At 44.2% G+C, this 143,649-nt stretch overlaps 1 protein-coding gene across 3 annotated transcripts; it reads right to left on the reverse strand.

Moving 5' to 3' along the window:
- Positions 1–1,755: 1,755 nt before the first annotated feature.
- On the reverse strand, positions 1,756–84,797 carry grnb (granulin b). 3 transcript variants are annotated; one of them, XM_084323531.1, is made up of 19 exons: positions 84,665–84,797; positions 84,218–84,309; positions 80,598–80,729; positions 65,455–65,595; positions 63,186–63,293; positions 60,585–60,723; positions 60,332–60,441; positions 59,235–59,364; positions 55,720–55,811; positions 55,443–55,572; positions 48,443–48,534; positions 45,840–45,990; positions 42,738–42,835; positions 40,010–40,249; positions 33,467–33,706; positions 26,480–26,749; positions 8,553–8,798; positions 7,132–7,389; positions 1,756–5,789 (listed from the first exon to the last, which is right to left on the reverse strand). In XM_084323531.1, exons 2-19 carry the CDS (start codon positions 84,227–84,229, stop codon positions 5,643–5,645), a joined length of 2,736 nt encoding a protein of 911 aa, XP_084179657.1. In that variant the 5' UTR covers positions 84,230–84,309; positions 84,665–84,797; the 3' UTR covers positions 1,756–5,642. The 3 variants fall into 3 exon arrangements, with proteins under 3 accessions (XP_084179657.1, XP_084179656.1, XP_084179658.1); XM_084323530.1 differs by having other exon boundaries at positions 80,598–80,738; XM_084323532.1 differs by lacking the exon at positions 26,480–26,749 and having other exon boundaries at positions 80,598–80,738.
- Between the last annotated feature and the right edge of the window lie 58,852 nt (positions 84,798–143,649).

The raw sequence follows: 143,649 nt of genomic DNA on the forward strand, positions 1-143,649 counted from the left end.
GGATAAAGGCTAAATGTCAAGGCTCGGAACTCAAAATATCAGTCATATTCCGTTGTTCTGATATGGTTTTTACTTCTACCAAGTTTTTATAACATGAAATATTTATATATATTTAAAAAGTATCTAAAACTAGTTGAATAACCTGTGTCATTCATGCTGGGCATGTGGCCCTTGGCACCAGCTCAACAACGCAGCTTCCCACTCCACCAACGCACATTTGTTGCCCCCAAATTCTGATGCTTGGAATCTGAACATTCCCGTGGGAATTAGCAACATGCCAGAGGAGGGAGTGTGTGAGGCTTGTGTGGGTGTTTGTGTGTTTTTGGGTGGGTCGGGGGAGCGGGGGGTCTCTTTCCCTGGCAACATATGAATGGGTCACTGATGAGCCAATGGAGAGGCGATGGAGAAAGTATGCTAGTGCGTCAATAGGTTGTTTGTCAGTCTGGTCCACTGTTGGTAGGTCTTATTGTCTATACATAGATCTGGAAAAGGCTCTCCAGGGTCTTCATCAACGCTCCTTAAGGTCAAATTCATTCACACCGACTTATATCACTGGCATGGACCTGACACATATGCTGAATAGTCTTCATTAGATTAAAAGAAAGTCTCACACAGCCAGATCTTTCAGCCAGTCTTCACAAAAATGAGTCCATAGCACAAGTTTATGTCAGACTGTTGTTCAATATGCTCTTCCCTTTTAGAGATATTTCATAGCCATTTTGCGCCAATTCATCACTTACATAGGCTTGCAGTGTATCTGAAAATGGACCTTAAACAATTTGTAGATCTACACTGTTGACCTTTAAATTAGCTTCATTGTTCTGTACACCATTCTCTCAAAGAGCCACTAATGAAATCCCCATTGCTATGGTTTCATAGATCGATTTCATTGAGTTGTAAAATTAACACTAGAATCCAGTGTTCTGGGATATGAGATTATGTGCATAATAAATCAGAATTGTTTGATCAAATAGGCTCTTTAATTGAATCAGCTTTGATTTTCAGTTTGTTGCCCCTTTTTACATGTTCACCTTCTGAGAACATCCGAGGTCTTAGTGGAGGTGAAAATACAAAGTAGCTGAACAGCCAATGCAACCCCCCCCCCCACCTCCAATGTACAGCCCCACCCCACCTACCTAACCTCCTCCAATGCACAGTTTCTATGTCAAATGTATATACACTCTTTTTCTGGATTTTTTTAGTATCACAAACAGTACTGTATTTGCAAATCTGGTATGTCATAAATGTATAGATGTAGCAGTACTGTCTATCTGTATGTCGTGTGTGTCATATGATGAATTGAAAATGGGGGACCCTGATGGAAACAAGACGAAAGTCTCTCAGGTCTGCATCCCCTTAACAATTGTATGTATTGAGTTGTACTGTACTGTACCCATTCTGCAATCTGTTAATAAACTTTTCAATCAATCAATCATGGCCACCAGAGGGCGTAAGGTAAGAGCTCTACAGTGGCTGTAGTGGCAGCTCTAGCAGATAGCAGCAGCTGTACAGCGAGAGGGTCATGGGGTTTCTGTTACACTTCATGCCTCTGCTTGCCTATCAACACTTATTTACTCCTGGTCGTCATAACAACTTTCAATGAAGAGGGAGGGGGGAGGGGGAGGCGGGGGTGGGGTAAAGTGATACAGGAGGAAAAAGGGCAAAGGAAGTGAGGCGTTGAATATCAAACCTATTAGATTTGAAGATGGCATCAGTGAATGAAATGACCACACATGTCAAACGACTTGTGTTTTGTACAACTTTATTTCACTCATTAGTCATCGCTCACCTCTCAGTAATGTAAAATCTTTTTAAAAGACCACTAAAATTAATGGACGAAATCTAAACACATCAATGTCCTTCATTATGACACGACAATCGTCGGAAAGTAGCAAATGACCAATCCAAACCAAACAATTGACTAAACCCATCTCGGGCTCATTCAAGTACAAATGTGAGTTTACTGTTGGAATGAATGAAAATCATCATCAAGGTGATTTGTGGATAGAAACAACGGAAGTTAAATTCTGATGACGGATTTCATTCTACAATTGGCAGTATCTACAGAACCTATAATTGCTTTAAAATCCTCCCACATCACCAGATAAAAGCAAACAAATTAAAAAGATAATACATTCCAATTACCTTAATTGGAATAAAATTCCAATTTCCCTAGAGACAGTTCATATGTGAAAATGAAAAGCTCTCCCCCGAAAGCTAGACGCCAGAGAAACAAAAGCTCTACTCTGCGAACATCAAAGACCAACACGGGAGCTGCTCCACAGAACTGGGGGATGGGGCTCGACTTTGTGGACTCATAGAATGTTTGTTTGAAAAGTTAATTAATACAATTTTGAACTTAATTTTACCATGGTCCGTTATAAGGCAGAAAATAAACTCAGATCCCCATGACATCATCATGGGATCATGGGTACAGTGATGTTCTTCAATTATGCCAACATGGTTTCCCACACGTTCAAGATTATTTGTGGTTTAGAAGGCAAGTGTGCAATGCAAGAATTGAGGATAATACTGTATGTTATATTGTATAATTGTGGGAGATTTATTTGTGGTGGGTCTGCCTGATATTGTGGTGAGACACCACAGATGGATATCTATGTAGGGAAATAGTAGGACCTATGGAGCTTCTCAGTATGTGTCTGTTGATGAGGCTCAAGGTTTCTAGCTTTGCAATGTGTTCACAAATTTGGAATGAACTCTTAAGAAATGACTGGAATAAGGGCGGCTACGTGGCGTAGTGGGCAAGGCGCTCGCCACGAAATCTGGAGACGCTGGGCTCGCCTGTTCGAGCCCAGCGCTCCACATTTGCTTTCAGTTTAGCTGGTCGTCCGTACTAATACACATTGGCCATATTAGGGGGTGGGAAACTGATGGGTGGGGATCGGGCGTTGTGGACAGCGACTCCTACAGGTCGGTTGGTGCGCCTGCGCAGTGGAATCAGGAAGTGTCGGGGGCAGCGTGAGCCTCCCACGCGTTACTCCTCACCACTGAGAGATCGAGCTGCGCAGGTGAAAAGATGCGACTGCTGTTACCTCAAGTACCGGAGGGGACTTGTGCTATGTATGACTTAGTCCACATTGCAGCCGGCTTGTGGGAGGCAAGAAACAGCGTTCGTGACAGGGGAGGGTTGAATTGGATGATACGAAATTGGGATGGGAGAAAATATAGAAAAGTGGATAAAAAGTGGATAAAAAAAAAAGAAATGACTGGAATAACATGAGTTCCATTGTTTTGGATTGGATAGGCACCAAAAACTGCACAGGGAAACGGGATGGCTGATGTCAACCAACAGACACTTCCTGTAGTAGACCGTTTCGGAGCTCACTTACTGCTCATCGTTTTTAATGCCAAGCCTGTACACACCCATGTAAATTATAGACCTATATCCCTTTCACCTTGAATCCGACAAACGACTGTGATAACAATGATAAAATAACTAATTTGGTGTAAAATAACACCAAATAAATGTACCGGTATGTGAATGACATCTTATTCATTAGGTGAAAAATAATTAATGATCGATCTTAATCCCCCCCCCCCCATGATTTCAGTGTTTCTTTTCTTATCCTTAATTCAAATTCAGCAAAGAAAAGAAAAGTCACAATTAAATAAAAAATAAAAATCAACCTTAAATCAAAAATCAGTCACACTTTCCACTGCTCCTACATCAATGATGCCTTTAACGAAAACAACTAAAACAAAAACCTACACATCACCAAAATCAGTAATGTATTCAACTTCTGTATTGGAGGAGGTAAAGTGAAGATGTAAATAAAAAAATCCATCGTTGATTCAATCCCCAAAAACACTTTTAACCAAATATAAGTGATTTAGCCTATAACAAGAGGCTCATATCACAGGAGTACATTCATTTGTCTCACTTGCATAGAGAAGCAAAACAGCACTGGGTAGCAACTAAAAATGTAATTCATAATAACTATCCCTGGTGATGGAGTGAGTTGGCTTTGAGTATCCAAATTTACCTCTCGCTCCTCAAATACATAGTAAAATATTTGTTTAGAGAAACGCAGGTGTGTAAAGATTTTCTCCACCATCATGTCGCACTGCTGCTGGGTGAACAAAACCTAGTACCTCCAAAAAGTCCTTTTTTATAGGAATTAGGAAAAACTGTGTTAACACATTCCCGGCCAACCACGTATGTATACGTGTTTGGGCGCCATGCTTAAAGGGCCAACCACATTATACAGTATATACGTGGTAAACTCGTTTTTGCTTTTATTCCATTTTAATAACCTACTCAATGTCACGGAGCAGCACTGCAGATATACCCTACTCTTGTGATTCGGAAAAGTGCATTACCGGCCAGATCCTGGTAGTGGTGCTGTCTCGAGAATGGAGTACTCCTTGTTTTCAGACCGGATGTTATTTTTTTTTCATTCAAGGCTAGTTTTTCTGTTAGCCTAAAGCTATGGCTTCATCAGATCGCATGGAATACTTTTTGCGACGCTGAATTCAGTATGCAGTAAAGGAATATAGCATCAGCCAATGGACATATCGATCTACCAGATGGCGATCAATAACTGGGAAATCCTTTTTCTTTTTCCAAAATGCTCCCATACTGTCGACTTAAGACACTTTTTTGGTGCCTATAAAGCTAGGATATCAGTTCCCTGACGTCTCCTCTCTGCTCGTTAGCAGTGGCTACTCACTCAGACTCACACACACAAAGTGACTTGCAAGATGAGTTTTCAACGAGGCAATGACTAACGCAGATATTATATCTTCTAGAATTGTTATGGTTTTTGAAACCGTGATGTTTTCTAACCGCAGTTATGGCGAAACGGGTTAATTCAGTCATCTCAAACACACTGGAAGCAGAATGGACTCTGCTGTCCACACTGGATTCGCCTGGCATCCTCTAACCCGGCGCGGAGCTCTGCTTCACCGCCATCCACAAGGGACTCATGGAGGGGTATGGATAAAATCCGCTTCAAGTCTGTTTCAGGTTTTCCTGATTTCAAAGAGAGGTGTTAAGGAGTTACTAGGCTTTAACACAACAGCAGGGTTGTTGTCATTTTATTCCATTTATCCCAAAATACCAAAAGCATTAGACCTCTGCCTTCATTGGTTTTGACCAGACTGCCTTTTACATGAGAGGAATGAGATGTTGAGGAGTGATTGATGGAGTCTGTAATGGTCGGTAAAGTAGGTAAATCCTCAGTCTCGTGCAAAACATGAAAAAAATACTCCCATTTGCATTCTTCACTTGCAGTAAATCGTTTTACTGAAGCTATGATGCTTTGGACAATAAGACTTTGTTGGGTAAATCTCAGTGACAAAAATGCTTTACGATTTATCCACCAAAGATCTTTTGACCAAAGAGTTGTAATTTCAATAATATGTTGCAATTGCAAGCAAAACGAGTGGCCTCCTTTCATGTTTTGCAACAAGCCTGAATCTTCTACACACCTGCCTAAAAAAAAAAGTAAAAAAAAAAGTAAAGAATATATACTTACGTATGCAAGAGTACACTAAAAAGAAAAACCTGAAAGACTGAACAAACCAAAAAATGAAAGGTCCTGTCCCTTGTCCATAAATGTTATGTGCTGCAGGTTGGTGTCGTAGAGTGTGGATTTTTGGAGAAGGTCATTTCGTCAGGCTTAAAGTCCGAAAGGGACAAAGTCTCTCTTTCTGTCTTTTGTGAAGAAAGTATCCCACGTTAGCGGCTGCTGGGTGCAGCCTCCAGCCGCCAGGTCACAGGAGGAGCCCGTAGCACAACAGTGCTTTGAGTCAGTGCAGCAGACAGCCTGTTGAGGAAAAGGGGTAATATTAAGCTTTAGACTCGTGTCACACAATGCCTTTTCAACTGTAACAATGGCACAGTGTGGTCTAAGAAGGGAGATCCCCACTTGAACGGCCCATCTAAGGTTTCTCCCCTCCACATTGCCTGTGGTGAGTTTTTCCTTACCTTCGCGTGGGGTATGTCTGGGAGTGTTGCATTCATTCATTTATTTATTTTAGATTTTATTTTGGATTTCATGGTGTTTTGTTTTGTTCTTGATTTATTGTGATGTTTCTTCTTGACTTGTTTAAAGAAGACGTGTCTGGCCCATGTCGGGCCTTACAAATTCATTTGATTTGATTTGATTTGGTCCCTTTGTGTTGGGGGGGCAGGCGGTGTGGGACAGTGGGGAGTGTGATGTACAGTATATGGATTTATTTATTTACCATCCCTCTTGAAACAAGCCATTCAGAATTGCAGCTTCAATCAACGTAGTTGGTAATAACTCGTGTACGTCTGTGCGTGTGAATAGATCTTGATAAAATGTTCGCTGACCTCATTATCTGCAACAGATCCACAAGAGATTCCATTTAAATTAAATCAATACAGCCACAGTATATAAATAATTATGAGGTTATGTTAACTTTGCTTAGTTCTACTTTGTGCTTCAAACCTATTCACTGTGGGCTCTTTTTACTTTTGGCTACTTGGTCTTAGAAAACTTACTGGGCACTTTTTTTGAGGTCACGATTCTATTCTTTATCCATCAAAGAGACTAATCTTTTCTGGCTATTTCACTTGATTAATGTTGGAGGAGGAGCTTTAGACTTCAAATATCAATGGCTTCATAAGAAAAGGAGATCTATACCAGAGATTATAAACATGATAATGTATTTGTATATCTTATCCCGACCCCCACCCCCCCAAAATCATCTCGCAACCCTATCGAGGGTCCTGACCCCCGAGTTGAGAACCAATGTTTTAGACGACTGGGGGCGACCAGAAGTTGAACCAAGAATCATTGCAGTTGCGGGCTTTCACCACTATCCAACTATGATTATAGTTAGAGTTATGGTTAGTTTTAACATTCACTTAAGACATAAAGTTAGGGTTAAGGTTTCGATCCCCAGTAGGGGAATTTACCTAAATTCTTTACATTTTCTATACAATACGTGAATATATTACTTATGGCTATAACATAACGTACATTATGTAAATGTTTTCCTGTGGTCGATTAGTACTTTATTTACATATTTTAAGCGAGATTGGGCTGCAGCTAAATGCTTAAAATGTAAATGTAATATACCGGTATCACTCATGTCAAGCTTCATGAGAACGGGTGAACAAGTAGTCATAATAATATGTACCTTGAGCGAGGGGCAGCAGGCCCACTCTGTGGCTGACGTCTTGCAGCATGTGTCTTGCTTGGGGCAGTGGAACTCCCCTGTGCCGTCACATGGTACATCTCCCTCTCCCTCCGTGTCCCTGTGTGTGGGCTTTACCACTCTGCTCTGGTGGAGGATGTGGACGAAGGGATCGTCCGCCTTCTTCTCGCAGGTGCCAGTCTGCATGTTGCAGCTGTAGGCCTGAGGACAGCAATGTTCATGGTCCTCACAGCAGACAGCCTGGCCAGGAAGAGAACAATGATCAGGGTCCATAATGTGCAATAAATTTCACACAAACAAGTATTTGGAACCTTCAGATGGAGAACCATACAAGTACCAAATGACGCATGTAATTGTAAAATGTTTTAAACAGTCAACACATACATTTTTTTTTTTTTTTTTATAAACTTAAATTTTTTATACACATACATTATTATAGTCAATACAATAGATACAATCTAAATTATTGGGAGTGTATGTCACTTTGAATTACATAATTTCTATTACATCATTCCATTAATCTGAAAACTCCACCTTTGTAAAGCAGGAAGCTGGAGCAGGTGCAGTAGTTTAGCACCATATATCTGGCCTTATATGTACAGAACTGGCTGTAAGCAAATTTTACTCAGGTTCCTCTAATTCTTTTTGAGGTAATTTTTTGCATCTTAGGGTTTGTTAAAATTCTCTGACCACAGTGGCAGGGACGAGCATCAAACATTACGAGCTCTACATGGGGGTGTGTTTGATCTCTTCCTGCTAGCCATCCAAACACTAAGTCACGGATGCTTTAAGACCTTGATAATGAAACACAGTGACACACCATGAACTTGCGGGAGACTACCTAATGCTTTGTTGAAGTTTTCCACTCCATCAAGACATGCCGCCACTAATATAATTAGTCTGCTTAGTAGTCGGAACAAATGACTAGCATGCAATCTCAAGGTCAATGCTGCTTCACAGTAATGAAACACGGATTAGGGATGTGCAAAACCAATTTTAAACAGCAGATACTGACTGAGGAGTATTACACATAGTTATCATTCGCGATGACGATTTCGGATTCAACCATTACTCTTGGAGAACAAAATATACATTAGGCAATTAGTTTGGGGTAACTGGACAAAAATATAGATATTTCTCTCCATTAGAAAGATCTAATATCCTTCTATGTGTGAAAATGGGGGAGAAATCACATTTCTTTGATTTCTGACATGTTAAGTGGCTAATGGCATCAGATTTAAGCACTCCCAAATCCTCCCATTTCCAAATGCCCAATTTGACCCATTATCTCGATTCAATAACAAGTGTTTGAGCATTGGTGCATCCCTGAACACAGTCTTGTGATCTCGCATCATTGTCCACTAAGCCATTAGCGTGTCTACCAGCCGGTGCGGTCGCCCCACCTTGACCAGAGGGCAGCAGCCCCACTCTTCTGTGGGCAGCTTACAGCAGGTGGTCCCCGCCGCGCAGCTGCTCTCGTCGTCGCACTTGACGTCCGCCACGCCGCCGCCGCCGGGCCGGGTGGACGAGGCGCTCTGCTTGGCGTACCAGGGGATGACGTGGTGGGGCCCCTTGGTGCAGGAGGAGCGGTGGGGGTCGCAGGTGTAGCCGCCGGGGCAGCAATGGTCTCCGTCGGTACAGCAGGTCGCCTGGTGGTGGAACAACAATAATAATTAACAACTTTATTTGTATAGCACCCTTCATAGAATAATTGCAGCCCAAAGTGTTTCACAGCAGTAAAAATAGACATACAATGAGCATAAAATAGACAGAATAAAAGCAATGCAGAGAATAAGAAAAAAGCTAAAAGCAATGCTGGTAATAATACAAATCCCAACACCTTGTGACCGATATCACTTTGTCATTTTATTTTGTTAATACATTTGTTAATGTATTGTTAATCTTGGCTTGCAGTTATCCACAATATTTTGGGCTGTGCTTGTGTCGTTATGTCTTGTGTTCAAGGTCCCAGACCTTATCTTATTACTCTTAGTGTTGTGAAGGGCCAGATTAAACCGAATATATATATTTATTTATATATATATATTTAATTGTATTTGTATATTCTCTAATATTCCCTGATATCCCTTGTATATTCCTTGTACAATATGCATTGAATATCCATTCTAGCCTACTGAACATCCCATAATAGTCTCCATTCTACTATTGGTCGAGACCTTGGTGCCAGGCTGCCATACCCCTCAGACCCAGTTCAAACGTACCGCTCGACATGTACGAACAAGTCCTAGTTCCGCGTAGTAATTTGGCTACCGCACCACTAATGGGACTATTTGTTCATAGTGCGTATATATACTGCGCTACTAAAGTAGGACTTTCTTTTCAGTCCAGTTTCTTACCCTCCAATAGAGTCACAGACGTAAAGCCTCCCCGCGACGCCACGTGTGGGAGTAAGGCCAAGTTCGCCTACCATCGGTATTGAGACATCGTGTATATTAATATTTGAATAGTCATATTTGGCACTATATCGTCGAGTTGGACGTAGTCTATTAAGCTAATAATAGTCTGTTAATATATAGTGCTTCGTGCGGTGAGAATACTACCGTAGTCAGTACCCCATCGTTTCGGGCAGAGAACTGGCTGCTTACCCAGGGTGGTTGACCCTATGTGAAGCTGCACCCGAGGAGCCCCAGAGCCGACGAGCGAGTGGACCTGTATACTGGATTATTCTACCGACGACAGCCCGCCTTCCCAGGCACGGATTATGCTTTGGATACTTTGATTATTCCATGGATAAAGACCCCCGACACTGCCGTGTGTTGGAACCCCCCCCCCTGGAGAGGACGCAAGGTGAGGAGACGCTCTGCAAGACGAGGTCTCTTCACGTCTCTCCCCCGTGGACCGGAGAGAGCCGGCCCACAAAGAGTCCACCTGCTTTCATCTGTGGTCCAAGGATCGCCGGCGCATTGAACGGCACTACAGTGGGTTCACCTGGGATACCCTTGGCCGGACGAGGCAGCTGGATTCTACCCCCCCCCCCCTCCTACTCCTGTCGGCTTACAAGCGACCGGATTAACCCCCTCTAGTGTATCCAGCCTATAATCATTAAAGTATCATTGCTGTTATTCCTTAACTATTCCAGGTCGTATATTTACCACCTGCGCCTTCAGAGATTGGACATTCTCTATTGATATACCGACGAATACTCCTTGCCATAAAAGTGCATACTATTTCAATTCATAAATGTAATTAAGTGATTAAGTGTTTATTCTACACACCATCGCTGTGTAGGAAATAAAGACCTGTTTCTAATTCGTACATTTGTGTTGGATCCGTTTCATCTACGTGAGAGTGTTCATGATAATATATTTATGCCGTGTACTGGGTGGCCGAATATTAAGTACAAAGGTAGTGGTAGTAAGTATCATATCTAGTAATACAGTCAGGGAATTGTACCCCTCAGTTACAATTGGTCCTTCGAGCCGGATGGTAATTAGTGTAATATTAATATAGTGTTATTAATATTGAAATGGCCTATGATGAACACTCCACGAAACGATCCTCCTAACCAACGCCCGCAGCGCGAACGACGGCTCCCTCAGTACTTAGAGGCTTACGCTGTCAGTCAACAACCTAGTCTTCTACTAACAGTAAACGCGGTAAAACTCCAGTAAAAGTATGTCTAACCCCAACGCCCAGACTACCCCGACCATAGAGGCCCCTACGGGCTCTAATGTAACTGACCAAGTTCACGGTGGGGACCAGTGGGAACCAGACATGACTTCACACCCCGCCAGTACTGAAGAAGTAGTCCCCGATGAGTCCCGGGAGGAATACAACGCTACCGAGAGAGAACTCGGCACGGAAGAAGACGGGGAGAGCACCGTGGAGATAGAGCTCCAAGGCTCTGCAAGGAGTACCCCGAGGGAAGGCTCCCCTATACAACCGCCTTCTCCCAGCGAGGCAGAGAGGACCCTACAGCAGGCCTTCCTCATCAGCCTGAACGCCGCTGCTGAACGCGACCGACTGCAGATCCAGCAGCGGAGCGAAGAAGAGCATATACGTCTAGAAATAAGACGCATTCAGATGGAAGAGAATGTGGCCCGAGACCGAGCAGACAGCCAGCGAGCAGCTGCTGGTGCTCTACGGGACGCAGAGCGCGACAGACAGCAAGCGCAACTAATAGAACAGCTGATCAGACGGACAACACCCTCTCCCTCCGCCAGAGGCTCCAGGAACTCGTCTAGACACACCTCCAGGGCGGCATCCCCTAGCCGAGTAAACAACCCTGAACTTGACCAACAGACGAGGTCTATACCCCCCACAGACCACCTCCCCCCACCGGTCCAAGCGAGACCTAGCAACCGGGAAGGAGCAGCATATCCTGTGGAGAGGCTAAACCAGAGACTACAAGCACTGGATGACCTAACTGAAGACGAAGAGGAAGAGGAGGAGAACCACGCCCGAAGACAGCACAGTACTCTACCGGACCAGGAGGTCCGGTACAGCCCAGGCTATACTCCCGCGGAGCTGCGCTACAGACCCCCGACTCTATACACGGGTGAGCACGACGCACGACCCGCACCGAGGAACAGCACCTGGACAAGCGGGCCATGGTACACTGCCGGTACCAGCCCATACCAAGGAGCGGGAGGAGACTCGCCTAGGAGGCCTCTCCCCCAACGCTCGCCGATGTATCCACAGTCAGCGTCATACATTGGCACGCCTATGGTACCCGACTTCACCCAAGAGAACCGGGCCCAGTATACAGAACTCTGCATGTGTCTGGAGACCATGTTGGTGGATGTATTGGATGAACGCCACAAATACGCCATCCTACTGAAGCACTTAAAGGTGCCCCGCGCACATAATATAGCGCTCGCCTACGCGACTTCCACCACCCCATACACAGCAGCGCTGGTAGCATTGGACCAGAGGTATGGGCGCATATGGGATTACGTGATCCAGGAGATCCGACACATCGACCGCTTACCCCCAGCAATAGACAATCGAGCACTGGACGACCTGTCCATCAGAGTGCAGTCCCTGGTAGGGATGTTGGGAGCGCAAAGAGAGAAGGGGAGGCATGAACTTTTTACGCCAACTCAAATGTGGAAAGGATCCTGGAGAAGCTGCCGCCCGCTCGTCAGGAGCGCTTTAGGCGGCAGAGGGACCACAGAGACCCGAATGGCCCCGAACCGAACCTCCTCGATCTAGCAGACTTCCTGGCGAGAGAAGTCAGCAGCCTACGGCTAGATACATTCGGACGGAGCACCCCTGGCTCCAGAGAAGGAACCAGACGACTAAATGATGGAAGAAGATCGGTGACTGTGATGCACCAATCGGAGTCAGTACCGAGCAGCAGGAGCCACAGTACCCCCTCCAGAACGGAGAAGTGGAAGATAGTGTGCCCCTACTGTGAGAAAGAACACTGGCTAGCGCAATGTGACTCCTTCCCCAAGCTGAACGCGGAGGAAGCAGGTCAATGGATAAAGTCCAACAAGCGCTGTTTTCGCTGTGCGCGCTCACACATGGCAGCCGAATGCCGCTTAAAGAAAAGGTGCACCAAATGCGATGGAGCCCATCTGGACATACTTCACGACAGTAACAGACGGCGCCCTTCACCTGCACCATCCAGCCGCAAAGCGAGCGTCATGTACATCGATCCCGCCAGCAGCAGTGGAGCCCGAGTACTCCTAAAAGTAGTGCGTGTGACACTAAGCTACCAGAATAAAGTCCTGGACACTTACGCCGTCCTCGATGACGGGTCAGAGAAGACCCTGCTGCTCGCCTCCGCTGCGGCCCAGCTAGGGCTGCGGGGAAGCGAAACCCAAATGACAATTCGGACAATAAGACGAGATTTGAAGACGATAAAGGGCGAGAATGTCTCATTCTCTATCGCAGCAAGCGGCCAGCCTGAGCGACGGTACCAGATTGCAGACGCTTTCACCAGCCAAGAAATAGGACTGTCGCGGTACACATACCCCGTCGCCAAGCTGATGGAGAAATATGCACATCTGCGCAAGTTACCGATCCCGCTCATAGACAATGCTATGCCGACCCTGTTGATAGGCTCCGACCATGCAGACCTCATTGTCCCGATAGACCGGGTTCATACCGGACCCCGAGGCTGTCCTGCAGCAGTCGAGACCCGTTTGGGATGGACTCTCCAAGGCCCGCTCGCCAAATCTCTCAACCGAAGTACAGCCACTAGATGTCTCCACTCCCGAGTCACAGAGGGAGAAACCGCACTCCTGCAACACGTAGAGCGGCTATGGACCCTGGAACAAATGCCCTTTAAGAACGGAAAGAAAGACATTCGCTCTAAAGATGACATTTACGCCATTCACCTCCTCGAGACAGGGACCAAGAGAGTCCCGGTCAACGGCGTGTTGAGATACGCCACGCCACTCCTGCGGCGAGAAGGAATGCCTACTTTCCACGCCAAGACAGACGCCACAGAACGGTACCTGCTGAACACGGAGCGGCGCTTAGCCAAGAACCCCGCCCAAGAGAGTGTATACCGCGCTGAGATTGAGAAGCTCATCACAGCGGGACACGTCACAAAGATGGACATTAAAGAGGCTGACCAGACCACTGAATCGTGGTACGTGCCCCACCACAAGGTCCATCACAACGGTAAAGACCGCATAGTATTTAACTGCAGCTACCAGATCGGATCCCAAAATCTGAATAAAGAGTTACTGCCCGGTCCCACACTCGGCCCCTCCCTACTCGGCGTTCTACTCCGCTTCCGCCAGGAAAAGGTGGCCATCAGCGGGGACATTAAAGGAATGTTCCTGCAGGTGAGATTAGTAGAGGCGGACAAGCCCCTGTTACGGTTCCTATGGAGAGAGAAGCCAGGAGATGAGCACCCAGCCATCTACCAATGGGAAGTCCTCCCCTTCGGAACGACGTGCAGCCCCTGCTGTGCGACATTTGCACTACAGAAACATGTAGCAGAGGACCCAGCAGCGGACGAAGAGGTCCGACACAGCGTAAAGAACAGCTTCTACGTAGACAACTGTCTACAAAGCCTTTCAACCCAGGAAGAAGCCGAGGCTCTCCTGATTAAACTCCGCGCCTCATTGATCAAAGGCGGCTTTGATCTCAGGCAGTGGGCCAGCAGCGATCCGCAAGTACTGCGCAGCCTCTCCTCCGAGGACAAGGCAGCCAGCAGCGAGACCTGGATGGCTACAATCCCGGGAGAAGCCCAGGAGATGACCCTGGGATTGGTGTGGCGATTCAAAACAGATTCGCTTCACTACAGACACAAGCCCCTGACTACGGAGCAGGGAAGGCCGGCGGCGGCGCCGACCACCAGACGGAGTGTGTACACAACACTCGCCCGACAATATGACCCGCTAGGATGTATTCTACCGTACACCACCAGGGCAAAAATGATTGTACGAGCATTGTGGGACAAGGACCAGGGCTGGGACGACCCCATTCCCGCACACCTTGAATCCACCTGGAGAGAGTGGGAGATGGAGCTCCACTCACTCCCAGGCGTTAATATGCGCCGAAGCCACTTCCCACCCACGGTGAGGCCAGAGACATGTAAAATGGACTTACACGTCTTCAGTGACGCCTCAGAGGTCGCATACGGATCAGTAGCCTACTTGCGGGCCCAAGACCAGGGGGGAGAGATCTACACAGCATTTGTCCTCGCCCGCTCGAGAATAGCCCCACGCAAGCAACAATCTATCCCACGTCTAGAGCTCTGCGCAGCCCTAGCCGGAGCGCACCTAGCCACGCTCATCCAACGTGAGCTCACCATACCGGTGTCTAGAACAATCCTGTGGTCAGATTCCACGACGGTACTCGCCTGGATCAAATCGGACTCATGCAAGTACAAAGTCTTCGTGGGAGTCAGAGTCACCGAGATTCAAGACTTAACCGAAGAGTTAACCGGAGAAACAGAGTGGCGCTACGTTGATACAAAACAGAACCCAGCTGACGTCATCACCCGGGGGATGCCCCTGGATGACCTCACCCGTCGCAATGTCTACAGTGACGGCCCCGCATTCCTAAGACTCCCGGAAGGACAGTGGCCCATGCCTATCCCGAGGGAAGCAAGTCCAGAGGAGGTGGAAATTAAGAAGTCTGTGTTCTGTGGATTGAGCACCGTAGCCTCCACCGACCCTAACATAAACGATTGCACGTCCATAGAGAGTGCACAACAAAGAACATTCCTGCGGTACCACCCGGAGTGCAAGTCCCCCGCTGATATGTCAGCAGCTAACTACGAGGAAGCAGAATTGCTTCTACTGCAGCGAGCCCAGAGAGACTCGTTCCCCGATGAATTGGCCTGTCTACAGGGAGGAAAGCCCGTCCCATCCGACAGCAGATTAATTCACCTGGCCCCCGAGAGCGACGCTCATACCCTCATCAGAGTGGGTGGTCGCCTACGCAGAGCCCCCAATCTACCGGATGACATTAAATACCCGATCGTATTGAACAGCAGACACAAGGTCACAGAGCTGATTATAAAGAAATACGATGAGGATGTACATCACGCAGGAGCAGAAAGAGTCTTCGCGGAAATCAGACGTCGTTACTGGATCCTACAAGGAAGAGAGGCGGTACGACGCTTCCAACAAACATGTCTAGACTGCCGCAAGTGGCGCGCGCAGCCCAGCATACCAAGGATGGCTGACCTTCCTCCATGTCGCCTCCGAATCGGTGACAAGCCATTCCACTCAACGGGTATGGACTGCTTTGGCCCGCTGCACATAAAGAAAGGAAGAGGAACCGAGAAGCGGTGGGGTATTGTATTCAAATGCATGACCACCAGAGCGATACACATCGAGCTTCTCCCGACCATGAGCACAGACTCATTCCTTATGGCCTTCCGTAGATTCACATCACGGAAGGGAAGACCGTCTACCCTATTGTCCGATCATGGGACAAACTTCAAAGGCGGCGAAAGAGAGCTGAGAGAGAGCTTCCAAGCTATGGGCCCAGAACTTAAGACCCACCTCGCTCCAGCACAGGTTGATTTCCAATTCAACCCCCCAAACGCACCCCACTTCGGTGGCACTTGGGAACGAGAAGTGCGCTCCATAAAGACAGCCCTGTACGCAGTACTTGGGGCCCAGACTGTGGCGGAAGAAGTCCTACTGACAGTCCTCACGGAGATTGAGGGAGTACTTAACTCGAAGCCCCTCGGATATGTCTCCAGTGATGTGGCGGATATCGACCCAGTTACCCCCAACACACTCCTGATGGGGCGGCTAGATCCTGCATTACCCCAGACAATGTACCGGCCTGAAGAAGCGAACGGCCGACGAATGTGGAGGTACAGCCAAGTATTAGCCGACAAGTTTTGGAACAGTTTCCTACTGCACTACCTACCGTCTCTACAGACCCGCCAGAAGTGGGTAAAGGAGAGAGACAATTTGACAGAAGGAACAGTCGTCATGATTATTGATCAATCACTGCCCTGCATAGCACCTGAGGAAGCGACAGCGAAACGCGTTGTGCAAACAATAAATAAGCGAGTCCTGTGGAGTGTGCGGTCCCTTCTTTCCTTTGAAGGTTTTCTCCTTTTAGTTTATATATATTTATTTATATATATATATTTAATTGTATTTGTATATTCTCTAATATTCCCTGATATCCCTTGTATATTCCTTGTACAATATGCATTGAATATCCATTCTAGCCTACTGAACATCCCATAATAGTCTCCATTCTACTATTGGTCGAGACCTTGGTGCCAGGCTGCCATACCCCTCAGACCCAGTTCAAACGTACCGCTCGACATGTACGAACAAGTCCTAGTTCCGCGTAGGAATTTGGCTACGTTCATAGTGCGTATATATACTGCGCTACTAAAGTAGGACTTTCTTTTCAGTCCAGTTTCTTACCCTCCAATAGAGTCACAGACGTAAAGCCTCCCCGCGACGCCACGTGTGGGAGTAAGGCCAAGTTCGCCTACCATCGGTATTGAGACATCGTGTATATTAATATTTGAATAGTCATATTTGGCACTATATCGTCGAGTTGGACGTAGTCTATTAAGCTAATAATAGTCTGTTAATATATAGTGCTTCGTGCGGTGAGAATACTACCGTAGTCAGTACCCCATCGTTTCGGGCAGAGAACTGGCTGCTTACCCAGGGTGGTTGACCCTATGTGAAGCTGCACCCGAGGAGCCCCAGAGCCGACGAGCGAGTGGACCTGTATACTGGATTATTCTACCGACGACAGCCCGCCTTCCCAGGCACGGATTATGCTTTGGATACTTTGATTATTCCATGGATAAAGACCCCCGACACTGCCGTGTGTTGGAACCCCCCCCCCTGGAGAGGACGCAAGGTGAGGAGACGCTCTGCAAGACAAGGTCTCTTCACGTCTCTCCCCCGTGGACCGGAGAGAGCCGGCCCACAAAGAGTCCACCTGCTTTCATCTGTGGTCCAAGGATCGCCGGCGCATTGAACGGCACTACAGTGGGTTCACCTGGGATACCCTTGGCCGGACGAGGCAGCTGGATTCTACCCCCCCCCCCCCCTCCTACTCCTGTCGGCTTACAAGCGACCGGATTAACCCCCTCTAGTGTATCCAGCCTATAATCATTAAAGTATCATTGCTGTTATTCCTTAACTATTCCAGGTCGTATATTTACCACCTGCGCCTTCAGAGATTGGACATTCTCTATTGATATACCGACGAATACTCCTTGCCATAAAAGTGCATACTATTTCAATTCATAAATGTAATTAAGTGATTAAGTGTTTATTCTACACACCATCGCTGTGTAGGAAATAAAGACCTGTTTCTAATTCGTACATTTGTGTTGGATCCGTTTCATCTACGTGAGAGTGTTCATGATAATATATTTATGCCGTGTACTGGGTGGCCGAATATTAAGTACAAAGGTAGTGGTAGTAAGTATCATATCTAGTAATACAGTCAGGGAATTGTACCCCTCAGTTACACTTAGTAATTCTATTACAACAGACTATAACTGTAATATACTCGTTAATAGGAGTCCAGGTTTCTTGACTTTCTCAAGACACCTGGGGCAGGGCTGTACGCTAAGCTTTTTCACTAGGGGCACACTTGCCCCTAAATGAGAAATTTAGGGGCAAAAAATATTTTTTAGGGGCAAATTTTTAAATAACAATTTTACCATTATTTATATCGATTGTTTTTATATAATTTTTTTTTAATAAAATATATATATTATATAATCATACTTGTAGTTGTATTATCTGCAAGACATCGCCACCACGCAACAAGTCTAAATGCTCGCTATATGCAACCAGCTCCACTGTCTGTGTGTACTGAGTAGCCTCCAGCTACGGCCAGGATTCTCCGGAGCTGCAGCTGGGCCCTATACTGTAGCCTCCAGCTACGGCCAGGATTCTCCGGCGCTGCAGCTGCTCCCTATTGACTATATTCAGCGTGCCCTCAGCTCGAATACGCATCGACTCAGTGTTATAAGACATTGATATCAGGACGGAGCTATCTGAACTATTTAGTTTAAAACCTGTTCCACCCCAGGTGAAATCTGCATAAAATGTATACCTATGGTAAATGGAATATTGCTCCACTTCTACAAGGGCTATTTGCATATTCTTGGTATCTAGGAACATCTATGGACCTCAATGAATGTATTCTCAGTGTCAGAAATATTGTGTCTATTACTAGGCTTGCTTAAATTCTGATGAAACAAAGGAAAATATGAATTATGATTTTTCTTTTCATCTTTGACAGTGAATAAAACCATGATAATAATGACCAAACTTAAAAAACTGCCACTGAGCTAATTCAGTACCCTCTTGAGATCATGTGTACAAAAGATCTAAGGAAATTAATAAAGGGAAGATGATAAAATTGAAGGTTTTGTATATACAGTACTGAATTCTCCCATCCGGACCAATGCAATTTGAAATATTATTATAGAATATAGAATATATGCTTATACATTACCTTATTATAGCCAATTCGCACATTTATATATATATACATTAGGGGTGGGACGATACATCGATCCAGATCGATACATCGATGTAATTATCAACGATCGAATCGGATCGATGCGATGTAATAAGATCGATTCATATCGATACTCTTATTTTGAAAATCCTGTGGCGAGTCTCATAACTGATTGTGTTAAATGGGCATATGATATCATCTCATATCGATCGCAGGCACCTGAATCTAATCGTATCGTATTGTATCGTGAGAGACTTTGTGATATCGGCAAATATCGTATCGTTGTCCAAAGAATCAATATCGTATCGTATCATGATGAAACTGGTGATTCCCACCCCTAATATACATATAGTATCTTTCAAATGGCCGAGTTCAATTTGGATATAGTATCACCAGGCATGTATAATAACATATACAGATATTTAATGTAATCGACTGTACTTTTTTATTTCTCCCACAGTGTAATCATTTTGTAACTAATTTCAGATCTAATTATTCCTACATGATTACAATAGTGTGGAGAAACTGACTGCGTTTCAATATTTGTCAAAAACGTTACCTTTTGTAGCTTATTATCGCGAATCATAATTATTGATATGATTCATTCAGAATGCCTAACTTTGAACGACCATAGCGGACCATGGGAAGTGTAGTTTTGAGAAATTCCGACGCTGGCAGATAGCTGGCGATGCGCTCTTCAAAATGGCCGCAAAAAAACTACAATTCCCATGGTTCAACATTTCCATTTACGCTTCAGCGTCAAAAACGCGAGTGAAAAATAAAAACTTAAAATGATATAAACTCACTTTTAACCTATTGCTAAACTATTGCCAACCTAACGTTTTACATTCTACATGTATTTGTGACATAGTAGTGATAATAATACTTGAAAACGTTTGATTTTAAAAACGTTAAATTATTGCAGCACTCATAAAAATACTAATATATGATAATAATGTCAAAAAGGGGTCGGTACCGTGGCCGTGGGGTGGAACAGGTTAATGGGACGTTTCGTTTTGAACAGTAAGCTAACGCAAGTTATACAACGGCATGCAAATTTCTCTATTCTGATTGGCTGAAACAGTCCATTTACACGTATGTATCCTTCATAATCCACGCTCCTGGTCCCAGGACCCGCCCACCACCGAATCACATCACTCCGCCGGATCACTCCGTCGGAAAAAACAAGATGGCGGACAATAATCTTTGATTGATTGATTGATTGAAAAGTTTATTAACAGATTGCAGAATGGGTACAGTACAGTACATCTCAATACATACAATTGTTAAGGGGATGCAGACCAGAGAAAGACTTTCGTCTTGTTTCCACCAGGGTCCCCCATTTTCAATTCATCATAACATATATGACATACATGACATACAGATAGACAGTACTGCTACATCTATACATTTATGACATATCAGATTTGCAAATACAGTACTGTTTGTGATACAAACGTGTCCAGAAAAGGAGTGTATATACATTTGGCGTAGAAACTGTACATTGGAGGAGGTTGGTGGGGTGGGGTTGGGTGGGTTGGGTGAGGGCTGTACATTGGAGGTGGGGGGGGGGGGGGGGGGGGGGGGGGTTGGGTAGGGTAGGGGACACACACACATTTTACACTGTACATTGGAATGTTGACAAAGCCTTACTTGGTCATTTACTGTACAACTAGGTTAGGACATTTGTAGGGGCCAGTTTCGAATTGCAGTCTCACGTAGGTGTTTTTTGAGAGTGTTTTTGAAGGTGGGTAGTGATTCACATTCCTTTACAGCTTTAGGCAGGGCGTTCCACATTGATGTGGCATAATTGCGAAACGTGTTTAGTCCCTTGTTTGAGCCGAATCTGGGTTTTACATGATTTGTGGAGCTCCCTCTGGTGTTGTGATCGTGGTATTCACTGACCTTTGGGAAGTATTTTGACATGTACATGGGTACCTTGGTCGCGTAGTGTATCTTGTAGACCAGGCCCATTGCAAGTTGCTGTACTCTGTCGTCTACTCTAAGCCATCCTAGGTTGTCAAAGTGGGCAGGGGTGAGGTGGGTTCTAGGAGTCAGGTCAAGTAGTAGTCTGACTAGCTTGTTTTGAGATGTTTGTAATTTGTTTTTTAGTGCCTTTGAGGTGCTTTGGTACCATGAGGTGCAAGCATAGTCGTAGTACCCTTGAATGAGTGCTCCTGCTAGAGTCTTCAGGGTATTCTTGTTTACCAGAGAGGAGATCCGGTACAAGAATCGCGTTCTTTGGTTGACTTTTTTTATTACATTGGATGCCATTTTGTCACAGGAAAGATTAGCCTCTAGGATGGAACCCAGGTAGGTAATTTCATCTTTCCTTGTGACAATATTGTCACCCACTGTAACCGAGAAGTCGTCAGTCTTGCTGAGTTTGTTATTTGAACCGAAGAGAATGGACTCTGTTTTGCCCATGTGTAATGATAGTTTGTTGTCGGCGAGCCATATGCAGATTTTGCCTAGTTCCGAGCTGAGGGCTTTTTCAACCTGTAACTTGTTCTTGTCAGAGACCAGCAGGGCTGAGTCGTCCGCAAACAGGAACAAGTTGCAGTCACAAGCTGACGACATGTCATTTGCATAAATTAGGAATAGTAGCGGTCCTAGTATGCTTCCTTGTGGAACACCACAGCTCACTGTGAGGGGGGGGGATAGGGTACCGTTTACTTCCACCATCTGTTCCCTCCCCTCCAGGTAGGATTGTATCCAGCTCACTGATAAACTATCAAAACCAATTGCTTTTAGCTTGTCAATCAGAATGGTGTGATTGACAGTGTCGAAGGCCTTTTGTAGGTCCAGCATGACCATGCCGCAGTATTTGCCCGCGTCCACCTCTTGTTTGATGTGGTCGTTCAAGTAGAGAAGGCATGTGTCAGTGGAGTGGGATGTTCTGAAGCCAGATTGGAATTCGTAGATTAGATTTTTTTCCGCGAGGTATTTTTCGATCTGTTCGTATACTATTTTTTCCATGACTTTCGAGATGGATGTAAGGATAGAAACAGGGCGGTAGTTACCCGGGTCTAATTTGCTGCCCTTTTTGTGCAGGGGTGTTACTCTCGCAATTTTGAAGTCCTTGGGGACGTGTCCCTGTTTTATGGAGAGGTTTATTATGTGTGTGATGACTGGGGTGATGGCTGCTGCTGAGTCTCTGAGGAATTTGGAGGGGATGTTGTCATGGCCAGTGGCCTTGTTTGGTTGGAGGGCGCTCAGTTTTTTGAGTACCTCATCTGTAGTTACTATTTCCAGTTTGAAGTCGTCTTTGTGGACGCCTAGGTTCATGTAGTATGCTACTATGTGTTCTACCCCATACTGCCCTGAGTGGGAGGGTAGTTTGTTTACCAGTGTTGTGGCTATGTTTGTGAAGAAAGTGTTTAAGTAATTGGCTACATCCAGCTTGTCTGTGATGAGCGTGTTGTCCGTCTTTATGTTTATGTTTGAGAACCTGGTTTTGAGTTTTTTACTGCAGCCTAGTTGATTGTTGAGTAATTTCCAAAGTTCACGTGGTTTATTTTTGTTTTCCTCGGTTTTGTCATTGATGAAATTTTTTTTTGCAGTTTTGATCATGGAGTTTACGTCATTTCTTAGTCTGTTTCTTTCTAGTTTGAGTTCAGTCACGTGGTCTTGGAGTTCACTGCTCGTGCTTTTGGTAAGCTTTGACTGACTTTTACGAAACTCAGAGCATTTAACAAATGGATATGTTGATAGCGTCATAACGACTAAATATAAAGCGATTCTGTCAAGGGGAACGTGTTAGTATTTTAAACAATGTTGGATGATGTAATTGATGGGTCTTGACTCAATCTAGAACAAAAGAAAAATCGCGGATTGATTGATAGATTAATTGATTGATTTAAATTTCTTCCTTCCTACTTTCCGACTGCAGCGTTCTCTCTCACACTGTCCGACGCTGGCGGATTGATTGATAGATTAATTGATTGATTTAAATTTCTTCCTTCCTACTTTCTTGCAGCGTTCTCTCTCACACTGTCCGACGCTGGCGTACCCACAAACACACACACACACATACACACACACACACACACGCACACACACACTGTGACACACTGACACACACACACACACACACGCACACACACACACACACACTCCTGTCTGCAACAGCGGGGGAGTCAGACTGAGAGAGAAGCAGCGCTGTTTTAAGTGAGCATGGTCTATTGAATTGATTGATTGATTGATTGCTAATTTTATTACTGTACCCCTGGTTTCCAACTGGTTAAGTTTAGGCTAAAAGAAATAAATAAAAAAATAGGGTGAAGAAAACGTTTTTTTCCTATAGGGCAAAGAAAACGTTTTAATAAATTTTCAATCAATCATTCCAATAATACACAGTTGGATGTGTTAGTTGGTTGGATGCACTTCAAGCTGCTTCCACATGAGGCAACTTCTCTCAATCATTCCAATAATACACAGTTGGATGTGTTAGTTTGGTTGGATGCACTTCAAGCTGCTTCCACATGGAGTTGTGGGAACTACTTTTTCTGGCGGATGGTTTTTTCAATAAATCTTCGATTAATGTGTGTTTATTGTATAGAAATAAGGTTGGATGAATCTGGCAGTTGTATAAAAGCTTTACACCACGTGCAGTCGTGATTTGTGACCAATAAACCATGCCTAGGGGGGTCTAACGACCCTCGGCTGCGCCTCGGGCCTAACAACCACCCCTAGGCATGGTTTATTGGTCACAAACCACTCCTGCGTGTGATGTAATGCTTAACTATCATGCACTACTAGACTTACTGGAGCATTTGTTGATAGCTATCAGTAGCTAGCCGGCTGGCAGGCTCACCGAGGTCCCAGTGTTTACAACAGCCACGGGTGCGAGAGGGCTGGAGGAGGAGCAGATGCCACATCTCTCTCCGTGTGTCTGAGTTCAGTTCAGTTCGGCTCACTATAGGAGGTCGAACAACGCGTCGAAAATATGAAGCAATACTAACTTTACTTTTCTTCATAGCTAAATCAGACAGTCAGCCAGTCTATCAGAGTGAGTGCTCAGTCGATTGTTCCCGCTGATCATACCTGCTGAGTGCTCACTGCTCAGCTCGCGTGAGTGACGTCATCGCGTCATCACACGCCTTGGATAATTTAGGAGTGAAATGCGAATCCAAGGCTTGAAAGCACTACTCGCAAGCCCGCCCCCAGATAATATTTACCTATCGCAACGGCCAATTAAAGGGGCAATTCGCGACGATATCATCGCAGCGTACAGCCCTGTGGGGGATGAAAAACAAGGGTAGTGCTCAACCAATCCAGTGGGTACATGTTGTCCTATCCATCCTATTAACAAATAACTGATAATGAAAGCTATTAGCAAATGTGTATATAGGACCAAGATGGCTACCAGCATGATGTTCCAACTGAGGAGACACAAGCTAGGCCGATGTGTAAATGTGCGGCATTTATATAGAGCTTTTATCCAAAGCGCTTTACAAGCTCACACATTCACACGGCGATGGCGGAGGCAACCATGCAAGCTGTCAACCTGGTCATTGGGAGCAGTTAGAGGTTAAAGTGTCTTGCTCAAGGACACTTCGACACGCTGCCAGTAGGAGCTGGAATGGAACCGGGAACCTTCTGATTTCCAGACGACCGCTCTACTGGGATGAGGGGTGTGAGTCTCCTCTGTCTACTTGATGTTCTCTAACATATTCATGACTGGAGGGTGAGTTTAGAGGTGGGTTTAGGGGTGGGTTTATGGGTGAGTTTAGGGGTGGGTTTAGGGGTGGGTGGTATGGCCTAAAATGTATATAACAGTACATTTAGAAATTTGGATAGTTCAAGTTCAAGTTTCTTTATTAGTTGTCATACAGAAGTACAGAATACTTTTATACAAAATGCTTCCTTCTGTTTCGCTCCAGAGACTGTGCTAGGCAAAGATAGATAATAAAATAAGTGTAGCAAGTATAAAATAGAAGTCAAGTACGTATACAAAATGTTCAGTATATACATATATACATGCAATGCTCTATGTAGAGTAGAAGTAACTGAGTTACCATACAATATACTATACAGAGTGCAAAGCAGAAGTGGGATGAGGTACAATTTAGGTACAATATAATTTACAGTAAGATGTAATGAGGTATGGGTTGTAGTGCAAATTCTTTACAGATAAATATAGTGTGCTTAGGTGTACTAGTGGGTGCTGCAGTGAGTTGTATGTTTAAAGTGAGTGTGTGCGTGTGGATGTGTGTGCTGTGAGTGCATTTGATGGTTGTTACATAGTGTTATTGTTCGTTGAGCATCCTGATGGCCTGGGGATAGAAGCTTCTTCTGAGTCTCTCTGTGCTTGCCATGAGACTCCGGTATCGCTTGCCTGACCGCAGCAGTTCAAAGAGGCAGTTGTTTGGGCAGTTGTTTGGGGATAGTAACTGTACATATCATGGTATATTTGTTTTTCTTTAAGAGCAGTACAAGGCTGGGCGGCTGGGTAGCGCAGTGGACTAAGCGCCTGCCTACCACCGCAGAGACTCTGGTATCAAATCCAGCTGTCAGCGGTACCTCCGGCTTGGTCAGTCGTCCATACTAACACAATTGGCAGTGTTAGCGGGTGGGAAGCCGGTGGGGTATGTATCCTCGTACGTATCCTCGTTGTAAACAGCGACTCCTACTGGTCGGTCGGGGCGCCTGTTCAGCAGGCAAAGAATCTGGGGGAGGTAGTGTGATCCTCCCACGCGTTACACTCCTCCAGTGAGAGTCCTCGCTGTCAGGTGAAAAGAAGCGGCTGGCTGACTCCACATGTATCGGAGAATGGCTTATAGCAGATTGATTTTAGAATATTTAAGCCAATGAAGTGAAATATTTATCATCATCAACTATCCAGTTCGTCTTTTTATAGAGAACCGTTTGGCTACTTAAAATCCTTGAACATACAGAGAGACAGAGGGAGAGAGAGCGAGAGAGGGTATCATTTACCAGCATAAATTCTAACTTCTTGACATGTCTTGTTAAACTAGTTTATTATCTTTTAGCGCACAGTTCTCCAACGTTAGCTTTGTGTGTTACATTGGTTAAATGTGAAAAAATTATTATTATATTCAAAGAGACTAAAAGTAGCCTTCTACAGGTACATCCGGTAGAGTCAAATCACTACCGTGGCACGGATTTCTACCGTATACCGGTTGAACCGTTAAATCGTCCACCCCTAGGTAAGTTTAGAGGTACTGTATATTTTTTTATGATATTCTCTTTCTTACACAGTACCGTATATTTGTATGTCTTGTATGTCATAAATGTCTTGATGAATTCAAAATGGAGGACCCTTATGTAAACAAGACGAAAGTATTTTTCTAGTCTTCATCCTCTTAGCAGTTGTTTGTATTGAGCTGTACTGTATTGTACCCATTCTGCAATCTGTTCATAAATGTTTCAATCAATGCTGTATTTGAGACATGCTGGTCACCTTAGGCAGAGGGCAACAGCCCCACTTGCCCGCCTTGTTCATGAAACAGCAGGTGGTGTCCTTGGGGCAGCTGGTGTGGGCGTCGCACATGTTCTCGGCCGGCTGAGGCGGTGCGCCGCCGGCAAGCGACCGGGTGGGCATCCTCTTTAAGGCAGGCCGCTTCTGGAGCCAGGGGAGGTCAAGGGCACCGGGTTTGTCACAGGTCTGCTGGGTCCCGTTACACCTGTAGCCCCCGGGACAGCAGTGCTCGTGGTCATCGCAGCACACAGCCTGGGAGGCAACCAGGAAGAATATTTATATGCAGAGGAATTGGAATCAGTATCACTGAGTGGAGAGCGTTGTGTAGGAGCCCGAGACATTGCAGTGACACAGACATCCACTCATCTCACGCAGTAGTGCAGGTTTCCCATTGATCTGAAAATCCCTTTCCTTTCATCGTGGAGTCTCCCGAGGGAGGTCAAATGTGCTGAATGTCTGAACACATGACAAGTATAAAATCTATTGACTATCCATAGTATCCAGACATCCCATAACTGATTCACTTGGTGCAAACACACATAGCCTCAAACTAAATAAGCAAAGTTGATGCATTTCTGAGCACAGCAGTATCACTAGGGTTGGGTACCGAACTCTGTATTTTTAAGGGTACCGACCGAATTACACCATCAACAAGATCAATCACGTTAGATCAATCGGTGCCACATTTCGGTACCCAAGACCCGACCATTTAGAAAATAATCAGAATTCCAATGACGCACAATTGTCATTTCATAATAGACAGACCAGCGTGGACCTTCAATTTTAGAAGCTATGACATTTAGCTCTTCAGCCCTGCATTCACAGCCTCTCGCAAGTTGCGCTGTTTCTATGTGCAGTTAAAACTCCACGAGCAACGGGTCCAAAGCATCCTACATGCTTTGCATCCTCGCCAATCCTTTATGCCAATGTTGTGGTAAAGACCTTAATAAACGTTAGTTGCTAACGCTAACTAAGCTAACCCTGGAAACAGGGGAGGAAATTAGGCCACTTTACTCGCCAATTGCGAGTATTTTTTACGTTTGGCGAGTAATTCATGAAGAGCACTCGCCAGTCTGGCGAGTACTAGTAATTACAAAACAAAACAAAAAAATCATTCTGCAATCTGCTGATTCGCTCACTGGCACAAGCCGAACTCTGACTCCCCCCTTGATTCCTCCCATTTGCGCCTCATAATAATCCGACCATAACCAATGAACATCATCGTTGTACAGATGCGCTCTAAGCTCCTCTAATGAACACTAATTTTCTAGAAGATGCCGCCCATCTAGGGGAAGTGGACAGATCACTGCGCGCGCCGCGCGGACCTAGAGACTCCTGCCACCGGCAGCCGGCTTGACAACGTAGACAAACTTAGACAAAAATACATCAGTGGATGAAAATAATTGCATGTAGAGTCGTCGCTTTCGGATATCAGTGCGGTCTGACATGGGGCGAACAACAGCACGCGACGCGTCTCCTTCGAGTCGGATGAGAATGACAAGTCAACCAGCATTAGCCGGCTAGCTACCTAGCATGTAACAAGCTACCATAACGCGCATTCAACATAGTGGACGACTATACTGAGCGGCTTTGCTTAAATGCAGCCGAGTGACATTTTATTATTACCGGGTTTCCCCCCATATCACCACTCGCCCATATGCCCTTCACAACGGTGATGTTGTCATACTTGGCATTCAGAATACACCTGCTGAACCCCTAGCGTTGTCGAATAGGTTCCAATGTATTGTCATCTTACAGCACAAGTACAGTACAACCAGAATACATTTGGCATACAACCAGAGTGCAAATGTAACAAGTAAAGTTCAAGTTGTTTTATTTAGCAATTACACTACAGTGAAATGCTTGGTTCTTTCACTGCCCAACTCAGTCCAACCTAAACCAGCCCAACCCAGTATTGATTGATTGATTGATTGATTGAAAACTTTATTAACAGATTGCAGAATGGGTACAATACAGTACAGCTCAATACACACAATTGTTAAGGGGATGCAGACCAGAGAAGGACTTTCGTCTTGTTTACATCAGGGTCCCCCATTTCAGTCCTGTTTGCTTAATGCCTTGTCCACTTCCTCCACACTCCAATATGCCCTTCAACCCTGCTCCTGTCAAACCTGCTCTTTCCATTCCCTCCATCATGTCCCCCCTTTCTGATGAATATTTCCTGCACTTAAGAGTCAGACACACATTCCTAGTAGTTGAGCTGTGATGAATGAATGAATGAAAACTTTATTTAACAGATTGCAGAATGGGTACAGTACAGTACGGCTCAATACATGCAATTGTTAAGGGGATGCAGACCAGAGAAAGACTTTCGTCTTGTTTACATCAGGGTCCCCCATTTTCAATTCATCATTCAGTATAACCTAGACCAGCCCAACCCAGCATCTTTCACTGCCCAGTTCAGCCCAACCCAGTCCAGAATAGTTCCCTCTTTCATGTTAATATGTGATTTAATGATGTAATATTTTGAAGAGTAGAGACAGTGTGATTAATTTACTATGATTGAAAATCAATTTAGACGAAGACGTACAAAGAAGTAATTATCACAATTAGCGATTTTTTTTGTCTGGTAAAAAATCTGTTTGGCTGGTAAAAAAAATCAGATACTCGCCAGTTGGCTGGTAAGCCAAAAAGTTAGTTTCCTCCCCTGCCTGGAAACGCTCACACTCCACGACACACACCCTGCACCTTAATATGCACACACACTTTTATGCAAGACACTTTCTGTAAATAATTTACCATTTTATTTGATCTTACCTAATTTTATATTTTATCTTACTACTACTACTCCTCATTGTTATTGAACACACACACGCACCTTAACATGCACACAAGACACTTGATTTTATCTTACCTTATTGTATATTTAATTTGATCTTACTACTACTACTTATTGTTACCATTCTTGTATTCATTGTCGTTTCCTAATTGTGCACAAAAATCTCATTACCTGCAATGCCCCTGTATTGTTGTGTATTTGACAAATAAAGAACTTGATCAATGCAGACCTTGTAGACTAAACAACATGTTTTATTCCACGTAATTGTGTGTGTGATTGAGTTTACACTGCCCTTCAAATGATCAAAATCTTTAAATACCCCACCAAAATGGCTTTCAGAGTAGGTTTTGCTTCCGTGGTTTGATGTCTTTCTGAATGAAACAGGGTGTTGGGGGGGGGGGGGGGGGGGCAGTACTTAACATTGAGAGGGCCTTGATATGAACCAAAGATGCCGGGAAGCGTGAATACTTTCGGCAACCCACTTGTCCTTCCGCATTGCTCTGATTGGCCGAGCGCGCGCATGCGCATGAGCCGCGACGGGCTCCTCAGCCAGGCTCCGCTTAAGGCAATTTATACAAATGGAAGTATTGATTACGCCGTAACGAATCATTAAAAAAATATGTTGGATTATGTAATTGGTTTGTCATGACAAACAAATAAAAAAACCGCATCGCCGGCTTCGCGGCTGTGCCGCGACCCTCCGTGCTCCGATCGCCAGCGGGGAGAATATGCTGCCGTGAAGCGGCATCGCTGAGCTCTGGTGTCCGCTGGACGAAGCCAGAGACGGTCTTATTATGGGGCTTATGCCGAGAAGGCGTAACACAACAGTGAACACATAGTGCAATGCATCTGTCAGTCCTACTTAACTATGTGTTCACTGTTGTGTTACGCCTTATTACATAATATATTATATTACATAATCCAACATATGTGTAAAGAAACAACATATTCCAGTTAACGGTATATTTTTTTAATGATTCGTTACGGCGTATAAATTGCGTTCGGGACCTCCATGTTTTGGGGGTATTCATCAGAAAAATCGGATCCGGGATTCGGCTCCCATCAGTCGGGCAAGAACTGCAGGTTTTCAGCCTCTCTCCTCTCTCCTGGAGCTTAAGCAGAGTTTAGTATTCCTGCCTGGCTGAGGAGCCCGTCGCGTTAGCATTAGCAGCTATCAGCGTTAAGTCTCGCCAGTTTGTAGGCCTGCTAACATTAGCAGCTATCAGCGTTAGCTGTCGACAGTTTGTAGGCCTGCTAGCATTAGCAGCTATAAGCGTAAACAGTCTCGTCAGTTTGTAGCCCTGCTAGTATTAGCAGCCATCAGTTAGCCATCTTGCTAGTTTGTAAGCTTGCTACCTTAGCAGCTATCAGCGTTAGCTGTCTTGCTAGTGTGTAGGCCTGCTAGCATTAGCAGCTCTCAACGTTAGATGTCTTGTCAGTTAGTAGGCCTGCTAGCATTAGCAGCTCTCAACATTAAGATGTCTCGTCAGTTAGTAGGCCTGCTAGCATTAGCAGCTCTCAACGTTAGATGTCTCGTCAGTTAGTAGGCCTGCTAGCATTAGCAGCTCTCAACGACGGTTCCGAGTCGCTGATATCGCGGGCGCGATAACATGGTAGATGCCGGGCAGTCAGGTCCTGTTTGGCCAGTTTTTGGCCATTTCGAAACGACCGTGTAAGTACGGTTTATACTAATTTGTTAGACTTATTATAGCATTCATTAACGTTTATGACCGTCTATAGTGTTTGTGAGATGTTTTTCCAGAGATCTGGTCATATTTTCCACTCAAAAAGCTTGTTTTCAAAAGTAGCGCTGTGTACGAATATTTTCACCCAGGCTGCGGTGCGTTAGCTGCTGAGCTAACGCGTGACTAACGTGAACACAATTGACGTATTTATTTCGCAAATGCAGTGTTTTCAAATAGCCACATTGCTGTATTTAGTGTATTCATTAGTGGGTCATATTCGTATATATAACATATTTCATTTTATCAACCTAGAATTGACGATGGGGCCTGCTGCTGGACGCTAGCTCCCATGCTAGCGTTGGCTAACAACATACTGCTGAGAGCCAGGAAGGGCCAGGGAGAGCCATGCTACTTTTCTACCCAGGAAAGATGCTTCTAGAACGTCATAGAGTATGGAGGAAGACCAGGCTCTATGAAGAGAATGGGGTACGTTTTTTTATCCACTTTTTTTCTCCCCTCCCAATTTCGTATTATCCAATTCTTCCCTCCCCTGTCTTGTACATTGCTAGACTATGCCTCCCACTGGTCGGCTGTAGTGAGGACAGAAGCCTTGCATCACGTGTCCCCTCCGGTACACGAGGAGGCAGCCTGTCGCATCTTTTCACCGCAGCAGCTCGAACTCTGTGGCGAGGAGTACCGCGTGGGAGGCTCACGCTGCCCCCGCTACTTCCTGCTTCCGCCGCACCGGCGTCACCAAACCGACCTGTAGGAGTCGCTGTCCACAACGTCCAATCCCCACCCACCCTCTAACACTTGCCAATTGTGTTAGTATGAACGACCGGCCAGCCGGTAGCAACGCCGAGAGCTGGGCTCGAACCCAGCGTCTCCTGCGTTAGTGGAGAGCGCCTTGCCCACTGCGCCAATCAGCCGCCCAGAATGGGGTAAGTTTGAAGAAAAATGTTAACACACATGAAAGTTTTATAATTACCATCACAATATGTAAAAAAATATATATATATTTTTTAATCTAATCTAGTTTCATTCATTAATTCATAACTTTTGAACAATAGATGCTATTTCTAGGAAGGTGCTTGAAAATAAATGTTTATCTTCAAAGTTTAATTTCAACAAGTTCAAGTGCAACTACATATGAACCATAATAATGATTATGATGATAATCATACACCTATTTTATATCATTGGAAAGCCCTAGTTGTTAGCTTCAAAATGGTACCAAATATGAGGTACTTTGAAATACCCATTAATAATAATCTATCACAAACCCATGCAAGTTCATGGATTTTCAATTAGTAGGCCTGCTAGCTTTAGCAGCTCTCAATGTTAGATGTCTCGTCAGTTAGTAGGCCTGCTAGCATTAGCAGCTCTCAAGCTCAACGTTAGATGTCTCGTCAGTTAGTAGGCCTGCTAGCTTTAGCAGGTCTCAACGTTAGATGTCTCGTCAGTTAGTAGGCCTGCTAGCATGAGCAGCTCTCAATGTTAGATGTCTCGTCAGTTTGTAGGCCTGCTAGCATGAGCAGCTCTCAATGTTAGATGTCTCGTCAGTTTGTAGCTCTCAACGTTAGATGTCTCGTCAGTTTGTAGATCTGCTAGCATTAGCTAGCAAGTGTAACCACATACTTTCACATCTATGCCACTGACTGGCAACTCCTACATGTAGTTGCACCATGGAACTGGACGGTACTTGTTTTTTCTGTATGCAGAATATTTCTGTATGCAGTGGTACATAGAGCTGTACAATACAGATATCCAGGAATGTGAGGTACTGGCCCAGGACAGGAAGGCTCTACAGAGAGTGGTGCGCTCAGTAGAGCGTACTACGTCTACGGGTATTGCACTACCACCCCTGCAGGACTTATAGGAGGTGCAAATCCAGAGCCTGCAGAATCATGAAGGACCCTCACCACCCCAACAATAGCCTGTTCAAGCTGCTGCGGTCAGGCAAGCGCCTCCGCATACATTCAGCAAGAACAGAGACTCAGACTCAGCTTCTTCCCCCAGGCCATCAGAACACTGATCTCTCCGCACGCGCACACACACACACACTGTCACTTTAAAGATTTTTTTTTTTTTTTTGTATAGTATAGTTAGTATGCTCTAGTATAAGATAGTTATATATAGTATAACTGTATATTGTATAGTATATTGTATACTAGTGTATATAGGACTCATTACCTTTTAATTCGGAAGCTTAGCATTGTATTTTATCTTAATACTTTTTATCATGTCTATTTTATTATCCATTCTATTTTATTCTATTATTATTTGTATTTTTGCACAATCAAGTGGGCCACCTTCATTTCACTATATGTATGTATGTACGTGACAAATAAATCTTTTGAATCTTGAATCTACTGTGACAAGGCCATAAAAAGTTATTTCTGACTTTATGGGACCTTTACAAACCCCTGCACCGAGGGAGAGGGGACTTGTGTGAAATACTTTCACATTGCAGGACATACTAACCTTAACTAAGGGGCAGCAGGCCCACTGGCCAGGGTTTTGCTCGCAGCAGGTGCTTCCCCTGGGACACATGGTCTGCTTGTCGCACTTCTCGTTGTGTCGCTCAGCGTCTAGAGCGGGCACCTTCGCCACCCACGGCTGGGGCGGCAGGTTGGCACCGAAGCGGTTGTCGCAGGTCTCGGCCTCCAGGTTGCACACGGTGCCGTGCGGGCAGCAGTGGACGTGGTCGTCACAGCACACTGCCTGGAGGAGGGGGAAGACACACAGGGAATAAAACAGGCATTAGTTATTGCTCCTTGGTGCTCCAGATGTGTTTTTGAAGCATACATCTTAGGGTGTTTAATGATTCAGTACAACCATGATTCAATTCAGGGAGGCTAAGTGGCGCAGTGGGCAAGGCGCTCGCCACTAACGCAGGAGATGCTGGTATCGAGCCCAGCTCTTGGCGTTGCTACCGGCTTGGCTGGTCGTTCATACTAATACAATTGGCAGTATTAGAGGGTAGGAAAGCCGGTGGGTGGGGATTGGACGTTGTGGACAGCGACTCCTACAGGTCGGTTGGTGCGCTTGTACAGCAGAATCAGTAGTATTGGGGGCAGCGTGAGCCTCCCACGTGTTACTCCTCGCCACGGAGAGATCACGCTGTGCAGGTGAAAAGATGCGACAGCTGCCTCCTTGTGTACCGGAGGGGACAGGGACACGTGATGCAAGGCTTGGTCCTCACTGCAGCCGACCAGTGGGAGGCATAGTCTAGCAACGTTCGAGACAGGGGAGGGGAGAATTGAAGGGAGAATTGGCGAGGCGAAATTGGGATGGGAGAAAAAATTTTAAATAAGGAGAAAAAGTGGATAAAAAAAAAACATGATTCAATTCAGATTATTTTAGGCAAAGGTTCCATGCATCATGAAAGTGCACATTTTGATGATGGTTTGGTTTCATTTATTTGGAATTTCTTTTATTTATATATATATATATATCTTTTTTCTTTGTTTATAATAATAGATATATACAATTCTTACGTTACACCCCAGCAAATACATCTATACTACAATGTAAACATATAATCATAATGATTTCTAATATATATTAGATATAGATATATATTATATAATATTATTATACATATATAATGCTAGGGGTGTGAGATTCTTCCAAATCAATGATTTAATATTATAACAATATCTTTAACAAAACTTGGATGAAAATATATGACAGAAAGGTATGCACACTTTTTATTACCATTCTCTAATGATGGATGATCAATAAGAAGGATGATTGAGGACGAGCATATCACTGTAAGCCACACAGCTAGTGCACGTTTGTCCTGTGTGGTGAAATGAGTACGGTCAATTATACTATAAGCAGCATCTAGGTGTTGTCTGTGCTCCAGACACTGTGGTTCAGTAGCAGCAGCTAGCTGTTGTCTGTGCTCTAGTCACTGTGGTTCAGTAGCAGCACCTAGGATGGCCTAGGAAAGCCAACCATGTTACAACCTTTCTACTTTGCTCCATAAAGCAACAGAACACATTATAAGCTTATTATAGGAGCTTCTAAAGGCTTGTACACTATGATCAATTACAAGAGATTCTCCCCCCCACCCCTTCTTTGGATAGTGTGATGGCAAAATTACATAAAAAGGTGCAGTTAAAGTCAAGGTGCAAGGAATCTTAATATGTAGGCATGACCACAAGTCAGGAGTGGTACACAATTCATCAATTTTACATATCAGTCACATACTGCTAGAGGAATGTAGAGCACTACTTCACACAGTGTAATGAGGAATCTATGTCATCGTATATCGCTATGAGAAACGCATACAAATTTCACCAGAGGGTTCAGAGCTCAGGGTAGGGCTGCGTGATTAATTGAGTTTCAATTCATTGCGTTTCAATTATGATTTTAGTTTCCCACGATCATGAAAACAAGATAAAACCATCATTGTGCCACATGCTGTGTTGCTCTCATTTGGTCTTGTGTTGTAAATGCAGCGCACCCTTCCTTCACAGTGACTAGGTGAATTCTACACATCTGACAATATCATACTACTATATAATATCTAGGCTATATCATATCCAAACTCGTTCCTATATTGTTTTGTCTCTTTCTCATACATCTAGTGTATTTTTTTGATCCACTTTTTTCACCTTATTTTTTCTATTTTTCTCCCATCTCAAGTTAGCTGTTTCCAATTCTCCCCTCCCCTGTCTTGAACGTTGCTCGCATATGCCCCCCACTGGTCGGTTGTAGGGAGGATAGAAGCCTTGCATCACGTGTCCCCTCCAGTACACGAGGAGGCAGCCAGTCAATTTTTTTTTATCCACTTTTTCTCCCATTTTCTATATTTTTCTCCCATCCCAATTTCGTATCATCCAATTCAACCCTCCCCTGTCACGAACGCTGTTTCTTGCCTCCCACAAGCCGGCTGCAATGTGGACTAAGTCATACATAGCACAAGTCCCCTCCGGTACTTGAGGTAACAGCAGTCGCATCTTTTCACCTGCGCAGCTCGATCTCTCAGTGGCGAGGAGTAACGCGTGTGAGGCTCACGCTGCCCCCGACACTTCCTGATTCTACTGCGCAGGCGCACCAACCGACCTGTAGGAGTCGCTGTCCACAACGCCCGATCCTCACCCATCAGTTTCCCACCCCCTAATACGGCCAATGTGTATTAGTATGAACGACCAGCTAAACTGAAAGCAATGTGGAGCGCTGGGCTCGAACAGGCGAGCCCAGCAGCCCGTCACATCTTTTCACCTGCCAGCGCGGACTCTCATTGGCGACGTGTAACGCGTGGGAGGCTCACACTACCCCCGCCATTTCCTGTCTCTGCTGTGCAGGCGTCCCGAACCGACCTGTCGCTGTCCACAACGTCCAGATTAACACCCATCGACTTCCACCCGCTGACTCTGCCAATTGAGCCAGTATAACGGCCGGCCCAAGCCGGAGGCAACGCCGACAGCCGGATTCGAACCCGGTGTCTCTTGCGTTGGTGACGAGCGCAATGTCCGCTGCGCCACCCAGCCGCCTTACATCTAGTGTATTTCTGAAGATATCTTGTATGTAATGTTCAATAGTGAAAACCTTTTCACGCAAGAGGTTAAAAGGTCAGTGAGTTTATAACCCAAAGGAACGCCTGGTACCCTGTTATCTTAAATGTCATGGAAAGATAAACACCAAGTTGACTTACGCATCCTTAAATGTAATGTTTCTTTGAGAGTATAAAATACATATTTGTCTGCTCCTTCCTTAACTTCACTTGCTTTTATTTCTACTTAGATATTCATATAATTATCTTTTGACTATTGCTTTTGCATACTTGCATGGATCCCTATCTGTAATAAACTATCATATTGAATTTTAGAAATCGTCTCCCGATTATTATAATGTCAGATATCAATGAAGTACCCAGATCAAAGTGGTTTTGTTAAAAAAAGACTTGTCTGATAATTTGCGACGTCTCCTTCACATTGTCAACTCCGCCTCTCATGCTAAAGTGTCATCAGCTGTTCTCTCTGTTGACGCAGAAAAGGCCTTTGACCGTCTGGAGTGGACCCATCTTTGGGCTGTACTGAAACATATGGGACTAGGTCAAAATTTTATAAATATGGTAAAAATAATATTTTTTAATCCATCAGCCAGTGTTATAACCGGAAATATTAGTTCTCCTCCTTTCAAAATCACTCGTGGAAGTAGGCAAGGGGATCCGATTTCTGGAAGCTTGTTTATTTTATCCCTTGAACCTTTAGCCCAAGCTATACGGCAATCAGAAAACATTAAGCCAATCTCTGTAAATTCTACTGATCATCAAATTTCGCTCTATGCGGATGACATTGTTATATATGGAGAATGTATCTCAGTCCCTCTCAAGCCTCCTGCAAATTTTTGAAAAATTCAGTTCAATTTCAAGTTATAAAAAAAACTGGACCAAATCAGCACTAATGTACCTAAGAACCACTCCTAACTCTGTGATTGACCATGAGATCCCGGTTGTAACCCAATTTAAATATCTTGGTATTGATATATTTCCTTCAATTGAAAAATGTTTGTCTGTAAACTACAATAGAACCATTAGGTCAATCATAGACGATCTCAATCGATGGTGTAATATACCTGTCTCCCTTTCCGGAAGAGTCTATTATCAAAATGAACATATTACCTAGAGTAAACTTTTTTAGTTCCATGATTCCTATTGCCCCACCTGTTGCTCATTGTGAAAATTTACATAGAGCAGTCTCAAAATGTATATGGCGAGGCAAGCGAGCTCGGGTTAAACTTACTACCTTACAAAATGAGCGGCAATCTGGCGGTTTAGCTGTACCAAATTTTAAGTTATATTTTCAAGCGTTATATCATTTCGTCCTCTGTTGAGTTGGTTTAATTTTAATTCTGAGGCCCCCTGGCTTAATATTGAAAAACATATTGTGGCACCGATTCAAGTTCAAGTTTCTTTATTAGTTGTCATACAGAAGTACAGAATACTTTTATACAAAATGCTTCTTTCTGTTACGCTCCAGAGACTGTGCTAGACAAAAATAGATAAGTATAAAATAAAATAAGTATAGAAAGTATAAAATAGAAGTCACGTACGTAGGCACAAGTGTTCAGTATGTACATATGTACAATGTTCAATGCAGAGTAGAAGTAACTGAGTTACCATACAATATACTATACAATATATACTAATATACAATATACTATATAGTGCAAAGCAGAAATGGGATGAGGTACAATTTAGGTACAATTTACAGTAAGGTGTAATGAGGTATGGGTTGTAGTGCAAATTCTTTACCAATAAATATAAAGTGTGTTTAGGTGTTCTAAAGTGTGTAAGTGGGTGCTGCAGTGAGTTGTTTGTTTAAAGTGAGTGTGTGCGTGTGGATGTGTGTGCTGTGAGTGCATTTGATGGTTGTTATAGTGTTATTGTTCGTTGAGCATCCTGATGGCCTGGGGATAGAAGCTTCTTCTGAGTCTTTCTGTGCTTGCCATGAGACTCCGGTATCGCTTGCCTGACCGCAGCAGTTCAAAGAGGCAGTTGTTTGGGTAGCTGGAGTCTTTGATAATTCTCTTAGCCTTACCCATGCACCGCTTGTTGTAAATGTTCTGGAGAGTGGGAAGCCCCCCTCCAATTGTGCGTTCGGCTGAACGGGCCACTATTTACAAGACATATTTTACAAGACATTGTCTTCACAGATATTTCACTAAAGCAGTGTAGATTACGTTATGGTCCGATAATAGCGCATGCCATATCTTTATGGCGCAAATATGAAAAGTTACTTAAATGGGATACTAAGTGGCATGAACAGACTCCCTTATTCCATAACCATTTATTGCTTAGTGGAGGCCACTGTTTTGTAGCTCAATCATGGTCCAATTGTGGCATTCATGTACTTGCCGATGTTATGGAGGACAATGGTTTAAGATGATTCTCAGATCTGAAAGAGTCATATAACTTACCTGGCACCTCCTTTTTTTTTATATTTACAGCTCCGTTCGGCTATGCGAGCCTATGGAGTTTCATGGACCAAACCAACTACTCACCCCTTAGTTACTTTATCTAAAAAATTGCAGGTCTGTCCAAAGGTCAAGTTTCTATAATTTATAAAGATCTATCACAAAGATGTACTTCGTTAATACCTGTTATCCAATCGTGGAGCACAGAATTGGGATTAGAACACCATCAATCTATCAATTGGACCAGAGTTTGGGGAAATATTATTATGGCATCACAAAACCCAAATCATCAGCAGATTAATTTCAATTTTGTCCATAAAACACATTTAACCCCCCAGAAAGCTTATATAGAATGAGACATGCTATTTCACCAAACTGTACACTTTGTTCTCTAACTTTACTGGTACTTTTACACATATGATGTGGGAATGCCCCACAGTCAAACGTTTCTGGGAACAGATAACTAATTATCTATCTAAAGTATTACAAAAACATATTCCCTGTTGTCCCATTAATGATGATGATTCTTTAGCTTTAAGTATTGTTCAGAGACGGCACTGCGATGGCAAGCTCCACATTCTCTGCCCTTTAATCACTGGAAACAGTTATTAGCTGCTGTTGTAACAATGGACCTTTCTACAGCTAGATTAAATGGTGCAAACTATCAAACAATAGATAGCTGGAACCATATTCTCTATCAAGTTAGGACCTCTACTATATAACTAGCATGACATAACTAATTATATCTGTATAATCCCCCCTTTTTTTTGGTATTTGTTGAAATCTTTGCTCAATTCTTTTTCTTTTCAGGCCTATGACGGGGGGGGGGGGGGGGTATTATTATAATTTTTTGTCAACGGTGGTTGGTGCAGGGGTTTGGGGGTAGGATTTTTCTTTTTTAAATGAGGCAAGGGGCAAGCCAATGCTTGTAGTTGGCAAATAATTACAATTATGTTTTATGTGCATTGTATGCCTGTACCTGTGCCTTTCATCCAAAAATGAAATAAAAATATATGAAAAAAAAAAGAAAAAAAAAAGATATCAATGAAGTATTCCTTTCTTACATCATGGGTAGAAAACCATCGTACCTCTTACCTGAGGCAGGGGGCAGCATGCCCAGGTCCCAGCGGCTGTCTTGCAGCAGGTGGCCTTTCCGGGGCACGATGTGGACTTGTCACACTTGTTTTTGTCTGCGTCCACTGCCAGGCCGAAGACGGGCACCTGGTCCTGCCAGGGCACCATGGCGTTGCCAGAGGGGCCGTCGCACATGGAGGCCGCCAGGTTGCAGATGGTGGTGTGTGGACAGCAGTGAAGGTGGTCTTCACAGCACACCGCCTATGGAGGGGTCGATTGTTTGGCAATGGCAGATTCTTTCATTAGTTTTAAGATAAATAAGACTTAAGATGAAATATTATATGAAATTGCTTGTTAACACATTGACCGCCGGGCATTGTGCCCATCTCATACCCCTCTCTGCCACCGTTAAAAGCCTATGGAGATGTTTACCTTCTTTGCAGGGCTATAACTTTAAAATTTTTATTGCTATATTGACATTACTATAGCCCATTCAACATCGATTATCTATCGTTCAGGATGTGGGAACGTTATACTTCTTCATTTATACATTGTTGTGTTAATACCTTCGAGAATATAAGTGTTTTTAATCTTTTCTGCTGTAATTCCAAAAACGCTAGTTATAGGCCCAAACGCATATCGCCGAAATCATATAGATTATTAAGTTTAGAAAGCGATCCATATGTACTATAGTGTCTGTCAGGAGTCCCGTAGCGAGATGTGACTGCCGGAGGAATTTCATCGATGCACCAATGGCACTTCCGGTTTTTGCGAGAGTGTAACTCGCCCGACCATCCACCAGGCGGCGGTATTGAGCCATTGCAGTCACATCTAGGGTCCAGCTAGGGCATCAGGGGTTGGCTAGATGAATTATGAATGCCATGGCAATTTTTTTTTATATTGATCTCAAAAACGCTGTACAGCGATCTTGGCAGACCATGGCGGGCAATAACGCTGGAAAGCGTTTCAGGCGCTGGATGTGTTAAGGACCAGGGGGTCCTTGAGGAGGTTCCAGGGTCCAGAAAAACTGGATAGTTTGATTTAACTATTGAATTCACAAGTGGTAAAAATATATTAGTGACTTTTCTGAACATAGGTCTCACTTTCTCCACTGGTGTCTTAGTTCTAGAATTCTGGACATAGTCATATGTAACAACAAATCTTCTCTGATGGGGGTCCCTGAGACAAGATCAAACCAAATCAATTTGAGGGTCTTTGACATGAAAACTTTTGAGAACCACTCTGAGCTAGACTGAACCCTCCCTTTGAATAATTCTTTTTTTTCTTCTTTTTTTTCCTTTACTACGTGATATAATACGACTCTGTTTGTGGGGTATCCATTTGGAATGGCCTTGATGTAGCAATAAAAACAAGTAATACTATTTAAATGTTTAAAAGCAGATATAAACAGGAATTATTGGACAAGTATAAGTTAGGAGCTTGAAGAGGAGCTTGAAAATAACGTGAACTAGTATTTTTGTAATTATTTATTTATCTTTCGCTGTAGTGGATAGGTATATTCTTCTTTTATATCAATAGATAACTTATTACATATTAATATGATATTGTAAGGAAGGGGCAGGACCAGATAAGCTTTGCTACATTCTGTCCCTTCTCAAACAAAACCATTGTCTTGAGGTATACTGATTATTGCTTCCATGTTTAGGAAGATATATTTAATTTAATTTGCATTTTATTTTATTTAGTTTTTATTTTATTTAGTTTGTTATTAGAAATGTGTGTTTGTTTTATGGTTGAAATGTTCGAGATAAATAAAGATTAAATCAAAGATCAAATAATCAAAACAGACAATCCCATAAAGACAGTAGCAGGTGTCATTCATGGTAGTAAGGGACTATACTGAGGCTTCCTCTCCTGGGCTGAAACCTGTACTACTGACCCAGCTTCCTCTCCTGGGCTGAGACCTGTACTACTGACCCGGTTTCAAGCGGTGAGACCTGTGCTTCGCCAGCAGAGGCAGCAGCAGCGCTACTAGTCAAGCTGAACCAAAAGCATGCATTTGCTTTAGCTGAAAGTATTTATGGGGAGCAGGTTTAACAGATTTCTCCACTTCTATTCCTTGGGTCCTCAATAATACACCCACTGAACGTGAAGTACGCACAGACGACAGATTCTGATGACAGATTCTATAACATAGATTAGAAAATGTTTGTTATTCATGGGTCTAATGACAGAAGCTGAGATTTGCAAAACAATTGAGACCATTGCTGAAACAATGGGTAGACTCATGATAAGACCACATATCCCTTGAACCCCATGGCTTTCTGTTTTGCCATTAGCTTCCGCCTCACAACGTGGGACAATGTTTTGATGAGGAGAAGATGAGAAGCCTTGCTAATGGTGAACGTGAAGTTACTTTTGTTGATGAAACAAGTTTTGTTTGGAAAGGCTTCCTTTGCACCATATGCCTTCAGCAGAACGCCCGTGGATCTGGCCCAGACGCACAAAATATCAATAGAAAATTAATATTGTTGGACTTGGCAATTGTCTTTCAGTCCCTTGTTTTTGCAGAAATCCAAGGTGTGGACATTGAATTTATGATGATATATTAGATTAGATAAGATATAGATGTCAAAATCGTCCTTCTTTAAAGGACAGAGCATTCATTCTCAGAAAATTGGTCGGATGGGACAGCCTTGTCATACCAAAAGCCTTTCAGTATTTCAATTTGGAGGAAAATTCAGCCGTTGAATTGAAAAATGCATCGTCAGGCACACACACACACTACCTGTGGCAGAGGACAACAGGCCCATTCCCCTTGTGGAGATTTACAGCATGTGTTTCCCTGAGCGCAGGCTACAGAAGCATTGCAGGGCACAGGATCGACTAGAAAAGACACAGAAAAATATATGTTAGCTACACCCACTATCTAGGTAGCTTCAACAGGCTTGGGCAATCATTCAGTATCATCGTTCATCGTCTTTCAATGGGATAATGTTGTAATGAAATTATGATATCATTATTTTGCCTGAATAGGTTCTAAGAAGCAGATATAACAGTCCTGCAAATCTTGCATAAAACGCCTGTCGATTGCATACCGAAAGTAAATTGCTCGCTATTCTGGAACCATTTGTAGCAGTTGCATAAGTCTGGCCTCTTTTGAAAGGAAACACTCTGAATCTTCTTCCACAACAGGAATAAGGTTTGAACACACTGAAATAAAAGTATTTTATATTTTTTTCTGAATTATTTTGCCTGCAGATCCATCTACTTTATAGTTATTAGCTGAAAACACTGCTGAAGTCTTACCTAGAACATATCCAAATTCGATAACTATCACAAAAAATGAGTGTTTTACACATGGTATGTTACAGCGTTTTTCCAAAAAGGAAAAGTCCCCTCAGCCCCCCCCCCCCCCACTAATCTCGTCACATACACCACCCCCATCCCTTCTCACACATCCACAAACAAACCGTCAACCCCTTCAACCCCACCAACATACAAACACACTTGACGCTCGTTGGCTGTTTGGTCTTATAACCCCCGAGATTGGAAGCACGTAATAGGTCACACGGTGTGTCAATCAAACGGCGTTCCATTTTAGCTTTCAACCGATGTGTTGATTGAGAGACGATAACGCAGCGTGATGCTGACAGACGGGTGTAAATGTGTTGCGACGGCCCGAAATTGGAACGTTAACAAAACATCCTTTGGTGAAACACAGTTTTCCCATTAACTCCACATGCAGCATCAAGGACAACATTACTGGTAAATGGGAAAGGAAAAGATCGCTCATTCGTAGGCAGGAAGAAATCCAGGCTACATTAGATGACAACACACTTTTGAAACGATGCGCCCATAGTCTTATTTCAAGAAAAAAATATGCCTCTACCCTCCTGTACAGTGCTTCAGAAAATCAACCAGTACCACAAGCAGATGAAACGGAAAGACACAATTCAGATCCTGAAACAGAACAGGCAAGGGAGGATACAGGGACAGCCAGTGCAACATCCGGCCTCTTTTCTTTTTCTTGCAAAGTTTTAATGGCTAAAATACAACTAGACAATTAAATACACTGTAAGCAGTCTGGTGCAGCCATGTGTTGGAGCTGAGGGGCTGCGCGCCTGGTTGCAAACTTTCAGAAGCAAGGCAGAAGGAACAGAGCAAGTGGGTGTGGGTTACACATGCAACTCCGGTTATATGATACAAGAGATCCCTATACCCGTCTGATCTCCAACTACCAAAATCAGCCGACATATGTCGACATTGTAATATACTGTAATAGAAGGCCTATTATGTCAGCCACTGCTCGTGGCAAATAAACGTAATATTCAGATACAAATATTTTGCAAATATCAAGTTTCGAGTCAGTGTCATTGCAAACCTAAGTTATGCAAACTAAGACAACTATTCATCAGCATGCAAGGTCTAGCTAAAGTATTCAGCCCCCTGTTCGACATTGCGTTTTGAAAACTCCTCTTTGTTTGTGTCAGTCTGAGTAGCCAATGCTAACGAGCAGAGAGACTTGCTGTGAAAACGGCAGAGAAAACCGACATCCGAGCCTTATAAGCACCAAAAAAAGTGTGGGAGCATTTTGGATATCTAAAAGAAAAATTACCAGGAGGTTGTTTAAGACGGATATCCAATTTGCAAAACATGCGACCAAAAGTGACTGCCAGGGTCCAACGCATCTTTGAGATTATTATGCATCCCTGTTTGACCAAGTCAAGGTAAAAATTGTAACCCACTAATGTACTAAGTAGGGATGGGCAAAACAAAATTACTATTCGATAGTCACTGGGAACTAGGGCTGACCTTCAAATATTTTTTTGGCATTCGAAGCTTCGGGGCCGAGATCCTACCGAGAAGCTTCGAGATAAAAAAAGAAAATCGCCCCCAGGATTGTGTCAGGAGGAGCTGGGGCATTGTGTCCGGGAGGAGCTGGGGCATTGTGTCAGGAGGAGCTGGGGCATTGTGTCCGGGAGGAGCTGGGGCATTGTGTCAGGAGGAGCTGGGTAGGGGTGTAACGGTACACAAAAACCACGGTACGATACGTACCTCAGTTTTGAAGTCACGGTTCGGTAGGGTTTTTTGGTACAGTGGGGGAAAGTTTGGCTTTCCATGTTCCACTCAGGGGTGATGTAGTGTGCAGTAACTAATTGTACTTGTAGGGCTGTCAACGAATATTCTATATTGAAATTAATAATAGAGTTTTGAATTAAATTCTGCACGGAAAAAAAGTTCTGCATGTGCATTCTTTACTGGTTAATGTACCGTTGTATTCGTTCGGTACACAGCCGTACTGAACCTTAGGTCCGGTACGGATATGTGTACCTTTACACCCCTAGAGCTGGGGCATTGTGTCCGAGAGGAAACGTGGAAACTGTGCAGCGCCCACAGACTCGTACTTTGACTACATTGGAGTTCAATCAGGTCCATTTCGAGGTTGGTTGGTGCTAACGGATTATGGAGAAGTTCAAACCTACATTTCTGGGCTTCAAAATCAGCAAATCGCTGGGTAAACTCGGCGCTGAGTACGCTGAGTTTTTCAGCAAACTGTGAACAGTTGTGTCTGGAAAAGTCTTGTTTTCAAAGTCCACTTTGCGCTTGGCCATTTTTTGGGAGGGGTGGCTTAAATTTGCCCGAGCCGACTGACAGCATGAGGTTGCTCATGAATGTCAACAGAGGAGGAGGGGACGCCTAACGCGTCAACGCACTCGCAGAGCATTCTGGGATTTGTAGTATTAACAGTGCATATACTGGCGTTTTTAAATTGGCATTTGATATCATCTTGCGGGCCAAATATAATTACACTGCGGGCCTCGAGTTTGACACCCCAGCCATGGTCTAAAGGATTCAGTCAATAACGAGAACAGCTTTTGTGACTGACCTCTGGTCTGTATTGCTGTGGGTACGGTCAGAGCGGCAGGGATCTTAGCAGCCATGGCGGTTTCTCCCTCTGCAGACACACAGGTGCTGTGGACCAGGTCACACTTGGTGTCCACGGGACAGCAGTGGATGTGGTCCGAACAGCACACCGCCTAGGAGGGAACAAGATAAGGTTAGTAGACCATAAATAAACCCAGCCCAACTCCAATTAAAGACAATAAATTGTCACAAACACACCCCACCCTACTCCAATGAATGCCTCTGAACTGCCAGCTCCGCAGTTAGGAATCAAAAGGTCAAAATAATACTGTTTAAATTAGTGATGCACGATATATCGGCCGATATGGCCGTTTTTTAAGACATCGGTATCGGTCCGATATCAAGATAGGGCCGATATGGGCCAATATAAAAAAAAATTATTATTAAAAAAAAAATTTTAATTACATTTTTTTTAACATGTTTTGACCTTAAATCGTTTCAAAATATCAGTCATTTCTGAAAATAAGTTACAAAAGTAAAATAATTACAAGTTTTGGAAAATAGCTCTTTATTTGATTATCATAAAAAAGTGTTTTCTATACAGAGATATCGACATCGGTAAATTTCGGTATCGGCCAGAACAGCAATAATAATATCGGTTATCGGTATCGGCCACAATTTTCACATCGGTGCATCACTAGTTTAAATAGAAACCATAAAAGCAAGTCCGTTCAAGTAAGAGTACTTTAAAGTCACAATGAAATGGCTTCACGGTCGTCCGTAATTTGATACTATTTGGGAATGAAACAGGCTAGTCCCATGGGCCTTAACCCTTTCACTACCACACTACAGAAGGTTAACCCTTTACTATCACACTACAGACGGTTAACTGTCTGTAGTGCGATAGTAAAGGGTTAACCTTCTGTAGTGTGGTAGTGAAAGGGTTAACCTGCTGTCGTGCGGCAGTGAAAGGGTTAACCTTCTGTATTGTTGCAGTGCAAGGGTTAACAGTCTGGTAGTGTGGCAGTGAAAGGGTTAATGGTGGAAGGCAGCGAAACATGTCTGTCTTCAGGAGGAATGTTTTGTATGATCGGAAGTGTGGTTATTTTTGACGATCATATTCTATTGGATGGAGGTTTTATTTATGCCCTTGAGTGCAAGATGGGTAAGTGACAAAATCTTGCCATTTTCCAAGGATAGAATTGTTTTCCTACATTTAACTTAACACTTTCAGTGCCCAGCAGGGGGCGCACAATTTAGTGCTTGAATGCCCAGCATCCACTTCAATGTTAGCGTTAATATCGCCTAATCTATGTTTTAAATTATGGCTATGTGTCTAATCTGCCCGTCGCTTATCAATGACTCATTTTCCAGTCAACATTGTCGAAGCGGATTGTTTTTTTATCGGTTCATTTCCGTTTTATAGCATCTTGAAAAGCCCTAGTTTTCAAGGAAAATAAAAATATTCCATAATAAACGGAATATTCTAGAATACACAAAAAACGCTCTCATTATTCGGCCTATTCATGAATAGTTTTCAAATAAACACTAGATTATCGATAGTATATGTGTACGTATGCACGCTATATAGGCGATCTGATATCTGCTCTGATATATTTCCTGATCGCTCGCACAGCCAAACAGCCATATCAAACATAGGGGAAAATCTCCGTGAAAACAGGTCTGATTATCCTAAGACTGGTCAAATAGATTCCATACCTGAGATCAGATGGTATACAAAAAGATTATTCCAATTCCTGATCGCCATTCCAAAAATTTATCCTTTTATTGATCCAACGCTAGATACTGTAAAGACATATTACACGCTGTTCTGAGGCTCCACAATGACTGGGATCATCTCCGGTTACATGCGTGAGAAGTAAAATGTGGATTCCGGAGTTTTTTTTTCTCATCCATTTTCATTGAGTCCATTCCAAAAGGGTGCATTACCATCTGGGAGACGATAGGGGGCGCTTTTTTCCACATCTGAGCTCCTGATGAGGCTGGTTTCCCAACGGTAGACTCGGTTGATGAAATATGAATTCAGATCGCTAATAAAAAAAAATTCACACGAATTGTCGTGCTGGGCATTCAGGGGGCGGGCTGTTAACACGTGTTATGTCGTGGCTGGCATTCAAAGTGTTAAAAAGGAACACGCCAACATTGTGGGAAATGCACTTACCGTCTTCTCCAGAGTCAGACAAGAAGATTAGATACACAATGTCCTCTCTGTGCGTTCAGTAGAAAGCTATCCGGCTACAAGCTAACCTAGCTTAGCACAAATGAATGGAAGCAGATATGGACCAGCTAGCCTAGCTGTTGGCCAAAAACACCGTATCTGCTTCTATTTATTTGTGCTAAGCTAACTTGCAACCAGACAATTTTCTACTGAACGCACAGAGAGGCAATTGGTCTTCTTGTCTGACGGTGAGTGCATTTCCCATAATGTTGGTGTGTTCCTTTAACATCTTCTGTATAGAAAATGTGCATTAGTAACACATGTATTAGTAATATGGACTATTTATTATGTGAATCTCATTTCTGTCAAACCTTTAAATTCAGTTTGAATTGGTATTAGTAGTGGGAAAAGAGGGGTATTGGCACATCCCTGAACTGGTTACTCACATTGGGCATGGGGCAGCAGCCATAGGTGCCACTGGCCATCTTGCAGCATGTGGTGTCATCAGGACACGTCGACACCTCATCTGGACAGACCACTGACATGGGGAGACAATAGAAAAACAAAAGGAGTCAAACGATCATTACTTGTGACAAGGATAGAGACAGGGACAATAACAGTGACATGTTCCATCATTACTTGTGACAAGACAGACAGGGACAGTAACATGTTTGATCATTATTGTACTTGTGACAAGGACAGAGACAGGGAAAGAAACAGTTAAATGTTCATCTAGTATATACTATTGAGGGACGTAAGGGGCATTTTGGGCAAATACATGTTACTGGCCATGACAACATCCCCTCCAAATTCCTCAGAGACTCAGCAGCAGCCATCACCCCAGTCATCACACACATAATAAACCTCTCCATAAAACAGGGACACGTCCCCAAGGACTTCAAAATTGCGAGAGTAACACCCCTGCACAAAAAGGGCAGCAAATTAGACCCGGGTAACTACCGCCCTGTTTCTATCCTTACATCCATCTCGAAAGTCATGGAAAAAATAGTATACGAACAGATAGAAAAGTACCTTGCGGAAAAAAATCTACCGTACTTTTCGGACTATAAGCCGCGGCTTTCCCCCCCATTTTTCGACCCTGCGGCTTATATAACGGTGCGGCTTATATGTGACTCGACGTGACCAAACCCGAAAATGTAAAAATCTAAATATTGCTTTTTTGACTGCATTGAAATGTTATTTATCTGTTCCCTTATTTGCTAAACTTAATACAACTTGTAAATGAGTTAATTCTTGTTATTTGTCCGACAGTATTGTGTCCCAATGCTAATTACATATGGTAATTAAACATTAAAACACCTGCGGCTTATAGTCCAGTGCGGCTTATATATGTACACATCATTCAATTTAGCTGCTGCGGCTTATAGTCAGGTGCGGCTTATAGTGCGAAAAGTACGGTAATCTACGAATTCCAATCTGGCTTCAGAACATCCCACTCCACTGACACATGCCTTCTCTACTTGAACGACCACATCAAACAAGAGGTGGACGCGGGCAAATACTGCGGCATGGTCATGCTGGACCTACAAAAGGCCTTCGACACTGTCAATCACACCATTCTGATTGACAAGCTAAAAGCAATTGGTTTTGATAGTTTATCAGTGAGCTGGATACAATCTTACCTGGAGGGGAGGGAACAGATGGTGGAAGTAAACGGTACCCTATCCCCCCCCCTCACAGTGAGCTGTGGTGTTCCACAAGGAAGCATACTAGGACCGCTACTATTCCTAATTTATGCAAATGACATGTCGTCAGCTTGTGACTGCAACTTGTTCCTGTTTGCGGACGACTCAGCCCTGCTGGTCTCTGACAAGAACAAGTTACAGGTTGAAAAAGCCCTCAGCTCGGAACTAGGCAAAATCTGCATATGGCTCACCGACAAACTATCATTACACATGGGCAAAACAGAGTCCATTCTCTTCGGTTCAAATAACAAACTCAGCAAGACCGACGGCTTCTCGGTTACAGTGGGTGACAATATTATCACAAGGAAAGATGAAATTACCTACCTGGGTTCCATCCTAGAGGCTAATCTTTCCTGTGACAAAATGGCATCCAATGTAATAAAAAAAGTCAACCAACGAACGCGATTCTTGTACCGGATCTCCTCTCTGGTAAACAAGAATACCCTGAAGACTCTAGCAGGAGCACTCATTCAAGGGTACTACGACTATGCTTGCACCTCATGGTACCAAAGCACCTCAAAGGCACTAAAAAACAAATTACAAACATCTCAAAACAAGCTAGTCAGACTACTACTTGACCTGACTCCTAGAACCCACCTCACCCCTGCCCACTTTGACAACCTAGGATGGCTTAGAGTAGACGACCGAGTACAGCAACTTGCAATGGGCCTGGTCTACAAGATACACTACGCGACCAAGGTACCCATGTACATGTCAAAATACTTCCCAAAGGTCAGTGAATACCACGATCACAACACCAGAGGGAGCTCCACAAATCTTGTTAAACCCAGATTCGGCTCAAACAAGGGACTAAACACGTTTTGCAATTATCAATGTGGAATGCCCTACCCAAAGCTGTAAAGGAATCACTACCCACTTTCAAAAACTCCTACGGGAGACTATAATATATATAATATAATAAGAGTCCAGAAAAGAGAGTATATACATTTGACGTAGAAACTGTACATTGGAGGAGGTTGGGTATAGGTGGGGGGGGGGGGGGGACTGTACATTGGAGGTGGTTGGGGGGGGGGGGGGGGGGGGGGGGCGGGTAGGAGGGGTGGGTGGGGGGGGGGACACTGTACAACTGTACAAGCAAAACTGTACATTGGAATATTGACAACCATACTTGGTCATTTACTGTACATTGGAGGGGGTTGGGTTACAACACAGGAGCATTGTAGGTCCAGCATGATCTGTTAATACAATTTTCAATCAATCAATCAATCAATCAATCAATCAATCAAGACCCTCGTCGCGGGCACTGCATTCCGTTCTCAGAATGGATTTGACTCGAGAGAGAGAGAGAGAGAGATCATCAGCAGGCTATATATGATATTCAGACTCTAGATCTATTTGCAGAGCCAGATGAGATGAGGCAACCTGTGCGATTGGCTCTTGACAATTAATTTTGCACGTACTGTATAGCTACAGACAGTATGTGTGTATGCGCGCACTGCGGGAGGTGGCCAGAAGCGCGCAACTAGCCAACTACTATTATTAATACAGTTTGATCCATCGCAAAGCGCTCCAGCGCTTGAATACGGCCGGGGGATCCGCTCTATACAATGCAGACCCACGGCTCTCGTATTATAATGAAGCCCGCGAGGCGTGTTATTATTAGAGTTAATAATATTGTATATTGTTTACACTGCCTTTTTATTCTATTTTTACTTCTCCACTGTACTATAATTATGTGACCTGTACCTCTATGTCTTCTACTACCTGTACCTCCCCTCCCCCCGGCCCTCCCCATGCTGCTGATTTTATATTATTTTATGAATACAACGTTTAATGTTCGCTAAACGTAGAGAAACGTCAGACGTAATTCGAGAGACGTCAGACGTACTTCGAGATACTTCCGTACTTTCCGCCAATCAGCGCATAGCCCTGTCACAGGACTAATAGTCCTGTGGCAGGGCGGAAGTACCAATCTGGACCGAGGCTCCGAGGCTGCAGCTCGACCCTACTCGAAAAACCAGCAACCGATACATGTAGTACAATGCCAAAACAGTAGGCGGCGATGTTGTTCAGACATGAAGGCCATTTCAACCAATCAGAAAAGGTTGAACGCTCACTACACTTCCTGTTTAGCCGCCATCTTTAAATGTCATTTTGCCAACGGAGGATATATTTTTCAGCAAAGAAAGAAACTGCAATAAAAGTGCAATAAACAAACGGATACATTCACTGTGTGTTCTGCCTCTCATTTGTTGATGAAACAAAACCAACTCAGCAACACAATTTACCACCAAGAGCGGATAGTTTAGTCTCACAAAAGACCGCCGGTGTTGTTAGCTACATGCTAATGTGAATGGCTATATCTATGTATAGTATATAGCTTAAATGCTAACATAATGTGGTAACGTTACCGCTATGAATGGATGCAAACGTTATTTAACACATTGCAGAATGGGTACAATACAATACGGCTCAATACAAACAATTGTTAAGGGGATGCAGTCTGGACTGGGTTCCTTATAACAATAACTTGACAACACACAAGTTTAGTTTAGCCGCAGCTACATGTTTACTCTGAGCATCAGGTCAGGAATGCGACAACAGACATCAGTCGATCACAACACTCTTCAACACAGACGATACGTTTCGAACAAAAGTTTGTTACAATCATTTTCATATAACGCTACTTGGGACAGCTCTGCTGTAAACACTGGTGTAGCTGGCGCTGCTCTAATCTCTCTACCCCACACTCGGTTGCTAACTTGCTATTGTTCGACAGTCTGCCGTGAACATGGGAAATAATTGCGACAGCTCTGCTGTAAACACTGGGAATAACCTCGGTTGCTATGCCCACACGCAACTGCAAAACCGCAAAACTTCACCCTGGGCTCCGGTTTTCAAGACCGCGGTTGCAGTGTAGCAAATCCCCGGTTGTGTGTGGCCGAACAGTGCAACTGCGCACATACAATCATGGTTATATTAAATCCAGCGCTCGTGTGGACAGGGCCTGAGAATAACTGCTCCGAGTTTTGATTCATAGACCTTTTTCTTTGTCAACAACATCAAAGATATGCGTGCATTTTGAAAACAGAAGTTTTGCCTCAGCTAATGTATAGAGATATATGAATGAAGATGAAGCCACTTTGCTAGCATGATTTGTCTAGTGAGTATACCGTATGCATATAGTGTGCATGTGAGTTTGTATGTAATCTTGATATTATATACTTCAATACTTTTGATGGCTTCTTGCCAGTGGATTTGACACCCTAAGGCAGGGGCATCAAACTAAATTACCAAGGGGAGCGAAATTTAAAATATAATACCTAAAAGAATTAGCATTTTCCTGAGGTCACTACCTTAATTGGTCCTCTTGTTTATCCATTACATTTGTGCACCAGCTCATTATGTTGTTGTAAATGCACTTCTGTTCATTCAGCATCTCAATGAATACAATGAGGGCTGTTTAAAAGGTGGAGGCATCATTTATGGATAATTGGCTTATTATAAATTACATATATTAGGATTAAATTAATTATTCACCCACAAGAGTTTGTAATATTAGCAATTATAGGCTAAACTGGTCCTGTACAAAGTAGAATACACACGCACACACACACACACGCACACACCTATCAGCTCGCTTTCACTGGTCTACCCGAAAACAATTATTTCCAGAGTAGGTATGTAAAATTAATAGAAATAATGATGAATTTACAAGCTAATACCAATTAGGTTTCAATTAATTATTCACCCACACGAGTTTATAAGATTAGCAATTATAGGTTAAAGTAGTTCTGGACTTGGAGATGTTACATGCCATATTTTCAGAAGATTCGCCTAAAAATACATACCTAAGTAAATGGAAGATTGCTCCACTTCTACAAGGTCCATTTGCATGTTCCTGGTATCTAGGGACATGTATGGATCTCAGGGAATGTATTCCCAGTGTCATAAATATTGTGTCTGTTACTAGGCTTGAGTAAATTGTAATGAACCAAAAGGAGAATATAAAAAAGAAATGTCCTTTTCTTTTTTCATTTTTGTCTGTGAATAACACCATGCTAAAATTGACCAGACATGAAAAATTTCTAATTCAGCACCTTCTTGAGATCACGTGTACAAAAGATCTAAGCAAATTAATAAAGGGCAGATGATTAACAGGAGGTTTTGTAGATGCAGTACTGAATTCTGCCATCCGGACACATGCAATTTGAAATATGATTATAGAATATAGAATATCAGGCTTATAAATGACCTTATTATGGCCAAGTCACACATCTATGGATCGGGCCAAATCTCCCCTCTCCAATGGCAGAGTTCAATCTGCATTTAGTACCACCAGGCGCCCCTGACAGGGCAGCAAAAACTGTGAATGAAATCTACTGTAAGTAGTGTACAGTTACTTTTTTATAATGTAAATTACTCCGCCATCTTGCATCAGATTGCAATGCTGTTTGTTGCTAGATGTTCACAGAAAGGTAGAGAAACTAACTGCATTCTATTTTATGGCAATAGCGTTCAGGTTTGTTCCAACCGTGAGATATGATCCCGAAAAAAAGAGAACGAAAAAAGCTTGCTTTTGATTGACAGGGGCTGGCGTGAGCTGGGAAGTGTATTCTTTTTTTATTCGAAAGCCCTGGGTCTCTTCTCTCAAAAGACTATGTAGGAGCTATTCGATTGTTTTTGTGTTAAGTTTGTAGTTTGTTAAGTTCATCACTGGGTGGCAGCGCGGAGCGCATGGGTTTTGAATAAAGGCACAGGTGTAGGCTATTGCAATCAAGGTATGGGTGACGGGAGAGGTCTCACAGTTTTTACCGCACGTACCCCTCGCTTGTTTTCACCATTATTAATATCATTTTCTATAAACTATTGTTTGGCTCAGCAACCATGTATTACGTTAAATATTTCAATTAAATGGGAACTTCACCCAAAGGCAAGTGACACAGACTGGACATTACGTTTATTATAATTGCGTGTCAAAGACGAGGATTTCCCGCACCCAGCCGAGGGCCTACCAGGACATCAGGTTAGTCGCTACAGACTACACTCAAGTTAGGTTGCACCATGTCCTCGCGTCAAATATGTGCCTTTTTCCGACTTGATGGGCTGAGATTTCTATAAACTCATATTTCACTAATAACACTTAAAATCATTGGTAAACAAACGTAGTGCTGAAAATATACACTTTGACTGCTGTTTTGACAGGGTTAGGGTATTTACTCTTGGCTATATTTGAAAAAATAAAATAAACACAACATTAATTCATACATTCTGTAGAGATGGATTTATGGCGTGATACCGGACCGCTCGGGCTTAAGAGGTTAAATAAATATTTAAAATGATGATCTTCCACACACAGGCGGAGGAGGTAGGCTTTCTGCGTCATGCCCTCACTCTACCTAGGCACCACCCCTCACAGTATTTCTGTATGTGCTACATGTCCGAAAAGGCAACTCCAGGCAATGCATGCACCCAATCTTCTGCGCATTGTCCCGAGTGCATGTCCGAAAAGGGTTTAAGTGGAACACACACAGTCACGCACAAGCAACACACAGAAAATATCTCTCACCTCAGCATCTCTTTCCACCATAGCTTTCAATTATCTTGCTGCCAAAATGCATGCAGATACAAATATGCTAATATATTATTGTTTACAAACTGTAAAAAGATTTTGGTCCGACTGAACTCAAAGTGAATTGACCTAAATCCTGGTACATAACTTCAAAAGTAGCTTTAACAGGCCAGGTTTCAGCATACGATTCAATAAGAATCTCCTCACCATCATTGGGCAGAGCAGGGACCTTCTTGACCATTGGGACCTGCGTCTCTCCAGAACTGCACATCTCATGCTCCACGTCACAGGTGGTGTTGGCAGGGCAACAGTGGACATGGTCACTACAGCATACAGCCTGTTTGGGATTCAAATGTGGCAAATATCAAATAACAGACATTTGCTGATATAGCAGCTGTTTAGATCATAACCATAAGGTCACAGGGAGGTCTGTGTAGTAGTGGAAAAAGAGGGGTATTAGCAGATCCCTGAACTGGCTACTCACATTGGGCATGGGGCAGCAGCCGTAGTCGCCGCTGGCCGTCTGGCAGCACGTGGTGTCATCAGGACACAACGACGTCTTGTCTGGACAGACCACTGACCGGGCGAGATGACAGAAAAACAAAAAGGAGTCAAGCGATCATTACTTGTGTGAAGGACAAAGACAGTAACAGTGAAATGGTCGATCATTACTTGTGACAGGGACAAAGACAGTAACAGTGAAATGTTCGTCCAGCTACTGAGGGGCAGAAATCTGTTACTATAGGGAGGTGTAGTGGTTACGTCATTGTTGTCCACCTCACTTGAAATTGCACATTTCTAAATCATTTTGTTTAAAACAAATAAAGCATGAACATTGGCATGGTGTACCTTTCTGTGTGTATTCATCCACAATCTATAGCTCAATATGAAACTATTTGCAATCGTAAAAGTAGCAAAATAACAATGTTTACATTTTCGTTCACTGAGGAACTACTTCACTTTGGCGCTGCACAGCGTAGACTCCTGGCTTTAGTTGCAGACCTAGGATCAGATTTCCCTTACATTCCATAACCATAACAATTCATACAATGGAAAAGTAACTGACCCTGAATCTGTGGCTAGTATCGGTTTCACCCAACACTAGTGCTCTGATGATCATAACCATCTATCTCTAAAGCCAACCACCATTTTTAAAAGCCACAACCACGAGAGAGAGAGAGAGAGAGAGAGAGAGAGAGAGAGAGAGAGAGAGAGAGAGAGAGAAAGAGAGAGAGAGGGGGGGGGGGGGGCGGGGGTGTGAGTCCTTTATTTTCTTTTAAGTTATTTTGTGCATCACTCTGTTTTGAATTTGATGCAAATTTGCAATGCATGAGAGTCATCCTTTTGTGTTAAATGGCTGCATAAAGCAAGCATTTGTTGACTCTCATGTTGATAAGAGTATTAAAACTTGAGAAATATCCGTTTAAGGTAGATTTAGAACAGATAAAAAATATGCGATTAATTTGCCATTAACTCATTCAGCGCCTAGGGGTCGCCGTTTACCTTCTGGGTAGAACGCCATCGCTTTGTTCAATGGGGAGAAAGCCAAACTTGCAAGTGCTAAAACTATATGAAATATTATAGCTATGGATCTAATACACCCGTCGATTGTCAGTGAGTTTCTTCCAGTCAACATGCACAAAACAGATAATTTTTTCATACATACATTTCCATTTTATACCGTGATGAATATGAGTATATTTCCAGAGCGTTCGGTCTAATCTCAAGAAACTCAAGCAAACCGCGCTTCAATGTATTTCCTTATAAATCGTGCCATTTGTCGCTTGATTTATGAATCGTTCTGAAAATAACACTAGATTATCGGTATTATGTGTTCTCATGGACGATACAGAAGCAGGGCTGAAAAATCGCTTTTCCGTGCCTTGGCTGCAGCCAACGGCCGGCAGACACAGACACACACACACACGGTGGCGAAAGAAACATCTGATCAACCCAAGATTGGTAACATAGAGTCCTTACCTGGTCTCTGATGTACTGCAAAAAGATTAATCCAATTCCTGATCGCCATTCCAAATATTGATCGCGTTTATTGATTCAACGTTATATGTCCAAAATGCATAATCCACGCTGCTCCGAGTGTCCCAAATCCATGTGTTAAAACGTTAGTCATGCCCGAGAAGGAAAACCTGGACCGGACTTGTTAGATCGATGCACAGCCCAGGGGGAGGGATTTCAATTATGTGCAATACCGGCTGGAAGGCTTAGGCGGCGGTATTTGCCCTTTGCGAGCTCAGACCCATTTCCAATGATAACATCAGGCTGGATGGATGAAAAATTAATGGATATAGCAAATAAAAGAAATAATGATTAAAACCCGACTTTTCTCGTGATTGGCGCTCAACGCATGGTGAGTTAACCCGACTTTTCTCGTGATTGGCGCTGAATGAGTTAATCGCGAGTTAACTATGGACAATCATGCGATTAATCAGATTAAATATTTTTATTGATTGAGAGCCTTATTTTGTACGTAACGTTAATAGCTAGCGAGCTTGCTAGCCGGCATGGTGCAGTGCTTTGCCCCAGAGTGTAACCACAGGTCTGAGACAGGCGTTCTACTGGTAAGTGTAGTTCTTTTAAAACATTTTGTATCTACTTTTTCTCCCCATTTTCATCCCCATTATCCAATTCTACCCTCCCCTGTCTCGAACGTTGTTAGACCATGCCTCCCACTGGTCGGCTGCAATGTGGACCAAGCCTTGCATCACATGTCCCCTCCGGTACACGAGGAGGCAGCTGTCGCATCTTTTCACCTGTACAGCGCAATCTCTCAGTGGCGAGGAGTAATGCGTGGGAGGCTCACGCTGCCCCCGTTGCTTCCTGATTCTGCTGTACAGGCGCACCAACCGACCTGTAGGAGTCGCTGTCCACAGCGTCCGATCCCCACCCACCGGCTTTCCCACCCCCTAATACTGCCAATTGTATTAGTATGAACGACCAGCCAAGCCGGAAGCAACGCAGAGAGCTGGGCTCGAACGCAGTATCTCCTGCGTTAGTGGCGAGCGCCTTGCCCACTGCGCCACTTAGCCGCCCAGTGTAGTTTCTATTTATTTTTTTAAACAACCTTACAACCAATTTTATTTAAACAAAAAATGCTTAAACAATAATGTTAGTGATAGAAGGGAACTCATTTTGTGCAAAAATGGAAAGCTTGTCAATGTTCATGAGGCAGAATTATTACAATAGCCGATAATACATTTTCCCAATGATAAATCCCTATACGGGTGGACCACGCAGGAAACTAAAGTGACGTCAGACTACACCTCCCTCTACACCTTTCAACGTGAGCTATCTAATAACAAAAACATAGTGCAGATATCTTCACCAAAACTGAATTAATGAAAAAAGAGACAAAATATTAAACTGAAGGTAATATCTATTTTATCTGTAAAGTTACTTAACCCTTTCACTACCACACTACAGAAGGTTAACCTTTCACTACCACACTACAGACGGTTAACAGTATGTAGTGTGGTAGTGAAAGGGTTAACCTTCTGTAGTGTGGTTGTGAACGTATTAATCCTTTGTCGTGTGGCCGTGAAAGGGTTAACCTTCTGTATTGTCGCAGTGAAAGGGTTAACCATTTGGTAGTGAAAGGGTTAAGCCCCTCTGGCATCAAGGTATCACTTTGTTTTCACTTTGATATGGTCACTTCATTATGTCTTCCACCCACTCACTGATTGCATACGAATCTGGAAGTCAGTCACCATTTGACAATTTCCATTTATTAAAAGGTAATGTTCCTAATCTTTGGTGGTTAGTGACAGTTGCATGGCAATATAATCTATTACAGTCCGCTATAGTTTTTGCTGCCAAAATGCGTGCAGATACTAGTATACAGTACCTCCTTATTGTTTACAAACTGTAAAAGGATTTTTGACTGACTGAACTCAGTGTTTACCTTAATCCTGGTACAGTACATGATTTCAAAAGTAGCTTCAACAGGCACTCTAATAATAACACAGCCAATAATCTCCTCACCATCCTTGGGCAGAGCAGGGACCTTCTTGACCATTGGGACCAGCGTCTCTCCAGACCTGCAAGTCTCATGTGTCACGTCACAGGTGGTGTTGGCAGGGCAACAGTGGACTTGGTCACTACAGCATACAGCCTATTTGAGATTCAAACATGTCAAATATCAAAGAATGGTGATTTGCAGCTGTTTAGATCATAACCATAAGGTCACAGGGAGGCCTGTGTTTAGACCTTAACCGTGAGGTCACAGGCTTGATTGCTACAACAGCCAATGGGTCTCATTCACCAGTGGACTTAAGACAAAAGTTGAGATTTTTTTTGTCGTAGCTCCACTTAAGACCTTTTCGGTCCGATTTTGGGATTCGCTCTTAGCTAAGAGCAGGATTTAGGAGCGCTGAAGAGCAGTCGTAAGTCGGACAGACTGGTGTGCGCAGTGTTCTTAAGGGCTTTATTTGGGAGGAATCATGGTGATTGCGTTCAGGTCGACACTCTACAGACATCCTTGGAACTAAATAATCATAATAAATACGACAATATTTGTATGATAAAGAATTACGTTTTAAATTTACAGTCATGCCTCAAGAGGCATTGTGATGTCCGAAAATAAATACAAGCACTACACCAACACTTCAAATTACAGTGGACATATAAATAAGAACTAAACCAAATCACGTGGATATACAGCAGCTATAGTGGAATAGACCATTAATATTCCATATTTATACCGTCTCGTTGCATGCTCTTGGCCACCTGTTCAGCGCAAACACGTTTGCATTGTTTATAGATTGTCAAGAATTGCAAAAAGGACTGGCTTTTTCAAGATGGCCCAGACATGATCAAAATCAAAATGTTCAGCCCTACTGTAAAATTAGCTACTCCAAAATACAGCTAAGTGAGCCTGAGCAGGTCACATGTGTGACTGTGCAGTGGCTCCCAAATGATGTATGTGAACACCAGAGGGCCTTGGGTAGGGATGGGGTGTCGAGCTGGACAATACATTAATGTAAAACATCAGGTAATTGCAGAATACAGAGGGGTTCCTGCACATACAGTAAAGAAGAATATTTAAATGTCCCTGTTATTTCACTCATGAGAGCACGTACCTCAGGGTAGAGGCAGCAGCCGTAGTCTCCGCTGACCAACAGACAGCAGGTACTACCATCTGGGCACGTGCTCTTCCCATCAGCACACGTCACGGATGTTACACCAACAGCTACAGCCACAGGAGGAACAGTCAATAATTAATAATGTGGCATCATCAGCATACAGCGTTATTGTATGACAGTTAAACTGTGTATGATAACACTAAGAGAATAAATTATAAATACGGATACATTGCCCAGCCCAATACCCTACCAGGCTTATTCTTCCTCCTCCTGGCAGGCAACTTCTCTAGCATGGGGAAGGACCTTGTGGCTGACATACATTTTGAGTGAGCGGTGTCACACTTTGTTCCCACTGGGCAGCAGTGGCGTTTATCGTCGCAGCACACCGCCTGTAGACAGATGGGATTAATTTCAGACAGGCTGTATGCAGAGAGGGAGCAACTCATCAACAGTCACTGGAAGTCCATTCATTTTCAATAGAGTCGAGTAACCTGGGACCTCGGCCGATATTACCACAGCTGGCTGGTTCATCTCCACTGCTGACCTTTTGGTGGTCATCGTCCACCACTGCTGATTGGTGGTCAGCAATCGGATTTCTGTGCTTCCTGATATGGCTACTAAAGTGACAACCTCATCATATTCTCCAAAATGGAAGGTAATAATAGCCGTTGAAAGTTCCTACTTCCTACAACTTGTATTTCAAAGACTACAGAAATAAACGTACTTGGTCAACACAGACATATCTATGTGTTGTGGTCTACTGTATGTGTGTGTGGAGGGATATGGTAACCCAGGAGGGACATGTGGATAGAAAAATGCTGATTAACATGGCAAATAAAGTAATCGACTTCCACAACCCAGATGGCAGGCTTACCATGCCCAGCACATGAGGGAGTTCAGAGGTGTACAACAGCCACTTAATTGTGTATCTAACTTACATGCCTAATATCTAGGCTCAAGATACAACTCCCCTTTTGGCCTGACTTGGTGATGTATAAAAACCCTTCAGTAATTCACCATCTTGTGACCATGCCAGTAAGTGGCATTTATGTGAACAATAGATCCTTTGTTGAATACATACAAGCCACTGCAATGACTCACAACTAAAGAAATATTGTGTCTACAATAACATACTAAAGTTATTAGGTTAGGGTAGGTTAAAGTAAAGTGACTGCAATAATATATTTCTTTATTAAAGTAATTTATCTTTAGTAACCTCTTAAGCCCTAGCCATATTTTCAGAAAATTCCTCAGGGAATGTATTATCAGTGTCAGAAATATTGTGTCTCTTACTATGCTTGAGTAAATTGTAATGAACCAAAGGAGAATATCAATTATTATTATATATATTCTTTTAAATAATAATAATAATAATAATAACACCACATTTAAAATAAATGATTTCCTTCCATGCCTGGCTATACCACACACAAGAGCAAATTGGGCAGTAGGTAAGCAGTGTTCCTGTCTCCAAAAAGCACAGCTATTTGATTAATCAAAATGAGTTAATTGCGTGTGATTGATTGATTGATTGATTGATTGAAAACTTTATTAACAGATTGCAGAATGGGTACAATACAGTACAGCTCAATACACACAATTGTTAAGGGGATGCAGACCAGAGAAAGACTTTCGTCTTGTTTACATCAGGGTCCCCCATTTTCAATTCATCAGGACATATAATGACATACATGACATACAGATAGACAGTACTGCTACATCTATACATTTATGACATACCAGATTTGCAAATACAGTACTGTTTGTGATACAAAAAGAGTCCAGAAAAGAGTATATACATCCGACGTAAAAACTGTACATTGGGGGAGGTTGGGTAGGTGGGGTGGGTGGGGCTGTACATTGGAGGTGGTTCGGTGGGTGGGGGGGGGGGGGGGGGGGGGGTGGGGGGGAACACTGTACAACTGTACAAGCAAAACTGTACATTGGAATATTGACAACCATACTTGGTCATTTATTGTACATTGGAGGGGTTGGGTTAGGACATTTACATGGGCCAGTTTCGAATTGCAGTCTCCCGTAGGTGTTTTTGAAAGTGGGTAGTGATTCCTTTACAGCTTTGGGTAGGGCATTCCACATTGATAATTGCAAAACGTGTTTAGTCCCTTGTTTGAGCCGAATCTGGGTTTAACAAGATTTGTGGAGCTCCCTCTGGTGTTGTGATCGTGGTATTCACTGACCTTTGGGAAGTATTTTGACATGTACATGGGTACCTTGGTCGTGTAGTGTATCTTGTAGACCAGGCCCATTGCAAGTTGCTGTACTCTGTCGTCTACTCTAAGCCATCCTAGGTTGTCAAAGTGGGCAGGGGTGAGGTGGGTTCTAGGAGTAAGGTCAAGCAGTAGTCTGACCAGTTTGTTTTGAGATGTTTGTCATTTAGTTTTTAGCGCCTTTGAGGTGCTTTGGTACCATGAGGTGCAAGCATAGTCGTAGTACCCTTGTATGAGTGTTCCTGCCAGTCTTCAGGGTGTTCTTGTGGAGATCCGGTACAAGAATCGAGTTCGTTGGTTGACTTTTTTTATTACATTGGATGCCATTTTGTCACAGGAAAGATTAGCCTCTAGGATGGAGCCCAGGTAGGTCAGTGTCAGTGACAGACATCACAAAGGGCAATAAATGTTAACAGCTTGTTGAGGCTTATACTGTAAATGTGAAGACTTCAAACCCTGGTAAAACGACAAGGAGTATCTTATGTAATTTCCCCCCAGCGCCTAAAGAACATTCAGACTGAGAAATCCATACAATGACTAGGCAAAACACATTTTCCATAATATGTGGCCTTTAAGGTCCGTTATTGATGGTCCTCTTGGTGTGTCTTCCGTGTGTGCTGTACCTTGGGCAGTGGGCAGCAGCCCCAGGAGCCGTCAGGAAGCTGGCAGCAGGTGGTGTCTTCCGGACACTCCGACTCCTGATCAGGACAAATAATGGCCTTCACTCCCTCCTGCAGTTCACCACAGACCATGCAGACCAACGACAGGGAAGCATGTGGTAGAACGCGTTAGAATCCTGAATCCATCTCAGGGAAGATGTTAAAAAGGGATTTTGCACTGATTTACACGTTTAGATTGTTATTATCTAAAATATCCCCTCTAGTATTTTAAACCCTTAACAAAATGCAATATTTTTATAAATATGTTTTGGCAACAATGTCAATACCTACTCAGCTTACTGTGTATGCTGAAGCCAAGGGTGTCTAGTTACCACATATTTAACTCAGATTTCAGGGTCCAGAAAAGTTCTCCCTCTCCAGGGGAAGAATGTGAAAAAGTGCACTCTGGTGACAAGTTCTGCACAAATAACAATCTGTATAGTGAAAGGCATGGCTCCAAGAGTTAACCATAAGAACAACATGTTTTTGAATGGAGGGGATCTTTAAAGTAGATTAATTCCTAAAATGTCTCAGTGTCTCCTTTTTTATTATTCTGTTTAATGAGTGTTTGGTTATAAGCTCTCAAACTCGATATATTATACACACTGCCTGAAATGGTTGAAAGAACATTCTATGGAGTAACTTTTCAGTACTGTAAATGAAAAGCATGCAATATGCGTACAGGGACATGACCATCTATAAAATCGTCCAACTATCTCCGACAAAGCCATTCGATGATGTCATAGGACTGCATTGTCCTTGAGCTCAAGAGCCAATTAAACCTAATAAAACGGAAACATAGATGTAGGAATGCATTTTGGCTACTTTACAGTTTTTTTCTTTTTGAGTTTTTCTTGGAAACATCTCTCTTGTTTATATTCAGATTTCCACCCAAATAGACAAGTTTTCTATTGACATTTCTTTTAACCCTTTAATCGCCAAAAATGCCGTAGGACGTCTTTCCCCGCCATGCTCATTCTGCCAAAGACGCCGTACCACGTCTTTGATATCAATATTTCAAAAATCTGTGATCGAAATCATATTTCTCCCCCGGAGACCTGAGATCTCCTGTTGATCCCCTCGCAACTCTCCAACGGTTCAAGAGCGCCATCTGGTGGCCGATCGGCGGATCGCCCAAACAGGAAGTGATGCGCCGGAAGTGGTGCTCGCCCATATTTCGTCCGGGCACTAGCTATCGTTAGCGGGACTCCATCTTGATACACTGGACATCGATCGGTTGCAAATAACTCGATAAACAACATGATTTGGACGTATATACTATTATACAACCTGGAAATGGATCGCATATTTCTACATCCCATAATAGGAACATTTCTGTTCCACGCTCATCGCCCAACGCTATGAGGAAGCTACGGTAAGATTCAACGTTATTTTCTAACGTGTTCGATACTAACTGCTCTAATGATCATATCACCCACACTAGATGAATCATATAACGTTGGCCACGGAATTATAAACGACCCCCCCCCCCCCCCCCCCCCATCCGGTCAACATCAGATCATAAGTAGTAACTTCTAGAAGCACGTCCATTTGAAATTTTTTATCTCGCGCAGATTGCCATCAAACTGTATTTGATCATCAATATAATGCATTTGCTCATAGCAGCAGTGGAGGTGGTCCGAACAACACTCAGCCTACAGAGGGATAGAATGGATAGAAACAAACAAGAGTTTAGATTTTTGGACCCCGAGCCCCGTTTCTTACTTACAAATGATGATGTCAATTGGCAGCACAATCCCTGCTGTTCCTTGACTAAACCAATAAATTATGCCTGTCCATTTCCATGCATTATTAATTACTTTCCAGCAAGGAGCGTCTGTGTAATGGACAGGGCTGATCTCTTTGATGTGTGCTCCCTATCGGTTGCGTGTTTGATTTTCGTTTGTGTGCTATGGTACTTGATATTAATACTTACAGTGTGGCATGGTTTACTGGCCTGGGTATCGGCATTTATAAACCGATTCGATTCTGATTCACAAGGTCCTGATTCCATTTAATTTGATTAAATTCGATTAAACTGGATAATTGGATATCGGTTCAATTAGGCTTGCCGACGCTGGTTTTGACTTGGAACGCACATATCAAAAGGACACACACAAAAAAACGGACAGTGATAATCTTTGTCCGCCTTGATGCTAACGCTAATGACTGCCAATAAACAGAATGATGAGTACTATGAGGTCAAATGAGTTATGGAGCTTATGGCTATTACCAGAGGGATGAGCAGGAGCTGATTGGCAGGCAGTCTCCTCACCCAGGGCAGGGACACAGTCTTGTTGAGGCACTTGGAGTGAACCAGGTCACACACCGTTCCCTCATAGCAGCAGTGGAGGTGGTCCGAACAACACTCAGCCTACGGAGGGATAGAAACAAACAAGAGTTTAGATTTTTGGACCCCGAGCCCCGTTTCTTACTTACAAATGATGATGTCAATTGGCAGCACAATCCCTGCTGTTCCTTGACTAAACCTTCTCAGACAGTAGGCAATTGTTTTGTTAGAATGTAGATTCTGTTGTTTGTGCTTTATGAAGTTGTTTGTGCCTAATTACTATAATTTAGGTTGCACCGTTTGGAGAGCTAGGAGGCTACCATAGGAGGGACTCTGTTCAGTGTAAAAGTGAAGGTCCACCGTTGACTCTCACATTAGGCACATTTGTCCCACAGACTCTGGACTAAGAACCCCCCCCCCCCTCCCCTCACTGACACACACACACATCATCCCACAGACAGTTTATCTATTTTAATATGTACTACTGCTGCTAGAATATTTGCACTAAGTTCTCTTTTACCTCATTTATTTATTTCACTCATTCATAAAATGTTTAGCTACTGTATATAGTCCTATATATTGTGTCCTATGTTACTTTAAGTTTATATTGTCGAGATCTTTTTATATACACCGTGGGAGGGGGGAACGTAATAAAATGTTTCTGTATGTCTTGCACATTGTGGGAAATAACAATAAAGTTGACTTTGATTTTCACTTTCCAATGTTTTCTCCACTAAGTTAGGCTACATGCATGTGACATTATATACAGGGTCAGAACGTAGGCTCAAACAATGTTACCTTTTTTGATAACATGCGGTAAAGTGAGAGAGAAAACATACTATATTGTGATATATATCGTTATTGAGATATGAAATTTCCCATATCGTGATAGAAGATTTTGTCCATATCGCACAGACCTAGATCAGACCCCTTCAGACTGCGTTTCCAGGCAGAGGCCATTAGAAAGGTCTTGTGCCGCAGGAGTGTCATAAACCCCACAGGGAGTAAAGTCCAATGTGCAACTCCTGCCAACCTTTTACAGACTACATTACAGAATACTTTTGTACAGTAAAACCTAGGCCTGTCCCCCCCCAAATCCATTTGGGTTGTGAGGGGTGCTTAACACTTTCAGTGCCAGCCATAATGTTGATTAATGTCCTTGAGTGCCATCATCCACTTCAATGTTAGCGTTAAAAACGCATAATCTATGTTTTAAATTATGGCTATGTGTCTAATCTGGCCGTCGTTTATCAATGACTTGTTTGCAGTCAACATTGTCGAAACGGAAAATAGAAAGATTCCCTCATAAACGGCATTTATTGGAATATTCTCAAATACACTAGACACGTTGTCATTTGTCGGCCTATTTATGAATCGTTTTCAAATAAACGCTAGATTATCGATAGTATATGTGTACTTATGCACGCTATAGAAGAGAGCTGAGAAATCTATGACCTCATTTCCTCAACATCACACACACGCTGTTATCTCAGTGAATACAGCTCTGATTATCCTAAAACTGGTAACATAGACTCCTTACCTTAGATCAGATGTTCTCCAAAAAGATGATCGCTATTCTAAATATCGATCGCGTTTATTGATTGATTATTGGCTGCTGTAAATATATATTCCAGGCTGCTTTCCAACTCGCGATCACTTCCATGTTCATCAGATCCCTCGCCAGCATAATGGAGCCAGTAGCTCCCCCCACACAGATCCACCAGTATAATTGAATGGCCTGCAGTTACACAGGGATAGACGATAGGGGGCGGTATTTTCCCATCTCAGCTCCTAGAGGGGCTGCTGTACCAATGGGAGACTCGGTTGATGAAATATGAATTCAGATCGCTAATAAAAAAATAAAACAACAATTCGCGTCGTCGGCACTCAACGGGGAGCATGAAAAGACGACATAACACGTCGCTGGCACTCAAAGTGTTAATGTCTGAAGGAGTCGATTTGTGCCTCTGTGCCTGTTTTTTTTTTTCTTTTTTTTTTTTAACTTTATTTTTTTAGCGTTTATTGCTTTTCTGGTCAAGCATGACCGACAGATACAGGGTGAAACGGGATATAGATCAGGGGAAGACATTCTGGCAAATGACGGCGGGTCCGGGAATCGAACTCGGAGTCCACCAGATCCGTGACGCAGCACGGTTTTCCCCGACGCAGAAATAGCGCCGAGATATGCGGTGAGCTACTGGAGCTCCCTGTGCCTGTTTTCTTAGGCAGTCAGCCTCGCTGGTATGCGCGCCATTAGCATTGCTTTTGGAAAAAATTATAAAAAATTTAAATATTTATTTTTTATTTTTTTTGCATTCGACTAAGAGGTTGGCAGTCGACTACGGCTCCTTTCGATCGACTATTTGACTAGTCGGGGTCAGCCCTAGTAAAACCTAAAGGGCCCCTATTGTAAAAATGTTCCTGTGTTTTCATTGTTTCTACACAATGAGGGGTTGTCCCAACATTGAGGAATAGTGAAATATGTACATAGTGCCGTTTCTGCAGTTCAGCTGAACCCTCCCTATTGAAACAAGCTATTCAGAATTGCAGCCATAATTGCTGTAGTTAATAACAATCACAATACGCGCATTACATACGAGTGATCCTCGACTCTTTGAGCATGTGAAGAAATCTTGGGAAAACGTGCAAGCTTGCAAACTTTCTATTTTCTACCAAACGTTCAACCTAAAATATATTTCTGACAACATTGTAAGCGGCAAGTTGTATATGAAATACCTGGATCTTGAGTCTAGGGCTGTCTTAAATACTTTTTTTTTTATCCACTTTTTCTCCCATTTTTCTATTTTTCTCCCATCCCAATTTTGTATCATCCAATTCAACCCTCCCCTGTCTTGAACGCGGTTTCTTGCCTCCCACAAGCCGGCTGCAATGTGGACTAAGTCATACATAGCACGAGTCCCCTCCGATACTCGAGGTAACAGCAGTCGCATCTTTTCACCTGCGCGGCGCGATCTTTCAGCGTCAGGGGTCTGCGCTTTGGAGGGGCGCCGCCCCCATCGCTTCCTGATTCTACTGCGCAGGCGCACCAACCGACCTGTAGGAGTTGCTGTCCACAACGCCCGATCCCCACCCATCAGTTTCCCACCCCCTAATACTGCCAATGTGACTATTAGTACGGACGACCAGCTAAACTGAAAGCAATGTGGATCGCTGGGCTCGAACAGGCGAACCCAGCGTCTCCAGTATTCGTGGTGAGCGCCTTGCCCACTGCACCACGTAGCCGCCCTGTCTTAAATACTTTGAAGCTTTGTTCGATGGGCATGGGATTCGAATATGAAAATAAAATTCGATTATAAAAATAATATATATATATGAATTTTCTTTTGTTGCAAAATCAACTCTGCCTCTCTTTGTTAATTACAACAAGCAATGCTGTTTGTTATTTAAGATGAGGTCGGACTCGGCACTGGCAGATTTGTGTTCATTGTGCTGCTTTTATAAAGCCTCAAATGACGGCTTACAATATTTCATGAAAGCAAAGTGTTTTGTTTGTCTAAGATTTAAAAAGGTTTAAACTTTACAGCACTGACAAAGCTGAGTGCTGTACAAGTCCCACAACATAAAAAAAAAATATATTTTATAAAAAAAAATAAGAAAATTATTTCGAAGCTTAGAATTAAAATCGAATCTCGGACACGAAGCTTCGAATTCCCAAAAAAAAATCGAAGGTCAGCCCTACTTGAGTCATATTTCATAATCTGCTATGCCTAGTTTGACAGTTTGAGCTGAATTTCTTTCCTGCACAGTTCCGGTGTGTGGTGTTGCAGCTAATTGTCATTTGTCATTGTTGCTCAGCTGATAGAGTTGTGCCCTTCCTGATGGCTTGTCGTACAGAACTTGTAAGTCGCTTTGGATAAAAGCGTCAGCTAAATGACTAAATGTAAATGTAAAGGTACAGACACCGAAACAGTCCGTGGAGAACAGGACTGAAACAGAGAGGTATAGAGGCTCCTATATTTTCAGCAAAAAGCTTCACAGCCAGGTTTAGGGGACCTCAGAGACCTATATTAACTTGTTTAAAATTAGTACATTATGGCACCTTTAAGTTGTCCCACTCAGTCAATGAATCTCTCGTCTCTTTCCACCTACAGCTGTTGGACTTTACTACATCAATGGACTTTGTGCTACAGGGAAATTGAGGTATTTGAATTGCTACTGCAGGTGAAACCAGTCCTGACAAGAATTATACACTCAGCTTGTCATTTTAACATATGTATCAATAGTTACAATAGTTATAGAACAGTCACTGAGATAGACCAGTCACTGAGATAGACCAGTCACTGACTGACATGAATCAGTCTTAACTCATTGAACGCCACATCTTGCATAGATTTTTTATAGGAATGTGTGAAGGGACGTGCAAGACAGAAGTTTGTTAATTATCAATAAATGCAGTAGATTAACAGGATAAGTGACAAGTGGTTATTACAGGCTTGGCAGGTATGGAACCATGTTTACCAGCCTACCTCAGTGTTGTGGAAGGGGTCTGTGTTAACCAATGCTCTTAACACCTTCACAGCACAAAAAGAAATTCCAAATAATAGGCGATGCTCTTTTTAAAAGCATGGATTTGGTACAAATGTTTGCCCTCTTGGGCAGAGGTGTTTCGGAGGCTTGTGTGATTTGTCAGACAGTATAGCGGAGGAATGGGGTGCGCTTGATTTGATGTAGGCTAGAAGAGCAGGCAGTCCAAATGGAACGTGTCAAGATCGCAGTTGATCATCTTTAATTAATTGCGGAGGCCAAAATCGTGATCATGATTAATATATGCTTAACCTCTTAAGAGCCCTAGCCATATTTATTTTTAATTCGCCTAAATAGGGACATAGGGACATCTATGGACCTCAGGGAATGTATTCCCAGTGTAAAAAATATTGCGTCTGTTACTATGCTTGAGGGAGTTTTTTTTGTTGACGTTCACAGAAAGGGAAAGAAACAATACCGTATACGTTGTATTTTATGGCAATAATGTTCAGGTTTGTTCAACCTGTGAGATATAATCACGAAAAATAACGTCAATATTTTTTCCCCCACATAATAATAATAATAACTTTATTTGTATAGCACTTTTCATACAGAGGTTGCAGTTCAAAGTGCTTCACAACAGCAAAAAATACAGGCATAAGCGAGCATAAAAAGATAGACAGGTAGAATCACAGTGTTTCACATTAGGATCTAGCATCCCAATAGGCTCTCCGCTTACAGTTTTCAGTAACACAAATAGTAAAAATAGTTTAAAATGATTCAGTTTAAAAATAGTCAAAATTATAAAATAGAACGGACATAAAAAATACAGGCATGAGCGAGCATAGCAAGATATGGCAAATCACAGTGTTTCACATTAGGATCTAGCATCCTAATAGGCTCTCTATTCAGTAATACTCCTGTAATTCATGAACAAATAATCACAGTGTTTCACATTTGGATCTAGCAAATAATAAGAATAAAATGATTCAGTTTAAAAATAGTCATAAATAATCAGTGTTTCACATTTGGATCTAGCAAATAATAAGAATAGTTTAAAATGATTCAGTTTAAAAATAGTCATCAGTAAGAAGTAAAAAGTGCAATAACCGACACATGAATTTGATAGGCAGTGTAAAAGAGTAGGCAGGGTAAGAATAAATACAAGTTGTGTCAGGATATCCCTGATGTTTCCTCTTGCCACTAGGTGGTAGCAGATATCTATCAGTGAAATGCCTGAGCAAAGAGATAGGTTTTAAGCTGTCTTTTAAAGATGTCTAGCGAGTTGGCTTCCCTGATGTTTTGGGGTAGTTTGTTCCATAGTTTTGGGGCATAGTTGATAAAGGCTGCATTACCGATCCTCTTTTGACTGCTTCTGGGAGCCTCTAGTAGTCCAGCAGCTGATGATCGCAGTGTTCTTGCTGGTGTGTAATTTATTAGAGTGTTGGCGATGTAGCTATGTCCCTGTCCATTTAGAGCTTTGTATGTAAGGAGAAGGACCTTAAAGTCAATTCTAAATGTTACAGGAAGCCAGTGTAAAGCGGCTAGGACTGGACTAATGTGCTCTCTCCTTTTGGTTCTAGTTAGCAGTCGGGCTGCAGAGTTTTGAATTAGCTGAAGCCTCTCTGTGGTTTTCTTAGGGAGACCTGTGAAAAGTGCATTACAGTAGTCTAACCGGCTAGATATGAATGCATGAATTAGCTTCTCAGCATCGTTCTGATTAATAAATGGTCGTACTTTTGCTATATTTCTGAGATGGAAGAACGATGTTTTCGTCACTTTGCTAATATGAGAATTGAAGTTCAGTTCTGAATCTATGATAACCCCAAGACTAGTGACCTCAGATTTGATCCAAGGGGTTAGTCCCCCCAGGTTCTTTATTAATGTTTCTTTTTTAGTTTTGGAGCCGATAATTAGAATTTCAGTTTTGTTCTCGTTTAGTTTCAGGAAGTTCTTACTCATCCATTTATTTATTGCCAGTAAGCAGTCTGTAATGGAGCTAATCGCTGTATCATTTGGTTCAGCAGATATGTACAGTTGTGTATCATCCGCATAGCTATGGAAATCTACATTATGTTCTCTGATGATATCACCCAGCGGTAACATGTAAAGGGAGAAGAGTAAAGGACCTAAGCAACTCCCTTGTGCAACTCCATAGTTGTTGTCGTATATATCAGACATGTGATCTCCTAGTTTAACATAGAATTTCCTCCCTCTGATGTATGTTTTAAACCAGCCCAGCACATGGTCTGAGAAACCGACATGGTTTTCAAGACGATCGATTAGAATATCGTGATCGATTGTATCAAATGCTGCACTGAGATCTAACAGGATAAGGATGGAGATCTTATTCTCGTCAGAGTTTAGTCTGAGGTCACTGATTATTTTGGTGAGGGCAGTTTCAGTGCTATGATATTTTCTGAATCCTGACTGAAATTCTTCTAAGATGTTGTTTTCTTCAAGAAAGGAATTTATTTGAACTGAAACTATCTTTTCAAGTACTTTACTAATGAATGGTAGGTTGGATATTGGACGATAATTTGCCATTTCATTACTATCCAAGTTAGGTTTTTTTAGTAATGGCTTTACAACTGCTGTTTTAAAGGCATCCGGGAAAATACCAGTCCTAAGGGAAGTGTTTATGATATCTAGCACAGGGCTTGAAACACTATTAAATACCCGTTTGAAGAAAGCTGTAGGTATAGGGTCAATGTCTGAGGTGGAGGAGTTACATTCTGAGACAGTTTTGCAGAGTACATCTAATGTGATGCATGTGAAACTTCTCATGGTTACATTGCACGGTTTGCCGCAATCAACTTTATTTCCATCATGAGTAATGCTGGCCCTGATCAAGGTTATTTTGTTGTTAAAGAATAGTGCAAGTTCTTCACACTTAACCGTTGATGACTGAGGAGGTGTAGGGGCAGTGTTGAGTAGTACATTAATAGTGGAAAAGAGGATTCTGGAGTTTCCAGCATTTTCTGTAATGATTTTAGAGAAGTAATCTTTCCTTGCTAAGCGGATGGTTTTATTATAAGCAGTTAAAGCATCTTTGTATATATCACAGCATATGGTGGTTTTTGTTTTTCTCCATTTTCGCTCCGCTGCACGACATTTCCTTTTTTCTTCGTTGACCGTATTATAGTTTAACCAGGGCGAGGCTCTAGTTTTCTTCTTTTTCGTTTTTAATGGGGCGACAGAATTTAATATAGATGACATTGCATCATTGAGATTTTCTACCATTTCATTTAGAGAGCTGTCATGATTGTGTGGTTCATGTAGTCTGATAAGATCAATGAACTTTGATTCAGCTTTGTCGTTTAGGAGCCTCTTTTTAACTATGATTTCTTTTTTTGTTTTAGTAAGGGTTATTTGAGTATCAAAAAATATACAGTGATGGTCGGAGAGAGGTAATTCAGTTATTGAGATATTTGTTATGCTTAGCCCAGTTGTTGTTATAACTAAGTCTAGTGTATTCCCAAGCCGGTGAGTTGCATTTGTTATATGCTGTATTAGGTCAAAGCTATCCAGTAGATTTTTTAGTTCCATAGTTTTGGAGTCTGTTTTCTTATTAAAATGGATGTTCAGGTCTCCATTTAGGATCACCTTATCATATCCGGTAACACATAGTGAGATCAGTTCAGAGAGCTCCTGTATAAATATTGGTGAGTGTCTAGGCGGGCGGTATATTGTGACAATAATAGTTGATTCTGTTTTTAGTTCAATGGCAAGATATTCCATTGACATGAACTCGCCTAGTTCTGTGATTCTAAACAAGAGTTTTGAGGAGAAGATTGCTGCAACTCCTCCGCCCCTTTTATTTTTTCTGGGTATTTGAAAAAAGTTATAGTCTGGTGGACAAGCTTCTATCATTATTGATGTAGCTGTGTCATTATTTAGCCATGTCTCTACTAGGCAGATGCAATCTAAGTTATTTTCTTTAATCAGATCATTTACTAAGAATGTTTTATTATTCAGTGATCTGACATTTAGGAAAGCTAATTTTATTTGTTGGACTTCTTTAGAGGAGGTCTGCTTTGGTTTGACCGTGATGGCCCTGAGGTTAATAGCAGGTAAACGCATTGGTGGCGTATATTTTTCACCATGCCATTGGCTAGTTATGATTACTTGTATGTTTTGAGAGATGGCATGGTAATTGTGCTATACTGTACCGTACTGACTGCACTGTGCTTTCGGGGACATTTGATCAGACGAGATGGCCTTGTGTGATATGGGGGGGGGGGGGGGGGGGGGACGGGACGTCTTGTGCTGTACCTCGTGGTGAGATTGTGTCCTTCGTGATTATCTCTCGTGCTGGTATGAGCTTAATATTCTTGGAGGCCATCAAGGCATGACGCATGTTTGCTGATAGGAGCTTTGAACCTAAGCGATTTGGGAAGAAGCCATTTCTTTGAAAACGTTCTGGGTTATTCCAGAAAACATTGAAGTTGTCAATGAATTTCAGGCCGTGTACGAGACATGCAGCCCCTAACCATGAATTAAAATTTAGGAGTCGACTGAATGCTTCCTGTCCTCTGCGAAAGCATGCAATTGGTCCACTGATGGACACATCAGTGTTTGTGTACACAGACTGATGTTTGTCTAGTGTGTTCATTAAACGTGTGAAATCGTCTTTCAAAGTCTCTGTGCCAGTCTTCTTTCGCAGGATGTCAAACGATCCAGAGTGAATGACAATTTTTGTTATTCCTGGTCTGATTAGTGTTGGAAGTTTTTCGGCTAGCTCTTTCACAGTTGTATTGTCTAGACAGATATTTTCTGTGTTTGCCATCTCCACATACCTTGTTATGGAATCTCCAATCAGTATATGCAGTCTATTTTCTGTGTGAGGTTAGCATTTTTCTTTCCAACAGTTTTGGGGACGTTTGTTTTTGGGCTAGGCCTAGTCTGCCGGTTCTTTCCACAGTCCTGTGGCCTTGGTGAAGCCTTGTTAGCCTTCTCAGTAGCCGGCATGTTAACGCTGGTCCCGTACCTTCGGCGTTGGCTACCGCGACGTTCTCGGCGCATGATAGTCTCTTCGCTGTTAGCCGTTCGCTCGGTCTGGGTCGTGTTTGCCAGCCGTGTCGCTAGTGGCTCCGTTTTCCTCGTCGTCTCGTCGTTAGCGTGTGCTTCGCTAGCATTAGCGTGAGCTCCGGCATGCCAGCTGTTTGCTTCGCTAGTGTTAGCGTGAGCGTCGTTAGCGTGAGCTCCGTTACGCTCGCTGTTTTCTTCGTTAGCGTTGTTAGCTACGCTTCTATGTCTCTTTGCCTTGGGTGTTGATATGCGTGTTTCCGAGAGTAGGTTGAAACTATTTCCTGGCGGTACCGGGGGTGAGGTCCTGGATCGTTTATTTCTCCTTTTATCCTTGACGGTGATCCACTGCTTTGGTCTAGCTCCTTGGTTGTGCCAAGGACCGTCTTTTGGGTGGTGCTGTTCTGTAGTTACTAGCATAGGCCAGTTCTCAATCATGGTATTGTTGGCTATATTTGTAGTAGCTTCATAAATAGAGTCAATGAGTTGCTCATCCTGCTGTATTTGGTACAGGGTAGAAACCCGAGCCTCCAGCTCTACAATCCTCTTTCTCATCTCCAAGCAATTAGTACATTCTGTGGGAGAGCCGAGTCCCGGCATCTTCCTTTATTTCTTTTCAGGTTAGGCTAAGCTGAAGCTAAGCTAGGTACTTAGCTGGTGGTGGTGGTGGTGATGATGATGATGATGGTGGTGGTGGTGGTGACGGTGGTGGTGGTGGTGGTGATGGTGGTGATGGTGGTGGTGATGGTGGTGGGTCACTCACTTCACAACCGGGGTCTTTATGAAATATCATACAAGAGAGCTGTCCGTCGCTCTCTCCTAAACGGGGCAGCTTCTGTCGCCCCGGATATGTCCGTTTCTCTCCCCTACACGGGGCAGTTCCGTTGCCCTGGAGCTGTGCTATTACTCACACTGTCGTCTTCCGTCTCGTTAAAACTCAAAATAACAAGGAAAACCTTCCTCGTCTTTCATAAATATCCTTGCCTTCCGACATAGGCTGGCTGAGTTTGACAGCGGCTGGTATGAGCTGGGTAATGTAGTTTTATGACATTTCTACGTCTATGGAAAGCCTTGGGTCTCCTCTTTCTTAGGACTACAACAATTTCATGAAGGCATAATTTCCTCACGTCTAAATCATCCGGTTTCTGATGCAATATGCTGAGATTTTTATAAACTCATATTACGCTAATAACACTTAAAATCATTGGTAAATAAACGTAGTGCTGAAAATATACACTTTGACTGCTGTTTTGATAGGGTTAGGATCTTTACTCTTGGCTACATTTGAAAAAGAAACGCAACATTAATTAATATGAACTGTATTGATCTATTTATGACGTGAAATAAATCTCGGCCCGATATCGGCATAAGGGGTTAATAGAGCTAGAAAGCCATAAAGACAGACTTGTATTACTGCTAGTACGGTAAGCCGTACCAACCACCCTTAGGTGCCTTGTGCATCTATAATCCATTTAAGCCCATTTGAAGTCCAAATGGATGATGTCATTTTGTTACAGTGGCTATAATGTAATCGTATTACAGTTGTACCCATACGCATGCATGCTCATAAACAAAGTTGATTTTGTTATTGTTACAAAGGGTCAGATTAAACCGAATATATATATTTATTGCTTGAGATCCCTTGTATAATATTTGTATATCGTTTGATATCCCTTGTATATTATTTGTATATATATACACGGAATATCCCTTTACCTGCGTACAAACCAGAGTAATATGCGCTCTCCTATTGGACACCCCCCCCCCAGGCTCCAGGCAGTCTCGTACTCAGACAGGTGCAGTGGGCGAGTTTGGGGCATGTTACAACATGCCTTTGGCAGTGCAGTGATTCAGGACCAGAGTGACCAGGTTGGCACTAGATTGTCACTTACGTATAAATACGGCGCAGGTGTAAACAGCAGCACTTCGTTCATTACTAGTAAAGCCTTCACCACGAGTCAACGACCAAGTGAAGTGAGCAACCTTGCGTCTAAATAGAGCGTTTAGAACATGTGCGAATAGGATAGTAAAAGTGTCAGAGTTTAGTGAAGTAACATCAAGTTCAACCTAGTTTAATGTGAAGTATAGTGCACAGGAGAATCTACACCGGCGATTGCAGAACCATTTTCTGGTTGGATTATATTGCTTTGGTACCGTTACCGCTGGAGGAGAGTACCGTGGATTCCACTATCGTTTGGGATTTACCCCCCGTGAGGATCATCACTCGGGCCCGCCTCTAGGAAGAGGCTGGCTAGCTGTCGTCAATGCTATTCGAGCATACTTGGATTACAACTGCTGCTTTGTCTGCTGATCAAGGGAGTACATGCACAGACTCCCGTAGCTGGAGCCTCTTTATTCCTCGTTGACCCAGACTTTGTACCCGAACATTCCTCTACCCCGGCCGGCCTTACACCCGGAGGGAACCCCCCAGTGTCTCCAGCTGGTACTAGTGTGCCCTATGTAATTGCTATACCACAGGTGGCGTCAGTTTAGACCCATCTTACTATTCTCATTGACTTACGCTCTTGACCTACTTTACGTGTGTTCTTCGCCTTACAAGCGCAAGTATAATTCTCAATCTGTAACCTAACGTTGCTTGCTCTGATAATAATAAATACCCTCTAAATAGTACTTTATGTGTCATTGCCGTATTCTTGTGTGGGTGTTCACCATATATATTCATGTACTGTATGGCCAGTAATTAAAGTACATAACTAAGTAGTGGTTTAATATACCATACTCTCAATACAGTCAGGGAATTGTACCCCTCAGTTACAGTTATAATTTTTTGTGTGCATTTTGTGTGTGTGTTTAGGGAAATCATTTCTTCTTAAAGGGGAACTATCTTATAAATGGCATTTTTGAGTGTTTAGCATTGTTTCCTAGCTATGTGAACTTATATTAATATGATCTATGTCTCAAAATTCTCATATTGGCGCATTCTTCCAATTCTCCTCTCACAATATTCACCCTCACTGAACTGAGTCGTTTGAAAATGTGCCTATATGTGATGTCATATAGTCACCGCTGCATGTTAATGTTGAGATAGGCGACGACGTGGCGCAGTGGTTTAGGTGGCGCCCTGCAGCCCAGGCTCAAAACAGCTCGAAATCTTGAGGTAGAAAAATGCTGTTTTTGAGGACTTGATTAGAAATACAAAACAATGAATAAAAAAAATATATATATTACAGAGGTGTTCCATAGACTCACAGGAATTGTGTAAAAGTGCCCAAATAGTGAAAGAAATAGTAAAATAGTTCCCCTTTAACACTTTGAGTGCCAGCGACGTGTTATGTCGTCTTTTCATGCCCCCCGTTGAGTGCCGACGACGCGGATTTTTTTTATTAGCGATCTGAATTCATATTTCATCAACAGAGTCTCCCGTTGGTACAGCAGTCCCTCTAGGAGCTCCGATGGGAAAATACTGCCCCCTATCGTCTATCCCTGTGTAACTGCAGGCCATTCGATTATACTGGTGGATCTGTGGAGGGGGAGCCTCCTCGCTCCACTATGCTGGCGAGGGATCTGATGATGAGGGAAGTGATCGCGAGTTGGAAAGCAGCCTGGAATATATATTTACAGCAGCCAATAATCAATCAATAAACACGATCGATATTTGGAATGGCGATCAGGAATTGGAATAATCTTTTTGGAGAACATCTGATCTAAGGTAAGGAGTCTATGTTACCAGTTTTAGGATAATCAGAGCTGTATTCACTGAGATAACAGCGTGTCCCGTATGTGTATATGTGTGTGCGCGTCTGTGATGTTGAGGAAATGAGGTAATCGATTTCTCAGCTCGCTTCTATAGCGTGCATAAGTACACATATACTATCGATAATCTAGCGTTTATTTGAAAACGATTCATAAATAGGCCGACAAATGACAACGTGTCTAGTGTATTCGAGAATATTCCAATAAATGCCGTTTATGAGGGAATCTTTCTATTTTCCGGAAATTTGAGAAAACGATAGCTTTTCGAAATGCTATAAAAAGGATATGAACCGATTAAAAAACAATCCGTTTTGACAATGTTGACTGCAAACAAGTCATTGATAAGCGACGGGCAGATTAGACACATAGCCATAATTTAAAACATAGATTATGCGTTTTTAACGCCAACATTGAAGTGGATGATGGCACTCAAGGACATTAATCAACGTTATGGCTGGCACTGAAAGTGTTAAAGTGCATGGCAGCAGTAATAATGGGATATTGCACAGAGTCACACGCACACACAACCAATTGTATTATATCTCGCTCCACGGACATAATAATGCACATCAATAAACCCGATGCTTAATGCATATTGTCAGCCAAAACAGTCAGTTACCATTTGTAATAATTACATTAACTCCACTCTGTACGCAGCAGGTCTCTCCGCTCATGGACGGCATAGATAACGCTAAGCTAGCTTTCAACGCAATAAACAATCGCGGTTACGCTCTCATGCTCCACAGCTGACGCAAGATTTCTGTTTCAGTGGCACAAACAAGCACTTTGTGATAAAAACCACTCAAGTTCAGTTTAAAATTTGAAATGGCGAGTAATCGATTACTCACAGCCATCCCTAACATGTACCCCTGCAGGCCTAAGATGGCATCTCACCAGAGCCTTCTCTCCTGTGTCTCTGAATCTACATGTACCCTTGCTCACCTAAGATGGCATCTCACCAAAGCCTTCTCTCCTGTGTCTCTGAATCTACATGTACCCCTGCTCCCCTAAGATGGGATCTCACCAGAGCCTTCTCTCCTGCGTCTCTCCTACTCTTGGAGTAGTGGAGTGGGCCACACATTCACAAAGGAGAGAATATGAGGAGGAGTGGGACACACATTCAAAGGAGGAAGTTGCTGAGACATTATTTTGTTGCAGTTAAGGAACACTTAGTTACCGTCTTCTCCAGAGTCTGACAAGAAGATTGATACCAATTTCCTCTCTGTGCGCGTTCAATAGAAAGCTATCCAGCTGCAAGCTAGCCTAGGTTAGCACAAATTAATGAATGGAAGCGGCTATGGATCAAAGGCTATGGGCTGTTGGCCAAAAATGTCTTTCCTGAAACTGATCCATATCCTCTTCCATTAATTTGTGCTAAGCTAGGCTAGCTTTCTACTGAACGCACGAGTAGGGTCGAGCTGCAACCTCGGAGCCTCGAGGTCCAGATTGGTACTTCCGCCCTGCCACAGGACTATTAGTCCTGTGACAGGGCTATGCGCTGATTGGCGGAAAGTACGGAAGTATCTCGAAGTACGTCTGACGTATCTCGAATTACGTCTGACGTGTACGGAAGTATCTCGAAGTACGTCTGACGTATCTCGAATTACGTCTGACGTTTCTCTACGTTAGCGAACATTAAATGTCCATCCCTTACCTTAACCATACTCACTATAAGCCCAGCCTTAACCTACCTCTAATTCTAATCTTAACACTTAACCATTAACCAGATAATCAGCACTTTTTTATCTGAGGGTGGCCAAAATGTCCTCACAACCCAAATTGTCCTCATATTTAAGGCAGTCTATGAAGAGTCTGTTCTCACAGGTATAGTAAAAAAGAACACGCACACACAGACTCACATTAGGCAGGGGACAGCAGCCGTAGCCTCCAGAGGGGTTCTGGCAGCAGGTGTTCCTCTCCTGGCACACACCACCGTCAGGACAGATCAGAGCTGAACACACACCCACCAGGACCACACACAACAGCCCTGTCTGCATGTTCTAGATAGATAGAGATAGATAGATAGATAGGAGACAGAGATAGAGAGAAATAGATAAAGAGGGTGATATAGATAGATAGAAGACAAAGAAAGAAACGGAGAGAAAAGGAGGGAGAGAGTGTGTTCATTTTCATTAGCAATGCTACATGGTCATTTTGTCAACAATGTATGAGAGAGAGGACATGCAGTATAACTCGGACATGTAACTCACCAACGTGTTGCGAGTTCAGCCACATCGGCACCCCGAGAAATTCTTCCAGGTGACGTCACAGAGAGAAGAGCAGACCTTTAGCAAACTGCAGACATGATTTTCTCAGTTGGGCTCTACAGTAGAACATTTTTGAGAAGATAGTGTCTGCAGTTTGCTAGAGGTCTGCTCTCCTCTTGGTGACGTCACCAAGCTCTTGAGACACATAACATGTTGGTGAGTTACATGTCCTCCTCACAACAGAACGACAGGATTAAGGTGCTCCTTTAAGCATGTCCACCAGATCAGCATTTCGTTCCAGCTGATTAAGCAGGTCTGTCCAAAGTTAAAAGGAACATGCCAACATTATAGGAAATGCACACACACAGTTTTCTCCAGAGTAAAACAAGATATATACCAATTTCCTCTCTGTGCATTTAGTAGAAAGCTATCCGGCTGCAAGCTAGCCTAGCTTAGCACAAATTAATGGAAACGGATACGGACCACTAGCTTAGCTTAAAACTCCGGGAGAGGTGTTTTTGGCCAACAGTTAGGCTAGCTGGTCTGTATCCGCTTCCATTAATTAGCTTTCTACTGAATGCACAGAGGGGAAATTGGTATCCATCTTCTTGTCTGACTCTGGAGAAGACAGTAAGCGCATTTCCAATAATGTTGGATGGTGTGTTCCTCCAAGTTCCTTTGCTATGAGGTTCTTGCTGTTTAGGAGAACGCCACCCATTTTACAAAGTCAGTGCCTCATGTTTCTATATACCAGCCCCAGGCAACATCTCAAGTTTGAGGTGTCCAAACAAAAGGTGTTAACAAAGTGTAACACCAAGCATGGATCTTTTGCCTAGAGGTCGCCGTTTGACGGGATGTCAGGTTCTACTATCACAGTACTCATGAGTCATGACTCAGGTATTTCATAACATGTTCTCAAGCACGGGACACAGTTGAGAGGAAGTCATATGAATAAAATACTCTGTCTGCTAGTTTAATATGTTATTTGAGATACTGTAAATAAACACTACTGTCTATTTGTATATCTTGTATGTCATAAATGTCAGGATGAAACAGTACTGTATATCTGTATGTCATGTATGTCATAAATGTTATGATGAATTGAAAATGGGGGACCCCTGATGTAAACTAGACAAAAGTCTTTCTCTGGTCTGCATCTCTTAACAATTGTGTGTATTGAGCCGTACTGTATTGTACCCATTCTGCAATCTGTTAATAAAGTTTTCAATCAATCAAGTGCCACAAGTGAGTGAATGTATCCAAACTAGCTCATATCAATCAATTCAATACATAAAACATAAAACAAAAAATAGAGTGGCGGCTACGTGGTGTAGTGGGCAAGGCGCTCGCCACGAATGCGGAGACGCTGGGCTCGCCTGTTCGAGCCCAGCGCTCCACATTGCTTTCAGTTTAGCTGGTCGTTCATACTAATACACATTGGCCGTATTAGGGGGTGGGAAACTGATGGGTGGGGATCGGGCGTTGTGGACAGCGACTCCTACAGGTCGGTTGGTGCGCCTGCGCAGTAGAATCAGGAAGTGTCGGGGGCAGCGTGAGCCTCCCACGCGTTACTCCTCGCCACTGAGAGATCGAGCTGCGCAGGTGAAAAGATGCGACTGCTGTTACCTCAAGTACCGGAGGGGACTTGTGCTATGTATGACTTAGTCCACATTGCAGCCGGCTTGTGGGAGGCAAGAAACAGCGTTCGTGACAGGGGAGGGTTGAATTGGATGATACGAAATTGGGATGGGAGAAAAGAATATAGAAAATGGGAGAAAAAGTGGATACAAAAAAAAGAAAAAAAAAATAGACATGTGGCAACACACCAGCCTGTTTGTTATGTGCCTCTGTACTTCCAGGACTCAAACAACCTCAAGAAGTGTGAATCAATTGCAGCTGGTGGTATGTTGTGAAACCGTCAGACAAGTTCACAACGTTGTGGTCGAGAAAGAAAAACAAAAAAAAAGCCACTTCAACCACATGACCTAAGAAATGTGGCAAGTCACTGATTCACAATTTAAATTACAATTACAATTGCCCCTTAACACTAGCAATGTTGTTCCATATTTTGAGTACACTTGAGTTCAATGGCGAACGGTATCAAGAGTACACATGAACTGTACTGGAGAGACCACCTTTACAAGTGGACCTGGGCACGGTTCGTTGATCCGTACCCGGCGGTACAGTAGTGTTCACACACTAATCAAACCAACTGGATTTTGGGGGTCGAGCTAGCAGGCGTGAACCAGACTGTGCTACAGGGACTGGATACAGAGTCGGGAAGCGGTTCACTCAAAGAACTAGCAACCCACCTGGAGGCACTTCATCTATTCCAATCTTCTCACCACAAACAGTCCAAAGCCTCCTTTTCCCAAAAATAGTTGAGTTTTTAGTCAGCGTTTTCATGACCACACGCTTCTAACTAATAATAATTAATAACTCAACTTGGCGCACGCACAGGCACACTATGACCAAATAATGCCCAACATCTGGCAAAATCAGCTAAACGACCCAGGTGTTGTTGGGCATTATTTAATGTGTCAGGTGTACTATGATCTGGGGGCCGGGTCGCCTGAATACTTTTGACAACAAATGTTTGTTTCCGCGTCTCTGATTGGCCAGGTCATTTCTGGTCATGTGACATGTACGCCCAATTGTGGGACCGCAAGTGTCTACACTGTTTAAGCTTAGGCGCTGTGGGATATTCGTGGATATCCTGAAGAAGAATGTTCTCAGTCAACCGAGGTTTGGATAATAACAAAGGTTTATTAACCAAACAGATAGAAATATACACATAGTATTTAGAGAAAATGGCTGAGGGGCTCTCCCCAGGTGCTCTTCATAAATGATGAGGGGAATGTCTTTACATGAGGGAGTTGGGGAATCATATTATTCCACAGCGCTCTTTCGAAGTTGGTTAAGGTTAGAGTTTGTCTTAGAGCATGGCGATAAGACGCCTGCCCTTCTTTCGTTTTTCTTAGGGAGGACATAGCCCCCCCCATACTATTGACAAGTTTGATTATGACATCATACTGTGACATCACAAATGTTCTAGAATGTTCCATTATGACAAATAAGACAAATTAGGAATCAATATTCCTAATGCCGTTTCAATGTAAGGTTATACAAATAAACATAAACATTCATACAATACAATAACCTAAATATATAGCGTTGGCTCCTCTACAGGTCTGTACTGGCAGACAAGCAGTGGGGATACAGACAACAAGCCTGACATTTCAGCAGCCTAGTAGGCTGTGGCTTTAGCTTACCATTGTAAGCATGTGTCTGAAATGGGGACAGGAAAGCTGGTTGCAGTTTTGTTATTGCAGTGGGGAAGCGCAATGCATGCTCTTCGTGTAGCCTGGGGAACAACATAAACACAGTCAGAAAGCAGAATTTTGCTAATGTGAGAGTGTGCCACAACAACATACAATCAATAACAAGTACAACACATCAATAACTTTGAATGTAGTTTGCTAGTGACGTCAGTTGTCAAGCTATAAGCTACTCACTTACTCAACCCGTTAACTGGTCACAACAGAACAAAGGTTTAGCTAACTGATGGTTTTCCTAAAACCATTCATTCACTGCACAACAGCCCAGCTACGCCAAATTGTTACTAGCTAATAATAATGTTAGCTAACGTTAGCTATTCGCTTGACTTGGGATGATTTAACGGCACCCCATCATATTATTACTGAATACTGTCCTCTTACCTTGTGTGTTGGTATACCAGACCCACGAAATATCTCAAATTATGTTGTGTCACGTTACGTATTAAAATCCTGACCAACAAAGAAATTCAGACGTGCAAAGGTCTCCCTCAGACAGTCTGACTGGCGATTTTCCCCAACACAATTATTGAGCAATCACATGACACAGTCATCATGTGACAGCTTACTGCTATCTGTTTTAAAGGTACATTACACTCACTGCACAAAACATTAAAAGTGGGTCAGTAATGTATTAATAAATTACAGTTTTTCTTTGGGGCATTTCTCACATCACTATTAACATTTGCACAACAGTTAGTGCATTTCTAAAAACAATTAGTACAAACTGCAAAACCTAGTTGATAACCTGCAAAAGCATGTCACTTGCATGAAAGTGTCAGTGTCATCAAAAATGAAAAGTCCTGACACCATTGTATATGAACAAGATAGTCAAATGGCGTTGTCATGTTTTCATTATGACAGTTCACTCTGTAAGTGTTTTCCAAAGCAAAAAAGTCAGATCTGGTGACACTACCTGAAAATGCTCAAGACAGCACTATACAAATTTGATTTAAAAAAAAAAGACAGCACTATACACTATTTGCACAGCCATTTGAAATCTACAGTTAAATTACACATTACTGTATTTAGTGAGGTAAATGAGTACAAGTCACTGAATATGTATGTTTAAAATTTTTACTGCATAATGCTCTTTGCAATTCTAATTTGTTCTCCTGAGCACTCTGTCAATTGTAGCGATTGAAACAGATTCAATATTCCCAAAAATATTGTCATCCCAACAGCGCTTTGTATCTCTCTCAACCTTATGGCATTGTTTGCTATCACCCTTGCACAGATGGCTTCCTCTTGTTGCAGAGTAAAAAGGGGCCCTCTTCCACCTCTGTGAGGTTGTCTTGCAATCCTATGTGGTGCAGAGTAAAATTACAGTAATGTACAGTAAACAATGCTTTAACCCATATTACTGTCGTGTACAATAACAGTGCTTCCCACTTGTAAAATGCTGCAGTACAGTACCATATGGTGATTGCAAACAATGCCATAAGGTTGAGAGAGATACAAAGCGCAGTTATAGAGGATGACAATATCTTTGGGAATATTGAATCCGTTTCAATCGCTACAATTGACAGAGTGCATTGAAATGCAGAGTGCATTGAAATGCGCATGAAACAATTGTAGTAATATGTGCCATTTGACCGGAGCGACAGAGTGAAGGAGATCCGTCGCCAGTATAGGTAAAACATTTATGTGTTCTATGCATACTCTAATGTTCAGTGCTGTAAACTGGTTACTTTGTGTAGTGCCATGCAGTACACTTACATGCAGTGGCGTCGCGTGGGTAAAATAACAGGGGAAGCCAAAAAAAATTATAAAAAAAAAAATATTAACTATTTTTATTAATTTTTATTTTATTTTTTTAAGTGAAGCAGTCACCATGTACACTACAGTATGGCTCGGCGGCCAGTCAAACTTTATTTTTATTTATTTAACAGATTACAGAATGGGTACAATACAGTACGGCTCAATACACACAATTGTATAAGGCAGTGTTTCTCAAAGTGGGGGGCGCGCCCCCCAGGGGGGGCGCAGAGGCATGACAGGGGGGGCCTTGAGATTTATTAAAAAAAAAAAAAAAAAAAAAAAATCTTTTTTGGATTACAGAAAATTATCACTAAAGTGCTATCTGTTGCAGCTGCACTGTTCTCCATGAAAATACCATATTTGGATAAGTTTGACAATTTCTCAAAATCTGAAAATCATTATTTAATAAAACACAGAAAAGGATCACCAAGTTACTCTCGATAAAAAAAAACTTTACAGACAACATTGAGACAAAGCTTCCTGACACATCTCCATCCAAACTCTTGGAAGAACTCATTGAAATCTCATCTGATACCACCTGGAGAGCTAGTTTCAGAGTGTGGTGCTGAGTACCAAGTATCTCATGATGCAGCAGTTAAGGTGTTGATACCATTCAGCACCACATATCTGTGTGAAGCTGGCTTTTCATCCATGACAGCTCTGAAAACAATATATAGGGCCAAGTTGAGCCTTGAGGATGACATGCGTGTTGCCTTGTCAAAGACTGACAGCAATAAAGACTGTTTGCTTATTTCCTATGTTCGCTTTGTAAATTCCCAGTCACTGAGTGAAGATCTGCTGTTTTGCAAATATGTCAAAAACAGAGCGACAGCTGATGAGCTCTTCAAAATTATTGACAGTTACCTGACAGAACATGGACTGAAATGGGAGAACTGTGTGGGCTTTTGCTCTGACGGTGCGCAGGCCATGGCAGGGAAAAGGAGGGGGCTACAGGCGCTCATCAAGGGGGTCTTGCCAAACGCACTGTAAATTCACAGAGAGGCGCCAGCGTCAAGACAGCTTAGCCCTGAGCTGAATGAGGTTTTGACAGAAGTTATAAACGTGGTAAATTTCATCAAAACCCGACCCCTGAAAGCGCGCCTGTTCTCTGCGCTGTGTGAGGAGATGGGAGCTGACAATTCTGCAGTGCTGTTTCACAGCGAGGCAAGGTGGCTCTCGCGAGGGAAGGTGTTGTCAATTTGAAAAGTCACGATATTGGTGTTATTTCAATAAATTTAAACATGGCCCATTTCATGACTATTTTGTTGGGGCGAGGGGGGGGGGTATAGATATTTTGGTCCGCCAAAGGGGGGCCTGACAGAAAAAGTGTGAGAAGCACTGGTATAAGGGGATGCAGACCAGAGAAAGACATTTGTCTTGTTTACATCAGGGTCATTAATACTGCTGGAGCATTGGTTCATTTTTGGTCCGATTTTTCCTTGCACGATTTTGCGCGCCGCGTGGGAGCAAATTCGAGACACATATTCGGTTGCAAAAAGGTGTCCCACGGTCTCCTCTATGGCCGTGAATATTTTCATGCAGATCGGAATCACGGCGCGCCCGTGAGACACTTTTCCGTTTCGGCGAGTTTATTCCACGCTTTCGGTTTTCCTTTTCTAAGCATTTTCGGGGCTACATGTGAATGAGTAAAAGTTGCGGGACGCCCAGATGTTTCCACGATAGAAAGCTCGCGTGGATCCCATAATAGGCTCACTTAATACAGCGTTTTTAAAATCACGCAACATTTTCAGGGTCGCGAGCCGACCTTTTCCCCTCGTTTTCGATGATGGAAGTGATTTAGGAAAAGCTTCGGCACGCCGAGAGGTACCCGTGGATTTAATCTCGCGAGGATCGGGGCAATATTCGGCCCGTGGGAGCAGTCACGGGTTAATACAATGTTCAGAGTGCAGAGGGGAGGTGTGCAGAGGGGAGGCCACACTCAGGATTCTTCTCACAGCCCCGTTTTAAACTTTTAGGCAGACTGGCAGTCAGCTCGAATCTGATTGGCTAGGATCGGATTTGGACTCTAGATACATGAATCACATGGTTGAGGCTGGAGAAAGAGACCTACCCCCTGCCTCCTCTCCTCTATAGCTGCAGTGAGCAGTGAGTCTGACAGTGTGTTAGAGGGAGTGAGAAGGAGAAGAGGGAGACATTTAAAAAGAAAAAAAAAATTATAACACAGATGCACGGATGAAAAAGAATGTAAACTATATTAACACTTTGGCTGCCGGAAGACGTTTTTAGGCGTCCTTCCCCGCCATGCTCAAGTTGCCGAAGACGCCGTAACTCGTCTTTGATATCAATATTTCAAAAATCTGTGATCGAAATCATATTTTCTTTCCGGAGCCCTGAGATGTACTGGTGAGCTCCCATCAACTGTTTAACGGTTCGAGAGCGCCATCTGGTGGCCGATCGGCAGATCGGCCAAGAGGGAGGGGCTCGCCAAACAGGAAGTGCTCATCCTATGTGCTCCGGGCACTCGCGATCGGTAGCCGGACTCCATCTCAACACACTGGATGATCAATCGCTCGCCCTAACTCAATAAACAACGTTATTTGGACGTATATAGTAGTATACAACCTGGAAATGGTTCTTCAGGATAAACATCCCATAATCGAAAACGGTCTACACCACGATATAAACTGCTCTGATGAACATATGACCCACACTAGATGAATGATATAACGCTGCCCACGGAATTATAAACGATCCCCCGCCCATCCGGTCATCATCAGATCATACGTAGATCATTCTAGAAGTACGTCCAGTTGAAATTTTTTATATCGCGCCGATTGCCATCAAACTGTATTTCATCATCAATATAATGCATTTGGGGCTATAGATCACGTTCTGGAGAAAGCTGCAGAAAGAGATGAAAAACATACATTAGACCATATTTTACTATGAATATGTGAATGAAAAAGTTTAACGTTGCTACACAATGAACAATACATATAGGACTTTGAATGGGCCATAATAATGGCAATTTAGCAATTGTAACTGAGGGGTTACAAAACCCTGACTGTATTAAAGATTGTGATAGATTAAACCACTACTACTTATTATTATTATTACTTGCCAGACAGTACAGTTATTATATGGCAGACACTCAGAATAGACGGCACGGTGACAAGGAAATATCATTTATAGTATTTATTATTATGCAGCAATATACAAAATGGGAATTACTTAGTCGCTCTTTTATGGCGAATAATATGAGAAAGTCAGTGAGTAGCAAAGTCAGTGGGAATGAATAATTCCTAAGCTGGGTATACTAGACCAAACGCCGCCTGGCGTGGGATGGCAATATAGGGGGGCAAATGAGGGTACCGCTGGAGACAGGTGATATCCTCCCAGAGTTGTAAGCTCCAGGAGAAGGAAGAAGGCACGGATACTCAGTCTGTTCACTTGAAGAAAAGGGGTTCTCATACGGATCCGGTCCTTATAATCCAAGTGCTCAGTAGCAAGGTAATAGCTGTAATCCAATGCTCGATAGCAATGATGATAGCCAGCCAGCTTCGTCCTCGAAGCTAGCCCGAGGTAAGATCTTCAAGGTAGTCAATCCAAACGACAGTGGGTATTAACGATGCTCTTCTCCACGGTAGTACGTTCCACAATCACTAATCCAACCAATAATGGTTCTACAATATCGCCGCGGTAGGTTCCAATATGCACATGTCCAATAGTTCTGCGACTAGGCCCTCCTCGTGTGCTGGCACTAATTACTAAGTCCACACACACTTGCTAAGGTTTAAACTAGTTACTACACGAACGAACTGCTTGGTAATGCTGCACACCGAACGAACTGCTGTAATACGATTCACACTAAATGACGACTCTTTACTTCACATTAAGTTAGGCCGAACTTGACGTTACTTAATACAACTGCTACTTAGACGTGCACTGCTTGCTTAGACGAACTTCACGTTACTGCATTAGATCTGACCCACGTTTCACCGAACTGCTACTGTTCGCACCTTCCACGATATATATACTTAGAGGGCTTTCTAGTGCCCAGCCTCAGCTCTCGTCTGGAATCAATGCGCCGGCACCAGGCATGTCCCAACTTGTCCAGACTCGCCTTTGAACCTGACTCAGGGGCGCGGTCCTTGGCGCCGCGAACGTCAAGGGCATTATCCAATGAGGAAAGCGAATATTACTACGATTCAAACGGAGGCTTAAAGGGATATAGCTTATATATATAAATAATATACAAGTTATATAAACAACAAAACGTAGATTCTCAGTGTTAATCTGGCCCTTCACAACAGCCGCCTCCTAATTAGTCCGCACCTAATTAGTAAAGGGAGACAGATTAATGGTCCAGTCAACTGCTCCATACTTGTTGTGAGGAGTAGGGCAATCTACAAAGTCAGTGGGTCATGGTCATCATCAGGGGAGTCAGGGATCTCCGGCAACTCTATCAGCTTCGCCACAGGTCGGGTGTAAGTCCGCCCTTGGACTATGACTTCTGCCGCTCTGACCTTCCCATCGGCACCAGTAATCACTCTGCTCACGCGGCCGGCCGGCCACGTAGCTCGGAGTAGTGACTGGTCTATTATCATGACGACTGTGTCCACCTTCAGGTTGTCCCTGTCCTTTACCCACTTCTGACGGGCGGGAAGGGATGGTAGGTAGCGTAGGAGGAAGCGGGCCCAAGACTGGTCGATCTGTGCTTGGTTGTGTCTCCACATCCTCCGTCCGTTCCTGTCGTCCTGTCTGTACACCGTCTGAGGAGGGGCCGGGTCCGGCCGCCCCATCAAGAGGTAGTTTGGGGTGCTGGGTTCGAGGTCAGCTACGTCGCTTGGAGCGTAGCTGAGGGGGGTGGAGTTCGGAACTCCCTCTTCTTGAGCCCACGGTTCTCTCACAGGCATCGCGTCTAATGTCCATAGCCTCTCAACGGGCTGTACGAGAGAGTGGCCTGTGTCGCTCACCTTTGTGTAAAGGCAGCGTGTGGACGTTGGTTGGCTGGCAGGTCCGTAGAGGGGGCCCTGGAGCGTCCACCCCAGTCGGGTCTTAACCGCGGCTGGGCATCCTTTGGGTCCGATGTGGGCCGCCTCGATTGGGACAATGAGGTCCGCGTGGTCGGAGCCTATGAGCAGGGTCGGTGTGGCACCGTCGATGAGCGGTATAGGCAGTCTGCGTAGGTGCGCGTACTTCTCCATCAGCTGTGGGATGGGGTAGTCGTAGCTTGACAGACCTATGTCGTCGCTTGTGAACGCCTTGGTGATGCTGTACCGCTTCTCGGGCTGCTCGACCGCTGCTATTGTGAATGAGACGTTTTCACCCTTTATTGTTTTTAGGTCTCGCTGAATAGTACGGATTGTCATTGTTTCTTCGGTACCCCGCAGGCCCAACTGGGCTGCGGCGGAAGCGAGGAGGAGAGTCTTTTCTGACCCATCGTCGAGGACGGCGTAAGTGTCCTGGGCCCTCATTCATCAACGTGGACGTAGAATATGTTCTATTTCCACACGTAAGCACGGAATGTAGAACTAGTGTACGCACAGGGAAGTCGGGATTCATCACACGGTGCGTACGCAGGCTCTACGCTCCTCCGTAGAACTTTGTTCTACCGTCAATGCTCGTGCATGATTATCCATATATGGTCATGAAAGTGAGGAAACACCCCCCATGGGATGTGAAATAATGGACTGACCCGAGCGGAACTCTGAGAAACTCCACGGAGAATTCACTGCTGTCGAACCAAGAAGACACTATCGCGTATTATGGGATAAATAAAAGGCGGATTTGTAAACGGTGATGTCAGATATCAACGGCTCCCTAAGACCATTGCTGCAATTCTGCCTGGACAGCTCAAAATACTAATAAAGACCGTTCGTTGACCACTGTTTGGCGTTGGTTGTGTGTCATTATAACCGTGCTGTAATATGAATGCCTTTATTAGTTGTGTTCGATTGGCTATATGATTTTTAGAGGCATCTATTTTGTTGTCGGCTAATAAAGACCGCGCTGGAATATGACTGCCTTTTCCCGTGTTGTTTGATTAATACCCAGGGATTAAAGTTCTCCTCAATTTGATTCCAAATCGCGATGGATCTCCCGTAAATTTTCTACCTGCTGCATATGATTTCTAGAGGCATACTACAATCCATTTTGATGTCAGTATTGGGTAGCCTACATAAACAATAATACGAGAGCTATACAAGAACAATGAATCTTACTGCCATGTATGATGTAGCAGATACGCCATGTGTAGCCTGCCTATTATGTGATCAATACAAACATGAACTTGAATTCCATCATGTCTGTGTGCGGGTCACTGCGGGAACTCACAAGGCTGTTGTCACAATGTAAATAAGAACGTGCACTGAAAAGTTACAGTATGTAGTTGGTTGATCATTTGTATGACAGTCAGTAAACCCTTGCAAAAAGTATCCGTTTTATTTAATGAATTGAAAACATTCAGCATCGCCTTCCTCCCGGCATCCAGCAATAACATGTATCAGGCAAATGCGCATCGCAACATTGACTGAGTGGAATCCCTTTCTATTCACATAACTGCATTTGTGATGGAGCTTTGACAGCTACAGTAACAGTCTATTGGTCGATCCATCTCCAATATCACGATGGACCGTGCCGCGGTGGCAAAGACCCGAGGGTGGAGAGGATCTTGAATGAATTCCATCATCATATATGTTGTGTGTCTGTCCACTATGTTTGTTACTTTGTTATTCCCCCCCCTATCTATGTAAAGCGACCTTGGGTCTCTTGAAAGGCGCTATATAAAATGAAGCTATTATTATTATTGTTATTATTATTATTATCATCACATCTGTGCGGGAGCTCACAAATAGACTGTTAGTCTCAGTGAAGTTTCAACGGAGGTCATCTATTCTAACCAACAAATTGAAGTAGAAAGCATTTCGTGACCAATCTTATTTGGAAACATGACACACAAAATAATTTGCTTTTTATTTGAAACAATATCTAATCGCATTTGGAGGTTGGTGTTTTGCGTCTGCCCCCCCGTGCCAAATAAGCAGGCCAACCTCTTGTTCGCGTGTGAGCCCGTTATAATTACACTACTGTCGCTATTTTACAATGAACTATAATGAATTACGGGTCATACAGAAGTTGAACACTAATGCACGGAAGCTTATTTCCGCCTTGAAACTAATGCAGGACTGAGGAGTGCTTATGCGTAGTAACGATATTCTACCACTGGGCGCCAGGTACGCCTGGTCTGACCTGTGCGTAGATGTAAGCACAGAGTCAAGTTCAAATCGAAATTGATGAATCCCACTCTTTGCTTAGAAATGATCGTACGCACAGGGTAAGCACAGATCTGTGCGTAGAACACGTTGATGAATGAGGGCCCAGGACCTTGTCCTCGTAGCTCAGGAGCACTCTGACCACCTTGATGAGTACTCGGGGGCTCCCACTATATGTGGGGTCGATGTGGAGCACTTCTGTTGGTGAGTTGCCTTGTAGTGCTAATCTCCGCTTGGGGGCCTCGCACAGTGATTCGCTGTAAGACTACTTCCGGCTTCAACATGGACGGTCGCATTTTACGTAGCTCCCGTAACCAACGCAACAGAGCAACAACAAAAAAGTACTTTGCGCATTTTCTACTTTCCCTCCTGTGGATTATGGATTTGTACCTGAATTCACAACTCAAGCAGCAACTCCAGACAGAAGTGGAGGGTAGCGAAAACGTAAAACAGCAGTCCCATTGCGACTTCTATTTGTTAACGGGCTCGGAGAGGAAACATCCAGCCTTCGGAGCCACGACCATCCACACAGTACTTACTGCAAATCCGGAACGAAAGAAATTACCCCCGGCAGGCAAGTGTAATAAGAGATCAATGTTTTTATTATACCTGCTCATGTCGGGTGACATTCATCAGAACCCTGGTCCCGTAATGACACGGAACCAGAGACTACAGTCAAATCTGCTGACCCAAGAAGAAGCAGCAGCCAGCACAACAGATCAACGGCTACCCACACATACTGCGGCTAACGACATGATCAACGGCAACATTCCTCCTCTGCCACCTCTGCAAAAGAACCCACGAGAGGCCACAGCGAGAGGGAAGGAACCGGGGTTCACAACCGAGGCGCCCAGCACGTCGCGGGGACAAAACAGCGAGGCATCGCTCCTCACACCGGCGCCGGAGATCAACAGCATCCACGCAATTGACGCTTCAGCCAGCAGTTGCACCAGCCGACCAGCAAGCGGCGACATACCCTCACAGAAGCCCCAGCGGACTCGGCGAGTGGCTAAAGGGAGAGCGGCGCGGGACATCGAGACCACCAAGGACCCGACGGTTAGCTTGGCTGGCCCCGCCAAGGCCGGCATGCCAGCTAGTCTACCCGGGCCGAGGCCAGGACAAAATGCACCCCCCCTCCCCCACAATGGAGTACAATCAGACATATCTGTAATCAACCAGCCCCCCCCCCCACATCGCGGGCTTTCACACAAAGGAATACAGACACCAGCAAAGGACAAAGCATCACCCCCTCCCCCCCTCCCCACCCACGGCACAAACAGCAACAACGCCCCCCCTCCCCCCACCACAGGACAGGACACAATTGAACAGAGTTACCTCAACTGTGACGACGTCAATCTTATTACAAGCAAAAATGGACTTCACATATTTCATCTAAATACAAATAGCCTGAGACCGAAACTGGCTGAAATCAAACAGTTTTTAAACGGTAAGGCTAACATATTGTGTTTCACAGAAACAAAATTAGACTCATCTGTACAGGATCCAGAGATTGAAATTGAAAACTACTCAATAGTCAGGAGGGATAGGAACCAGTATGGAGGTGGCGTCTGTGTGTATATACACAAGGATACCAAATACATCAACCGTACTGACCTTAACCATGATGAAATTGAAACTGTTTGGATTGAAATCTTATTAGACAGGGCGAAACCAGTACTAGTAGGCACAATCTATAGACCACCAGAACAGAGTGGCTTTTATGACACACTCGATGGGTGTTTAGCTGGGGTGGAGGGGGTAGAAAAAATTCTTATTGGGGACTGGAACACGGATATGCTGCGTAAATCAGCACCCGTCTTCAAGGCCTTCAGTAGATTTTCTGACCTGCACGGTTTCAGCCAGCTAATCACACAACCCACAAGGGTATGCGATTCGACACAAACCACCATTGACCTCATTTTGACCTCTGACAAGTCCATGATCTCCAGTAAAGGGGTGATAGCATGCGGGTTAAGTGATCATTATATGATTTTCTGTACCCGCAAAAAGCTAAAACAGAAGGCCGGCTGTCACAAAACAGTCACATCTAGAGACCTCAAAACTTACTCTAGAGAGGCCTTTAACCTAGAACTGGGGAGCTTGGACTGGTCAGATGAGCTCAGTGGTACACAGGTTGAAGAAACATGGCTTGGATTCAAAACCAAATTCACAGCAATACTCAACAACATGGCACCGATAAGAACCACCAGGGTTAAAAATCGTGCTGAGGCATGGATGCACACTGAAATACTGGCCGCTATGAAAACCAGAGACAAAAAATGCTCTGAACTTCATAAAAGTCAGACAAAGCTTTCCAAAAGCTCAAACAGTGAACTCCAAGCCCACGTGGTTGAACTAAAAATCCAAAGAAACAGACTAAGAAATGACGTAAACACCATGATCAGAACCGCAAAAAGAAATTTCATCAACGACAAAACTGAGGAAAACAAAAACAAACCCCGCGAACTTTGGAAATTACTCAATAATCAACTAGGCTGCAGTAAAAAACTTAAAACCAGATTCTCAAACATAAACATAAAGACGGACAACACGCTCATCACAGACAAGCTGGATGTAGCCAATTACTTAAACATCTTCTTCACAAACATAGCCACAACACTGGTAAACAAACTACCCTCCCACTCAGGGCATTATGGGGTAGAACACATAGTAGCATACTACAAAAACCTAGGGGTCCACAAAGACGACTTCAAACTTGAAATGGTAACAACCGATGAGGTACTCAAAAAATTGAGCGCCCTCCAACCTAACAAGGCCACTGGCCATGACAACATCCCCTCCAAATTCCTCAGAGACGCAGCAGCCGCCATCACCCCAGTCATCACACACATAATAAACCTCTCTATAAGACATGGGCACGTCCCCAAGGACTTCAAAATTGCGAGAGTGACCCCTCTACACAAAAAGGGCAGCAAATTAGACCCAGGCAACTACCGCCCTGTTTCTATTCTTACCTCCATCTCGAAAGTCATGGAGAAAATAGTCTACGAACAGGTCGAAAAGTACCTGGCGGAAAAAAACCTAATCTACGAATTCCAATCTGGCTTCAGAACGTCCCACTCCACTGACACATGCCTCCTCTATTTGAACGACCACATCAAACAAGAGGTGGACGCTGGCAAATACTGCGGCATGGTCATGCTGGACCTACAAAAGGCCTTCGACACTGTCAATCACTCCATTCTAATGGACAAGCTAAAAGCAATTGGTTTTGATAGCCTATCAGTGAGCTGGATGCAATCCTACCTGGAGGGGAGAGAACAGATGGTAGAGGTAAACGGTACTCTATCCCCCCCCTCACAGTGAGCTGTGGTGTTCCACAAGGAAGCATACTAGGACCGCTACTCTTCCTAATTTATGCAAATGACATGTCGTCAGCCTGTGACTGCAACTTGTTCCTGTTTGCGGACGACTCAGCCCTGCTGGTCTCTGACAAGAACAAATTGCAGGTTGAAAAAACCCTCAGCACGGAACTAGGCAAAATCTGCATATGGCTCGCTGATAACAAACTATCATTACACATGGGCAAAACAGAGTCCATTCTCTTCGGTTCAAATAACAAACTCAGCAAGACCGACGGCTTCTCAGTTACAGTGGGTGACAATATTGTCACAAGGAAAGACGAAATTACCTACCTGGGTTCCATCCTAGAGGCAAATCTTTCCTGTGACAAAATGGCATCCAATGTAATAAAAAAAGTCAACCAACGAACTAGATTCTTGTACCGGATCTCCTCTCTGGTAAACAAGAATACCCTGAAGACTCTGGCAGGAGCACTCATTCAAGGGTACTATGACTATGCGTGCACCTCATGGTACCAAATAGGGGTGGGAATCACCAGTTTCATCATGATACGATATGATATCGATTCTTTGGACAACGATACGATATTTGCCGATATCACAAAGTCTCTCACGATACAATACGATACGATTAGATTCAGGTGCCTGCGATCGATATGAGATGATATCATATGCCCATTTAACACAATCGGTAACATTTAGATCAACAAAAAAAAGGTAATGAAAATATCATTTGACATTTGTATTTTTGAGCTCTTCCAGACATTTAAAGGAAAATCAATCTATTGTTTTTAATACAAATAGACCTCCTGTTCACTGTAAAGTGCCACGTTTTTATATATTGAGCTTTAAACTTTAAGCTACATTTTTTGGAACTCAAAACTCACAACCTCCCTCTCCCAAACCGTTCCTACAACAATTTGTTGATGTTGCATGATCATGTATAGGCCTACATTTATTATGTATTATATTGTTTATGTTTAAATAACATTTAAACATCAAACTCCTCTGACCTCATCTTGTCTTTCCAAAGACGCGCGCACACACACACACACACAGAAAGGGAGAATGCTATGCTGTAACATCTACACACACGGAGCTACTGCTGTTGTTCTTGGGCAGATATGAGACTCGCCACAGGATTTTCAAAATAAGAGTATCGATATGAATCGATCTTATTACATCGCATCGATCCGATTCGATTGTTGATAATTACATCGATGTATCGATCTGGATCGATGTATCGTCCCACCCCTAGTACCAAAGCACCTCAAAGGCGCTTAAAACAAAATTACAAACATCACAAAACAAACTGGTCAGACTACTACTTGACCTGAACCCCAGAACCCACCTCACCCCTGCCCACTTTGCCAACCTAGGATGGCTTAGAGTAGACGACAGAGTACAGCAACTTGCAATGGGCCTGGTCTACAAGATACACTATACGACCGGGGTGCCCATGTACATGTCAAAATACTTCCCAAAGGTCAGTGAATACCACAACCACTACACCAGAGGAAGCTCAACAAATCATGTTAAACCCAGATTCGGCTCAAACAAGGGACTAAACACGTTTCGCAATTATGCCACAACAATGTGGAACGCCCTACCCAAAGCTGTAAAGGAATGTGAATCCCTGCCCACATTCAAAACCGCCCTTAAAGAGCACCTACAGGAGGCTGCAATTCGAAACTGGCCACCGTAAATGCCCAAAACCCCCACCACCTCCTAATAGACAGTCTCCTCCCCACCGCATGTATATATTCCCTCCCCGCCGTATGTATATTTCCCTCCCACCCACCCACCCCCTCCTAATGTACAGTCCCCTCCCCATCATATGTATATACTCTGTCAGGATCTAGGGGTAACAGTACTGTATATTTGAATACCGCCTATGTCACAAATGTATCAGTACTAAATACCTATATGTCCCTATGCCATAAATGTCATGTATGTTGTGTATGTCATAAATGTCTATATGAATTGAAAATGGGGGACCCTGATGGAAACAAGACAAACGTCTTTCTCAGGTCTGCATCCCCTTAACAATTGTATGTATTGAGCCGTACTGTATTGTACCCATTCTGCAATCTGTTAAATAAAGTTTTCATTCATTCATTCATTCAAGTGGCGTCTGGGGGGTCAGCCTCAATCCACTGATCCATTTCGGCGATGGTCAGTCCCTGGAACGCGTCGCACTGTGCCAGCCAGTGTCCTCTGTGGCAGTAATAACATGCGATCTTCCATTCCTCTTTGGCGGGGGGGGTTGTGACTCTTCTGTGTCAGATAGATATTCCATTCCTCTGTGGCGGGGGCGTTGTGACTTGTCTGTGGTGACACCGACTCGGCCTGGTACGCGTAGCACCGTGACTCCCAGTGTCCGCTGCGGCAGTCAGTACACCAGGGGGGGGGGTCAAGACTGGTCTGTGGTGACACCGACTCAGCCTGGTACATCACCGTGATGGGCCTACTTTGGTTTCCTGGTGGGCGTTTGTTGCTCTCATGCAGGACTTCTAGGTGGGCGCCGTCACACTTGCCGCACCTTTTCTTAAGGCGGCATTCTGCTGCCATGTGGCCGCACGCGCAGCGGAAGCAGCGGCGGTTATCCCTAAGCCACTGACCTATTTCGGCTGTAGTCAGTCCTTTGAAGGCGTCGCACTGTGACAGCTGGTGTTCACTGTCACAGTACTGACAGGCAGCCTTCCATTTCTCCTTGGCGTGGGGGTTGTGGCTCGTCTGCCGTGACACAGCCTCGGCCTGGTGCATCACGGTCACGGACCGGCGGTTGTCGTTGAACCTTCTCGGTCCATCTTTAGGGTTAGAGCCACCCCACGCGAACGTGTCTATTCGTAGACTGCTGACCTCCCTGGCTAGGAAGTCAGCAAGGTCTAGGAGGGATGGTTCTGGGCCGTGGGGGTCACGGTGGTCTCTCTGCCGCCGAAAACGCTCTTGACGGGCTGGGGGGAGCTTCTCCAGTATCCGCTCCACGTTGGAGTTGGCGTATAGCTCGTGTATCCCCTTCTCTCCTTGTGACCCGAGCATCCCTACCAGGGATTGTACTTGTATAGATAGGTCATCTAGGGCTCTATTGTCTTTAGCTGGGGGGAGGCGGTCGATCTCCCGGATTTCTTGAATTACATAGTCCCATAGCGCGCGTCGAGGGCCACCAGGGCATCAGAATAGGGGGTTCTTGAGTTCGAATATGCCAGCGCTATGTTATGCGCTCTGGGTACTTTAAGGTGCTTGAGGAGGATGGCATATTTATAGGACTCGTCATGTACCTCGGACATAATAGTCTCTAAACACATGCGTAGTTCAGTATACTGTGCTCTGTCCTCACGCGTAAAGTCTGGGAATGTGGGTGTCCCAATGTAAGATGCCATGGATGGCTGGGACACCGATGCGCGTAGGGGGAGAGGCCTCCTTGGCGAGTCTCCCCGTACGGGGGGTCGTGGGTTAGTGCTGGGTGGGAACCAGAGGCCGGGCCCCCAGGTACTGCTCCTCGGTGCTGACTGTTGATTAAACTCACCCCTGGGTTGGGTCGGGGGTTCGTAACGCAGCGTCTCGGGGCTGAGGTCGGGGCTGTACTGTTCCTCCTGGTCCGAGATGGGTTTGTGCGTGGGGGCTTGATGTCCTCCCTCATCCTCCGCTAGGTCTTGAAGTCTCTTGGTTAGTTTCTCGGCGACGTAGGCAGGTTCTTCCCGTTGGCTGGGTCCCGTGTAGATTGGTCGGGGAGAGGACTCGGCGACATAAGCAGGTTCTTCCTGCTGGCTGGGTCCCGTGTAGATTGGTCGGGGAGGGGAAGGTGCTCTCGACCCATGTCGTGATGATCTCCGGGAGCTCCGGGTGGAGGAGTGGGGAGTCACCCTTTGGAGCGCTAGCTCCATCATTTGCGCCTGCAGACGGTCTCGCTCCGCCTCGCGCTGTGCATTGGCGGTGTCGCGCTGTGCATTGGCGCGGTCTCGTTCCGCCTCGCACTGTGCATTGGCGGCGTCGCGCTGTGCATCGCGTTGCGCGTTGGCACGGTCTCGCTGGATGTTTTCTTCAACCTGGAGGCGCCTCTCTTCCAGTCTGATGTGTTCTCGCTCACTCTGTTGTTGCGCTTGGAGACGGTCGCGCTCACCCTGGAGGCGGTCTCTTTCGGTTGAAGCTGTCAGCGTGGCGATCAGGGCTTGCGCTAGTCTCTGGTCAGCCTCGCTGGGGGATGACGCTGATGAGGGTGATCTGGCGTTGACAGGACTTGGTGGTGACCTGTTCTCTTTACGCGCTCCGAGATCCATCTCGAGGGCGCTGCTTCTTATCTTCTCCCGCGCTCCGAGGTCCATCTCTGAAACGCGGTACTCTTCTCTTTGGTGCGCGCCGAGGTCTATCTCGGGTGCGCGCTCTTTGGTCTCTTGCGTTCCGAGGTCCATCTCGGTGGTGCTGTCTTTATCCTCTAGCGCTCCGAGGTCCATCTCGGTGGCGCTGTGGTCTTTGGGTATAGTCACGTCATGTCCCGCTTGTCCCCCCCCCGTGAGCTAAGTCAGTTTCGTTTGAACCCGCTGGGGTCTCTACTAGTGGGGCCGACAAGTCGATAGGATTGGGCATGCTTAAACTATTAGTTTTATCCGTGCTTAACGTCTTTTTAGATAAGCTAGGAGGTAAAACGAAAGCGTAGTCCTCCAATTGTGGAGGGGGCTGACGTTGGCGCCTAGGGCGCGATAGTTTGGGAGAGCCGTTTGGAGAGTGTCCGCCGCTGGCCATATCACTATTTTTTTTTTTTTTTGATCCACTTTTTCTCCCATTTTTCTATATTTTTTCTCCCATCCCAATTTCGTATCATCCAATTCAACCCTCCCCTGTCACGAACGCTGTTTCTTGCCTCCCACAAGCCGGCTGCAATGTGGACTAAGTCATACATAGCACAAGTCCCCTCCGGTACTTGAGGTAACAGCAGTCGCATCTTTTCACCTGCGCAGCTCGATCTCTCAGTGGTCGAGGAGTAACGCGTGGGAGGCTCACGCTGCCCCCGACACTTCCTGATTCTACTGCGCAGGCGCACCAACCGACTTGTAGGAGTCGCTTGTTCACAACGTTCGATCCCCACCCTTCAGTTTTCCCTCCCCGTAATACGGCCAATGTGTATTACTGCGGACGACCAGCCAAACTGAAAAACAATGTGGAGAGCTGGATTCGAACACGCGAATCCTAGCGTCTCCACACTGGTGGCGAGTGCCTTTGACCACTACACCACCTAGCCGCTGGCCATATCACTATTAATATGATTAAGATTACTGATACCCTCCGGCTCGAAGGACCAATTGTAACTGAGGGGTTACAAAACCCTGACTGTATTAAAGATTGTGATAGATTTTTTTTTTTAATAAAAAAATAAAAAAATAAAATACAAAAAAAAAAGATTGTGATAGATTAAACCACTACTACTTATTATTATTCTTACTTGCCAGACAGTACAGTTATTATATGGCAGACACTCAGAATAGACGGCACGGTGACAAGGAAATATCATTTATAGTATTTATTATTATGCAGCAATATACAAAATGGGAATTACTTAGTCGCTCTTTTATGGCGAATAATATGAGAAAGTCAGTGAGTAGCAAAGTCAGTGGGAATGAATAATTCCTAAGCTGGGTATACTAGACCAAACGCCGCCTGGCGTGGGATGGCAATATAGGGGGTCAAACGAGGGTACCGCTGGAGACAGGTAATATCCTCCCAGAGTTGTAAGCTCCAGGAGAAGGAAGAAGGCACGGATACTCAGTCTGTTCACTTGAAGAAAAGGGGTTCTCATACGGATCCGGTCCTTATAATCCAAGTGCTCAGTAGCAAGGTAATAGCTGTAATCCAATGCTCGATAGCAATGATGATAGCCAGCCAGCTTCGTCCTCGAAGCTAGCCCGAGGTAAGATCTTCAAGGTAGTCAATCCAAACGACAGTGGGTATTAACGATGCTCTTCTCCACGGTAGTACGTTCCACAATCACTATAATCCAACCAATAATGGTTCTACAATATCGCCGCGGTAGGTTCCAATATGCACATGTCCAATAGTTCTGCGACTAGGCCCTCCTCGTGTGCTGGCACTAATTACTAAGTCCACACACACTTGCTAAGGTTTAAACTAGTTACTACACGAACGAACTGCTTGGTAATGCTGCACACCGAACAAACTGCTGTAATACGATTCACACTAAATGACGACTCTTTACTTCACATTAAGTTAGGCCGAACTTGACGTTACTTAATACAACTGCTACTTAGACGTGCACTGCTTGCTTAGACGAACTTCACGTTACTGCATTAGATCTGACCCACATTTCACCGAACTGCTACTGTTCGCACCTTCCACGATATATATACTTAGAGGGCTTTCTAGTGCCCAGCCTCAGCTCTCGTCTGGAATCAATGCGCCGGCACCAGGCATGTCCCAACTTGTCCAGACTCGCCTTTGAACCTGACTCAGGGGCGCGGTCCTTGGCGCCGCGAACGTCAAGGGCATTATCCAATGAGGAAAGCGAATATTACTATGATTCAAACGGAGGCTTAAAGGGATATAGCTTATATATATAAATAATATACAAGTTATATAAACAACAGATAGATACAAGAGTCTACAACTAGCAAAGAGCAGGGGAGGGGTTGCACTTCCATGTTTGAAGGACTATTATATTGCAGCTCAATTAAGACCAATGACGTGTTGGTGTAGTCCAGAATATTTTGCCAGGTGGAAGGAGATTGAGATGGCGGTAACAGCAGAGTATCCAATTCAAGCTGCAATTGGGGATAAGGCTTTGATGAATGATTTAAGGGAGATGGGAAATCCATGGATTAGTTTACCACTTAAGTTGTGGAGTAAGGTAACAGCCCCAAAGAATTCAAAAGAAGCCATAAAAGTTTTGAGATGGTGTGCGTATGACCCAGAGTTCGTACCCAAAAGAATGGACGTACGGTTTAAAGGGTGGGAGACTCTAGGCCTAACAGCATATTGTACCTTTTTACATCAGGGGTCAATGAAGAGCTTTCAAGATCTGAAGTTGCAGCATGGTTTGAAAAATGAAGATTTTTACAGATATCTTCAGGTTCGGCACCATATTGAGCAACTACTGAAGCAAAGTAAACAAACACTTTCTGAAAATATTTTATTAAAAGTCTTCAGAGGGGCTTATGTCTCGGACTCGAACCAAAAAACCATCTCAAGACTCTATAAGGGATTACAACAGACGAAAGGTAATTCATTGTATGTAAAACAGAAGTGGGAAAGGGAGGGAAACCTAAATATAACAGAAGAGGAATAGGAGGATTTATGTGAAATACAATGGAAAACATCAAGTTCACCAGTATGGAGAGAATTTTGTTGGAAATCCCTGATTAGGTTCTTTAGTACTCCAGCTCAAGGGAGCCACCATACCAAATCTTCCAACTGCTGGAGACAGTGTGGCCTCTCAGAGGCAAATCATTACCACATATTCTGGTCATGTCCCTTGCTGATGCCTTTCTGGAGGGAGGTCCATACAATCTTTGAAAAAGTATTCCAGGGGGACATCCCATTTAAATTGGAAAGCCTATATTTCGGCGCCAGGCCATTAGAAAATGGGGATAGATATATATTTCAGATATTAAGTGCGGCCAGCAGGAAAGCCATCACTAGAAAGTGGTTAAGAACAGAAATTCCTACAGTGGATGATTGGATTGATATTATTTATGATATTTTTAAGATGGAAAGAATAACTTTTTCTTTTAGGTTGCAACAGGATAAGTTTAGGAAGAAATGGGAAAGATGGATAATGTACATTACACCGTTACGACCTTCATTTGTTTAAGGTGTATAGAAATGATCATTCGGGATAATTGTTAAGTGAAACTTGTGTAAATGGAGGAGAGTATCAGGAAGATGCACCCCAACATATTATTTGGTTATTTGTTTACTTTATGGTAAATGCAGATGTATTGGAGAGGTACCATAACATATAATTTTGTCTTGTTGCGTTTTGTTATTTATTATTTTTTGTTATCGTTTTTGTTTGTCTAGAAAAAAAAAAGTATAGGATGTTATTGACTGTATGGGTCCTCACGCACGTAATGATACTTCTGCACTGCAACTTTTAAGTTAAGTAATAATTATTAACAATTGATGCAATTTGTACAGCAGAAGGCGAAATCAATATATTGTTTGTATGGACCATGGTGAAAATCAATAAAAAGATAATTTCAAAAAAAAAAAAGAACACAAGTTATATAAACAACAAAACGTAGATTCTCAGTGTTAATCTGGCCCTTCACAACAGCAATAGAATTTAAAAAGTTATAGCCCTGCAAAGAAGGGGTACTTATCCATAGACAAATAGAGCTGGCAACCTATGGTATATCATGAATTTAGCCTTAGGCAATCAAAGTGTTAAAAAAAAATTATATATATATATATATATTTTTTTCCATATTTCATATTTGATATTAATTCATATTTTAATAGGGAGGCATGGCTTCCGTTGGCTTCCATAAGGATTCGCCACTGCTTACATGACAGTTCATACTGTACAATATGTTGTCCAAAATGCATTATGTTACACAGGAAACGTTTTTATAGTTTTTCTCTCTCTCTCTTCTGGGATAAAGCGTGTACCAGGGAACTGCTGCACACATTCATATGTTGATGAGGCGGGTTTCAATCTGCAAAAGGTAGAAGGCGTGGAAGAAATCACATTGACAGAGAGCAACCATTGATGTCCCAGACCAACAAAGAGGGCATATTACAATGTGTACAGTAATGTGTAACTTACGTAACTGTAGATTTCAAATGGCTGTGCAAATAGTGTATAGTGCTGTCTTGAGCATTTTCAAGTAGTGTCACCAGGATCTGACTTTTTTTGCATTGGAAAACACTTACAGAGTGATCTGTCATAATGAAAACATGACAAAGCCATTTGACTATCTTGTTCATAAAGAATGGTGTCAGGACTTTTAATTTTGATGACACCGACACTTTCATTGACATGAATACTTGCTTTTGAGGAAGGAACTATCCATATGGGGGCCGACGTTCCACTCGTGAGTAGTACGTTCATTGATAAAGAAAAATAATGTCCACAGCCACTCCGGTGTAAAACAAACATATCCAAATGGTTTATTTCTCTTCCACAGCGAAGTCTTTCTTTACAGAAGTGATCCTAAAGCTATTTTCCTAAATATTCACGTCACTAATACAAGGTAAGAAAACTGTATTTTCCCAGTCTCCAAAATCACCGCCACTCGACACATGACAAAATTCCTCCACACCTGAAAGCCGTAAATCAACTTGCCGGCTCTTTCCACAGCAAAACGGTACACTGTAAAAAAATTTAAAAAAAATCACAGGAAATTCACTATTATTTTACAGATTACTTTTGTTTTTCTATTTTAAGTGTAAATGCCATAAAATACAGTAAATGACCTTTTAACAAAATATTAACCATTAAATAAAGGTTGTAATCTGTAAATGTATTTGATTTGACTGTAATTTGACAGTAAGTATTTGGCAACCATTGATGCCAGACATTTACCATTTTCTTGCAGCTTTTTTTCTTACAGTGTAGGCAAGGCACCCTGGTCTAGAAATGCAGGCTTCAATCTATGTTGTTTAGTCTATCTGTTCAGTACTGCTCAGCACTGTTTCAAGATGCACACTGACCTCTTCTTCTTCTTCTTTTGAATTTCCGGCAGTGTAGACGCATCGTGGCAATTCTTTTGATGGGCTCTTCTTCTTCTTCTTCTTCTTCTTCTTCTTCTTCTTCTTCTTCTTCTTCTTCTTCTTCTTCTTCTTCTTCTTCTTCTTCTTCTTCTTCTTCTTCTTCTTCTTCTTCTTCTTCTTCTTCTTCTTCTTCTTCTTCTTCTTCTTCTTCTTCTTCTTCTTCTTCTTCTTCTTCTTCTTCTTCTTCTTCTTCTTCTTCTTCTTTTCCCGCAGTCTACTGGAACCCGTCATCCCCTACATTGTCCATTGGAGTGCAGCTAATGCTGCTCGGGACACTCCTTGCCCCCTGCAATCTTATTCTGGGCTGCTTGGTCCCTCACAGCCCCCTCATCCAATTCCCTAACCACCTTCTCCCATTTCAGACCTTCCATCCCAAATGTTGAACCGCTATCCTAACAATCATCTTTACCCTATCTGTTCTACCCTTAGCCTCTGCCAGACCATTAACTACCCCTGCCACGAAGGCCACAATACCAAATGTATCTTCCCTTACCCTCTCTCTATCCTCCTGCTCTACCCTCTCTGCCAAATGCCCTTCTCCAACCCCCTGCACCCTTTCTTGGCTTCCCTGTCCTACCCTGCTAACCGCCTCAGCATACGAGAACTTACCCTCCCTTCTCACTCTCCGAACCGCAACCTCCTTCTTCATCACCTCGAACTCCTTCTTCATCACCTCACACCCCCTAAACGCTACACTATGCTCCCCACCACAACTACAGCACCTCGGCTTCACTCCCTCTCCACACTTCCCATAGTCATGTTCCTCGCCACACCTAGCGCACCTCTGCCCCTTCCTACACGTGTTAGCTATATGGCCAAACTCCTGGGCCCTCATTCATCAACGTGTCTTACGCGCAGATATGTGCTTAACCTGTGCGTACGACCATTTCTAAGCAAAGAGTGGGATTCATCAATTTCAACTTGAACTTGACTTCGTGCTTATGTGTACGCACAGCTCGGAGCACACTTAGCTGACGCCCAGTGGTAGAATATATTATTACAACAAGGAAATGAGCTTCTGTGCATTAGTTTCAACACTGGCATGTTCTGTATGAACCGTAATTCATTATAGTTCATTGTAAAATAGCAACAGTAGTGTAATTATGGTCAAAACCCTATAAATAGCATTTGGAATAATAGATCTTTCTCTCAGAATGAATGCAGCATGGTTTATATAGCGTTATCGGAATATACGGGGTGTACTGACTGACTGCGCTCCGCGTAGCTCAACTCGTTATTATTTTGCGCACAGACCGCAGAAACACGGGAACATTTTGATTATATTTAAAAGGCTTTACGTTAAACGAAACAAGTGGAATTTCGAAGCTGTAAGCAGAATACAAGTCATATGAACACCCACGATATAGTGTTCTTCCCCCTTTTTACTGTATAAGAAAGAATAAAAAACGCATTGCAATGACACCAGATAGTGGACAGACTATGTAAATATGATGATGGGATTCAAGTTCGCGTTTTTGTTGATCATAGGCATGCTGTCAGAGTATGATATCTTAATCAAACATTCTAGAACATTTGTCTCACAGATCATGTCATAATAGAACATAGGCTATGGCATGGTCCATCGTGATATTGTGTAGACTGTTATTACTGTACCGGTACCACCCATTGTGACAACAGCCTTGTGAGTCCCGCACACAAACATGATGGAATTCAAGTTCATGTATTGAAAGGCAGGCTACATCATACATGCAGTGAGATTCATTGTTCTTGTATATGCTCTCGTATTATTGTTTATATAGGCTACCCAATACTGACATCAAAATAGATTGTAGTATGCCTCTAGAAATCATATGCAGCAGGTAGAAAATTGACGGAAGATCCATCGCGATTTGGAATAAAATTGAGGAGAACTTTAATCCCTGGGTATTAATCAAACAACACGGGAAAAGGCAGTCATATTCCAGCACGGTCTTTATTAGTGTTTGCGCTGCCCAGGCAGCAATGGTTAGTAGATATCATATCCGACATCACCGTAAGTGTACACGTCTGTCAGCCTGTCTCATAACACGCTTCCCTCGGCTTAGTCCATTTTTCCACATTTCATGGGGGTATTCCATTACCGTATATGGTTAATCGGGGCGGTTCTGGTATGCAAATACTTAAAACAGTGCACGAGCTCAAACGTAGGATCAAAGTCATATTCATCATGACAGGTGTGCGTAGAACCTGCGTACGCACGTGTGGTGAATCCCGTTTTTTCTGTGCGTGCACTGATTCTACATTCTGTGCTTACGTGTGGAAATAGAACATTTTCTACGCCACGTTGATGAATGAGGGGGCACCTATGAACAAATTCCCTAACCCTATACACCATTTGCCCTGCAAACACCTCCCTGGGAACAACCCCACCCTCAAACCCACAACCCACAAGGGTATGTGAATCAACTCAGACTACCATTGACCTCATCCTGACCTCTGACAAGTCCAAGATCTCTAATAAAGGGGTTATAGCATGCGGGTTAAGTGATCATTATATGATATTCTGTACCCGCAAAAAGCTAAAACAAAAGGCTGGCTGTCACAAAACAGTCACATCTAGAGACCTCAAAACCTACTCTAGCGAGGCCTTTAACCTTGAACTGGAGAATCTGGACTGGTCAGATGAACTCAATGGTACACTGGTTGAAGAAACCTGGCTTGGCTTCAAATCCAAATTTTCATCAATACTAAACAACATGGCCCCCCTAAGAACCACCAGGGTAAAAAATCGCGCTGAGCCATGGATGCACACTGAAATACTGACCGCTATGAAAGCCAGAGACAAAAAATGCTCTGAGTTTCGTAAAAGTCAGTCAAAGCTTGCCAAAAGCACGAGCAGTGAACTCCAAGACCACGTGACTGAACTCAAACTAGAAAGAAACAGACTAAGAAATGACGTAAACTCCATGATCAAACTGCTAAAAAAAATGTCATCAATGACAAAACTGAGGAAAACAAAAATAAACCACGTGAACTTTGGAAATTACTCAACAATCAACTAGGCTGCAGTAAAAAACTTAAAACCAGATTCGCAAACATAAACATAAAGACGGACAACACGCTCATCACAGACAAGCTGGATGTAGCCAATTACTTAATCACTTTCTTCACAAACATAGCCACAACACTGGTAAACAAACTACCCTCCCACTCAGGGCAGTATGGGGTAGAACACATAGTAGCATACTACAAGAACCTAGGCGTCCACAAAGACGACTTCAAACTGGAAATGGTAACTACAGATGAGGTACTCAAAAAACTGAGCGCCCTCCAACCGAACAAGGCCACTGGCCATGACAACATCCCCTCCAAATTCCTCAGAGACTCAGCAGCCGCCATCACCCCAGTCATCACACACATAATAAACCTCTCCATAAAACAGGGACACGTCCCCAAGGACTTCAAAATTGCGAGAGTAACACCACTGCACAAAAAGGGCAGCAAACTAGACCCAGGCAACTACCGCCCTGTTTCTATCCTTACATCCATCTCGAAAGTCATGGAAAAAATAGTATACGAACAGATCGAAAAGTACCTTGCGGAAAAAAATCTAATCTACGAATTCCAATCTGGCTTCAGAACATCCCACTCCACTGACACATGCCTTCTCTATTTGAACGACCACATCAAACAAGAGGTGGACGCAGGCAAATACTGCGGCATGGTCATGCTGGACCTACAAAAGGCCTTCGACACTGTCAATCACACCATTCTGATTGACAAGCTAAAAGCAATAGGTTTTGATAGTTTATCAGTGAGCTGGATACAATCCTACCTGGAGGGGAGAGAACAGATGGTGGAGGTAAACGGTACCCTATCCCCCCCCCCTCACAGTGAGCTGTGGTGTTCCACAAGGAAGCATACTAGGACCGCTACTATTCCTAAATTATGCAAATGACATGTCGTCAGCTTGTGACTGCAACTTGTTCCTGTTTGCGGACGACTCAGTCCTGCTGGTCTCTGACAAGAACAAGTTACAGGTTGAAAAAGCCCTCAGCTCGGAACTAGGCAAAATCTGCATATGGCTCGCCGACAACAAACTATCATTACACATGGGCAAAACAGAGTCCATACTCTTCGGTTCAAATAACAAACTCAGCAAGACCGACGGCTTCTCGGTTACAGTGGGTGACAATATTGTCACAAGGAAAGATGAAATTACCTACCTAGGTTCCATCCTAGAGGCTAATCTTTCCTGTGACAAAATGGCATCCAATGTAATAAAAAAAGTCAACCAACGAACTCGATTCTTGTACCGGATCTCCTCTCTGGTAAACAAGAATACGCTGAAGACTCTGGCAGGAGCACTCATTCAAGGGTACTACGACTATGCTTGCACCTTATGGTACCAAAGCACCTCAAAGGCACTAAAAAACAAATTACAAACATCTCAAAACAAGCTAGTCAGACTACTGCTTGACCTGACTCCTAGAACCCACCTCACCCCGGCCCACTTTGACAACCTAGGATGGCTTAGAGTAGACGACAGAGTACAGCAACTTGCAATGGGCCTGGTCTACAAGATACACTACACGACCAAGGTACCCATGTACATGTCAAAATACTTCCCAAAGGTCAGTGAATACCACGATCACAACACCAGAGGGAGCTCCACAAATCATGTTAAACCCAGATTCGGCTCAAACAAGGGACTGAATGAATGAATGAATGAAAACTTTATTTAACAGATTGCAGAATGGGTACAATACAGTACGGCTCAATACATACAATTGTTAAGGGGATGCAGACCTGAGAAAGACGTTTGTCTTGTTTCCATCAGGGTCCCCCATTTTCAATTCATATAGACATATATGACATACATGACATACAGATAGTCAGTACTGCTACATCTATACATTTATGACATACCAGATTTGCAAATACAGTACTGTTTGTGATACAGAAGGAGTCAAGAAAAGGGAGTATATACATTTGACGTAGAAACTGTACATTGGAGGAGGTTGGGTGGGGGGGGGTTGGGTACATTGGGATATTGACAACCATACTGGGTAATTTACATTGGAGGTGGTTGGGGGGGGGGGGGGGGGGGGGGGGGCGGGGGGCACACTGTATAAACAAGTAACACTGTACATTGAGGGGGGGGGGGGGAGGAGACACTGTACAAACAAACACAATTGTACATTGAACTATTGACAAAACCATTGACTAAACACGTTTCGCAATTATGCCACATCAATGTGGAACGCCCTACCCAAAGCTGTAAAGGAATGTGAATTACTACCCACTTTCAAAAACACTCTCAAAGAACACCTACGGGAGACTGCAATTCGAAACTGGCCCCTACAAATGTCTTAACCCAGTTGTACAGTAAATTACCAAGTATGGCATTGTCAGTATTCCAATGTACAGAGTACAGTGTCCCCCCCGCGTGTACCGGTTCCGCAACAGTAAGTGACTTCCGGGTAGGCCTGATTGGCCCCGACAGGCACGTGACGCGGCAAACTCAGGACGCGCAACGAGGCTGCTGAGAGCTGTCGCGCGGAAATAGGCTGTCTATTGCCATTCTCTAACACAAACTCTAACCTTAACCAGCTCCTTAACAGCGCCTAAACTTAACCGTTCTAACCTTAACCAACTCCGAAACAATGCCTAACCTTAACCTTAACCATGCCTAACCTTAACCATAGAAAGAATATTGCCATTCTCTAACACAAACTCTAACCTTAACCAGCTCCTTAACAGCGCCTAAACTTAACCGTTCTAACCTTAACCAACTCCGAAACAATGCCTAACCTTAACCTTAACCTTAACCATGCCTAACCTTAACCGGCGAAAGAATACACGTTAAAAAAAAAATCACGTTAAAAAAAAAAGATTTGATGGGATTCGAACTCACCAACAACGGACCGCAGGATCGCAGGACCGCTGCTCTGCCAGGTGAGCTATAGCGCCGAATGAGAGTCATGACGTATTTGGACGGTTACGTAATTCCGTAAGGGCTCCGCGGAGCGTGCCGCGCGGCAGAGAAAGTTGCGCGTCACGTGCCTGTCGGGGCCAATCAGGCCTACCCCGGAAGTCACTTACTGTTGCGGAACAGCTACACGCGTCCCCCCCCCTCCAATGTACAGCCCCCACCCACCAACCCCACCCCACCCACCCAACCTCCTCCAATGTACAGTTTCTACGTCAAATGTATATACACTCTTTTTCTGGACACTTTTTGTATCACAAACAGTACTGTATTTGGAGTGGAGTGAGAGGCGGAGTCACGGAGTTGGAGAGAAGAAGTGGGGACAGAATGGGTTGGAGAGTGATAGGCAACCTTCGGAACGAAGAAGCCACCTAATGATGATGACTGTATTTGCAAATCTGATATGTCATAAATGTATAGATGTAGCAGTACTGTCTATCTGTATGTCATGTATGTCATATATGTTATGATGAATTGAAAATGGGGGACCCTGATGTAAACAAGACGAAAGTCTTTCTCTGGTCTGAATCCACTTAACAATTGTATGTATTGAGCTGTACTGTACTGTACCCATTCTGCAATCTGTTAATACACTTTTCAATCAATCAATCAATCAAACTCAATCACTACCGTCTCCGTCTCCGTCTCTTTCCTATCCGCTCCCCTCTTCATCTTCTTCTTCTTTCTTCTTCTTTAGAATTTCCGGCAGTGTAGACGCATCGTGGCGTATTACTGCCCTCCGCAATTCTTTTGATGAGCTCTTCTTCTTCTTCTTCTTCTTCTTCTTCTTCTTCTTCTTCTTCTTCTTCTTCTTCTTCTTCTTCTTCTTTTTCTTCTTCTTCTTCTTCTTCTTCTTCTTCTTCTTCTTCTTCTTCTTCTTCTTCTTCTTCTTCTTCTTCTTCTTCTTCTTCTTCTTCTTCTTCTTCTTCTTCTTTCTTCTTTTGAATTTCCCGCAGGCGTATTAGTGCCCTCCTCAGTTCTTATACTACGCTAGTGGTGTGCCATAGTTAGGCCTCTGGTAAACCAACTTTTGATTGTTTACCCTCTTCTTCTTCTCATCTTCAAAACACACTATCTCCTTCTTCTCTGCTCCTCTTGCCTGTCCAATACTAATAAATACAGTAACGCTATATCCTCTGGTACAACTCTGAAGCATGCAGAAATGTCAGCACTGCCTCTGTGATCAGCTGGTGGTTCTCATTATCCATGCCAAAGAAAGATTTAAGAGAGAAGGAAGAGACTCCCAACTCTACCAGACTTTTATAGAAGATTTCCCTCTCTTTCCTATACCTTTCACATTTTAGGAAGACATGCCCGACAGTTTCAGTCTCTCCACATTCACACCCCCCATCTGGATGTTTTCCCACAATGCACAAGGTACTGTTCAACCCACAGTGTCCCAGCCTCAATCTACACATCTTCACCCTATCACTCCTCGACCCATATCCATCCACCTTGATTTTGACCCGAGGCTGCAGAGAGAAATAGTGCCTTCCCTTGGTCCCCCTTTCCCACTCAGCCTGCCACTCCGCCTCAACTCCTTTCTTTATCTTCTCTCTGAGTTCTACTCTTCCCATTGAAATGCCTATCTCTTCCTCCCTTCCCAGGCTCTGTTTGGCAAGGGAGTCAGCCATCTCATTTCCCTCAATCCCAGCGTGCCCCGGGACCCAACAAAACGCCACTGACCAGCCTGCCTTCGCAATCCTATATAAAACCAACATTATTTCCTGAATGAGATCAGGGCGAGCTTTAGACCCACCTGCACTCAGAGCCATCAGTGCAGCAGCCGAGTCAGAGCATATAATCACCTGGCTTGGTCCCACTTCCTCCACCCACCACAATGCCCAGAGGATGGCAAGCAACTCTGTCACAAATACAGAGCTGCCATCAGATATTCTTTGTCCCTTACCGATCCCTAACCGAGGCACACACCACCCAAAGCCTGCCCTCCCACTTTCAGGATCCACAGAGCCATCAGTGAAAACCTCCAGAGACCCTGATTCCAGAAGGAACCTCTCTATTTCTCCCACAATCTCGCCCTTATCATCCTCCATCAAGAACCTAAATTCAATGACTCGATCAGGCACTAGCCAAAATGGCACTGACAGCCAACGAGTGTGCTCCGCAACCCCCCCCCTGATGCAATCTCAACTTCCTGGCCCACTGATCAATACTGGCCAAGGCTTATACTTATCCCCATCTCCTGAAAGTAAACACCTAGCTGGGAAGGACAGACTTGTCCCACCCAATTTTGCCCAGTACTGTAGCCCTAACTTTACTCTCCTCAGGTTTAAGGGCAACTCCCCCATTTCCACCAATAGTGCTGAAACTGGGGTGGTCTTAAAAGCTCCACAGCAGATTCTCAGAGCCTTGCACTGAAGCACATCCAGCTTTCGTAAATTAGACTTGACCGCAGAGCCGTACACATAACATCCATAATCAATTACTGACCTGATCATCGCCTGATATATCACGCACGTGGTCTCTCTATCCGCTCCCCACCCACTCCCAGCCAAACTTCTCAGCACATTCACTATTCTTTCACACTTTGCCAGGGTTTTCTCTATATGAACAGCCCAATTCAGTCTTTCATCGAACCAAACTCCCAAAAATGTAAACACCTTCACTCTCTCTTTTTTTTTTTTTTTTTTTTATTGGTCTTTTTCCCCCTCCATTTTCCTCCGATTTTTCTCCCATCCCAATGTTAGTCGTATGCCAATTCCCAGTCCCTTCCTGGTCGCTGCGCTTTACCCCCCACAGTCAGATCATTTGGGAGAGTGGAGGCTACCACGTGCTTCCTCCGACACACGTCCAGCCAATCACAGCTTCTTTTCACCTGGCAGCGCGGATTCTCATTGAGAGGGCGTAGCGTGTGGGAGGACCACACTATCCCCCTCACGTCCAATCCGCGCTTAGCAGGCGCCCCGACCGAACTGTAGGAGTCGCTGTTTACAACGACCCGGACCCACCCCGCCAGCTTCTCCCACCCTCTGATACAGCCAATTGTATCAGTGCAGACGGCCAGCCAAGCTGGTGACAACCCCGGAGCTGTGAGCTGGATTCGAACAGGCGAACCAAGCTCACAGCTCCGGGGCTGGTGACGAACGCAATCTCCGCTCGACCACCTAACCGCCCCACCTTCACTCTCTCTAAGGGAGATCCATACATAACCAGCCTTCCCCTAGGCACCTTCTTTCTAAAACCAAAAATCATATAATTAGACTTAGAGGCGGAGATTTTAAAACCCCATTTGTCTCCCCATTCCTCTACATCCCCCAGAGCTTTTTGTACCTGCTTTAAACAATACTCAACATTCTTCCCTCTTTTCCATATGGCCCCATCGTCTGCAAATAAAGACAACCCAAACCCTCTTCCAATTCGCCCAAAAATGTCATTAATCATAACATCGAAGAGGACCGGACTAATCACGCTTCCTTGCGGGGTGCCATTTTCTATTTTTACAGTTTTTGAGGTTTGCCCCCCCACACGTACTTGGATCGTCCTGTCTAATAGAAAATCCTTTATCCAATTAAACAATCTCCCTCTAACTCCTAACTCATACAATTTCAAAAGCAACCCCTCTTTCCACAAAGAGTCATACGCCTTCTCAATATCCAAAAATACACTTATCACTACTTCCTTATTGTCAAAAGCCTGTCTAATGTCCTGGTCTAGAACCGCTACTGATTCCATTGTAGACCTGCCATTTCTAAACCCATTCTGATACCCAACATAAAGATCCTTACTTTCTAAAAAATAAACTAATCTATTAGTAATCATCCTCTCCATAATTTTACACAATACAGACGTCAGGGCTATGGGTCGGTATGACCCTGGGTCAGCCGCTACTTTACCTGGCTTCAAAATAGGAATGATGACGGCATGCTTCCACTCCTTTGGCAAGCAGCCTTCTAGCCACACATTATTAAACAAACCCAGTATTTCAACCTTTACAAATTCGTCCAAATTCTTAAATAATTCATAGGATAATCCATCTCTGCCAGGCGTCGTATTTGCACCAGCCTGGATAGCATCCCCTAACTCTTTCATTGTAAACTTCCACTCATTCTGCGACAGCAGTTCAGTTCTCTTTCTCCCTCTCTCCTCCCCCAGACTCCCAGAGCTATGCACTGCCTGAAATGCCTCCACCAGCATGTCTGCCTTCTCTTTATTGGTAACTGCTTCTACCCCACCCTTCTGAATCACTGGAATCGAGATTTTTTTATATATTCCAGCCATTCTGTGTACGACTGCCCACAACTGCCTCACAGAAGTCTCAGGGCCTAGTGTTTCACAGAACTTCCTCCAACTGCTCGGCCCCTAATTGTACTTCTAATCTAGAGACAATTAAAAAACAAGGAGCTAAACCAAACACTATTTTAACTGATACTGTAAGTGTCTCTGCTGCTGGATAACCAATACCTGGTGCCAGAGGTCACTAGTACATGGCACACCGTAGGAGGACGGTCTTTACCACCGCCTCATGCAGCTTCTTGGAGAAGACAGAACTTAGTGATAGGTCTATCTAAAGTGGTCGTCTTCGTCTTGACACGGACCCTGCACACGAGCCTGTGCTGGTCAGGAACCGCCTCGATGACCCTGGCCAGGACCCGGTGCAGAGTCGTCGATGATCAGGACGACGTCTCCCTCAGCGAAGTTGCGTGACACACGTGTCCACTTCTGTCTCTCTTGGAGCTGAGCATCGGCGTATTTAGACCACTTTTACTGGGGCACGTGCCCCAGTATTGATCAGCTGTGCCCCAGTAAAAATGTCCCCAGAAAAAGAAAAAAAAGGCATAGTAGGTGTTTCGCAGTCCCGATAATGGAACGTTTGTCCCGCGTCCCGCTGCAACAGAACAATGTCTCGCATTTCAAAGATCATGGTAAAAACAATAATAATTATGTTTTAAATGTTGTTCATTTAATGCAACGTCTGTGTCAAAAACCAATGCGCAGCCGAGCCAAGCAGCTCGAACTGTCAACCCGAGCTGTCAGTGTGGCACGCAGGTGCGTGATGACGCGGTTTTATGTAGACAGTGGCTATCAGTGAAGTGGAGAAGAGCCGAAAACGATAAAAGTTAAGCTAGCTAAACAAAACGAGAAAATGGAGGCAAGACTTTGCTCATACAACAGAGACTGGAAGAAGAAATATACATGGTTGAAATCTGTTTCAGATGATCCCCAAAAGGACGAGTGCAGGGCGGGGGCTTCACCATCACCCAGGTCGGTGGACTGGGACCTGATTTCAATGTTTACTAATAGAAGTGAGACTCATTGGGCTTGGCTCATTTTCTGTGAAGAGCATATAAAATAACACGTTTTCATTGGGTACACTATACTATAAATAGACCCGGACGTGTGGAAATTGTAGGTGAAAACAAGTAAACATGGTAAATATGAAGCAAAAAGGTTCACTGTGTACCTTCACTGTCTGCCCCCACCTTGTTTCATTCATACTGTTTTACATTTTTGATCACAAAACAAATAGCACTTGTATTTATAAATGTGATCTAGCTGAGATAAATGGCTAATATTAACCATACTGTGTTTGCTGTCTATATTGGTTGTAATTGAGATAACAGTTAACATATGTTAAGTATTAAGTATTTTTACATAAATGGTTATGGCTTTATTGTTTTAAAATCCCAATAATGTTGTGGGTTCACCAGACACACACATATTGGGTGAGTAACCAAAACGCGTACACTACACAATATATGAATATTACTTGTATGACATGTATCAGCATGTACACATCAAATTAAAACAAATAAAGAACTACTAATCCTATGTGTAGCAGGGTGGATTATCCCTGCTTTATGGGAGTGGATGTACATGGCCACCTGGTAGTGAGAACGCAGCAGAGCTGGGTCCAGCTGGGTCCCCGACTGTAGGCCAGGAATGTTGAAGTGGAGGTCGAGCAGTGGGAGTGGATGGGGCCTAGGATTCACTAACCTAGGAATGGTGCGCTGGTCCTTCTTGCCCTCCAGGGCGATCAACAGCAGCTCCCCACACACCCACACTTCCCCCAATACTTCCTGGGCCCTCCCACACCCGATGGCAGTAAAGATGGATGATATATTTGCTCCCCAAAGCAGTACCCTTCCTGAATGATGAGTGGAGACCTTTCACAATGAACTATAGGCAGGGGGTGGGGAAAGGGTTAAATTGTAATGAGCATTACCCGGAAAGGAAAGGGTTAGATAAGATGCACATTAACAGACACGCACACAGTGGTCCCATTTACTTCTCCTTTACTGGAAGTCTGATGCACGTTACAAATAATTACACACGTATGAAAGTTACTCTAGGTAGGTTGCTCTATAAGCCTTCGGCTTCAAACCTATCCTTTTCATTTGTTTATTTGTGAAAAATTATTTGTTTGTTTATTTATTTGTAAACATTCGAAATACAAATAATTCATTGATTCACTCTCGCACTGGGCACCCAGTGCTCTCGCTCTACAATGCAGACTAAAGTTCTTCCCACACTGGGCTAGACACAGTAATAACCTCTTCCCTTTAAGGGTTATCTACTGCTTCGCTTCTCCGTAGGTGGGGAGAGAGGGGAGGAAGAGGGAGAGGGATAAAGGAGTTATTCAATGGGCATTTTGTAAAAGAACACATTATTATTACACTCAACCAAAATGACAGTGGGCCCACGTTGCAAATAAAAGTCCTATCTATAGCCGGCTTTTCCCCAGAATAATAAAAGGTTGGGCGCCCCTGAACACTGTTACCAGCGTCAGTTCAAAGCACTGCTTCTCTTCGCCCTTAAGGAGCCCGCGCCGCACAGAGAATGTCTACCGATAAAGTTTCAGCACTCGGAGCGCTTGCTGTACTTATCCAAATGGCGGGCCCGCTCCCACCACCAACCGTCCGTGTGGTGAGATGGCCATCCAGAGGTCCCGTGATAGCAGGCAGCGGGGCTGGTTAGACGTTGGGCAGGTGACTGCTGGGGCAACGGCTCGGAGGGGCTGGAGGAGCGTGCAGTGTAGTGACTTCCGCTGCTGGGCTGAAGGGGTGGGGCGACACGCGGGCTAAACTGTGGTGCTAGCCTAACTGAAGCTAAGCTGTGGGTCGTGGTGAACCCCGTCATGACGCATATACTTCAGCTCAAACGCAATTTGGGCAATATCTACCACGCTCTTCGGCAGTCGCTCGTCTGCTGCTTTGCTCCCAATGTCTCTTCCGCATTAACTAAAAGCTAAGCTATCGCATACTCATTACTAACCCGCTTCGTAACTGGGTTTATATCTCACGTGTTCGAGGTCGGGAGCTCCAGCTCCGTGCGTCCTCTTCCATCTGTGGAAAATGATGAAGAGGAAGTGCCTCCGTCTGCGCCACGCCCTGAGCCCATCCTTCTTCACCTGTATCTCCCTGCCCAACGTCGTCACCAGCTCCCCCTGGTGGCACCTGTATCCTGTCCCACTATGAAGTGTCAATGTTAGGATAGGGAGGATCAAGAGAGGTAGCAAGTTAAGTGTCAATGTTAGGATAGGGAGGATCAAGAGCGGTCAGCCGGTTACACAACTTCCTCGCGAACACAGGGAATGCAAGGAATTAGCGTTAGACATGTAGCAGGGTGGATTATCCCTGCTTCGTGGGAACGGGTGTGCACAGCCACTGGGTAGCGAGACACAGTAGAGCTCTGTCTGACTGCACCTTCGTCTTTGGGCCTGGAGCGTCAACTGGAGGCCGGCAGTGGGAGTGGATGGGGCCCGGGATTTACCAACCTAGTCTGGTACTCTGGTCTTCCTCGCCTTTCCGGGGCGGTCAGCAGTACTCCCCAACTCGCTCTCACTTCCCCCAATACCTCCTTTAACCCTCCCACACCTAGTGACTGAATTGTAAATAAATAACTTAGTTCCTCCCGCAAGCAGTACCCTCCCTCGGTGACATTAGAAACCTTATAGTGGAAAAGGGGAAGTTGGATAGGAAGGGGTTAATTGTATTAACGTTACCCACACCAAAAGAGTTAATAATAGGCTCAGGAATGGACACACACACAGGACTCCCATCTACGTTCTGTATCCTTATTTGTACTGTGCAGTTACAAATAGTCAATAGTAAAGGGTGGTTCTATGTCTACTTCAGTTGTAATTCCATCCCTTGTAACACTTGTAAAATACACCCACACTGTATAGAACCAGGTATTGTCGACCCAAATATAATATACTTCAATGTGCTTGACTCATCACCCACGTCTGGGTTAGTACCAGGGATAATACCTCTCTCAGGCTTTACTTATATAGTAGTGATAATACCTCTCTAAGGCTTTACTTATATAACAACAGGTCGGTAACCTCCCCACAGGGAAAGGGTTAAGTAGATGGGAAAATATTATTAAAGGACAAACACGTTATCACACTCAAAGAAAATGAAAAAGGTGGGCCCACTTTACCAAACAAAAGTCCTATACTAATGCCGGCATGTAATGTTTATGGGGTACCCCTATGAACTGTAGTTAGCAACATTAGCTTCGCCCGTAGGCCGCGCCACACTGTGTACTGTGCAATAGGATCCTGAGCACCGAAGCGCCAGTGTACTCAACCAAGATGGCGGCCTCGCCGCACCACCACTGTCCGGGTGGTAAGATGGCGTCAAACGCTCTCGTCTCAGGAGCTAGCAAGCTGTGTTAGGCAGAGGGGGCAGTAGCGGGCTGGAGGCGCGTGCTGGGTGATGGCGACCTCTGCTGGACGGGACGAACTCCTGTGCTAGGCTGACGACCGCCGGTGCAGAGCAGATGTAGACCGCCGGCGAAGACAGGCTGCTGGCTGCCGGTGCTGGGTCAACGCGCAATAATAATCTGGGGCTACCTTAACTGAAGCTACTCTGTGGGTCCTAGACAGCCCTCCTGCTAGCCGAAACATACAACAACGCAGGGTGCCTCTAACCACCAGTCCTCTTCAAGCCACGCTGGCCGGGCACCTCGCTGGAGGGGATAACGTTAACATAAGCCAACTCTTGGCTATACCGCTTTCTTCTAGGATAACTCGTGGTATCACTAGGGTTATTCAGTGGGGACATGCAACACGCTACTACGCTTATATTTCTAGTATAACCCGTAATATATTCAAGTTCAATATGTTCACCTGCGTGATCCACTACGGGGCTCTTCCAACGACACGACCATTCAGGTCCAAGTCCAACGTCGAAGAGGCTGGTTCTCTCCACTTCCGTTTCAGTTGACTTGCTTCTCCTTTACGCCTCTCTCGTGCGCTCCGCCTGCCACCGCCGCCCCCTGCTGGTACCGCCAACTAGCCCCACAGGAAGAACTGGGTGAATTGAATATGATTCAGTTTAATGTTTATAATCCATATTCCAGCCGGTGAGAGAAGGAGAAACTTGCGTCATTGTTCCAGAGAATATCAATGGAAACTAGTTAATATGTCTTTGTGCACAAAGGGGAGATAAAAGGCAAGTCAGCACTTCTGAATAATAGTCGAATATTCAGGGTGCTACAGACACATTGAATTATTGTCAGACATATTCAGGTGTCTACATATGGATTATTGAATTATTAACACTTCACTGCTAATAATGCTCAGGAAAGGATGGCTGAAAAGACTTCTATTAATGCAGTGATTTTATCAGCTTGGATACCAAGATTGATGGTTACCTGCAATGATGTGGTGGCTGAGAAGGTGAAGCATCTACAGTTTAATAAGATTAATAACAAAATGTGCTATATATAGCCTACCGTCTGCGTTGAATATGAAATAAAGGCATCTAAATGATACATTTTTTCTTTAAAATAAACAAGCTCAATCAAAAGATTCTACATGATTCCAAAATAGTGAAGAAAATTACTTTAGGAAGAACAAAGGCAGAGGCTCTGGTCAAAGACATCCTTGCTCCAAAGGCAGTGGGTGATGTTCTCAAGGCCTTAACATCAGACAAACCCCTCCCATTCTCCATACAGACGGATGCATCTAACCTAACCCTAACCCTAAAACCGAAATAAAGCTTTGCGCGCCCGCTTGGCATCCCTAAGTGCCCCCCTGTGCCCCAGTACAGTGCTTGGTCTAGATACGCCCCTGGAGCTGAGGTAGATATTCCTGTGTCCATCGTTTCCAGAATATGTCTGCCATATACTGGACTTGTTTCCATCTCCTGCCGGAGTAAAGCTCTTCTTTCACGAAGAGGCCTGGAGGCAGGGAAGGCTTTGACTGGAGGAGAAAGAGGTGGTTGGGGGTAAGCGCTTCCAGGTCGTCCGGATCACTAGAAGCCTTGGTTATCGGTCGACTGTTAATGATGGCTTCTGCCTCACACAAGACGGTGTGTAGGCCTTCTTCATCCAGAGTCTGGAGCTTTAAGGTGGTGCTGAGAATCTTCCTGACCGACCTGATCATCCGCTCCCAGACTCCGCCATGGTGAGAACCGGTAGGGGGGTTGAAAATCCATTGGATTCCCCTCTGTCGTAGAGTGTTCTCGATCTTGGAGCTATTCCATTGTTCCATAGCTCTTCTTAGCTCGCGCTCCGCTCCAACGAAGTTAGTCCCGTTGTCTGAACGGAGGATTTTCACCTGGCCTCTTCTCGCGAGGAAGCGACGGAGAGCGTCAATGAATGAGTCGGTGTCCAACGACGATGCCACCTCAATGTGGACAGCACGGATAGCCAGACAGGTGAAGATACAACCCCACCTCTTCAAGATGCTTCTGCCGCGTTTGACTTCGAACGGACCGAAGTAGTCTACCCCAGTGTTGGTGAGAGGAGGGTCATCTGGAAGAACCCTGTCCTGGGGTAAATCCGCCATCTGTTGTTGTCCAGCAGCACTGTGTGAGCGTCGACAGGTTACACACTTGGAGAGGACTCTTCGTATGGCTGCGTGAGCTCCAGGGATCCAAAACTTGAGTCGCAGCTTGGACAGTACGTGGTTACGACCGCTGTGACCCACATTCTGGTGGATGTCTCGGAGTATAAGCTCCGTCACATGGAGATCCTTAGGTAAGATGGCTGGGTGTTTAGCCTCTTCAGGCATCGCCGATTTGTCAAGTCTTCCACCTACTCTGAGGATTCCATCTTGCAGTACTGGCTTGAGCTTGGCGATATGACTGCTCATCTTGACGTAGTCACCTTTCCGAAGCGCGGCGATTTCTTCTGAGTATTTCTGTCGCTGACTGTAACGAATGATCTCGAGCTCTGCTTCTTTTATATTCTCCACAGTGAGGTTGGTCTTCTCTAGGCTTGTCTTGAAGATCTCCATCTGTGTCTGTACCTCAGACTGTGTGAGCGAAGCATTCATCTCCTTCCTCTTGCGACACAGCATCAGCAGAGTGCTTCTAAGCTTCAGCATCCAACCGGCTGCCTTCTTGAGACGGTTCCAATTGGAGTAATATTCCAGGAACTGCTGAACTGTGTCGAACTGCTCTTCAGCTGCAGTAGCGCTGACCACAGCATTCTTTACCTCTGGGTCCTCCGTGGTTAGGTCCCCACGGTGTTCTGGGTTCTGAGGCCATTCCTCTTCGGGCTTGGTGAGGAAATTCCGGCCCCTGTATCCAAGTCTCATTGCGCAGGAATGATTCCACATTGAGTCCTCTCGATGCGTGGTCAGCAGGATTTGTTGCAGTATCTACATACCGCCACTGTCCTACTTCTGACAGCTTCAAGATGGTCTCCACTCGATTCGCTACGACGGTGCGAAACCTACTGGTTCTGTTTGTGATGTATTTGAGCACAGTGGTGCTGTCGGATCAGAACACGGATTTGTTTAGGTGGAGCTCCAGCTCGGATCTCAAGGTCCTGTCCATGCGTGCTGCCATGGTAGCGGCTGCTAGCTCCATGTGTGGGATAGTGAGGGGCTTGAGCAGGGGCCACTCTCGCTTTCGCCATGACGAAGGCAACATGAAGCTTGTTGTCATCACTCTTCTGTAGCAGATAGCTCACCGTTCCGTAGCCTTCTTGGCTAGCATCTGCAAAGTGATGCAGCTGGTTGAATGTTGCCTCGCAGAAGCCCTTGGGCTTGAAACTCCGAGGCACTCCGAAATCCTCCAACAGACGAAGGTCCTCCATCCAGCTGGACCATTGTAGAGCGAGGTGCTCTGGGATGTCGTCACCCCATCCTAGTTTTAATCTGCAGAGCTCTTGGAGGATCCTCTTCGCTGTCAAGACCGCTGTAGCTAGGAGGCCCAGCGGATCGTAGATTGAGCCAACTATAGAGAGGATGCCTCTTTTGTAAAAATAATTTACAAAAGATTGTATACAATGTTTAATCAAGACAGCTTTGTGAAGGATGTTGAAAATCTATGTTGGTCAAAGGTGTTGAGGGAAAAAGATCCTGAAAAATCTCTATGGGAATTTGATACCATTTTTATGCCACTTGTTGACAAACATGCACCATTGAGAAAGTTTACCGTCAGAAGCGTCAGAACACCATGGTTGGATGATGAACTAAAAGAATATTTGATAGAACGTAATCGAGCTAAATTAATAGCAAATACATCAGGTTATAAATCAGACTGGGAGGTATATTGTAAATTAAGAAATGTTGTTACAAAATGTAATAAAAAGAAGAAGAAATTGTATTATGAAAATAGGTTTAATTATATAAAAAATGACAGTAAATTATTATGGAATACTCTAAATGAAATAATGGGCAGGAATAAGAAACCTACCCCATCCTTTCTAGAAACAGAAGGAAAATTCCTCACCAAACCAGTTGAGATTGCTAATCATATTAACAATTATTTTATTGGAAAAGTAGATAATTTAAGGAATAATATGCAAACAATAGATAATGAAAAATCTTATTTATTAATAAAGAATAAAATAATGAAAGATAAAAATTGTAAATTAAATTTTGATAGTGTGACTATAAGTAATGTAGAACATATGTTAAGTACCACTAAAAACAAACCACCAGGTGTTGACGGTCTTGATGGGAAACTTCTGAAATTGGTCCCTGATTTAATTGCCCCTGCTATCTGTCATATTATAAATCAATCCTTTAGTGAATGTTTGTATCCGCAACAGTGGAAAACTGCCAAAGTAATACCACTGCCAAAAAATTTGAAATTGCCATTCTCAGGATCTAATAGTCGTCCCATAAGTTTACTGCCAGTTTTAAGTAAACTGATGGAAAGAATAGTAAGTGAACAGATTAAATGCTACTTTTCTTTTAACACATTGACCACTGATTTTCAACATGCATATCGTGAAGGACATTCAACAGCGACTGCTTTAACCCAAATGATGGATGATTGGCTGAAAGAGATAGATAAAAAGAAAATGGTTGGAGCTGTCTTGCTTGATTTTACTGCAGCATTCGACATCATAGATCACAAATTCTTACTTAAAAAACTTGAATGTTACGGTTTCTCCTCATCTGCACTATCTTGGATGCAAACTTATTTAGCAAACCGGAAACAAATAGTTTTTTTTAATGGGAGTTACTCAGAAGTTAAAACGGTAAGGTGTGGAGTACCCCAAGGAAGTTGCCTTGGGCCTTTGCTCTACACCATATTTACAAATGACATGCCTCTTGTCCTAAATAAGTCCTATATTTCTATGTATGCGGATGATTCAACAATTTACACATCAGCCTCAACAGCCAATGAATTAAATACGGTCCTAAAGGCAGAGTTGCAATCAGTGATGGAATGGATAAAGAATAACAAACTAGTTCTAAACATATCAAAGACAAGTAGCATCATTTTCGGTTCAAACCATACTCTAAGAACGAACCCAGTCTTGAAACTTTTGATACGTGATGTGGTAATTAATCAAGTCCAGGAGACTAAACTCCTAGGGGTAACATTAGACAGTAAATTGTCATGGTCACACCATATAAACAATATAGTAGTGAAAATGGGAAGAGGGATTTCTGTTGTTAAAAGATGTGCTCATTTGTTACCACTAAATTCTATCAAACAGGTAATTCAAGCTCTGGTTTTGTCAAATCTTGACTATTGTCCTGCAGTATGGTCGAATGTAACGACGAATAAACTGAAAAAATTACAAATGGTACAAAACAAAGCAGCACGTATAGCGCTTCGCTGTGAGTACAGAACTAATGTTGCAGCGATGCACAGTTGTTTAACTTGGTTACTTGTCAAACATAAATTACTCTGCTCACTCCTTGTATTCACTAGGAATATTCTTGTTACAAAGATCCCCTCAATTTTATATAACAATTTATCTATAAGTCTTGACAGACACAACCATTCCACCAGACATGCTTCTGCACGAGGTTTTGCACTTCCAAAAGTGAGGTTGAATGCAATGAAGCGAACTGTCATGTTCCGTGGTATGCAGGAATGGAACTCTCTTCCCAGACATGTTAAGCATGCAGGAGAATAGTAAATGTCGTTTCAAAATCGTGGTAAAACAACATTTTCAACCAAAGAAATTGACATTCCCTAATAGATTGTGTGTACGTAAATGAAAATGTATGTGTCTGATAAAGGGATAGGTATATATGGATGAAAAGGCATGTGTCTGATAGGGATATATTATTAAAATATTGTATAATTGGCTGATATGAACATAGATAATGTATGTAAAAGCTAAATAGTATATTATGCTGTATTGTATTATGAATGAATTATAAGTAGGTATTATTGTATTGTATTATGAATTCATAAGGCGTATATATTGTTATATTGTATTATGAATTTGATTAGGGTTTTTATTGTTGTTTTAATTGTCTGTATGACATGTAAATGTTGTGAGTGTATAAGTCTGTAACTGTATTTTATGTGTTATGGACCCCAGGAAGAATAGCCCCAGCACTGCTGTGGCTAATGGGGATCCAAATAAACTTAAACTTAAACTTAAAGGGGAACTATTTTACTATTTCTTTCACTATTTGGGCACTTTTACACAATTCCTGTGAGTCTATGGAACACCTCTGTAATATATATATTTTTTGTATTCATTGTTTTGTATTTCTAATCAAGTCCTCAAAAACAGCATTTTTCGACCTCAAGATCTCGAGCCGTTTTGAGCCTGGGCTCCTAAACCACTGCGCCACGGCCCCGCTGCCTGAACATTAACATGCAGCGGTGTCTTTCTGACATCACATATCGCGCACATTTTCAAATGACTCAGTTCAGTGAGGGTGAATATTGTGAGAGGAGAATTGGAAGAATGCGCCAATATGAGAATTTTGAGACATAGATCATATTAATATAAGTTCACATAGCTAGGAAACAATGCTAAACACTCAAAAAGGCCATTTATAAGATAGTTCCCCTTTAAACTTGTGGGTGGTCTTTCTTGTAGGACAATCTTGAACTTGAAGTTGTCGCTCTCAATACACCACCGGACTCCCAAAGCTCGCTCGACCGGGAGCATGTCCAGATCCAGATCTAACTCCCTCAGAGGTTCGGCCCTTTCCTCAGCAGGGATAGCGGACAGCACGGCTCGGCTGTTGCTCACCCACTTAGTAAGCCGGAATCCTCCTGAGGCAAGGATAGCCCTTAATTCGTTGCACAGGGACACAGCCTCCTCTTCTGAATTAACTGACTTGAGGCAGTCATCAACGTAGAAGTTGTGCAGCACTGTGTCGACCCCTGCAGAGCTGTACCGTTCTCTGTTGTCTTGTGCACACTTTTGTAGGGCGAAGCTGGCACAACTAGGAGATGAGGTGGCACCGAATATGTGTACTCACATTCTGTACTCTATTAGGTCTTGGCTAATGTTACCGGAAGGCCACCAGAGAAACCGGAGAAGGTAAGCATCCTCGACCGGCACCCTGACCTGGTGGAACATGGCCTCCACATCTGCCATGACAGCCACCTCCTCTTGCCTGAATCTAGTGACGACACCCAGGAGAGTACTCGTTAGACCCGGCCCCTGTAGCAGCTGGTTGTTCAAGGTGGTGCCTTGGAATGATGCCCCACAGTCGAACACCACGCGGATCTTCCTCTTCTTGGCATGGTACACGCCATGGTGTGGCAAGTACCAAACGTTTCTATCGCTGCGGCTGAGCTCCTCACTGGGAACCTTGACTGCGTAGCCCTTTGCGATCCAGTCGTCGACGAACACTGAGTAATCAGCGTGGAACTGGGGATTCTTCGTGAACCTCTTCTTTAAGTTGAGAGCTCGTTGTTCAACTACTCTTCTGTTGTTCGGCATCTTGAAGACTGCGTTCCTCAGTGGTAGGCCGATGCTGTAGTGTCCCTCTGTAAGTTTCACGGACTGCGAGACCAGTTCCAGAAACTGGATGTCGTCCCTCGACTTCTCAAGCCGGTCGTCTTGACACTCTGGGAAGTCGTTCTTGAACTGTTGACTCCAAAGTTCATCTAGCGTGGCCACGGATGTGCGGTTGGACGTGACTTGTATGAGTCCACTGGTAGTTTCATGGCCATTTTCTCCTCTGAGGGGGCCATTGACGATCCAGCCCAGTCACGTTTTCACCGCGTATGGCCCTTCTTCCACGCTGGGTACCACCTGCCATGGTTCCATTGCCTTGGGTACGTCAGTCCCGATGAGAAGGCCTATCTCCGCCTGGATCTCCGGTATTCGCACGTCACTGAGATGGGGCCACTTATCGACTTCCTCTTGCAGTGGGATGTTCTGTTTACGAGCAGGTATTGACTTCTGAGAGAAGGTGTTGGGTAGCTCTAGGAAGTTGTCACTATCCAAGCTACAGACTTCTAAACCAGACACCATCTGGCTGCTCACGACCTGCTCGCCTCCCATGGTCTTTAGCAGGATACTTGTCTTCCTGCCGGTGACGTTAAGCGCTGCCATTAACTTCTCTGTGCAGAAAGTGACGTTGCTACCTGGGTCGAGGAACGCGTAGGTAGCCACCATCTTGTTGCCTTTCTTGGCTTTGATGTGGACCGGAACGATAGCCAAGATGCTTTCGACGTTGCCGGCCCCAGTAGCTCTGCAGGTCCTCGTTTCTGCATTGATGCATCCACTGACCATAGAACTGGCTTCGCCTTCTTCTTCCCCGCCCCTGTGCTTATTTTCTTTGGGCGCATCATCCGATGTCTCCTTCTTGTGCCTTGCTTCATCATAGGCAGCTTTGTTCTTAATATGTAGAACTGTAGGGTGGGTAAGCTGGCAGACTTGGCAGCTCATCTTTTCTTGGCAGGCCGCCGCCTTGCTCATGTGACCCCATTTCAGACAGCTGAAACATAGGCCTTTACTCTTGAAAAAATCTATCTTCTTCTTGATTTGATTTTTTGATTTGAAATCTTTATTTCGAACATGCAATGAATACAAACAAACAATAACAAAAGCAAAACACAACTCAATCTACATGTTCGAAAAGGAGTAGGAAGAAGTATACACTTATTTAATCCTACCCCTTTTCCACTACTCAAATGAGTGTACTATTTTAAAACATAAAAAAAAAAAAAAAATATATATATATATATATATATATATATGCAAAACAAAAAAACAAAAACGATATATGTAAAACAAAAACAAAAAAATGTAAACACCCGTGAATATCAAGTCCCTTCCTCATCTCTGTACCTTGTGAACATAATTTCCTTATACATCAGTTTGAATTGTCTCATGTTTGGACCAGTCCCGGCGCCATGGGCGGGCATTAGGGGGCCAGGCCCGCCCACTGAGTCAGCTGTGCCCACCCTAAAAAAATAAAAATAAAAATGTCCAAATCCTTAGTCGGGGACAGCCCTAGTGGGCACTGATGTCAACAACAACACTACTGAAGCTAGCACGGCACTCTGTGAGAATTCGTTTTCTACCCTCAAGAACGTCTTTACAGAACATCGCCTTAGTATGCTTCATCGACGCAACTAAGGCCAATTTAATTCAGTTGGCATTTGAGAAGGACTTATGTGGTATCCTTGAATATACGACACTTAACAAAAAAGTTCAGGAATGAGTGGAGGGGCAGTGTTTTAAGAATATTTCACTCTGTCCCCAAACACTGCTTGCCTCTCTACTTATGATGGTGAGTAGCCTGTGGAGGAATTTTGTTTGCTTTTTTATGCACTTTATTTTTGTCAGTTCAGTTCAGTTTGTCAGTGAATTCAGAAGTGTTGAATAAATGGAGACTTTTCAAAGATATAGAATAGAATAGAAATGTATTATCCTGAGGGAAATTTGACACTGAAAATCACTCAACATTAAACATTTAGACAGAACAAGTCACGAATAAGAATAACAAAACAAATGGCCTAAGAATAGAATAAAATTAAATAGAATAAAAATAGAATAAAAGATACAGTAAATAAATACAGTAAAAATAATGAAGTCTACAGTAAGTGTAATAATGCACAGTGCTGTTTAAAAAGTAAGAGTCCAGGAAGATGGTAATTGTCACTCTGTGCTCAGTGATGCAGTGAGGCACAGTGATGCATTGTATAGTCTGATGGCTGTCGGAATGAAGGACTTCCTGTGCCGTTCAGTGCTGCATATAGGTAGTGTGAGCCTATAACATGCTCCTCCTGTCAGCCAAGTCTGTGTATAGTGGGTGGGAGGGGTTTTCCCTGATGGCCTGGAGCTTAGCAAGGTTCCTCCTCTCCGCCACCCTCACTAGAGTCCAGCTCCACCCCAACCACGCTACTGGCCTTCTTGACCATCTTATCCAGCCTGTTTGTGTCCCCTGCTCTCAGTCCGCTGCCCCAGCAGGTCTGTTCTGTATCGTTAGTGGCTTAGCTTGGCATCGCCTTCTGCACTATCTCGCGTACGTGCACGCGTACTGAATAAACCACAAATGTACCTCTAATACCAGTATTAGTCTGACCACACCCCTCATCAGCTTACCTTCATAAGCAGGTGTGTGGTCACCTGCTCTCCTCCTTCTCGCTTTCACCACAAGGAAGAGGTGCCTCGGTAGATCCCCACACTTGACACCATGATGGAAGAAATTGGATTAGGAACAGCTTGGGAAACAAGGATACGTTGACATCATATCTTTATTTTCTCTCTCACTATTTTCGAGAAAATACGGCGATATTGTCTTCGTACTGGAGTGTCTAGAAGATGATGATCATTCTACAAACCCTCCACCGGTTTTCGTATTGGGAGCACGCCGCTGCATGCTTCTCAACTGCAGTTCCTTGCTGTGTTTGTTGGGGTGAAACCTGTCAGGCCACAGCTGAACTGTCGGACATGCCGCTGTTGTGAGGAGCGGTGCGTTCCAGGTTGGGTGAGTAGTGTTTGCTGGCGGGCTCCACTTGTCTGTTAGTGCTATGGGGGCTACTAGACAAAGTTTATGGAAACCGGCCCCAGGCTAGGGTCCTTTGTTTAGCCGTCTAGGCGACAGAAGGCCTTGGTCTGGCGACCATTATAGTTTTAACTAGTGGGCCGCGACCATTGACACTGGTGATCCCTGTGTGTTCTGGACGAGTGGATTCTCTCTGTCACCGTGTTAAGACCCCATCTTTCATATCCAAATGAGAGTATTCCTTCACGAGGGGATATGTGCATGTAATGTGCGATAGCGGCAGATTCATGTTCAAAGTCAGCTATACAGGCCAGTTGGTACTGTGCTGATTCCGCCGGACGTGTTAATGTCACCGTTGTGAAGCGGTGTTGACGTCTTGTTTTCTCTTTTCTCTTAAAAAGTGAGGAGGGTTCAGAACGGCGGCCTGTCTGGGTGAGTGTTATGTCATTGTTTACATGTTCATAGCTTACGGTTAGCCGGTCGGTGGCCTGGCGCGGGGTAGCTTGGCTTCTCGCGCGCCGCCGGGAGCTCGCTCCTGATCGCGTGCGTCGTAGATCGGCGTCTCGCGAGCGGAAGCGATAGCACCCGAACGGTTGGAGCAGCCGTTAGCTTGATGCTATTCTGTTGAACGTGCTTTGATTTTTAACATGTTTTACACTCTTGACCACGACGTCATCCTTGACAGGGGATGTTCGTCAACCCTGCCTGAGCCTAGACGGGGATTGCGTCAACAAAGAGGGCTGTGTTCTACGGTGGCTTGTGACTGCACTTCGCTGATCTGCGTTCCGGGCAGGTACGGGGTTGGCCAGACCCTCATAACACGTCTTCTGGTTTTACCTTGCTAAATGTATTGTGAATGACGGTGTTTTTTCCCAAAACGTGTGTTGTTGCAATGCATTTGAGATACGTTGCGGGTTGTGTGTGAGCTGTTTTTGTCACTGGCAGTAGCTTCTCCGTGCAGGTCGTGATGTATTGATCTGGTTGTTGTGTGAGAAACATCATGGTGTTTATGTGTACCGTGTACTCACTACTAAGGCAACTAACCTATGAAGCTATGCTTGGTGACGAGTGAGTAAAAGAATGTTCTTTCTCAGACTGTAATGACAATGGACAGTGAGTTCACACATTAACAGGTTTTCCTGTTTTAACTGGCCGTATTGAGGGTAAAATAGGAGGATTGTGTTTTTCCCCCCCCGGTTCCCTGGGGACTTTATCACCTCCTATCAGACATGTTGTGCATTAATTGTGTCTTTTGTGTGGTAGGGATACGATGTAACTCTCAGCTTGATTGCTGAGGTTGTGCTAAATCTGCTGGAGAAACTTATTTCCTAAAGGGAAATTGGTTTGGTTGCTGTCATGTGTGCTTAGCAAGGCCTGTGGTCGATACTAATCAAGAATGATGTATTCTCTCATTGTGATGATGATGGGTTGTGTGTGTCATGTGACCTACAACTGGGTTGTACTGGCCACAGAAGCACATGTGTATGTTGGACCGGGGTTCTTAGAGCCCTCTCTATTCTGTGTTTTTCCTTAGTAAAAATCAGATAGCAGGTTAGCTCGTGCGCTGTGTGGAGCTGTGAAACGCTTCATAGAGCTGACTATGACTGTGTCATATTCTCTTTTTGTCGTTACGTCGTATCATGGGTGTGGGGTCGTAAAGGGGTGAACTGGTAACCTTTCCTCTCCCCATTGTTCTGTCGGTCAGGGGTACACCCCCTGTCCTTCAAGGTTCCCGTCACGTGGCGGTTCGGCACGTTACGGGGGGGGGGGGGGGGGGGGGGGGGAGGGAGTTCCTGGTCCCACGGCCTGGTATATTGGGCGTGTGCACCGCAGGAATTCCCCCGCCATAGAGTACGTCACCGTGCGCGTCTCTGTTGGTAGGACTTCCGTGTGCTGTTCAGGTCCATGTGATGGATCTGTTTTCAGGGGGGGTGGTCAGGGCTCCTCCTCACCAAGCGCCTACTCAGGCCTTCTGTGAGTTCGGACTCCTTCTTCCATGTGATCCATGTGAGGAAGCCTCCATCAGAGTACAGAGCCTTCCTCCTCAGATTGTCAAAGTGAGTGGACCCTCTAGAAGGGTCCTTTTCTATTGTATGTATATTCGATTCAATTCGTTTATTGAGTGTGTATGGGTTCGGTGCCTCTTCCCCGGAGGCCCTAAAACCAGTTTTTTACATGGCTCAAGGTGCAATATATTCTTTTCAATCTGTACAGCTCGCGTGGGAAGTCTCTCTGGGGATCCCCGTCTCTTTCCTATGGGAGGGTGGTGGGATGTAAAAATGTGAACATTTTTTACCCCGGCTGTGTAGACTGGGATACATACTGTTGATGCTTCCTTCTTTCTATTCCAGAAGTGTTGGAGTTAGGGAGTGTCACACCCCTCTTGTCGTTCCCCTGGGCGCCTTGGGGATTCAATGACAGGTCTAAATAGCCTGTTCATTGATGGGGGTGTGTCCCGACGCACGTATAGTGCTAGCTCGCTGTAAACAGGCGATTGACTGGCACGCCTTAGTTGCTTGTGGTTGAAACAGCGTTTTTATAAAGCAACTGAGATGGGGGTTTTTCCTCTTCCGGCGACCACATCCCATGACCTGGGTGGGTTGTCGACGGATCCTCGTTCATGTCTGGGGGATGATGACGGGATGGATCTGAACATATGTAGTGGGGTCTCACGCCCTTGGGGTGGGCCACCAGGCGCGGTTCGTCCCGACGTCTGGGTGGCGCCTTCTTTTCATGTTAAGATCAACACGCATATCTGCCCTTCTCCTGGAGTAGGCATGTCGGCGTGGTTAGGGCACGGGACTGGTTCTGGTCACGCTGGTCCAGATCAGTTGAACCCGTTGTCCGCCGGGGATGCAGATCTGCTGTTCTGGTACCCTGAGGGACTTGGGCTTTTTTCAGGGGGAAAAATGCCAGGTCGGTCTGGGTGTCACAGGGTTAAGCGCTATGGAGACCCTGGTTGGGTATGTTTTTACTCAGCACTGTCGTCATGGCTTACAGCCATGCCATTCTGTACGCGCTCGATCTCGTCGGATCTCGGCCGCTACACAGGTTGGTCCTGGTTAGTACTTGGTTGGGAGACCGCCGGGGAATACCAGGTACGGTGTGCTTAGGGGCTGGTTCTCCATTGTTTTTCGCTCCTCTCTCACGCATGGCGAAGAGGGGCCTGTGGGGGTGGTTTTTTGACCTCCTCTGGTGACCCTGTGCTTCCCGTACCGCCAGGCCCGGTCCGAAGTGATGTTTGCGACCCGTAGGCCTGGGTTAACCCTTTTTGGAAACTGAAACACTTGTACTGCGGTATAGCCGGTGTATACCCGCAGGTGTGTTTTGGAGTTTTTTCTTGAGGGGTTATAGGAACAACCACCGCATTGGGTAACACCGAGGTGGTTGATTCCCTGGTGTGTTGGAGCAGTGTCAACTCCCGGGTTCACCGGTTGAGGGTGCCCCTGCACGTTCATGACGTCTGCCAATCGTGTCAGCCTTCTCTGCCTCGACCCCTCTGGGTGGGGGTTGTTAAATGGAGGCTTGGTCATGCAACACCGCCAGCTTACGCTCCTTCCGCCGGGGCGGCTGTGTTCAGCTGTCCCCTCTGGCGCCTGTCTCGTCCGCAGTCTCCAGGCTAGGGTTAACAGCCTGTTGCCTGGTTTTTCCCCGGTGCGCTGCCTGCTTCCGTTGGTTAACCTTTTTTGTGTGCTTACGGCCATGCTGACTGCCTATTCTGCAGGGTCAGTGTGCCAGGCGGTGTACTATTGGGGGGACGGGGCCCGCTCGGCTTACTGGCCTGGTTGGTTCCGCCTGGGAATACCAGGTGCAGTAACTGAGGGGCCTTTGTCCGAATACGCTGGCGATGTGGGGGGCGGGGCACTACGTGCCCACCTGGTGGGGTCTTGATGCTGGCATCATGGACTTCTCCGGGCCCCCATTCCAGGGAGTCCAGTCCTTTTGGTGGGTCTGGGTCTTCCTTCGTGCTCCGCTGCTACGGCCTTGCCACGGGGTTGGGTTTGCCCTTGACCCCGTGATTCTGGGGGCAGTAACGAGGTTGTTCCTCCGTTCGTTCCCGGGTGGCATGCGGGTTGTGCGTGTGTGTAGTCGTGGGTCAAGCCACGGTCTGCTCACCCTGTGCGTTGAGTTGCTTGAGTGCCTCTTCGCACGGTCGGGTCCGTCGCCCTCCCGTGACGTCCCTAATAGGGGGGCTACCCTCCATTAGGGGGGGTCGGGGGGGCTCGGCCCTCCCTGTTCTGATGGTTTTGGGGGGCTGTCAGCGGGGTGTATTTGTCAGCCAAGTGGCTCCGCTTGGCCTCCCTTGTGCAGAAGGCGATGCCAAGCTAAGCCACTAACGATACAGAACGTTAGGTTATGACTATAACCAAGTTCTGTTAGTTAGGGGCGATGCTTGGCATCGGACGCCGCTGCAGCCCTTGTCCTCACCTTGTGGTGAAAGCTTGGGAAGGAGGAGAGCAGGTGACCACACACCTGCTTATGAAGGTAAGCTGATGAGGGGTGTGGTCAGACTAATACTGGTATTAGAGGTACATTTGTGGTTTATTCAGTACGCGTGCACGTACGCGAGATAGTGCAGAAGGCGATGCCAAGCATCGCCCCTAACTAACAGAACTTGGTTATAGTCATAACCTAACGTTATATATATCCGTTCAGTCTGTTTTTGTATAAGTGAAAGTTCTTAAGATAGAGAGAAATTAGATTTTTCAATTGCCTCTCTGCTGTTTAGTTCAGCACCGTGGGCAGCGCCAAGCAAGCCACAGCGCCGCTGTCCCAGCTGAAACGTATAAAAAGGAACCTGTGTTGAAAAACCATTGTGCCCCCCGAGAACATTTTATGCCCCCCCACTAATTTGTTTCTGCAGCCTGGTCTGGTTTGGACATTTCTTTAGCACCACATTTAGACTGTTCCACAGTTTCACTCCACATATCGAGATGCAGTGTCTTCTCATGGTAGTGCGTACATTTATCACTTTTAAATTGTGTTCTCCCCTCAGATTATAACCCCCCTCCCTATCAAAGAACAATTCTTGAATGTTTCTTGGAAGTGCATGACTTTTTGCTTTATACATTAATTGTGCCGTTTTAAATTCCACAAGATAATTTAACTTCAATGTCTTTGACTCCAAAAACAATATGTTAGTGTGATCACGATAACCTGCAATGTGAACTATCCTTATGGCCCTTTTTTGGAGTATAAAAAGTGGTTGTAGTGTAGACTTATAATTGTTTCCCCAGACTTCAGCACAGTAATTTAAATATGGTAAAACTAGTGAACAGTAGAGAATGTAGAGTGATTTTCTATCCAGAATGTGCTTTACTTTACTCATGACTGAAATGCTTCGTGAGAGTTTAGATTGGACATGTTTTATGTGAGGTTTCCAACAGATTTTATGGTCTATTATTACACCTAGGAATTTATTTTCATAAACTCTTTCAATAATCACATCATTTATTTTAACTTGTACCTGAGTATCCAATCTACAGTTTCCAAACAACATAATTTTAGTTTTGCTCAAGTTCAATGATAATTTGTTTCTAAACCATTCCTACAATTTCTTCATTTCAGATGTGATGACCTCTAAAAGCTGCTGGACATTCTCACCAGAAAAAAAAGATTAGTGTCATCCGCAGATAAAATACATTTAAATATATTGGATACTTTACATATCTCGTTAATGTACAAGATGAACAGTTTTGGACCCAACACTGACCCCTGGGGGACACCACAAGCAATGTCCAAACATTCAGATTTATAATCTCTCATTGTCACAAATTGTTGTCTTTTATTTAGATAGCTTCGCACCCAGTCCAATACTACCCCCCTGATCCCATATCTCTCCAATTTCCTGATTAATATATCATGATTAATAGTATCAAATGCTTTTTTTAGGTCAATGAATACAGCTACATGTTTTTTTTTATCTATGGAATTTGTGAAGAGACTTCTTCATCTTGTTGCATTGCTCCATTGCATGCTGTTCTCCTTGGCAGAAGAGGCAAGGGTTGGAGAAGGCCCAGAGTGTATCCCCCTTGGTCCTTGCTTTAGTCTCTGCCGGGTTCTGGACTGCTGTTCCTGTTCAAGTTCCTTTTATTGCCACACGGCCAGGCCGGTGGAATTCAAGCACGGTGCAGGTGGTAGCTGCGACAATACACCACATAAAACAAAAAAGACACATGGAACAGTACAGTACAGAAAACACCACCTTGAACAAATACATGACAGAAACAGTACAGTACAAGATGTCAGTTCAATGTAACATAGACCAGAAGAAACATAACAGCAGGGGGTAAATTTAGGAGGAGTTGGAGTTAAGCAGGTGTATGGCCTTGGGGAAGAAACTGTTATTGAACCTTACAGTGCGACTACCTAGTGACCTGAACCTCCTACCAGAGGGGAGGTGTTGGAAGAGCTGATGAGCTGGGTGCAGGGGGTCACTAATGATTTTGTTTGCGCGTGTGATGGTGTGATGTTTGTGTATGGAGTCCAGGGTGGGGAGTTTGCAGTTGATGATTTTGGATGCCCTTTTTATGATCCTGTCTAGTCTGTGTAGTGTGTGTTTGGGTGTGTTGCCGTACCATACAGTGATGGATAATGAAATAATGTTTTGTATTATGGCTGTGTAGAATTGTACCATTAAGTTCTTCCTAACCTTGTATTTCTTGAGTTGTCTCAGATGAAATAGTCTTTGATTGGCTGTTTTGAGTAGATGAGTGGTGTGATGGTCCCAGTTTAGTTTATTGCTGATGTATGTTCCTAGGTATTTGAATGTGTCTGTGGCTGAAATGGGTTGATTGTTGATGAGCATGGGTGTTTTAGTGGGTGTGGTTTTCCTAAAGTCAATGATGAGTTCAACAGTCTTGCTTTCATTGAGTATGAGGTTGTGTTCTCTGCACCACGTTAGTGTCCGCTCCACCTCCAGCCGGTAGTCATCCTCCTTGTTGTTGGAGATCAGCCCTAAGATGGTGGTGTCGTCCACGTATTTCAGCGTCTTGACTGAGGGGGATGCTGATCGGAGGTTGTTTGTATAGAGGGAAAAAAGCCACAGGGAAAGAACACACCCCTGTGGTACTCCGATGTTGGTGGTCTCCGAGAGGGAGAGAGGTGTGGTTATTGTAGAGGATTACTTGTTTGCGGCCCTTCAGTGTGTCCAGCAGCCAGAAACAGAGGGAGGGGGCAATGTTCATGTTGGTCAGGGTTTGAAACAGTATGAGGGGGTCGATGGTGTTGAAGGCACTGCTGAAGTCAATGAAAAGTATCCGTGCATAGCTGTTTTTGGTCTCCAGATGCTGGAGGGTGTAGTGCAGTGCCAGGTTGACTGCATCGTCAGTAGACCGGTTTGAGCGATAGGCAAATTGTAGGGGGTCCATCAGGGGGGATGTGAGTATTTTTAGAAATGACAGGACTATGCGTTCCGGCACCTTCATGGCTACTGCCGTCAAGGCCACGGGTCTGTAGTCATTAAGGCTAGATATTTTTCCTTTCTTGGGTATGGGGATGATGGTGGATTTTTTGAAGAGGGCTGGGATCTGCATTTGCTGGAGTGAGGAGTGAGATAGCCTCGCTCTCATTCCATGTGAAGACAACTTCTTATCAGCTCTCTTGGCTGTCCATCCGTGTACTGCTCCATGAAGTTACTATCTGTCTTGTCCTCCACTCCGTGTTCAAAGGCCCTGATGAATAGCCTGTACTCCATAGGGTCTCCTTTGAATATAGGAATCTGTTGAGGGGGCAGAGTAGCAAGGTTTTGTATACAGTATACAGAGTATACAGTCTATACTCTGCGCAAGGCTGTAAAACTTGCAAAACGGACATATGCTGATAAACTGGAGACACAAATGGCACAAAACGACACAAGAGGCTTATGGCGGGGACTGAGGACAATAACTGACTACAAAGTCAGCGCCCCCTCAATGGGGAGCGACGACGCCTCTCTCGCGGACAAACTCAACTCTTTCTACGCTCGGTTTGGTGTAGACAGTGGCGCCGCTGGCTCAACGGCTAGTGACGTCACTGGCGCGCCGGCTGTTGTGGAGGGGGGGGGGGGGCAACCGCGGGGGGGCGGGGACGCTCTCTCGTTGTCGGAACACAGTGTGAGAAGAGCATTTATGCAGGTGAACACCAGGAAAGCGGCTGGCCCAGATGGTATAACAGGACGCATACTTAAGTCCTGTGCCAACCAGCTAGCCCCTGTGTTCACGCCATATTTAATCAATCCCTGGCGGAGTCAGTGGTCCCTGCCTGCTTCAAGATGTCTACCATCATCCCTGTACCGAAGAAACCCTCCCCAACATGTCTCAATGACTACAGACCGGTGGCACTCACCTCTGTGGTCATGAAATGTTTCGAGAGGCTGGTCAAGGATCACATTTGTGCCTCCCTCCCCAGTGATATGGACCCTATGCAATTTGCATACAGGACAAACAGGTCCACTGACGACGCGGTCTCCCAGGTACTGCACAGCACCCTCTCTCACCTTGACCGCCAGAAGGGGGGCTATGTGAGACTGTTGTTCATTGACTACAGCTCAGCGTTCAACACCATAGACCCCACCAGACTGGTGGACAAGCTGATCGAGCTAGGTCTGAGCTCCGCTCTGAGCGCCTGGGTACTGGACTTTCTGAGTGAAGGCGGTCAGGGTGGGGGGTCAGACCTCCAACACCATCACCCTGAGCATCGGGTCCCCCCAGGGCTGTGTTCTGAGCCCCCTGCTGTACTCACTCTACACACACGATTGTGTGGCCAAGTTTAGCTCCAACTCCATAGTGAAGTTTGCAGACGACACAGTGGTGGTGGGGCTGATCTCGGACAACGACGAGAAGGCCTACCGGGAGGAGGTTGAGGTACTGGAACGCTGGTTCCAGGACAACAGCCTGCTCCTGAACATTGGTAAAACCAAGGAGCTGATCGTGGATTATAGGAGAGGACAGTAGGAGACACACACACCACTGAGGATAAACGGGGCTACCGTGGACAGGGTGAGCAGCTTTAAGTACCTGGGGGTCCACATCTCAGAGGATCTGACATGGTCAACACACATAGACACAGTCGTAAAAAAGGCAAAGCAGCGCCTCTACCACCTGAGACAGTTAAGGAAGTTCAGAGTATCTGGGAAGATACTCCAGTCCTTCTACTCCGGAGCTGTAGAGAGCATCTTGACTGGAAACATGGTATGGAAACAGCACGGCACAGGACAAGAAGGCCCTACAGAGAGTGGTGCGCTCAGCCGAGCGTACCACGGGTATTGCACTACCTCCCCTGCAGGTTCTATACAACAAGAGGTGCAAATCCAGAGCCTGCAGAATAATGAAAGACCCTCACCACCCCAACAACAGCCTGTTCCAGCTGCTGAGGTCAGGCAGACGCCTGCGAACCCCAGCTACTAGGACAGAGAGGCTTCAGCTCAGCTTCTTCCCCCAGGCCATCAGAGCCTTGAACACTGAACACTGAGTGCCACAGAACACTGAACTCGCCACACACAAGCACACATGAGCACACACACGACACACACGCTGTACACGCTCGCACACTAGCAGCCACAAAGGAAAGGTCACTTTAAAAATAGTATAGCAACAGTAACAGTGTATTGCACTACCAAAGGACCTAGCATGTCCTCCATGCTCTGTAAATAACTTATGTACAAATACCGAGATGCCCCACTATGTTGTACCTGTTTATTGCACAATGTTGTTTTATTGGATTCTATTATATGTTGTACTTCTGTATTGCACATCGTTGCGGGCAAGACCACCCGCATTTCATTGTATACTTGTATGCCGTGACAAATAAAACTCTTGACTTGACTTGACTTGCTTCACTAGGAAATCCACGATGGCTCGTGTGGACTCTTGTTGCGGAGACTCTTGTTCTTTCTGTGTAGCACCGCCAGGTGCTCTGGAGCTGCTACTGTAAGCAGGTTCTCTATTCATCGCTACGGCCTGGGGAGTAGGCGTAGCCTGCTCGTGAGCTTGTGATTCGAAGGGCTTCTTTTTCTCTATGTAAGAGTTCATTCCATCCCTACTGGACACTCTGGATGAGGATCGCTGGACCTCGTACTCTTCCAGTACTCTGCACTTAGCCTCTGAGGCAGCTAAAGCAGTCTGGACGCACGCTTGCAGATGATGTTCTGGAAAGTGTAGTGGATGGTGCTCTAGACCCTTTCTTTTTTAAGACGACGGATGCACTGTCTTCAGGCCCGACCTCATCTTGGTGCTTCCTAGACTCCGCTATACGCTGATGCACCTCTTTCATCCATGTGTCAGCCTTTACTGTGAAGTTGTAAAATGTGTCAGCCTTCGGCGTGAACCATCCATCCTGATCTGTCTTCATCTCCTCTTCTGATGTCTTGCTTATGTTTTCGCTTAGTAACGCCTGGACTGAAGTATTAAGCTCACAGAACTCTCCAAATTGCTTGTTGAATTCTACCAATTTTGTCTGTACAACTTTACAAAGTTACCGTCGTCGTCCTCATCCATTAATTGATTCATCTGATTCATGTGACCAGTTAGCTGACATAGCTTAGCTCTCCTCTTATTGATGGCATGACGGACATTTTCCTCATAGGCCTTTTGTGTCATTTTAACCTTCCTAGGCTCCGACATTTGTTGTTATCCTTCTTTCCGCGTTCCAGTAGTTCGTGTTGATTCCTTTTTCCTCTTGGAACAGAGTTTTCTTACTAATATGAGGGCCGACGTTCCACTCTACTGGTTAAAGTTGCTTACTCGTGAGTAGTACGTTCATTGATAAAGAAAAATAATGTCCACAGCCACTCCGGTGTAAAACAAAGATATCCAAATGGTTTATTTCTCTTCCACAACGAAGTCTTTTGTCGTATCTTAAGTCAATACATTGGGTTAATCACAGTACAATGAGGTTGTTATCTGGAAGGAGGGAAAGATCATAAGTGATAGAATGGTCTCCTCATCTGACTTCCAATATAGCCAGCAAGGAATAAACGTGCAGTCAAGACCACAGAGTTCTTAATTCAAACTCATGTATTTATTGCCGCGGGGCCCAAAAGGTGGATGAGCAGGTTATTTTCATACAGGGATTATTCATCATTTTTCATAAGACATGATTGTACAACAGGATTGATGAGGTTTACATAATCATATAGCCCATTCACGGTGGCTCTTCACATCAAAACAAGTCTGCACATAAATTTAGTCATGTTTATCAATGGAATAGACTACCTTACTTTTGCCACCACATGGTTAAACCTGGTCTAAGATAGGCATCTAAATCTATATATCACAAACAGTGATTACTCCATACAATTTACTCACGTCGCGGCAAAAGGGGCAGTCTGTGGAGGGGTGGAGACCAGCAAGATCCCCTGGGGATGGGTGCATCTGTCTGGCCTCTCTCTCTCATCAATACATCCTTATTTATACTCTGATATCTACCAATCCTAGCACATTCTAATAATACGTTTGGTCCAATTAGATTTGTTGATTCTATATATGGAGTCTTCTCTGTTCCTTGGGTCCCAATTAGATGATCTTCTGGGGGGCGGGGGGTCCGCCCCTGTTCCTGTCCCTCCTCTGGGTATATGGGCTGGTTCCTGCAGCCCCCGTCGCTGTGGCTTCTTGATGACTTGGCATCTTCTTCCCCCCAGAGAGAATGGATTTGCAGTTCCTTTTCTTTGGTTTTGCCAGTTGAACACTAGAACCTTTTCTAAATTGTAGCTCTAATGTAATGAGTTACATATTTATTCAGCATTAAACCAATGTGGCATTGTCTATATTTTAATACCAGATTCCCTATATAAAGTATACTGAATTAATAGTTCCTTGAATGTGTCTATCGTAAGATCGACCAGAGCTTCCCTGATCGTAATAATCTACTTTGCTGCGTTGTGTTTTCTATAGCTCTATGTCGTTACTAAGAATACTGTGGTTGGAGAAGAAGAAATCAAAGGAGAGGTTTCTATTTCCCAGAGTTGATTTATTTCAAGGTCAAGAAGTACAAGAAATACTCTGATTCAAAATGAATGTGCAATAATATTAATGTACCAAAGCACTATGCCGCTTGTCATTAATATTAGTCTAAAAAAGTAGTTTAATAATCTTCAATGGAGCTTCGGTTGTGGAGCCTCGTTGATTGTTGATTTCTTTGTTGCCAGGAGACAAAGGATGGGATTCTCGTGCAGCAGTCCTCCGTCCAGCTAGTGCATAGAATGTTCTCAGGACCTCCTTCTCGTCTCCCTTGGTGCAGTCGTTTTTAATGGTTTTAATCCCGCCTCTGAGAGAACGCTGAACTAGTGCGTCAGAGGGCGGATTTTCTACGTCCTG

The sequence above is a fragment of the Notolepis coatsorum genome (assembly GCF_963971535.1).
Source record: "Notolepis coatsorum genome assembly, chromosome: 10".
Classification (NCBI taxonomy): Eukaryota; Metazoa; Chordata; class Actinopteri; order Aulopiformes; family Paralepididae; genus Notolepis; species Notolepis coatsorum.

Excerpts from the sequence above, each read along its gene's own strand:
- grnb (XM_084323530.1), bottom strand. Across the intron at positions 65,596-80,597 it reads GCTGCTGTCCCCTGCCTAAT|GCTGAGTGTTGTTCGGACCA; the intron begins GTGAGTCTGTGT and ends ATCCCTCCGTAG. Across the intron at positions 60,724-63,185 it reads GCTGCTGCCCACTGCCCAAG|GCGGTGTGCTGCGACGATAA; the intron begins GTACAGCACACA and ends ATCTGTCTACAG.